This window comes from Coenobita brevimanus, chromosome 64 (assembly GCF_032717465.1).
Source record: "Coenobita brevimanus isolate Jiangsu-jjx chromosome 64, ASM3271746v2, whole genome shotgun sequence".
NCBI lineage: Eukaryota > Metazoa > Arthropoda > Malacostraca > Decapoda > Coenobitidae > Coenobita > Coenobita brevimanus.
Window position 1 is genome coordinate 4976032 of NC_137017.1, and position 144179 is coordinate 5120210.

The following is a 144179-nucleotide window of genomic DNA, read 5'->3' on the forward strand; positions in this document are numbered from 1 at the left end:
CTCCCAGGCGGAAACTCCCCACACCTCGACAAAGGAGGTCCTCATCCTCCGTCAGGAGCCGGAATGACTGGTTCAGGCAATTGTTCAGCCCCAGTCCTAAGAGTGCAGGACCCTTCGCCACCCGCAGCCCTGAACGAGAATGGGCGCCCCTGCGTGTGATCCCGTGCCCTCTGAGTACGGAGGCCCCTGGAGGTGCCCAGCCACGTCAGTAGCGGAGCTGTGCCACCCCTCCGCCCGTGCCCCCGGCGGCGCCAGATACAACCGGAGTGACCCTAACTGTGCCATGTCAGTGATTAAGTAGTGCCTAGGCAGAACAGTGAATTGACCCTTTAGCACAGGCCAGTGACAATACCAAAGTGTTGAAGAGAATACAGTGAACAGTGTACGGAATAATTCAGTAATAATATCAAAGTGGTGGAGTAAGTGATAATAAATGTTTAAAAGCAAAATACGAGTTGAGGGTAACAAAGTAAATACGCTATCACCAGAAAGTATCTCGTAATACTAAGATCACAATCAGACCCCAGTGCCTTACACAACCCTCCCCAGTGAGAAATAACCTTAACAACTCCACACGCATAAAGACCCTGGACTTCTCTGATTAAGAACGCTCTGCCTGAAGTGCTATTCACTTTAACGCAAAACAGTATCCTGCGAGATACTACTAACCATATTTAGACAAGAGTTTATAATCAACCAGTATACTTGTGCCTGTAACATCTACTTATTCCTCCGTTCAACTAAGCAATACACGTGTAAGGTTGTTACCTGGAGTTTTTGCATGCTGCCCCTCTCTTATTTGTCTAAGCTCCGGCCTCGAGAGAGAGCCCCGCTCTACGCTAGGCGTTTACGGAACGGGAAGCCGAACTAAAACACCTAGCATTACAAAAATAATAATTGTAATAAGAGCCCTCAAAAGCTGGGAGGTTACCTGCAAAAAAGTAAACCTGCAATCTGCGGGGTTCACATCAGGTAAGCCAGGGGCCCCCAACAATTACCCTTTATTAACTTAATCTAAACAACATTGTCACAAAATTCTCTGCCAAAACTGGACAAATCGCACATAAGAATATCGTATGAGCCTGCATTTCATCTTCACAAATATTATTCACCTTAAACTTTCCCTCAAGGTATGGGCTAGCAAAGTGACGGAACAGACGCTTACCTTGTAATCTATACCCATTATTCCAATGTCCACTTCATGTCACCGTCTCCCCTCTTGCTCCTGGGAATCTCTGAGGACTTTTTGACCCGTTTTTGGACGTCTTCCCATCCGCTGACCACAATTCTGACTTGAAAACCTGCAGCATATCTAGCATCCCCACCACCAACACCGCTCACAAAATGGCTGCCAGCCTCCGCCGAGCACAACATCTGCGACCTTCTAAAAAAAATTAAGCGACACAAACCCACCGTCTGATTGATAGTATTAATATTCAAAATAAGAGAAAAATACATAAAACATCCTGAAAGAAAGAAAAGAGCCAATTTGCGATTTACCTTCATTATTAACCTCGCATTTATGGACCATAGAAAACGCGTAATCTTACCTTATGGACCAGAGAAAACGGATTACCGAGAAACGTTCTATATTTTGTAAACAAGGTAAACTGATAAAATATCTGAAATCTAAGCATTTATTCACTGTCTGCAGCCTTAATACCGAAAGGAGTGGCCAGAAAACTGATCTCCTCCATGTCAACGGCCACTGCTACATCATCCGACTGCCCTTCAACACGTATACCTCCATCTCATTCTCGATCTCCCCTGTCCTTCTACGTCATCTGGCTGCCCTTGCCCCCACATGATCCTCATATATTGTACTCCATCTAATATTCCATCTATTCTCTCACGCATGCCTTCATCTCCTGTCCCTCTCTCTCCATACCTCCATCAACCCTCCATCCATTTCCTCCCCCAATTTCCTCTCCCTCTCATACCACAGTCTAATCTCTCCCTCTCTCATCTGACCATTTCTTCTCTCCCTCTCCATCTCTCCTCCCTCAATCTCATCTTTTCCTCTCCCTCAATCTCATCTTTCCCTCCATCTCTCATCTCTCTATCCATTCTTTCTCGCCCACTCCATATCTCTCAACACCACCAATTCTTTCTCCCACTCTCCATCTTTCTTTTCCCTCTCCACTTTTCGCTCGTTCTTCCCTTCTGTCTCATCTATCCTGCTCCTAAGCAAATGTCAATAAGACAGGTCTAGTAACCAAGAAGACTCATTCCTACCTTACTGCAGTGTCACAATTCACGCAGCTACACCCACAATCCGTTGCCTGGGCTAGTTCCATCAGATGAAAAACCTGCTATATTGAACTTTGAACCGGGGAAATTTGAATCAACTTTATTGGTAGTAGTAACAGTTTTAAAAGACAGTTAAAAATTTGAATAGCAATGAAAATGAATGGTCAAAATTACCACACGGGGACTGGGCTTCCTATTTTTATTCAAATGGGTGTTACAGGTTAATTAGGACTGATTAGGTCTTTTATTTTAGATAGATCAGGGATAGGTTAAGGTAAAATTTTTGGTCTAATAGGAATTGGGAGCTTCCAACATTGGTCCTGTGGCAATCGTAGGGTTATCAAGGGGGTCTTGGGGGCATAGGTTATGTTAGGTTAGCAGGACCATCAGTATATGAGCTGACTCAGGTGTCTAGGCAGCTTCCTCCAATGCTCTATGTTTGTATGTGGCATGCATAAGGAATAATGCTGTATGGTTGCAAGACTTAGGCAATAAAGGTGGATGTTCGTAGGCTCAAACGTACAGAAATTAATATTAAATGGAAGTGTAGTGCGTCCTTGAAAGAGAGGCCTCAATGGGCTAAATTTAAGACTGAAGAGTTTAGAAGGATGGACTGGAGTGTATGGAGGTGTGATGAGTGCTAGACTGAGATGGTTTGGCCAAGAAGGGATGACAAATGGGTGTGAAAAATAAGTGTACCTGTCGGGTGAGGTTGCAGGAGCCAGACCAAAAGACATGGACAAGGCCATAGTGTGACATCAAGGTTAAGGGACAATAGGAAGGCTACAAGAGATTGAGCAGCATGGAGACTACCATCAGGTGACCAAGGCCGACCCACGTAACAAACAAGTCTATAGGCCTACAAGTTTTGTAATCTAAAATCAACAAGCAGTTATCAATACAAACAGTCGTGTGTTGCATATGTACCACAGTCACTTTCCATACGAACATGAGTATATTATTATGAAGAAATGGAGCTGCCGAGCCTGTGTGGTAAAGTTTTAAGATGTTTTAAAAATAAAGGATCCTTAAAAATATTAAAATTAGTTTTATAAATAAGCTCCTAAAAAATGGCATTGTTAAGATTACTTAAAAATAAAAGTTCTTAAAGAATAGTGTTCATATATTGCTATACTTTAGTTATTTGAACTTGACCAAAAATTTCTTTGAATCTTATTTCACAGTCCAGTGGCAGAAAATGGCACTATGGTTCTACATTTTTTTTACAGCACTTCTTTTTGACTAGCATCATTCCAATATGTTTTCCACAAGTGAACATTCAAGATGGATAGATGGCACTTTTACACCAGGTAAAATGACAAGAGTACGGTGTGATCTGAACGGCATAATCTACAGTTACAAACAATCTTTTGGGGATGAAGTACGTGAAAGGGTACAGCAGGGAAGAAAGGTTGTTGGTACACTGAAAGCAGTGATGAGAAATAGGGAGGTGAGTATGGAAGTTAAGAAGTCACTGCATGATGGTATTGTGATCCCTACCCTGACGTATGGAAGCGAGGAGTGGACCTTGCAAGAGGGGAACAAGTCAAGAGTGAGAGCAGTGGAAATGAGTTCCTTGAGAGGAGCATGTGGAGTGACGTGGAGGGACAGGTTGACGAATGAAGAAGTGAAGGAACGGTGTGGGGTAGATGTGGATGTGGTTGAAAAGATTAGGAGAAATACACTGAGGTGGTTTGGACATGTGGAGAGAATGGAGAATGAAAGACTGACTAAGAGGGTGTATGTAGGTGAGGTGGAGGGAGGGAGAGGGAGGGGTAGACCGAGGAAGAGGTGGAGGGATGGAGTTGAGAGGTATATGAGGGAGGGGGGGGTGAGTTGGGGGGAGGGGAGTCAAATGGTGGGTGACAGAGTGACTTGGAGGCGTTTTGTCTGCGGCCACCCTTTGCGGGATTAGGGCGTCGGGCTATAGATAGATAGATAGACAAACAATCTTTTATGATTATGACTCATTTTTGGCCAAGTTAAAGTGGAAAAACTACAGGATCTCCATCCACAAGGGCCTGTGTTGTGAAAAACATATTGCATTTTTTTTTTCTTCAAACAATATATTGGCCCCAAACGCCAATGAATGTGGTCAACAGCGTATATATAATACATTACTTAACATCAAACGCTTATATATCACATGCTTATTATATACTATGTTCATATCACATGCTTATATATCATGCCAATATATATCATACTAATCTATCACATCACATACTTATCTATCGCGTATCTATCAAATACTTATCTACCACACACTTATCACATAATTATCTATCACATATCAATCATACTGTCACATCTACCACAAACTTATCTACCACATATCTATCACATACTTTATCACATACCTATCACATACTTATCTGTCACATATCTATCACATACTTATAGCCTATATCACATGTCTATCACATACTTAACACACCTACTTATATATCACATACAAATCTATCGCATCTACAACATATCACACTTATCACATACATATCTATCACATACATATCACATACTTATCTATCACACACTTATCTATCACATCTATCACATACATATCACATACTTATCTATCACATACTTAATCAAAACTATCACCTACTTATTTGACTTGGCTCGTATCTGTGACTGGGGTAAAAAATAATCATGTTTTTAATGTATCAAAGACTCAGTTCTTATACCTATCAACCCGACACAATCTGCCACAGGAGTACCAACTAATGTTTAACAATATTCAGCTCAATCCTGCATCATCCTTAAACATACTTGGGGTTTCGTGAAATTGGGACCTATTGGAAAGATCATACAGTATTACGTAAAATCTGCTTCCAAGACATTAGGTATGCTAAGCTGACTGTGTACCTTCTTTACCCCTGCACAGTTGTTGACTTTATACACGGGTTTTATTCGCCCCATGTAGAGTACAACTCTCATGTATGTAGGCTCCGCACATACCGCTCTTCTCAATAGGGTGGAGTCAAAGGCTTTTCGTCTCAATAACTCTCCTCTTCTTACTGGCTCCCTTCAACCTCTGTCTCTCTGCCGCACTGTTCCATCTTTATCTCTTTTCTATCACTACTTCTATGGTCACTGCTCCTCTGAACTGTCAGCTTCATCGTTGCACCATGACGGCGGGCACATAGCACCCGTATAGCAACAAATTTTCATCCCATTTCTGTCCAATTCTCTAATGCAAGAGTTAACCGTTATTCCCAGTCCTTCATGAAGGCAACTGGTCAACTCTGGAGCTGACTCCCTTTGTCTGTATTTCCTACTGCCTATGATCTCCAGTCTTTCAAACGCAGTGTGTCCAGACATCTGAAAATGAACGGATCTTGAATTTGGCTCGTTTCTATTTTTTTTTTTTTTTCTTGGAAGGAACAATTTGCAGGCTCCTGCCTTCGGTTCCTTCTTCCTTGCTTAAAACAATGTCACATACTGTACTTATCTATCACATACTAATCTATCATACACATCTATCACATACTTATTACATATCTATGATATTTATCGATCACATACTAATCTATCACATACTTATTACATACTAATCAATCACATACTTCATACTTATCTATTACATACTAATCTATCACACTTTTATCACATATCTATCACATTAATCTACCAGATATATATATATCATGCTCATCTACAGTATCATGCTTACATATTCCATGCTAATATTATCACATACTTGATTACATTTTTCAATATTCAGCTGTTCCTTTTCCATCCATTCATCCTCTTCATTCAACCGTTTTATTCCTCATCCTTCAGTCCACTGGGGTCGCCTCCGAGAACAAATCCACCTCGTTGGTTGACCTCCAAGGCTGGCAACCATATGGTTCGAGAGTGTGGTTCAAGGGGCAGGTCCGAGGGTAAGGTTCAGGGAGGTCCGAGGGCAAGGTTCAGGGGGCAGGCCCTAGGGCAAGGTTCAAGGGGCAGGCCCGAGGGCAAGGTTCAAGGGGCAGGCCCGAGGGTAAGGTTCAAGGGGGCAGGCCCGAGGGGTTGGTGGGGGGGGTGGGGAATGTTTTTTGGGAGGCAATTTTTTTTTTTTATATCTGGGGTATTTTTGGGGGGGGAGGGGATAGGGGTGCGTGGGCATGGTTGGTGGGCATGGTTGGTGGGTATGGGTGGGCATGGTGGGTGGGAGGGCGGGTCCACAGATAGGTTAGGGTAGGGTAGGGCAGGGTAGAGTAGGGTAGGGTAGAGCAGGTAGGATGGGGTACAATATATCATTTATTTCAGTGCCACAATGCTTAGTGGGCGGGTCCACAGGTAGGTTAAGGTAGGGTAGGGTAGGGTAGGGTAGGGTAGGGTAGGGTAGAGTAGGGTAGGGTAGGGTAGAGCCGGTAGGATGGGGTACAATATATCATTTATTTCAGTGCCACAATGCTTAAGTCACCATCACTTAACACACAACCAACACAACAAGGACACACAACCAAGACTGGACACACCAGCAACCAAGTCATTCTAATCTAACTAATATGCGCGCCTCCGCCGCCGGACCCCCCCACCCCGCTACGGAGCCACAGCCCTACCCCCACCCCAGGAGGACACCACGGCGGGCCAGGTGAGTGCGGGACTGGCTCAGAGCAAGACGGGCGCCGGGGCGCCCCGACCTTGTGTCCCTCTTCCCCTCAACCTACCTAACTGTGACGTTGAAGGAATGCGACACTACTTCTCGGCCGGAACAGCCCTCGCCAGGATCGAGGTGGGACTGCTCCAGATACAGTCCCAGGCAATGCCGTGGTAACAGCCACTGTACGTACCGGGGAGGGAATGGCCACTGTACATCCCTCAGTTGCTTCCCCCTGCAGCTCTGCGATGACGGCCACTATACGCGTTGGGGAAGGAACGGCCACCATACATCCTTCTGCTGCAGCCACATCTGGAGACCGCCTCGGTGAACTAGCTATTGAACATGCACCCACAGGCAAAGGCAGGAGGAGTGGAGCCGCAATGATGGCCACTGCACGCATCAGGGAGAGAATGGCGCCTCTACATCCCTCATCCACTTCCTCCTCCTCCTACGGGAGTAGCCCCGTGGTAACGGCCACTGTACATACCGGGGAGGGAACGGCCACTGTATGTCCCTCAGCTACTTCCCGTTGGGCAGGCAGACCTGCGGCAACGGCCACTGTACATGCTGGGGAGGGAACGGCCACTGTACGTTCCTCATCTGCCTCTTCCTCCTTCGGTAGCAGCGCCACGGTAACGGCCACTGTACATACCGGGGAAGGAACGGGCACTGTACGTCCTTCTGCTGCTACCCCAAGAGGCTGTGGAGCCGCGACGATGGCCACTGTAAGCCCTTCATCCACAGGCTCGAGGGTTCACCCGGAGGAGAAGGTCTCTTGCGCGGAGAGCTCCCTATCCCTTGGTTGCGTGGGACGCCCTTCTCTCTCTCCCTTCAGGTGTGGTTCCCTGGAGGTGCTGCCATTCCAGGTGTGGTGGCAAGGTCCTGTCGCTAAAGGCCGGGTTCACGCCCTAAGGCCTGCCCCTGGACAACGCTGGGCCCTGACGGACACCCCACAGAAGAGGTGCCACAGTCAACCCGACAGCGCCCCAACCTAGAGGTGACTGCAGGACCAGGACTCCCAGGGCCAGCCCGCAGACCCCAAGGCGGGACCACTCCGGCCCCACTCTCCATCAGCCCTCCACCAGGAGTAAGAAGCGGCAGGCCCAACTCCTGACACTGTTTGGGCCCAGTCCCGAGGTCCCTTACCAGGTAGAGGCTCCTATAGGGAAGGGCCTCCCTGCACCCCAGACCAAACACGTGCCCGGGTCGTGACGCCCCCGAGAGCTGTCCCGTGCCTCCTACAGGAGAGCTCTCCAGAAGGGACCCCTCCCACTCCCGAGAGCCACCTCAGTTAAACCCAGGTTTCAGTAGCCCAGTGACGGCACCTCCAACTCCCAGAGTCGTGCTAAAGACTTAGTGCAAGGACTATAAGTGATGTGAGCAGTGAGACAGAAACAATACACCAAGGTTCCTACTCTAGTTTATCCAAGGTACTGTGTTTATGCTTAAGCCCTCCGGAACCAGGGTAATGTACTAGTGTGTGGCCCAAGACTAATCTACTAAGGACAGTCCAAAAGACAGAGTGTGTGATCAGGTCGCCGCGGCTAAGTGACATTCTCTCGTGCATTGACTCAGGCATAGATACCGTGCCCATGTGATATGTATGCTAGTATTAATTAACTTGTCACTCCACTCTATTCGTATGTAGTGTATCTTGATGTGTATATTGAAAGGAAATTGTACACTGGCTCCGACATCAATACCCTGCCCACGTGTCATGTTACATATGTGTATTGAAGTGAAACTGTACACTGACTCAGGCATTAATACCTTGTCCATGGATATGTTATACTAGCATTAGTCACCCTGTCACTTTACCCCTTCCATATTCAGTATATATTTGTATGTGTAATGAAAGGAGATTGAACTGAGACAATAGATGTGTTAAGGTATACTGCCGAGTTTTTATGCCCTGTTCCTTTGTAAGTGTTCTACTTCCGGTCTAGAAAGAGGACCCCTCTCAGTCGCGGGTGTCTTTAGAGCGAGAAGTCGGTCTAAAAACACCCAGCATAACACTAACAATCCTCGATCTCTATCTCATTCCCAATACACCCTTCCTCTTAACTCACCCACCCAGCCTAACACTTCTAACTTCCAAAATCTGTTAGACGTGACACCAGCAAGAAAAAGCCCATACTTATCTCGGCTTTCAGGTCATCATCCTCGGTCTCCATGCTCCAATACTCAACTTGTTAAAGAAAGCAGTCTACGTACTTCATTATTAGGTAAAAAAAAATTGGGACATCTATTTGGAAAACCACCAATTCTTGAAAGACACTAAGAGAGAGAAGGGGGTGAAATGGGGGAAGGACAGCAAGACGACAGGGGATGGGGCAAGCATTTCATTTCAGAAGTAAAAAAAATTTGGAATATATATATTTTTTTATTTGGAAAGCCACCCTTTTTCAAAGGCACTAGAGATGGGGGGGAGTGAGTTGGGGGAAGGACAGCAAGATGGGCATGGGACAGGGCAGGTATATTATTAAGGTAAAAAAAAAAAAACTTAGCACAATTTTCTCTATCTGGAGAACCAACAATTTTTCAAATGCACTAAGAGGGGCGTTAGAGTTGGGGGGAGGAGAGAGAGAGGGCAGGGGGCAAGGTGAGCATATCAATAATTACTAATCACAATTTTTTTTTCATTTGGAAAGCTACCAATTTTTCAGAAGCTCAGAGAGGGGGATGTGAGCTGGGGGGAGGACATTCATATGGCAGGACAGCGCAACATGGAGGCAATTTGTTTGTGGCCACCCCCAAAGGGATTTAGGTATCTGGCTAGCTATAGACCATGCAATTTCAGTTTTAAAGCAACAACATTCTAAAGCAACTTCACAATGCAGAATATAACTTATGCACTGTAATTTCAGTTATACATTAATGTGCTACAGTATTTCAATTTTAAAGCCCTCCCTCCACGCTAAGGGATCTTTGTATGCAGCATGTGTTGGGAGTGTAATGTTATATGGTAGTAAGACCTGGACAGTAAAGAGGATACTCTTAGGCTCAAATGTACGAAAATGACAAGTAGATGGACGTGTAGTGTGTCCATGAATGAGAGGCCTGGAGGGGGCTGCGTTTAAGCCTGAAGAGTTGATAGGAAGGATGGTACTGGAGTGTATTGGTGCTGCAATGAGAAGAGATAGAGATGGTCTGGGTAGGAGTGAATGGAGGATGACAACTGGTTGCAGACAGAGAAGTGTGAACATCAGGGGTGGGCTGCAATAGGCAGACTAAAGACCTTGGGTGAGGTAAGTGTGATCTCAGGGATAAGAGACTGAACAAGGATGGTGCCAGCGACTGAGCAGTGTGGAAAGCTGCCATAAGGTGACCAAAAAACAAACATGCTGAAACCTTTATGCAGGATCTGATACTAATATTCTGGTACTGTAATTTTGAAACAGTGTACAATTTAAGTATTTTTAAAGCATTGTACTATCAGTCTAAGGCACTACTATTTCAATATTGTAAGAGTCCTTGGTAATATGTCAGGTCTATGTTCTCAACTGGTGCTGTAGAGGGATGCCTTCATGTGGTGGCACCGATATAACCAGGTGGTGTAGCTGCCTGGTTATACTAAACAAACGTTCCTCACTTCTCCATTTTCAAAAAGGAGATGACTGACGGAAGGATAAGGGCGATTTCACCTGCAGTCCATGTCCACATCTAGGTAAATCATTACTTCTATTACAGGTAAATCGACAACAGCACAAATTAATAAACTTCTACTGTTACCTATGGCAGCCAATTTGATGCTTTCCCAATATTGTAGTAATTATGGAAATGTCTTTTTTATCCATCCAACAAAAACTCCCCATAGTATAGGTTTCTCTAAATTCTTCAATATACAAAGCTTATGATTATGTAAACTTACTGTACCGATTCAAAAAAAAAATAGGCCTAGGACAAGGTCAGGGATAAGGAACTGAATAGGGAGGCTACCAGAGATCAAGCATTATAAAGACCTGCCATTAGGTGACCAAGGCTGATGCATAAAGGAATGTTGGATTTCAGAAATAAGGGACTGAATAGGGAGGCTGCCAGAGATCAAGCATAATGGAGACTTGCCATTAGGTGACCAAGGCTGCTGCATAAAGGAATGTTGGATTTCAGGAATAAGGGACTGAATTGGGAGGTTGCCAGAGATCGAGCAGCATGAAGGGCAGCCATTAGGAGAGCAAGGCCAACGCATACATGTTGGAGCTTTTATAACTATAGGATAGTTTCACAAGTGGTTATCATTAACCTACTTCACTATGATGGATTCTCACCTTCAAAGGGGTACAGCCAGGCACATGAAGGTCCTGGTGTAGGTCATCTAGTCCTTTCCCTGTGGCCATTCAAATTCCATCCTCGTCAAGCAGCCATATCTAATAAAAAAAATAAAAATAAAAAAAAATAAGACAGGAGTTTAAGACAAATGACAGAGGCGTTTTAAGACATAAGGTTGTCTTTTTCATTATAATTCAAATGCTATATCAAAGTCATTTAAATTAATGTGTATTTTGCCATAGATGAACAGCCATATAAACATGAAGCACTATGAATCAATAAGTACTGACAAGCACACCCACCCTAACAAACAGCTATACCACAAGCCTTCACGTATACCACACAAACCTGAGAGAGAGAGAGAGAGAGAGAGAGAGAGAGAGAGACAGAGAGAGACAGACAGACAGACAGACAGAGAAGAGGTAGCCCACACTAACCTTTTAACCCATCAGCTCATAACTCCATCCTTGAGTAGGTGAGACAGCCAACAAAAGTCAAAGCTCACTTTAGTCTGTCCTTGTTCAGTTCTCAAGTCCATTCAAAAGGCACAAGCTGAAAAAAAAAATAATGCATCAGATTGTGGAGTTGATGGATGTCAGGGTATCAATGTGGATTTCAAAATGTTTCAAATATTTCAAAATATCAATCATGTTTCAAATTATCACCAGTCATGCTACAAAATTCATCATGTTCAAAATATCACCACTTCTTCCAATCACCAGCTTCAAAATGTAAAAAACCATGTTCAAAATGCACAAATCATGTTTCAAAATATCACCACTTCTTCCAATCATCATACGCTGAATAGTACAGAAACTTATATTACCTTTTTGCTGATAAACTCTGACGTCAACATTGGACAGAAAAAAAAAGGAGAAATGAATTCCCCGAGCTAGGCAACTAAGGCCATATAGCCCCGCTGGGTTACAGGAGGGCGCTACCCCTCCCGGCGACGGTAGCCCGGGAGGGGTAGTTATGACGGCTGAACTTCGTGCTTTATTACTTGCGGCCCGTAACTGTTACAGCTATCCTTCATCGTCCTTCGTTCTATTCTGACTCCTCTATAATGCACTCCTTCTGTTGCAGTCAACTTCATGCTTCCATACTCTCGTCTTAGAGATTCCAGAGTGGCTGTTTCGTCTGTCTGTCAAGAAAAAATCAGTGTCTTTCTGCTGAGTGCCAGGTCATGTCGGAGTTCCTGGTAACGAAACTGTGGATGCCTTAGCTCGAGAAGCCCTGCAGTCCCCTTGTGTGCCCTCTCGATCTGTTCCAGTTTCTGATTTTTTTTTTCTATCCTCCAAGCGTTCTTCCGACAGCGGTGGCAGTCTTGCTGGTCCTTGCTGACTGGTAATAAACTCCGGACTGTTAAATCTTCTGTTACTCCATGGTCCAATCCAGCGGTTTCCAACCTTTTCTAATTCTCGCCCCCCCCCCCCACTGAATGACACGTTCCCTGCGCTCCCCTTCCTCAAATACTTTATTTTACTGGCATAGTTGGCACATGTCAATAAATATCATGGATTTTTAAGTTTTAAAAATTTTTATATATTCAGATAACTAGATTTCTTATTCATATCTGAAATATTTTCTCCATATTTAGATATTACTGAATTCCATCATAATTCATAGTTTTCAAACATAATTACCCTCTTTATCAAGCCTTTGCTCCCCCCCAGCCAGCCCTTCGTGCCCCCCTAGGGGGCGCGCCCTACAGGTTGGAAACCACTGGTCCAATCCTTGTCATCGTAACCGCCGTTGGGAGACTGCCCCCGCTCGCTTACGGATTGGCCATACTCGTCTTACTCATGGGTATTTGATGTTTGGCGATTCGCCGCGTTTCTGCCCTGCTTGCAATGTTCTCCTGTCAGTACACCACATTCTCATTGCCTGTCCTCGACATACAGGAATTCTCCTTCGATTATTCCCGTTTTTATCCTCACTTTACCGACCTCCAGCTTTAAGCGATATTTTAAGTAAGTCTCGGTATTTTTCTATTACTCGTTTAATATCCTTTTTAATTCATTTAGGAATTTTGTATGATATTTAATTTCATCTTCCGTTTTCGTTTTGTTTTTTTCCCCTCCTTTACAATATTTTCACTCTGTGATGCGACTTTGTGCCATATGGTCTTTGTTACCTGGTGCTACCTTTTCATTTCATTTCATTTCTCTCTCTCTCTCTCTCTCTCTCTCTCTCTCTCCACGTACCTCAAAGGCAGAAAAATCATTAATGTAGCTCCACATCCCTTCCACAGCATTTCTTCGTGAATAGCATCATATTCGTGTTAAAACTTATGCAAACTCGTTAATGAAGAGATGGTAATTTTAGCCCAAGTTGGAGTAAACACAGTATGGTTAAAAGTCTTTAAAAAAAAAATACGCTTTATTTGTAAATAAAGCTCGTATACATAACTTTTTAAAATTTAAAATCTTTATCAGGAAAAGGAGGAGGAGTAGGAGGTGGAGGAAGAGGAAGAGGAGAAGGAGAAGGAAGAGAAGGAAGAGCAGGAGGAGGAGGAGGAAGAACAGAAGGAGGAGAAAGAGGAGGAGGAAGAACAGGAGCAGGAAAAAGAGGAAGTGTTGGACGAAAGAAATTAATAATAATAATAATAATAATAATAAATAATAATAATAATAATAATAAATAATAATAATAATAATAATAATAATAATGTCTATCTTCAATTCTCTACCACTCAAAACCATTAAACTATCTATCTGTCTATTGCCAGACGCCATAATCCCGTAAGGGGTGGCCATTTGACTTTGAGTTATTTGTTTTACGGGGAGGGGCACTAACCCTCCACCAACCCACTTGTTGACACGTAGGGAGCACGTATGGTTTGGTTATATGGTTACTACCCAGCGTTGTAAACAGCTGCTTGGCTTACAGGAAACCATTTGGATTGTCACTCAATGTAAAGCCACCTGTAATGGAAAGAAAAGCAATAAGAAGTGACAAGAAAGATTGGAGAAATACAAAGAGAGAAGGGCAGGCACAGAAAAAGAATGATAACGGCTAAGGAAGAAGTAGGCAGCACTACATCAAGTGAGTGGATGATGATCGCCACCATCTACCACTAACCATTAAACAACCTGACTAAACCAATTCCTAACAAGCATCACATCAACAGATCACCTAATCCACGATTATATTAGATGGCAAAAATATATCCCAATTTATAAAGCGGTTTCCTTCTTAATTAGGGAGAAAGAACAGAATTGGCCCATCTTGAACCCCATTCAGATTGAATAAGTCTTCGGTTCTTTCTTTGTTGTAAAATATATATATATATATATATATATATATATATATATATATATATATATATATATATACCATCACTGTCATATATCATTTAAAATCTCAATACAATTATATATATATATATATATATATATATATATATATATATATATATATATATATATATATATATATATATATATATATATATATATATATATATATATATATATATATATATATACACCATCACTGTCAGATATCATTTAAAAGATCAATACAATTTTATATATATATATATATATATATATATATATATATATATCCCCTCAATTTTTAGCTTGCTGAGGGACTGACTTGACTAGTAACCAAGAAGACTCATTTAAGGTCCAAAAATAAATCATGTACCATTAAACACGACTTAAATGACTCAAGGAATTATTTGACTAGTAACCATGGAGACTCATTTGAGGCTTTAAACAAATCATGTACCACTAAACGCTTGTGGGAGTGACTCAGTTCAATCAGGTGATAAATATTTGCAACAGTAACCAAGGAGATTCAGTCCTACTTACATGGTTGGTGTTTAAGCCGGTATAATTGCTACTCAGGGTTTGTGACTGGTCTCCCTTCCCTTCAGTGTCTGGACTGAGTAGCATAGTCCTGGGATAATACAGACTTGGATGAATGGATAGACAATACCGGTATCTACAAGCATCTATATCTTCCTGTTTATCTACTGATCAATCTACTTATCTATTAGTCTATCTACTACTCTACCTATCTACTAGTCTTTGCCACCCTATATATATATATATATATATATATATATATATATATATATATATATATATATATATATATATATATATATATATATAAATGGAAATGTATCTATGGTAATGTATATATTTATATATTTATGTAATGTAAATATATCTATGGTAAAGAGAAAGAGGGAAGTAAATGATACAACTGTACAGTAGAATACAGTGGATCTTCTGACGCGTGACTGAACGATCTTGGGAGGGAGAACCTTACGGCATTTTTATTTTATTTTAATTCAGGGTTAATTCCTTGACGCCGTGTTCTCGTTCTGGAATCGAGGCACATGCACGTTTTTTTTTTTTTTTTTTTTTTTTTCGACCTAACACGTTTTCGCTAAAGCTCGGTGAAGCTCATGGTAACCAGAGGAATAGAGCAGGCTACTTGGTAAAATTTTAAATTAACGTCAGGAGGAGGAACTACCGGTATGCAGTATGAGGGTAAGCTTAAAGGGGAAGGAAGGATATGACCTGGGGAAAGGGGTGAAACCTCTGGGGAGAGTGGGGAGAGATGAAGTAGGTACGTTTGAGGAAAACCATAAGCATGCAAGTGGGGAGGAAGGATGCGACTACACAAGACTTAACTGCTACTAAGGGGAAAGCATCTGGAGAAGAACTGCGCAGGGAGAGATCGAGAACGCAACACCGTAGGCTAATGAGGAACGTGAGTAGCGGGAGTGGGGGGATCTGATTGGGTGGGGGGAAGCGGGAGGGAGGGGATGCAACATGGCTGAATCAAGGTTGACGGGTTTGTTTGCTTGCATGTGGCCTACCAGTAATACTCAGTGTACACGTGAACGTACTTGATTGTTCTCTCTCTCTCTCTCTCTTTAACCAAACCCTACCTGTTCATTGCCATGTTCCAACTTCTTAATAGCATTCTCAGGCTCACGATTTACTGTCAGCTGAGTAAAGCAGTCTGAAGTTACTAAAAAGAAAGTTGTCCCGACCATGAGAGAGTTAATGGTGATAATATGTACACTCTTTGGAACCACTCATCTGAATAAAATCGTCAGGAGTTAGCTGGAATAGTTATTGAGTTGTCCTCATCATGAGGGTTAATGATGACAAGGGTTAATGATCAACTCTTGCAGGCTTCTCTCTCTCTCTCTCTCTCTCTCTCTCTCAGGAAACAAGGCCAGTTTTAGAGTGCATCGATAACCGACCAACACAGACGACTTCATTCATTACATAAGTGCACACGATGAAAGAACAAAAACAGGTGTAGTGACGGGATTCTTTATGTAAGCATTAAGGATATGCGGCAAAGAATTCCAAGAGGAAAAAATTCAGCATGAAACTGACACTTCCACTAAACTGGGGTGAGAGGAAAATGAAAAGTAAAGTTATGCGAAAAAGACCATGTAGCTACTAGTGCCGCAATCTAATCTTGCCACTCAACTATGAACTGCACTCCACCACACAGGGTACAACATCGTCAGTGCCACGGGACAGTGAGTAGACGGAGAAAGGAAAAAAGCTCAGTATAACGAATGAAAACAGCAGTGTACACAATCTCGTGAAACGGCTGTGATCACAGTAATTCTAGAGAGACATGCCTATAGAGACCTTGAAGTGAGATTAAAAGAACATACAGCAGACGTGAGATACCACCTACTCACTAGTGCGTTAGTGAACAACAGCTGAAAAAGGTCACCTGCCGACGTGGAAAAATGCCACTGTTCTCCAGAAAGGACTCACTATACAAAAGAGAAAAATAATCGAAACCTTTTACAGTACACTACCAAGAAAACCATCAACCAAAGGACCGGGGATATGGTGTGGTCGGCGACTGCAGCTCACTCGGCAGGTAAGTGGGAGACCTATAGGATGTACAGGGCCAACCAGCGCCTGACAAACACCAGGGTCGGATGTAGCCCATCACATAGCGGCATCGACTGACAGCTAGCAGAGCACGATACACGTTTTCTATATATAAGATCAGAAAGTTCGTGCGCTTACAATCCTTGAATAAGCCGAAGGCAAAAACTATAGTAGGGAATAAACCTCATCTCTGCTTCGCCCGTTTTCTTCCACTTTCCCACAAAAGGAATCACCAATATTAACAACCTCAATCGAGTCACACATTTTCTTGGTTGCTACTGCCACATGATTCTTTCAGCCAGCGCCCTCTAGAGGTGCTGCCTTCAGCTTCTTGGAGGAGTGAGGAGCCTAATGAAGGTTGTATCTAGCCCCTCCATTTCTCAAAAAATAAAAAAAATAAAAAAACATAAAAATAAAAAGATATCAAGAATATTATATAAATGACGTCATCAGGTTTACGGGGTTAATAGCGTAAATTTCTTATTAACCTGATTCTTTCCTTGTTACCGCTTTCACAGATTTCATAACTTCGTTAACGCACAACGAATACCATCATCGCTCTCTGTACGCATTTTGTATCACTGTAAAAATATAGGTTGCTATTTACCTGTTTATTTAGTAGTATGGTACTATTTCCCTGCAACAAAAATACGTTCTCATGCGGCTTACATTCATATTTTCACTGTTATGATGACCATGTTTACTTCATAGAACACTGAAAATAAGCTATACTTTCTAAATTTAATAGTTATGCGAAGACATATGTCACGTTATGTTGATCTGGGTTCAACTTCAGATTTTTCGGTCACCGAGCTCTATTCTCATGGGTGGCACCGCATCATAGTGTGTCCGCCGCCAGCCCAGCGCTAGTGTAGCGGCAGCCATATAACACCATGGTTGATGCAAGCGTTTTTTGTACTGAGCTGCTCAGTGGGTTTTTGAGTGCAGTCGATTTTTCCGGAAAATATAGTGTCATGGTACTCAGTGCGGCTTACTGATGCAAAAATGGACACAGGAATTCATCGAAGAGAGATGGCATTACATTTCACAGGTAAGAAATTATCTTGTTTCTAATTCCATAAGACTACTGCCCCCTGGGGAGGGGCGGGAAGATTCTTCCCCAGTATCCCTGCATGAATGAGGCGACTAAAAGGGGCCCATTTATCACCAGTCTTTCTCTCCATGTCCTGTTCTCTTCTGTTCACACTCTCTTGTAGATATTTTAATGTTTCTTCCGGCCTTTATCAATTTGGACATTCGGTTTCATGGCATGGATAATCTAAGGACTTCCCACACCAATTCAACACCACTACTTCGACGTAAAACAGCTTCAACATCACTATCATTTCAACGTTAATACCACACTATCTTTTCTCTTTCTGCCATTACCAACCTTTCTCTGCCTTTGTGCCATAAAGGGTAAGTTCTGCACTGAAGCAACCTGTGGCGTTTTTTATACTCATTGACTAAATGTACTCCATATAATTCGTTGAACTCGGCAGAAAAAAAAAATCGTAATCCATTTTTTTATTATTATTATTATTATAAGCGAAGAGTGCTGGTGTTTCAATATGGCGGCCAAAGTCACACGCTAACGGCGGAGATAGCCTCACCAAATTATAGAGGTCAGTGTTTTCGTCCCAAAGAACATACAACGATTTTTCTTACGTATTTATACATTCAGTTTCTATCATTGGGCATTTTTTAATTACTTAAATGTAATATAATGTTTACATTCTTAGTAGTCTACGTAAAAGATCCAAATACCTATGAACAACAATTTTTGTAAACACTACGTATACACAGTTTCGGCTAACATTTTTCCCATTATACTCATCTAATTTTAATGAACAAGTAACTTAAGTCTGAACTGCATAAATGTACGAGTCATCACTAGTAACACTAAACGTTTCTTTAATATGGTCGCTTTTTAGTTTCTCTCGGGTCAAGGTGATGACATTTGAATCCGAAATTGACCAGTGACGAAATATCATTCTATGCCCAAAGGGGCTGCAAATTTGCTCCTCTCTTTTATACCGAAATTTTTCGTTTTCTCTTCCTCCAAGAAGCACCAGCGTGAGTAATATTGGAGGATATTATGGTCACAGCCACAAGATACCATGAAAACCAATATTATCTTAAGAATACGCCCAGTAATTGTGTACAGCCATGAGGTGATTGCTAAATATTCCTCTATTATTGTTTGCTTTTCCCCATAACCTTGAACTGTGAAAGTAGTAGGCACTGAATTTTTTTGAAATCTGGGGTACTTGTATGTCAAGACACTGGTTAAGTTAGCTACTTAACTGATTTTTGCCAGCCAACTACATATGGTGATGGTGTTATGTATTGTATTTCGCTTACTTTGCTTGCAGCAGTGCCTGATGTGTGAAATTTCTACAGTATCACTTCCAACAGCGCCTATATGTGTCAAATTTCTGCAGAATCACTTACAGAGGGCTAATAATACATACCACCAAATATTTCTGCTGTGATGTACAGTACTGGTATATTACTATTGTTATATATTTTAGTGCTGATTTGTTGGGTTACTGTATCACACAATTTGACACCTGCATTTGTATCACAATGTAACCCTAGTCTGATTTTTTTTTTTTTTTTTTTCCATCTTGGAATGTAACATGACTATATTATTAACATACTGGTATATATTTTTTCAGGGTTATTAGAAGAGGACATTGCACCACTCGCCTCTGAACTGACAGCGTGTCAGGTTTCGTACACTATATACAAAAAGACTTCATTGTCTAGTTATGGCAGCTAGGGTAAGTCCTTTAACTGTACAGAAAATGTCATAATCAGAAGGACTGTAATAGGTGACATTCTCGTTTCAACCCATATTTGATGAGGAGAGTGTATGTGAGTGAGGTGGAGGGGGAGACAGGGAGGGGAAGGCAGAGGATGAGATGGAGGAATAGAGCGGAGAGGTATATGAGAGAGGGGTGTGTGAGTTGGAAGCAGGGCAGTGAAATGGTGGGGGACAGGGCGACTTGGAGGCAATTTGTTTTTGGCCACCCTTTATGAGATTATGGCGTCTGGCAATAGATAGATAGACAAGTCTGTGACTTACGGTAAGCTTTGTTTTTTAAAGTGTTTTGTTCGGTTTTTACCTTCATTGGAAATATCCAGTTTTTGAGACATGCCTCCTCTCGCAAAATGAGTAAATTACAAGTCATTATAGGTATTAACCTACCCTGACCCCACTTAACTCATCCTACATCCTGACCACTTCAGTCTTACCCAAAACACATTCCGGCCTTACCTTAATTACAACCATCACACAAGTTATTAAAAAGGAATGGAAGAGTGGCTGTTACTTTCACAGCGGCTGTGGCAAAACTGAGTTTTCAGGCAGCAGCAGCTCAGACAGTGACTGATCAGAGTTAATCATGTGACCCTTGACCTGGCTGCCACCTGGCTGGAATGAATGACTTGTATGTCCATTATTACTGACATGATGGAACTGTCATAAAAGAAACAGTGTTTCCATAGGGGGGGGGGTCCAACTATAGAACACCCGTTAAATAACTGGATTGATTTTGGGCTGAAATGAGAATACCGTACTACCATGAATAACTGTACCTGCATATGAAACTCCTCTAATTTTTTTCATGAATATGGCTAGGGAAACAGTTCACTGCAGTAGTATACTAGGAGGCAGTGCTCTACAAAGTAAAATCTATCAGTCTACCTATTGCTAGATGCCTTAATCCTGGAAGGGGTGGCCACAAACAACTCGCCTCCATGTCGCCCAGTCCCGTCATTTCACTGCCTTGTTCCCAGCTCTCATATACCGGTACCTCTCCACTCGATCCCTCCATCTCATCCTTGGCTTCCCCCTCCCTCTTCCACCCTCCACTTCACTCGCATACACGTTCCTCGTTAATCTCTCGCTCTCCATCATCTCCACACGGCCAAACCACCTCAATGTATTTCTCCTAACATTTGCTGTCACACCCACATCCACAACACAATGCCCCTTCACTTCCTCATTTGCCAGTTTGCCTCTCCATGTAACACCACATACTCCTCTCAAATAACTAATTTCCACTGCTCTCACTCTTGGCTTGTGTCCTTCCAACAACACCCAAGTTTCACTTCCATACGTTAGGCATCACAACACAGTACAGCCATGCAGGTACTTTTTTTACTTCCAAGCCCACTTCCTTATTATCACTGCTTTCAAAGAACCAGCAACATTTCTTCCTTGTTGTACCCTTTCAAGTAATTCAAGCACTTCACCCTCCAAACTTCCATCCTTACCCACCACATTACCCAAGTACCGTACTAAAATGCACTCACATTTTCCATTTCCTGATAATCCAGCCTCACTGTACATCCAGTGATTTCTTTTCTCTTGATGACCATACCTTTACTCTTCCCTACATTCATCTTTAGATTCCATTTCTTACACACTTATCCAGACTCATGCACCAAGCCCTGCAGTTCCCCTTCATCTTCACTTAACAATATCAACAGTACAGGGAGTTTCCAAATGTTGCCCTCTCTCACTAGGGCCACTCCAACATCCACTGCCTACCTTATAACTCTTTTTATAACCTCATCCATATACAGATTGAACAACCATGGAGACATGACACATCCCTGTTTCAGTCCAACTTTCAAACTGAAAAATTCACTCAGTTCACTATCCACACACACTGCAGCCATAGCCCCCTCATACATACAGTACTGTACTGTACTCTTCATGGCATTCAACAACTTCCCATTTACTCCATATATTCATGGGATTCAACAACTTCTCATTTGCTCCATATACTGTACCAGTATTCACGGCATTCAACATTTTTTTTTTTTTTTTTTTTTTTTTTTTTTTTTTTTTTGGTGAGGAAGAAGGAACCAAAGGCTCCGAGCCTGCAATTATTAACTCCATATATTCTTTATATTTTCCACATTCCTTGTCTGTCCTGTCATATGCTTTCTCCAAATCCATGAAGGCCACATACAACGTCTTTCTCTTCTCAAGGAACTTTTCCACACAGACCTAAGAATGAATATCTGTTCTACACAAGCTCTTCCCATCCTAAAACCTCCCTGTTACTCTCCAGCTAATCCCTCCGTTATTTCCTTAACTCTGTCAATAAATATCCTACCATATACTTTTCCTATTACACTAAGAAGACAAATGTCACAATGATTATGACACACTTCTTTTTCCCCTTTTCCTTTCTACAAGGGACAAATACCTGACTTCCAATCCTCCAGGACTCTACCTACCTCCCAGGACCATCTTCCATATCCATTCTACTACTATCTCTCCCATATGCTTCAGCATTTCACCACACACGTCATCAATTCTTGGGGCTTTCCCCATTTTGACATTCTTCACTGCTTCCACTACTTCCATCCTACTGATTTCTTCCTCTCATCTCACCTCCCTCCTTCTCCCAGCCATTCCCCAGCTACTTATACTCACATTACTTTCATTCTTAATGTTTAACAGTTCCTGTAGGTGTTCTCTCCATCTGCTCACTTTTTCTCCCTTCTCCAATAGCAATCTACCATTTTTATCTTTCAATCCTCGACTGACTTCTGTATCACCCTGTGTAACTTTCTTTACCTCTTTCCTGAACATTTTTCTTTTATATTCCCTGCACTTTACACTCAAATTCCTTCCAAAATCCTCAAACATTCTTTTCTTACTTTCTCTTACTAATCTTTTCATCTCTCTTTTCCACTTCCATCTGTCAACTTCCTCCATGCCCCTGCTCCCCATCCACTCACTGTATGCCTTCTTCTTTTGTGCCACAGCTTGTCTCACCTCTTCATTTCACCATGCTGTTCCTTGTACCCTCTTTCGTCTTCTCTTCACCCCACACAGCACCTCACAGGGTCACATGCTGCACAGATTTCTTCTGTGAATATCTTGCACACACCTTCCACCTCCCCATCTGCTCCAAATATGTCTAGAAAATCTTTGTCAAATGTGAAAGCTAACATCTTTAATGTGCTTCAGGTAACTACTAGCAAGGAGCATCTGTGCTCTAGACTTCAATAATGATAATTTTACCCATTCAGTAATTTAGTAAATCCTAGGACAAAAACTTTTGAGTTTTCCTAAACCTGTAGCTATGGTACTGTAAAATGTTCTGAGCAATACTGTATCTTTGACTATGGTAATGCCATGATTAAAGTGAGTGAAGTTCATATTTTACAGCTGCTTTGTTCTGGGGAACGCACAGTAGTAGTTTATGCTAGAAGCTTAAAAGCGCTGTGTGCTGGACCACGAGCCTTCTCCAGTCAGGGTCGCAACAATTCTAAAGAAACTGCTCCACCACCTGACATCAAGGAGGTTGCAGGAGGTAAGCATTTTAGTACGGTCAAAAGCTTTTTTACAAGTACAATGTTAACTCTTTGAGATTTTTGGCCCTCCGCCGATTGTGCCAGGTGCACATAGAGCGCTCTGTTGCTCTGCGATATTTGTACTTAATCGGCCACTGTGCACTTACTTTTTAAGGTAGACTAATGAATGTGGTACCATTTTAAAGCTGAATAGTTGCTCATTATCACAGTATGATTAAAAAAGGTACGTATGAGAACTAAAAGGCCAGTAGGTCGAGGAGAAGTTAACCAAAAGGGAAAAATCACACATCCTTCTGTTTAAAAAAAAAAAAAAAAAAAAAAGTATAAGAGTTATGTGAAATTTGATAGCACCATTTCAATCCACAGTAAATTCCCTTCCTATTGATATATAGATTATGGCAATTTATGTTTGTTTTCACAGAGAAAAGTGAAAGTAAACTGATAAAATTTTTTAGTTTTCACACTGCGCACACTCGCTGTGAAGTAACTTTATATAAACACTTTCTACATGTTTACTATTCATGGTAAAGTAATAAGTTGGGTGTCATTGTAAAGCTGAATAGATACTCTTTATGCTAGTATCGTTGAAATAGATTACAATGATATATATAAGGCCAGTAGGACAAATGGAAATTAGCTGATAAGAAAAAATCACAAACCCTTCCATAGAATAATATTTGTAAAAAAATACGTTTTAGATTCACATGAATTCTGATTGCACCATGTCAGTTTACAGTAAATTCCTTTTCCATTGATATATAAGTTTCAGCATTTTATGCTATTTTTCCGTGAGATACGCTGATGGGAAGTTATACAGTGAGTCTTCGATATACGAAAGGGATAGGGACCAAAAAAACTTTCGTAATTCAAAATTTCGTATATCGGAACGATTTTCCCCATTGAAATATACATATAAATGGGGGGATGTGTCCCAGGACCCCCTCGGACCCCCCACCTAAACTTTACCAGTATTAAGAAATAAGCAATACCTGTATACAGTTGTAGCGAAGGAGGTGGCCATATTCTTCTACACCTCCTTTTTCTTCGTCACAGTCCCAATGGTGGAAACTGCAAGGCCTAAAGCACGCCCACTCTCCGAGACTCCCTGCCCCTCCTCATGGGGTCTTATAATTTCCAGTTTCCTTTCCAGAATTGCTTCTTCTTTGCAGTAGGCTCCCCCAGTGCTGGAGGTGATACAGGGTGCTTGGGACGCATGGCAAAACAATACAAAAAGGTGAAGAGCTGCAAAAATATCCTCACGTACAGTGAAGCTGTGAGGAGAGGAAGGACGTGGACTCAACTGAGAAGCATGCGAAAATTTGTTTACCAAAGAGGGGTTAGTTTGTTTTCTCTCGGCAAGCGAGCACGGTGCACAGCACTGTGCCCATTTTCAATTTTTCATACAGTATTCCATTAACCCCTTCATGGCTGCCGGCCTTGAACAAGACTTCACTGTTTCGGTGTCAATGACACTGAGTTAAGGCGTCCTATATAAAACTGTGAACAATTACAGGAAGGGAACGAACGTCACTGGTGTGTTTACACAACCCTACTCTACCATCCCATCAGTCAGGTGTTCTCTTCACTCCAGATGTATTTGCCAATGTTTACATGCTTATGTTACATGCACCCTAATTTTGAGCAAGTTTCTTTCAGCAAGAGAACATAATTTACCACCCTCAAAATAGTCAGAAAAATATAGAAGACAAACTAGAGGAATATGAACTGAATTGGTAAGGTCTTTAGGCTGTATGCTTACACGAAAGATTATGGGTTTTACAATTTTAAGAGACGATATAGAACAAAAATGTTTGCTAATCAGAAAAAAAAATTACTCTTTTGTCCCACATATTCTCGTAGGTTAGAATTCAGTTCCACATTCTTTGTTCAGTATTGCTGTTCCCAATATATTTCGGACCGATGTACTGAGCAGTTATTTCTGCTCCTTAGAGTTAGTGTACATTTACTACTCATTCTTTTGTTTGTTCGTATGTGTATGTGTGAAAGAGAGAGTACTGATACAAACAATAATGTATTCCATTATCGCTTTCATAGCTGCTGGCCTTGAACAACGCCTTACTGTACCGGTGTCAGTGACGTTGAATTAGGGTGAGCTATAAAAAACTGCAAGCAATTATGGGATGGGAATGAGGGTCATTGGTGTGTTTACACAACCCTACTGTATCACCTCATGCAGTCAGGCGTTCACAGTTCACTTCATTCCAGATGTTTTTGCCGATGTTAATGTGCTAAAGTAACTCGCATCCTAATTTTATTAATTCTTACATAAATCATAGCAAATCACAGGATGGGTTTAGGGGAAAAAATAATAATAAAAAAAAAAAGCCAGGTGTGCCAGACAAGTCTTTTCACATACCGGGTATGTAAGAAAAAGAAACTGATTTTAGAACTTTGAAAAAATGGTCCCAAGGCCGACCACGGGAGCACGCAAATATCTGAACCCACAGCCATTGAAGGGGCTAAACATACGTTTTACTTTAAGCAGTAAAAGCACCTACCAAATCAATTTTTCCAGATAGTCTGTTACATTTTTCAGATTATTTCTGGGTTGGTAAATACAGTTAACGTTTCTTGTTAAATCTGTTTCCCCATCGCTTTTAGCTGTTCTGGTGTGACAACTCTTGTTTATTTTGTTAACATAATGGCAGAAAGGACTGTTGTTCCCTAAGTGTTTAACTAAACCTGGCCAAACCGAGCTTATCTGTACCTAATAATTTAACCTAACCTAACTTCCAGTTGGGAAATTGGGAAACGATATCCACCTTTGAAAACGCTGAGTTTCTTCCACTGCGCTGGAAACGATCGTAGGGGAAAGTGACGATAATAACAGGGAGGAAATTTTTCAGCAAGAAAAAGTAATTTGCCAAACTGAAAGTTGTCAGAAAATTACAGAAACAAGCTGGAGGATTATGAATTGAATAGGTAAGGTCTTTCTGCTGCTTCAAGTGTACAATAAAAGACACAAGTATCTTCCCAAAGTCTGACGATTATAGCAAGGAAAAATCGAACCGTTTGAAACAGGCACTAGTAGAAACAGTGTTTTCATTGTATCTCGCCTGGTGTAAATTTTCTTCACTCTGAACTGGGAAGATAGTTGTGTCGTTTATTGTACATTTACCGGTAAATACATCAGTCTAACAGTACAGGTACTTAGTGTTTTGTTTCTGCCAGATTAATTGTGATTTCAGACTTTTCAGGCACCTCTTCACACCATATAGTCTGGATAATCGGGCTATCTCTGTATTTCCTTTCGTACTGAGTATCAGTTTTCGTATCGAGACATTTTCGTATTGTGGAATTTGTCCTATATTCATCGCTTTCGTACCATCGAAAATTCGTACTTCGGGTTTTCGTATTTCGAAGACTCACTGTACTTCCGGCTGGCACATCAACATCGCACTCTCACTGTCACGCAGGCAAATATTCATGTTGGTAATACCGATATTATTCATTGTAAAAACCTATTTATTATGCATATCTATCTGATGTACTTGTCACTGTAAAAATAAATAGTTGGAAAAGGATAAACAGGATAATGTATGTGGAACAAACACAGATAGCAGATGGAAAACATGCGAAAAAAAAATATATTGTTTCGTATGACTCAAATTCGAGTCATCAGAATGTCAACGGTTGGATTTATTATGACGCGAAATCACGTCGTCAGAATCTCAAAGGGTTAAGTAATGGCTGTCCACGAAATACAGTATATGACAAAAAACCTGTCAGATAACTACAGTATTGGATATACAGTATTTGACATCTGGTGATAATGCAGCATAAGTAGGTTAGGATTCCTGTTATGTATTAAAAAAAAACTGTATATATTTAACCTTTTCAGTCTGATCACTTGTTTTCCATATCTTGACTTTTAGTCCATGATTTATTTTCCATTTTAGTCTTTTTATTTCCAGATAATTATATTCAGCTTTGGGGAAAAAAAATTCAGTCTGGAGAGGCTAGATATGGCCTTTCTTTCTTCATTTACCTCATAACTATATTATTTCTCCCCAGAGATTAATAAAATTGTCTGGAAGTGGCAGCAATAATAAAACATGTCATTGGATTGGAGGGGTTAAAGGATGATGTTCTTCAAACAGAACCACTAAGCACATGGTTAGATATCAAGGCTGGAATATTTGGGCCATGTGACCAGCGTATGCCTTTGCCTGGCAATGTGGGCCTAGGACAGCAACTGGCACCATCCAACCCCTTGACATCAGTCTACCCTGCAACACAAGGGCCTGAAACCACCTCGGACCTACTCACCCAGAAGACTAATCATGAGCATCAACTCCAGGTCATTTCACAGCCATATTTCTAATGACTTTTTATAGCCTATTATTAAGAGACATTACCGATTTGAAGCACAGTGTATATAAGTGTGCAGCAATAATCATAATCTCTTCCCCATCATGTAGTGTTCTGCTTAGTATTACCCTCTTGAGGTGTGCAAATTATACATTGTTAATTCCTCTTGAGGTGTGCAAATTGTACATTGTTAATTCCTCTTGAGGTGTGCAAATTATACATTGTTAATCCCTCTTGAGGTGTGCAAATTGTACACTGTTAATTCCTCTTGAGGTGTGCAAATTAAACATTGTTAATCCCTCGAGGTGTGCAAATTATACATTCTTAAACTGTCTTGAGGTGTGCAAATTATACATTGCTAATCTTTGTACTATTCCACCTTCACAGGCTCTAGACCAGTGTATTTCTAAGAACAATACAGCCACCCCAGAAGTCATGCCTCCAGACCCCTCAGATATCCTTGAGTGCAAGGCACAGCAGTGTCCTGATCTTGTTAAGAAAGGTATACATAGAATTATTAAGCCAATTGTTACCATGTTCAAAGTTTTCAGAAAAGTTGCAGTGGTAACAGAATTGTACAAGCCTATCATCATCATCATCATCATCTCCAATGGCTGGCTCCTAGCTGGGAACCCCAAGACAGGGATGGCCATAGCAGAATCACCTCCAGGCTATTTTGTCAGTACCTGTCTCTCTCAGGCTCTCAAATACTCCTCTTTCTCTTCTTCCTCACTCACCAGTATACTGCTCCACTATCTTTTTCCATACCACATCAGATTGCAAACTATCTTTGGCACCCTATCTGTGTGTATTCTTTTTGTATGTCCATACCATCTCAGTGTCTCTGTCTATTGCTAGACAACTTAATCCTGTAAGGGGTGAACACACAAAAAATAGCTCCATGCCACCTGTCGCCTGCCATTTCACTGCCCTCCCCCCAGCTCACACCCCCCTGTCTCATATACCTCTCCACTCCATCCTTCCATCTCATACTTGGCCATCCCCTCCCTCTCCCCCCCTCCACCTCACTCACATACACTCACCTTATCAGAGTCTCGCTCTCCATCCCCTACACATGGCCAAACCACTTCAATGTATTTCTCCTAACGCTTTCTATCACATCCACATCCACACCACAATGCTCCATCACTTCCTTATTTGTCAGTCTGTCTCTCCATGCAGCTCTACAAGCTCCTCTCAAATAATGCATTTCCATGGCTTTCATTCTTGACGTGTGTCCTTCCAACAAGGTCCAAGCCTCACTTCCATATGTAAGAGTTGGTATCACAGTACTGTCATGCAGCAGATCTTTTAACTTCCATGCCCACTTCCCTGTTTCTTAAAACTGTTTTCAAAGAACCAGCAACCTTTCTTCCCTGTTGTACCCTTTCAAGCACTTCATCCTCCAAACTTCCATCTTTACTCATCACACTACCGAAGTACTTAAATGCACTCACATTTTCCATTTTCTCACCATCTAGCCTCACTGTACACTCAGTGACTTCATTTCTCTAAGACCATAACTTTACTTTTCCCTACATTTACCTTTCGATTCCATTTTTACACACTTTCCCAAAGTCATTTACCAAGCCTTGCAGTTCCACTTGTCTTCACTTAACAATACAGTATCATCTGCAATCAACAATACGGGAAGTTTCAGTATGTAGAAAGATGATGTATCAAGTACTGCACAAGAATGTTTTAAGATAAAACATACTGTAACCTACAGTAGTTAGTAAGAAGTAAGTGATTACTTGGAGATGCAATTACTAATTGCCCTCAAAGATGTACTGTCAGCCATTAACTTTAGTGAATGCAGAATACACTGCTATTTGAAATTCCAAACAGTTTTAGTTATATCATAGTATACATAAAGCTCACTTCCTTTTGCTTGTTTTAGATTTCTTAGACTTGTTTCCTGGACGTAACTTGCGTGATGGTCCACTATCTGTTGTTACACTGAGTCAGAAGACCCAACATGACATGAGTGCCTGGTCTGCGGAGATGGAGGTTGAGCGGGATGAACTACTAGAATATGTAAGTTATGCACGCTTCAGGAAAAGTACAGGCATTGCAACCATAACAGTATTTTGCATTAAGGATTCTAATTATTTGACACCCTTTTCTGGGTAACATTTTATGCTTTAATGGTATCTGTGAATGACAGTATTTTTACAAAAATTGTTGGAAATAAGTGAGTGATAATTGTATAAAATGTGAGTGGAGCCTGGCATACTAAGGTTTTGTGTGTCATATAATCTGAAATATATTACCTATATAATTTTTCATAATGGTTTTGCAACTGATGTTCATCTGCAGTGGATAGTGTCAGTTTCTAATGTTTTGGTGGCTATGAACTTTAAGGTTGGTTTTGGACTGAGGTAAAATATCCCTTATTGGGCCAACCTTGGAATCTCAGCCAGCATATCCCTATTGAAATTGTGCTACATGTTCACTAATGATAACATGCTTAATAATATGGGTTGCAGCAACCCAGCCCTATTGGTAAGGTAAGTACAGTTGCCATTATACCAAAGCAAAATTGCTTCATTATACACCACTGTAACTCTAGGCTGTTCTACACAAGTTTCCTGGTGTTTTCAGCTAGTGAGCTCTGTGACTCACAGTTCTTTCTGTCCCCTACAGTGTTACTGTTTCAAAGACAAAAGCTTGAAACAAGTATTTTTCCTCCTTTTCATTGCAATACAGTACATTTTTAGGGTGAGTTGGGAGATGTAGTGAGAGAAATGTTTTATAATTACTTCACTAAATTATACTATAAATAATAATAGTGGGATCAGAACAGTTTGCTTTAAAGCTTCTTGACTGTATTATACTGTCAGTCCTTACTCAGAGTCATAGATGTAAACAAGCAGCAAAACACTGCTTCAGTTGAAACACTTTGATGTGCTTCTGGTTTATGACAGAGGGGTTAAAATAATCAAAAATACTAATACATGTCTGACTTTAAAACTTACACAGAATTACAAGCAACTTTGAGTGAAGAAAGGTGTTATCTCATTCATCACCAGCTTAAACAATAACTGAAACAACTTTAAATGAGGTCTAACTGAACTTTTAGAATTCAGAGTAATTTGTGCTGTTCACTGGTTCACTGGAGCTGTGTTGCAGGAGGCGGGATTCCTTCATGTGACAATGATGTAACTGGGTATTTGCTATCTGGTTATGCAAGTCTCTCTCTCTCAATTCTCTCCCTATCCCCTGAAAGGAGGATGGCAGATTGCAGAAAGGCAACATCACCTTGCAGTCAACCAGGTTCATGGTAAGATGAGCATAGGGGCACTGCCAATACTACTACTGCTACTACTATTACTTACACTGTATTTTGTATTCCAGTTCATCCTTGCTGCTGAAGATATTTGCAGCACCTTAGAGGGAGAAGGTTATTGGGCAGATTTCATTGACCCTTCATCTGGCCGCCCCTTTCATGGACGCTACACCAATGCCACGCTGTTTGAGACGGATGAACGCTATCGCTATCTAGGGTTCATAATTGAAGATCTAGGATGTTGTAAAATCACATCCCATCGCCTTTGGGGCACACATGTATTTGTAGGTGAGTTCAGTGACATGGTATGGCCTGGACTACAGGAAGGGATGAGGAAGTTCACTAACTCTTTCATGGTCAAGACAAGCGTATTCTATTCCTACAAGTACTAGGCAGTTATATTCAGCTGCTTGAGGCATAAAAACCTATGAGTGTTAGTACTATCATCATTAAATTTCCTTTGGTTCGGATGACACTAGTATTGTATTTCTGCTAATGGTATACTGTTTGTTCAGCTGAGTGATTTATGGGTGCCTGAGTATTAATAAACCCTGAATTTAAGTACAGTATTTCTGTTTGAATATTTTCTACTATACATGAAGTAAATTTCTGTTTGCAGTCGGTGGTTCTTGATGGATGATGCATTTGATCTAAGCAGGCTATAAGCTACGTATTCATTATAAGTGTCCTCACCTACCACACTACGTGTAACAGATTTCATCATTTCACCAGGGATAGGAAAGAAAATTCACTGCCCATGTACACCGTGTGGAATTACTGTATTATACCTATGTATGTTAATGTTGTTTATTGACAATGTAGAAAAGTTTCAACTTAACTTTGACTCCCTTCAGGTTCTAAAGGTCCTTCATACCTGAGGAAAGGTTCTCATCTGTTAAATATGTTGCATCATCCCAATAAAAAAAAAAAAAAAAAAAATCCATATGTGGGTATAATACTTCCACCTGAACAAATCATGGTACTATAATGTAGCAGTCAGCTAGGTGGGGGAACTCACAACTATGTGTAAAATAGGGTAGAATGGGGTAATTTCACTGTGAACGGTGGTTTTTCCTAAGTACAAACCGCCACGTGTGGAATATTGACGTTTTTATTGCTTTACCTATACATTCAGCCCTTCTGCTAAAGATATCTATAATTGTTTTTGTCAGAAAAAAGAATGGCCATTGCCACGGATTTTTTTTTTTTTTTTTTTCCCAAGTGTCTAGCAGCAAAATTACCCCTCCCAGCAGGGTAATTTTGTCACAACTTCTTTAAAAATAAAGAAACAACATATTCCTGTCATTAAGCTAAAAGAAAAAAAATGCTTAATGGCTTCTGTTGTTCTAATACCACACTACATATACTGTACACAACTGATTATAACTAGACTTAGATAACCTAGTCCATCATACAGCAGGGCCTATGTCGTGTATTGGGAGAACTTTTTGTCGATGGCATCCATCACAATTTGCTCAACATGTGAAAGGAAAACACTCCCAACCCAAGAACCTGAAAGGATATAGGCACTCAAACACAAGTAGCTAAAATAATAAGGCTACCTTAATGGCAGCAGCAAGGCTGTCCTTGGGTAGGACTTCACTTTCTTGCAAACCTATTTACGCGGCAGTTTCTTCTGCTTGCTGGGTGACTCATGGGGTAGGCTACATCTCAAAATATCAAATTATCTTTTAATGGTCTGAAACAGAGAGGAGAATGCTAATATGGCCTGAAACATGTAAATATTGGGTAATTTGATCCCCCCCCCCCTGTTTTTACTGATGCAATATATAAATGCTGATAATTTTTGGTAAACAATTTCATTTTTCAAACACCATTTTTTTGCACAATGGCTCAAAACTTCACATGACCTTGTTAGGTCAGTATGCCTCTAAAACCTTAGCCCAACAGAAGACGAATCCATATAATAGTTTTGGAGCTACAAGCCTCTGAATTGGAATTACTGCACTGTATTGGCATTGTGGCTAAGTTACCCCGTGGTGAAATTACCCCATTCTACCAAAATAATTACCACCCAGTGCCACCATTTATGAACTTCAGCTAAAGAATTTCAGGCTATTAACCCATGGATTGCAAGCCACAGTTCAGGCTGGGAAGCATAGCACTGCAAGCGACAACTCAGGCTGCGCTAACCTTCCACTGGCCGTACATCACCGCTAACTACTCCACCCATACACAAACTTACGCATGGCCCTACGCAAAGACGGAGAGAGAGTTTTTTTTTTTTTTTCACCAAATGATGCCGTAGATGTTTATCTTCATGTTTATAAAAAAAAAAAAAAATCATTACTTCACCCCTACGCAAACTTATGCACGGTGCTATGCAAAGATTTTTTTTTTTTTTTTTTTTTTTCCCCCCACACCATGGAGGTAGGATTAAAAAAAAGGTAATTGTGCAGTCCACGGGTTAATAATGAACTGTTTTCCCATGACACATCACCTTCCATCATGTACTCCATCCCCTTGCTCATCTTTCTTTTCTTACATCCCCTTGTATCCTTTCCATTTCACTATCATACACTAATTTTCCCAGTCTCACATTCTCATTTCACTCTATGAACTTGTTATAAAAAAAAAAAAAAAAAAATGCTAGTTTCATAGTATTCCATTTTAGGTGTAGGGGCTTGAGGTTAGACTGTCATAGTACAGAAGAGCCAACCATTTCACTGTCTATGGATGTGCTGTGTTACTCTACTTGGGCTACCACAACAAGATTTGTTCAGCTGAAGGGATTTCTAGTAGTCAGAGACTTAAAAACTAACTCGGTCAACCTTTGGACTACTAGTGATTCCCTCCGTTGAATAAAGTGAATGTAGCCTGAGTTATTATATCCAAGTGCATCTATAGCAGGGAAAGGGCTCATTGTAACTGACTAGTTTGCATCCATGGTGGGATTATATGACTGAAAAATCTGCAGCTGTGGCATGAATTAGTTTGTTTTAACCCTGCAGGTGCTATATTCACCAATGCTCCTGTCGAGTCAGAGGTTTTGGAATCAGCCCTGAAGAAGCATCAGAGAAGTCAAAGCTCCGATGAGACCAAGAAGTAGTCTGCCCATGTCATCTTTCTGGCAACTGTCTGTATATAGGGCACTGTATAGGTATTATTATGGTACAGTAATATATTGCATGTGATATGTCATGCATATGTCATTGCATTGTAATTATTTAGTTCATTAGTCATGATTCTGAGTGCACAGTGTTATGAGGAATGTTTTGAAGAGTATAGATAAACTACCATGTATTGTACAAAGCTTTCACTGATTTTGCTGTGAATACTTATAAATAGCAAATTGCAGGAAAATCTTTTCAGTATTTTATTTTAAGTTTGCACCCTGCAAAATTACTGCAACATTGACTTGCTTTATTGTTAACTTGTATGTTCAGTACATAACAGCATTACTTCATCAGGTTGTTACTTTATAAAGTTCTGTTTAATACTTTATCCTTTGGGATGGGGAGAAACAGTAATACTGTACATGTGTATTCCCTTTATTAAAGGGTTTAACTTCAAGAAGTGTGAGTGTGGGGCTAAAAGCCTTCTTTGTAACAGTATAGGGATGTAGCAGTGCCACTGCCCAACACTTGACAGCAGTCTTTTACCTCATACTGCACAGGTGGGGAGATTGTATGTGAGACTTCTAGGTGGAACCCATTGATTCTGGAAGATACTGCCATGGGAGTGAAATATAGCTACAAGCTTCGTAATTAGCCACAAAATCATCACTCTTAGGCAGGAAATATTCAGTCTTAAGTACAGTCACCTGGGTGATATAGTCAAAGTCCAAGCTGAGACTCTTGCATTGTTACCTGTCTTATTACACATCTCAAATTTTTTTCCCCAACAGCTTCCAACAAGTGGTGAGAAGTAATTAGCTCATTTTGGTACTTGGCTTAGCTTCCAGTCCATAGAAAACATCAGCAGCTTCATGGCTAACAGCAATATGGGGATTCTTTATGAGGAAACAAGGTGTCATTTTTAAGGATGTATGTATGTCCTTTTGACTATGATTTATAACCCCCCCCCCCCAAGTGATCAAATCGTTTGCACTCTTCATCTCCCCACCTCATATGAATTTGGGGGAATTGATTAGGATGATGATGCTTCAAGACTTTAAAGCCATGATTTTCTTTTCTTTCCCATTCCTAAGAAAGATATTAGAAAATAGTATCAGAAACATTCTTGTAAAAAAAACACACCAAACCTTATAAGCACTGGCAATAACTTGACAATTCATCAATGTCTTTGTCTGATGTAAATTTAGTAAAGCACTGAAAAGGTAATTTCGGCATTTTTTTTCTTCCATAACTTTCAGTAGTCTATCTCTCTATGGCCAGATGCCACAACCCTGTAAGGTGTGGCCGTTTGTGTTTGAATTAGCAGTTTTACGGGGAGGGGCACTAAGCCTCCACCAACCCACTAATTGACATGTAGGGAACATGCGGGTTGGTTATATGGTTACCACTCATTGTTGTTAATGGTTTCCTGGCTTACAGGAAACCATCAGACTTGTCATTCAATGTAAAGCTGCCTGAAAACGAAAGAAGAGCAATAAAAGGTAACAGGATAGATGGGAGTAATAGGTAGAAAGGAGGGCAGACACAGAAAAACAACAATGGTAAAGGTGAAGAAAGAAGTAGGCAGCACTACATCAAGTGAGGGGATGATGGTCACCACCATCTGCCACAAACTTTCACTAGTTACAACATTCGTGGTTTTTGTTGATTTACAAAAAGATATGCTTTGAACCTCTCCACCTTGTGCAACTGTGAGAAACTGGGCTGGGATGGTTGATGTGAAAAAGTTTCTGACAAAGTGAACAGGGATGTACAGTATTAATGAAGGTATGCTGCTCTGCCTGCAGCTGTGAAGAAAAACTGTAAACTGGATTGGAGTTTTATAGATCAATGTTAGTGGCTATATCTCACAATGAGTGACTAGGGATGTAATGATATGGTGAAATGAGAAGCAAAAACTAAGCAGCTCAAAGATTACTGCTATGAAAGTCTACACCAAAGAGAAAAATGAGAACTGTAAGATAGTTGTAGGGAAATTGCAGAAAGCTTCAGCTTATATTGATGTATGACTGCAAAACTCTAGTATAGCAGGAATAAGAATAGTTTAGAAAAGAAAAAAGGGGGGAGGGGGGTCTATTTTGATAGTCTAGTAGGGTAAGAAATTTACAATGAAGGAAGGTGTGCCCTATGACAGAATTACTGGGATATCAGAAGGAAGATGAGTGTTGGCTGTTGCTGCTGCTGCTGAACAACCCCAATCTGTCGGGCTAAGCAGACCCATCTACCACAGGCAAGCAACTGCCCCTGCAGGGCCATTCCACCAAGTGAAACAATGTTCCCTTGTAGTATACATGAGGTACAGGGAGAGTGTGGAGGTTTAGTTCCTGGATGGACGTTGCAGTTGCACCTCCACCCAGTTAACAGGGGCACCATAGTAGGCCCCACATCACCCTATTATTTGGTTATATGGTTACCACCCAGCACTGCAAATGATTCTCTCCCTGCTAACAGGGAACCATTAGGCTTGTCACTCAGTGTAGAGCCACCTGAAGTAGGAAGAAGAATATGAAAAAGTGACAAAATGGATAAAAGAAATAGGAAGAAAGGAAGCTAGACATCATCATCCGGACCTCCTTTCCCACTCTAGGGTGGGGTGAGGAGTAGCAATGTACAGACAGCCAAAGTTTGCCCAATTCAATAGGCCATGCTTCCATTCCCTCATCACTCATGCCCACGGAATCCTGGCTCCATCTGATAGGCCAAAAGGTTTCACCATGTACTGTAGCTTCACATATACCTATCCGATACAGTCAATCCGAATGCAGTCATGTTAAAAGGAAGGGACCAAATCCCTGGTCATGCACTTCACACAAAATTCACCCAGCCAGCTCGATCTCTGGTCAGTCCCTTAGCCTCACCAACTTCCATACCTCTCATTCTCACACACAAAACCATCATCTTTCTCTACCTTTTTCTTGGCCTACCTCGCCTCCTCCCTCCTTCAAATTCGCTCAGATGTACCATTTTCACCACTCTATTGTCATCCATTCTGTCCACATGACCATACCATCTCAGTACACTCTCTTCACTTCTGGTGTCCACGGACTTCCTCACTCTGCATCTTTCATGAATCACATTATTTGGTATCCTATCCACTCTTTACTCCATATACATTCCTCAGCAGTCCCATCTCCACTGCTCTCACTCTTGACTTCTTATTTTCATGCCACACCATAGCCTCACACCCTTATATTAAAGTTGGAACTAACACTCCTTCACGTAAGCCATGCGCAAAACTCAAGCCTCTATTTCTTGTCAAGGCCTTCATGGCACCAGCTACTTTCCTTTCCTGTGTCACTCTACTTTCCACTTCTTTTGCACAATTTCCTGTCTTTTATATCTCTGCACCCAGGTATTTGAACTTTCTCACCTATTCCAGTCTCTCCATTTATTGTAACATCACACTCGCAGTCACCTTCTTTCTCAATAATCATCGCTTTACTCTTTTCTACATTACCCTCAAGGCACAATGCTCACAGACATCAACAATACTCTGCACCAGTCTACCAAGCTCCTGTCTGGGGTTTGCAAGTAGTACTGCAAAGTCAGCACATGTCAAATTTGAGGTATTCCATCCATCGCCATTCATTACTACTGCCATGCCTTAAACACCTAGGACCACAAGGCATACAAGCACTCACCAACATATCAAACTACAGCTACTCACACAACATAATACCCAACATCTGGAAGCATGGCAACATCATCACTATCCCTAAACCCAACAAAGACCCCACGTTACCCTCCTCACATCGCCCTATCACACTCCTCTGCATCCCCTCTAAAGTCACTGAACGACTGGTACTACAACTAGTCACACCTCACATTCCCCTAGCCCAGTCACAACATGGCTTTGGGCCACTACACTCCACAAACACCCTTCTTACAGACCTTACATAGAGAGTTTTCGATGGCATGAATTCAGCTAGGCCACCACACAGAACACTCCTAATCACAATAGACATTAGCAAAGCTTTTGATGCCATCCCCTGCCACAACCTCACAAGCAAAATACTCAACACAAACATGCACAATAACACAAAAAGATGGCTGGCAAACTACTTAGCAGGCAGATGTGCACACGTAACATTTGCTGGTCAGTCTTCTACACTTCACAAACGGCGTCCCCCAAATATCTGTTTTGTCCCCTACACTCTTTAACCTATACATGCACGATGTACCCACACCCCACACACCACAGATACACACAGCTTCCTATGCAGATGATACAACACTTACATGTACGCACCAAAACACAAACACAGCTGCACACATCATTCAACCTTACCTCAACACACTACAAGAATGGTTCACCACAAACAGGCTCAAAATAGCCCCAGCCAAATCTACAGTAACCCTTCTCACAAACTGGACAGCAGAACACAGTCACATCCCACACCTCACCATAAACAACACTCCCCTACCACACACACACACACACAAAATCCTTGGTGTAACATACAATACATCAATGTCATTTAAACAACACATCTATCTATCTATAGCCCGACGCCCTACTCCCACAAAGGGTGGCCGCAGACAAAACGCCTCCAAGTCGCTCAGTCACCCACCATTTGACTACCCTCCCCCCAACTCACCCCCCCCCTCCCTCATATACCTCTCAACTCCATCCCTCCACCTCATCCTCGGTCTACCTCTCCCTCTCCCTCCCTCCACCTCACCTACATACACCCTCTTAGTCAGTCTTTCATTCTCCATTCTCTTCACATGTCCAAACCACCTCAGTGTATTTCTAATCTTCTCAACCACATCCACATCCACCCCACAGCGTTCCTTCACTTCTTCATTCGTCAACCTGTCCCTCCACGTCACTCCACATGCTCCTCTGAAGTAACTCATTTCCACTGCTCTCACTCTTGACTTGTTCCCCTCACAAACATTAAAAATAAAATAACACCAAGACTCAATGCTTTGAGGTCACTTGCCCGTACAACATTCGGACACAACAAAGAAACCACCACCACAGTATACAAACAATACATACGTTCAGTGATGAATTATGCAAGCCCTGCCTGGGCTTCTAACCTCACCAAAACACACTACAACACTCTACAGACCATACAGAACAAGGCCCTAAAAATAATCACAGGCTGCACAGCTACTACACCCACAGACCACCTACATCAAGAAACCAAAGTCCTCAAAGTCAAGGATCACCTAGACATGAAAGGCACCCAGTTTCTTGCTGCAGCCTCCACAAACCCACAACATCCACTACAGTACATGGCAGCACATCCACCCACACTAAGGAACATCAAAACAACACCCAGCACATGATACCATACACAAATACTGTCATCTCTCCCCTCTCACCCACCTCAGACCAGCTTCCAGAAGCATATCCACACTCAGATCACTCGCTGCTCCATTCAGTCACTTAAAGACAACACACAGCTGCATGCACGGCCTCCTGACATCCACCCTTCTGAATCCTATCTTCCTTGTGAGGACAGGGTCCACCTGGCCAGGCTGAGATGTGGGCACCATTCAGCCCTCTTAAGCTACCAGAAGAGGCTGGATGACTCCGTCGCTTATGCCTGTCCAGGATGCAACACAGCACCCCATACTATTATGCACATTATGGAAGACTGCATTGCACACATCCACCTACGCCAACAACACAACATACACTCTTTGAGAGCTCTGTGGGAAAGCCCGATCTCAGCCCTGACCTTCCTAAGGGACTCGGGGCTGTTCGGCCAGACTGCCTAGGGAACAATTACTACTACTACTAGTGCCATGCTTCTCTCCATTACTTGTGTTTTTACTTCTCTCATCACCCCATTCGTAAACAGGCAGACCCCAATATACGATACCCCTATATGCGATACCCAGATTAGTGATGGTGGTAGAAATACCACCCTACCCTGCCTAACGATGGCCAGACCCCGGTTTAACAATGGTTTTTATTTATTTTTTACTGATTTTGATGATATTTTAGACTTAAATTTTGTGTTTTGGTTGATTTATGAACTGTTTTTAGACTTAGATGAATGTGTTTTAGTCACAGGTGGGGTGAACATTGTCATATTCCAGGTACAGTTTACTAAGTCTGATTTTTTCCAGACCTATTTTTGCTGATTTTCAGATTTTATTTTTGGGTTTAGGTGAGTTATAAACTACTTTCAGGCTTAGTTTAACTTGTTTTAAAGCTATTTTGGGGTTTAGGTTACCTAGAAACTTGGTTTTGTACTCATTTGGGTGAGTTTAGGACTTGGCTGGGAGGGAAACCCAAGGCTCAAAAATGCATCCGTATACTTTACATGTTAAATCGTCCTCGATTTACAATACCCCACCTAGCGATGGGTTTTTACATAACCAATAGCACCATTAAACCAGGGTTTACCTGTATCAGAAGGCCTGGTCATTGACAAACAGGGTGGCTTTAGGAGTAGCAAAAGATGTGTGGATCAAATATTTGCAGTGGAGAAAGCTTGTGAGAAGGACTATAAGGTGTATATGGTATTTATGAATCTGGAAAAGCATGCAACTAAATAGAAGGATTGTGGAAGGTTGTGAGTATGTACAGTAACATACAGTGTAGATGGTACGGTGTAGATGGGGGAGGCGGTGGCTGAATCAGTAGAGAGGCGGCCTGCAGTCCTAATGGACCCATGTTCAAATCCCGGCTGGGGCAGGGAACAGTTTAAGGATTTGAATTTCATAAAAAGCAGATTTTTCTGATCTACCAGATGACCCGCCAACATGTCATAAAGTACCCCCACTAATACCAGTACACCAGTCCTGTAAGAGACAACCCTAGCATGTATTCAATATGGACGGTGGGTGTTAGTGCTGAAGTGGTGACATGTAGAGAGGTGTTTGGTATGTAGGAGGACTACTGGGCCTTGAGAGCAGGCTGTGAAGCCTAGGCCCAGAGTCGGACACACACACACACACACACACACACACACACACACACACACAAAGTACTAAGAACGTACGGCAACAAAGTGAGAACAGATATGACTCTGAGAGAGAAAAGTATGCACTAGTTCTATTTACGAATCACAACTGATTGCTATTATGTATAACATGGGTATCAGTGGCATGGGTGGTAGAGGTCTCAGGTAGGAGAAAAATGTGTGGTAACCCACCACAGTTTGTATCCAACAAGTGGCTGATGGTTTTTCTGTAATCTAAATATGGCCAGAGATGTACAGTGATTTCATATGACTAAATGATCAGACTATGGTAGCTTAGCCTCGGGCCCTCCTAAAACCCAGGCCCTCCAGGGTCCACAAAAGTTACCCTGATTATGGTGTCATAAACGAGGGGATAATTTGCTGTAAAGCATAGTAATGCTGTGTTAGCACTGTAACTGTCATTTGATTAATCAAATGCTCACAATCATTACTAACATTTTCTTTACTACAATTCAGTCATATGAAGCATCTGGTTGTCTAATGATCAAATGCTACTCTCAGTGTAACTGATCTGACTAGAGATAACTGGAGGTAATGATCATATAATGCCACCAAGAAAGTAGACAGGTCACCTATTCTCCAGTATACAAGACAACAGATTGCTATGCTTTGAGACTGCTTGTTATTTCATATACCTAACCATTTTTGCCATCAAATTTTTTACAAACAAGAGCTTCAAAATGGCTGATCTGTATCACAAGTTTTTAGGTTTTTAGCTCACAATACAAATGATGAACATGCACAAAGAAGCTTCAGAAAAAAAAAAAAAGTGCATGAAACCACTTTATCATGGTACACATGCATGTCTGGCCAAGGATTTCAGTCTCAAAAACTTAACACACAGTAGTATAATATAAACGTACTTATTTGTGAATGTATGGACTATTTCACCAAGCACTACTGACAGCTTCAACTACACTTGCTTTTCTGCCTTGATCCATGGATATATGACTGAGATTTTTAAATATCCTAAAACATGTGTTAATTTACAGCATTTTGACATTTTGTCTGAGCTGCTGCAGAGGGATGCCTTCCCATGGTGGCACTGATATAATGAGGCAGTTCTACTGGCCAGTTATATGTCCCTCCACTCCCTCCCTATCCCTCTAAAGAAGATGGTGGACCGCAAGGAAAGGGTATGTGAACCCTGCAGTCCACCTGGCTCATTTCAAAGAGCCTGGGCCCACTGCCAAAACAACAAGCTTGTCTGTTACTTGGATTTTTCAGCAAATATTACTTTGTGTGTTTAAGTATGTAGGCATTCTAGCTCTCAGACTGTCACCCCATCTACACACCTATTCAGATATAAATATCCATCACTCAAGGGTGCACACATTCCAAACAGCTTATCTCTTTATTACCCCTAATGAGGTAGAAGGACCTGAGGCTAGGCTACATCAGGCTGTAATATACAGCTGAGGTGGACAACTGGCTTATGTTCCTAATGACACTATATGATAAAAAAAAAAAAAAAAAACTTCTGCCACCTCTTAGCAATTTAATATGATGTGCAAAGTACATGATCTTTTGCCTAACTGGTGTGACAGACTGAGAGACTATTAAAAATGATATACGAGGTATGTTCAGAAAGTTTTCGACCTTAGACTCCAAAAAAATTAACAGGTAACCTGTTGAGCTAGGACACTATTCCCCCTCAAAGTAGGCCCCTTCTGACTTGATACACATAGTCCTGCATTCTTTCCACTCCTGAAACATTTTTCAAAGTCGGTTTGTGATATCTCCTGCAGGTGCTATGTTGCATATGTCATGATCTCTTCTCTCGGATGAATGTTGCTCAAGACATGTTGGAGTGTGCAGATCGTGATCCAGACTTTCTGAAGACTTTTCACTGGAGATGAGACTTGGGTGTATGGGTATGTCCCAGAAACTAAAGCACAATCATCCTAGTGGAAGCATGCAGGGTCACCTTGGCCAAAAACAGCACAACAGGTCTGCTGCAAGGGGAAAGGCCCTTGCATGTTGGCAGCTTTTTTCAACTACCATGGTGTTGTGCATCATGAATACGCACCAGAAGGTCAGACTGTCAACAAACATTACTACCTCGATGTTATCTGTCGTCTTCGTGATGCAGTTTGATGGAAGAGACCAGACCTTTGGAAAACAGTAAGTTAGAAGCTGCACCATGACAATGCCCCTGCCCATTCTTCCCAACTGATTCAGGAATTTGGCAGGCTCCCTACTCACCACACACGGCTCTGTGCAACTTTTGATTATTCCTCAAGCTCAAAACTCAGCTGAAGGGTTCCCAATTTAAGATGAGAGAGAGGAGATCATGACGAATGTGATAAAGCACCTGCAGGAGATACTGAAAACCGACTTTGAAAATTATTTCAGGTAGTGGAATGAATGTTGGGCTACATGTGTCAAATCAATAGGCTAACTATTTTTTTTACAGCCTAAGGTCGGATACTTTCTAAATAGACCTCATATATTAACACTGTAAGGTTCCTGTGACTCCTGTCACCTAGATCAAATTACTTAGCATATGCACGGACAGATAGTTGTGGTTGGTGGGGGCACTCACCATCCACTTACTAAATGTAGTACTGCTCTCGATTGTCTGCCCTTTCCTCTCTTCCTTCCTTCCTTCCTCTTCTGTCTTTCATTCCTTCACTCTTTCCTCTTTCTTCTGTCTATGGGTGACTCTACACTGATTGACATGCCAAATGGTTTCCTGTACATCAGGAAACCATTTATTACACTGGATGGTAAACATATAACCAAATTATGGTGCCTGGTGGTTTAATGGGCAATTAAGGCGCTCCAATCAGATTGAGCTTGTGCAGGTTTATATCCAAGGGGTTGTTGGGGTTTACTGCTCAGGAAATGTCACTCAGGGATGAGTGAGGCTGGTCACTCTCATCTAGGGATGAGTGAGGCTGGTCACTCTCATCTTAAATGTCAGGATCAACTTACCTAGCCCTAGGCTCCTACACTCCTCATGGGGCAACACTGGATTAGATGATGAATGAATGAGTGAGGGACACAATACTATAGGTATCTTGACCATGAGAGGGTTAATGGTGACAGTAGTAGCATTCTCAGCTCCAATAACTCACTCCAGGTGAAAAACTTCATATGGAGTTGATTTGTTGATGATCAATTCCAATCTGTCTGGCTGAGCAAACTCAACAACCACAGGCAAGCAACTGTCACCCTGTGCAGTTGACAGAACCTAGCCACGGTGAGGTGCGGGGAAAAGTAGAGGTTTGGTTCTTAAGTGCATGCTGCATCTGTGTCTCCACCCAGTTAAAAGGGGCACCATAGCAGGCTTCACTTCATCCCATAATCTGGTTATATAACTACAACCCAGTACTGTAATTACAATAGAAGGAAAAATACTAGGAAGACATGACCATAACAATACAGTATTAGTAAACTTTCCCATTTATGGTTTGATGCATAAGTACAGGCATCCGTCATGTAATGATAAGGTTGCACTGCTGATAATTTAATTGATAATTGAATTATAATCAAGCAAATAGGTTACAACATGGTTCAAGAGGGACAAGGCGTCACAGGTTCGAAGGTTAGCCCTGTGGGGGATAGTAAACCCAAGTCTAAAACAAATCTAAATAAGTTTCATAACCACCTAACACATCACATATGACCACCATAAACTATTGTTGATTAATAATAAACAGAAAACATAATACATAATAAAAGACACAAAAACATAATGCACACACACACAAAAAAAAGACATTTCAAGTACTCTATTTCAGGTTGCTGCTGGGTAACCCCTGTCTGTCTGGCAGGTTATGTGACAGAACCACCTTCAAGCTATATTGCCTTTACATGCTTCTTGCATTCTTTTCTCTGCTCTTTCCTTCCTTCACCAATGTACTTTTCCACTCCTTTCAAGCAACTGATGGTCACCTTCTGCCAACAGTACCCTTAAACTTGCCTTCCAAGACACTTTAGCACCCTGTCTTTGTGCTTTATTTGAATACACTGACGCTCTCTCAGTGTTATTGCATGTATTTTCCTTACCCATTCTGCAATGCCACATCGGACTCGTATGGCCCATTCTTCCCCCCCCCCCCCGACTCTCGGCAAAGGCTTCAGGGCCTATCTCTCGGGGGCAGTAACCTATCCCAAGGCCCAGTAGTCCTCCTGCATCTCCACATGTCACCACTTCGGCACTAACACCCACCATCCATACTGAATATATGCTAGGGCTGTCTTCTACAGGACTGGTGTATTGGTACAGTATTAGCGGGGGTATTTTTACGACATGTCGGCGGGTCATCTGTCTGATCATGAAATTGTGCTTTTTAGGAAACTCAAATCCTTAAACTGTTCCCTGCCCCAGCCGGGAATTGATCCTGGGCCCATTAGGACTGCAGGCCGCCTCTCTACCGCTTCAGCCACCGCCTCCCCCAGTACTGTAGTTGAAAAAATTTCTTTTCTACATAATGCATCCTAAACTGTTTTCTATCACTTAATATTCAATTTTATTCTAATATTTCAACATAAGTAAACTAACACACTGACTCCTTCACCTTCAAACTACAGTAACTATTCTACATCCTGGCAAGTCTCTCCTCTGAAGTGATATCTCTCTAATCTAGTGGAACAGTTTCCTGTTTTCACATAACACAGGTTCCACATGTTTAAACAAATCTACGTGATTTTTGTTATCAATGAAACATAAATGCAGCAAATAAATATTTATTCATACCCTTAAGTGATTTGTCATTAACTAAGCCTACCTTAGAATATAAAAGTATTCTCAAAAAATATACTCTATAAAAAATTTATAATTAAGCTGCATCACAAGGATATCACACTTATGTGGGTATGTAGTTCTCCAGAAGATATTTATCACTGAACCATGACTTAAACAGGGCATTTCATAATACAAAAATATCATCATATATCTACTAGTTACTGATTATCTCTAGTAAAAATACAAAATTTAGCAAGGAACTCTTTACACTGCTAATGCAAAAGAATTACAACATGCCACCCACCAGATTACAGTGCTGGGTCTACATTCACAAACTTATGACCAACACCATTTCTTAACTTGGATTTGCAGATACAATTTGAGACACAGATGGTTTTTACTCTGTCCTTTTCTTGCCCTTCCTGCATAAACAAGAAATTGTTGAGGGTAATTTGCCACTTGTAAATAAGATTAATTTCTATGGAAAGAACAAGAAGCATGGGAAGATGCTACATACTCCTTGTCCTTGCTAAAAAATGAACCTGAAGTATCAGGGAGACTTAAGAGACATGGAAAAATTACAAACACTCATTGTTCTTCCTGTTAAGAACAAATCTGAGTGACAAGGGGGAGCTGATATTAACTTCGCAAATCTAAACTCTGAGATGGAAGCAATTGCAGTATCACAATATGCAATGGATATGTGGAGGGCCTGAGTGAGCAATGCAGTGCAGTTCTTCCTCAGTCAGTCCCCAGAGAGAGAGGTGGCCTACACTCCTCAAGAAAGGCAACAGAGAGAGCGCTTTAAATGAGGCCAGAGTGAGGAAGGGGGACGTTGCTGAGAAGAACTGGAGAGACCGTATAATTCCTGAGCTGACTAGATGTGCTATATGGGTGTCAGTGAGTGCATTCCCCTCCCACTCTGAGGCTACAAACTCAAAAGCCAGGTGTGACACGCAAGAGCTGGCTGTGAGGAGTCTAATCATACTGTCTGAGGGAAGAATCTTCAGAGTGAGGTTCTCCAAACTGCGGAAGGGCTGCTCGGGCATCACTTTAGGGCTGGACAACCAAGAGTCAGCCAGCTGTAAACTCTTTAGCTCAGGGAGTTGGGAGAGCATGATCATAACTCTCTCTGTCAGGTTAAATCCAGTCAGGCTTAATGAGAGCAGCTGATTCATGAAGTGATTCAGAACAGGAAGTAACAGTCTGCCATCCTGCTTAGGTGGCGAAGTAGGTGAGGATGGATAGTAAGTAAGATCAAGCTCAGTAATCTGTTTGAACAGAGTAACTGCTTGTAGGGTCTCCTCCACATACATTTCTACACTGAGTGATATCTCTTTGATGAATGGACAGGCAACATTTAACTGGTGTATCTCGCTGGAAGTGGTTCGTCCAAGGTTGATGCTCAACAGCTGGGTAAGGGGTTGGAGGAGCGGCGGAGGGTCACATTCAGCCTGTCGTAAAATTCTTGCAATCGAACAAATACAATGACCTTCATTCATGGAAGGGTGGTAGTACTGCAAGTTGATAAAGACCAATGGAAGAATACGGTACACAGAAGCTGAAACATTTGGTATGCAAATTGTTAGTTTTCGAAGAGAATGCCCAAGAGGACATCTTCGGATAATCCAGAAATTTCCAGTTCTGACAGCATCTATTGCTTCTTCTGCTGAGCAGTGTGGTAAGTTGCAAAGTTCCTTAATAATTTTTTCTTCACTTGAAGAACTGGCAGGTATATCAAGCTTTAATTCTTGAAGAGAGAGCTGAGAAATTAAATCTAGTGTATCATCACATGAAATGTTGGAGTTTAAAGTTAAACTAACTAATGACGTCTTTTCTACTATTTCTTGTATTACATAGCTGCTCACTGGACTAATTTGCTTATCACTTTTGTATTTCACTCTTGGCAAATGCAGTTTGTTTACTCTTTCCAGCGGAAATTTTTTCCCAATAAAGGACAAAATACTTGTAATGCACTCTGGAGGTATACCAGATACATCTAAAGAGTATTTCCTTCTAGAGAGGTGACCAGCAAGGTCAAGTAGGACTGGTGCTGTCTTGACCCAGTCCAACACCTGGTAGTGGGGAACTGCACAGCCTTGCTCTCCTTCCACTACCTGCAGCCCCAGCTTCATCCACGTCATCTCTATAAGGTTCTCTAATAATAAAGGTGGCAAGTGAGACTTAAGATACTCCGAACAGTTAACATTATTCATCTTTATGCATTCACTATTGAAATTTTCTGGAAACTTGAACAGAGACTGACCTGGATGATTTTTAACTTGGTAACTGGGCAAAGCACTGGATTCTTTTAAACATTCAAAAGTTGCAGATGAAGGCAAACACTCTTCTTGATTATCATACTGTACTTTTTTATATGTCCATCCTTCACTCTGCTTTGGTCTTATATAATCATGACTCATCCTTAGAACATTAAACCTACTTGTGCCTGGATTATTGTGTTTCTTATCCTGGGCTGAAGCTGACCTCATTGTGCAAGGTATCAACATCAGGCTAAATTTCTGCAATTCTGGGTCACAAACACAAACTCCTGGGTTGCCAAGATTTGCAGTATTGTTGTACTTGGTATTCAGGTCAAGGGTGAGGGAGTCAAGATTTGGACTTCCAAGATTAGAGGCGTTGCTGTCCCTGGTGTTCATGTCAAGGATGTTGGAGTATGATGGCTGTGGTGTCATTTCCCTGGCCTCAGCACCCATATATCTTGCCGCCACCCGTCCAGCATGCCCAACCCAGCCCTGCAACCAAGAGGAAGCAGCTGCCGTGGTCAGGTGCTGCAGTGATGGAGGTGAGGTGAAGGTGATGGTGGTCATGGTGCTTTCACCTGCAAGGGAGGAGGTACTGGCTTCATCTGTATACATGTTCTGTTACAGTTAGTAGAGTACAGTACAGCAGGTAATTTATTTTAAACTGGGTCACATTTTAAGTGGCTTTGGAGATTTTTGCAACCTATCTAATCAGCCATTTAGTTTGCACATTAAACCTCTTGTACCCTTTTGTATGTTACTGATGCAGAATGTCAACATTAATACAGTGCAACACAAATAACATAAAACTGCTAAGGAAGAGGTACTATAAAGCCTCCTAAGCCACCTAGATACAGCCCAATGTCTTAGAACCATGTGAAAATCTAGTGATATCTCCATCCATTTGTACTCAGCTTAGGTGAGAGAAGGTGCTGGCTTCAGTTTGCATGCATTTGCAGTTATGATAAACAGTATCTTTTCTACCATCTTGCATCAGGTCAAATCAAGTGAGACCTTGTAAAATTTATACAGCTAGTGTAAGTATTGAGATTATTACCTTTAGTTCTCTGTGCATGATTTATGCCAGTGAGACTGGGCCAAGATACTGAAGACTGGAACGATGAGTGTGTGGCCTATTTTACTGGACATTCATCAACGACAGTTCTACTTTCCTACTTTCTCCTTCCTATGCTTGGATCCTATCTATGCTATTTCGCTGATAGGACAAGGTTAAGATGATGATAATGGTGTTTAGTACTGACTGAACACAAATGAAGCCAATTATATGCTGTGCAAAATCGACTGACAGTGACAGGAACAGAATCAGCTACTCTTTACCCTAATTTGGATTAAAATTGCCATCTCTCCATCTTGAATGCTGAGTTTTAACACTAGAATATCACTCTGGTCACGAAGAGGTGCTATGGCAAGGATGCAGAACTGTAACATTATCTTTCATGTTACTGAGCTGCGTGAAAGAAGCTGCTAAATAACGAAAATCAGGGCCAGGTTAAGATGAAAGGAGTATGGCAGCAGCAAGAATAAAACAGCTAAAATTCTCGTGTAGCGAAAGTTACTGGACACTATACCGTACGGTATACCTGTTTAGTTTTCATCTAACTTGGCTACATACACAACTTAAATATCTGTACACAGGGCTTTAATCTTTAAGTTACGAGGTAAAAATTACCCTCCTTGGTAACTAGTCAAATTTATCCTCCGATATGACCACCTGACTATCAACTAAACTGAAAAGGGGGTACGAATCTGTCACACGCAAAGAAACCGGCTATTGTTAACCCATAACAGGAAAGTCATTCGTTAGCTGAATGAAACTTTCTAGAAATGATATGAATAAAATTATAATTTTGTTCTCAAGTCACGAAAGGTACACGAAAACAGGACGATGAGTAATGCAAAGTACAAGAATACTGTATAATGAGTACAACCGACCCTCATCCAAATATAATTTCAGCCTACGCCCCATTAACGCCATCCCCAGGCTGAATAAAACTGGTTTGGGGGAGCATAAGGTACATGTAAAAGAGGTCGTCCTGGGTGTAAAGTGGCTGAAAGAACCACAAGAATGTACACAAAAGCAGCAAACAATGTATTTAGAGCACGTTGCAGGTACAAGCTACAGCCAGTTAAACTTTATTATCGTCTTTACTATACTGAAATGGTAATCCACGATAATAATGATAGCGGCGGCGGCGACGGCGGCGGCGAAGGCGGCAGCAGCAGTAGTGTAGTAGTAGTAGTAGTAGTAGTAGTAGTAGTAGTAGTGGTGGTGGTGGTGGTGGTGGTGGTGGTGGTGGTGGTGGTAATAGTAGTAGTAGTAGTAGTAGTAACAATTATAAAAATACTGTCAATCCCTTAGTCAGAGGACTTTTTGTTTCTTTACTTCCTGCTACCAACTTACAATTTTATTCCGTTCATGGGATGCAAGAGAGTTGTTATTCTTACTTCTCCACACGACTTTATTCAACTTGAGATAGATTTTGAACTGGACGGATTAGATAAAAGCCTTCATTCATCTTTCCAATACCAAGTGACTCTTATTGAATAAGGTCGTCCGGCAACATGAAGCTCAATAATAAGTCACCGGACTGAAGGGGTTAAGGGAGATCTAACGCCGCTGAGTTAATCATCCGGCGGAACCAATAATAAAACAGACCATCTACTGAAGCGGCTATCACTCTTTTAAATTTATTAACCAAGCAGCGGACAAAACCCTCACAGAACATTACAAATATCAAAGTTACTTAGGGCACATCACAAAGCGTTCTGAGAACATTTTATGCACTGTGCACATTACAAGAATTCACGGCACATAAACAATTTGGAACACATTTCAAAGCATTCATAAAAAGTACAAAGCATTTACGATGCATTGCAAAGGACGGAGCACATTACATAGCACTGAGAGCATATTACACAGACTTAAGAGCACATTCCAGAGAGCCTACATGAACCTTGTAATAATTACGGAAGAAGTGCATCCGAATACCAGAAATATATTGTATGCAATGCATGACCACAGTACTTCAGAACGATTCACGATCATGAAATCTTTTCTAAGGCACTGAAACAATCCAGAAAAAAAAAAAAAAATACAGGACTCGTTTCTGAACTCACTAAACATATAGCATGAGCAACATTTACAGCACAAGACAGCACAACATGCACTTGGTATAATTCAGCTATTATTCCCACACTATCAATATAACAATCCCCTCCACCACCACCCCAGAAAAAGGACCATTTGCTTCTGAACTCATGAAACATGAAGTACAGTATACTAAGCATCAGAGAAATTAGAGTACCGCACATTACAATTTTAAATCACAATGACACCAATTTTTCTCAGCATCATTACAATTTTGAATCACACTGACACCATTTTTTTTCTACATCAATTAAGCAACCCCCCCCTAAAAAAAAAAAAAAAAAAAAATCGAACTCACCATGCACAGGACAAAAAAAATCGAACTCACCATGCACAGGACAAAACTGCATTACATGAAAGTAACTCGGACTATCCTTTCGAAGACATCAGAACAACAATACACGAAATGAAGTGTGCATCGCTCGTTTCTGAACTTACGCAACGCACTACAATGATGCAACTTCCCAGTTTACACGCGTCAGACAATACAATCTCCCAAGGAAATGTTCAGCGTCGCGCCTATCTCCCAACCCCAAGCGGGCGCGGCCAGAACTATACTGCCACTCCCGCCAAAATCCTCCCAACCTCGCATCTGCGGCATCTCTCTGCGCTGAGTCTTACCTACCACGTTCCAAATACGCGCCACCACCAGTCACAATAATTAACAAAACGAGAACTGCCGGGCGTTTTTTCCCTGAGTTTTTATCAAGTTATGTCATAGGGCCGAATGCCAATAACAATGCCATGGTCAGCTTAACCTCACTTAGTCTGGCACCCTCCGTCAATCTCATTTAGCTTTTTAAAAATAATCTCATAGTAAGGAAAATTTTTGTATCTTGATAACTCGTTATTTACAACAGCACTCCATCACTATGCTACCTCATATCTTGGCTCCTCGATGGTAGTAACAGCCAGTATTAACCCTTGTCCATGCTGGTGAAAACTGTACCTGACACATTCACATTACTATGATGTGCGAGTGTGTGCAATCAGTGTTGCTGCTCCTCAACCACTACCTACCTAACTAACTATCGGCAACGTTATATAACAGTATAAACTCGTGGGCCACTACAAGAAATCCATCCTGATCCGTACAAGCCGTATTCCCAGTGGCTCTGGAGATTTCGTAACATCTCTTGTTTAGCTGTTTATTCCGCATATTATACTTCAGTGTCCTCTTGTATGTTAGTGATGCAAACTGTATCGATATTAAAGTATATAAATACCATAACAGAAAAGATTAAGGTAAATTTATAACCAGTAACTGTATATAACTGTACTTCCTGAAGAAGGTGTGTGGCAAGACCCACCACCTTCTAATACCCACCACCTTCTTTTGTTGTATATGTACTCTGTATACCTTTACAACAATAAATATTTCAATCAATCAATGTGTAATACAAAAAGTACATCGCAAAGGAAGAGGTGCGACAAAGCCTCTTATGCCAACCAGACTAGGCCTATGGACTTAAATTTCATGTTACTGCTTGCGAAAACTAAAAGTGGACACGACACTTATCACTCTTGTATCTGCTACACTATCACCGTCATTCGTTCAACGCCTGGACAATCAACACGTGGTACCTAGGAAGCACTATCTCACACGCGTTCAATTGTACGATGAACTTGGAATTAAAAGCCGACCCAAGTTTACTCGATATATAAAATAAATCAGAACATAAATAGCATCTCTCACGTTCTATTCCAGCTAAATTTAGACGATTTTATTCAGCTGAGTGAGTCAAAGGCGCCTGAGTATTAGCAAACTGATGTGGATATACAGTAGATGACTGGATGAACAAAGATATACAGTATATATATATATATATATATATATATATATATATATATATATATAGAGAGAGAGAGAGAGAGAGAGAGAGAGAGAGAGAGAGAGAGAGAGAGAGAGAGAAAGAGAGAGAGAGAGAGAGACATAACTGATTTCTGTCGGGCAGGTAGGTGACTCCATCATTATATCCTCGTCGTTTAAGATAAACACGCTCGCCTGATCACATTTTTACGCTACGAGGAGAATGATCGCTGACTTCTCGTATCTAAGATGTAGCCCACATAAATAACATTTTTTTTTTTTTTTTAAGGTGCTGGAGACTGACGCCTTCACGTGGTGGCATCGATGTTACCGGAAGCCCCACTGCCTGTTATATAAATCCCCCTCTATCCCTTCCTATCCCCTTAAACGAAGCTGGTGGACCGAAGAAGGCCAACCTAAGCCTCCAGTCCACCGGGTTCACGTTCAGATGAGCCTGGGGTCATAAAAACAACCTAATTCAGGATTAATTTACCGAAATGAACTTCTTCACTGATTGTGATCTTTCCCGACGTGAAAAGCCTGATGGTAGCTTGATTATGATGAACAATACGTATGATATATGTAAGATCTCAAGCTAGGGTTCCCAACGACCTGAGAGACGACTGAATTAGGCACATGTTTATCTTAATCGTCATATACAGAGTGTGAGAGAGAGTGAGGAAAAAACAGGAGGGTTCTCCCTGTATACATTAAATCTTATCTCTTGCTAGGATTCCCGACGACTTTGTTTACTGCTGTATTTCCTGGACAAAGCGGGGAATATCCTGATATATGACTGATGTATCTGAATATTTCCAGCTTTAACCAGTCTTCAGATTAACTAGAAAGCATAAACAGTGAGAAGGTTGAGCCTTTATATACTTTAGATTCGTTTTTTTATGCTAGGATTTCGGCAGATTCTAACATTTTAAAGGCTGTATTCTTATCAAATTCGCAATACCTCGTCCTTAGTTTTCTTTTTGCATCTCATAGCTTATCCATCTATTTTATATTATACATTTAATATAGACATACAGTAATATGAATAAATACTACAACTGGGATACACTATAGCGCACAATAAATATAAGCACATGAAAAAAAAAAAAAAAAAAAAAAGGAAAATAGTGCAGGTCCCTTTGTTCAACGTAACATCGGTGCTGCTACGTCGACTGTTAACAGCTCTGAGGTCAATGGTCGTGGGGTCAGGAGAACACTATTATATAATGACAGCGACTGATCTTTCTACTGTAGCCTATCTATCTATCTATCCCCTCTATCTACCAGCCAACCATGCACTACGCCGAAGTTACATCTCTTCTATAATCTATTTATCTATCTGTCTACTTTCCTACCTAGCTATCTACAAGCCAACCATTTACTGCCCCACCAGGATCGTGGAGGTCCGAGGCTAGCCTGCTTCGTTCATACATTTATGGCGTGATCAGTCGCCTTTCCCTGAGTAGCATCACGTGGGCGACAAACCTCAACCATTCCTTAAATGAAAGCGTAATCCAACTCGACCACCAGACATCCATTCGGTTATATGGTTACCACCCAACGTAGTGAATGGTTTCCTGGGCTACACAAAGCTCTATGACTTGCCACATAGCGTAAACCGTAACGTTACCTAAAACCAGCACTACGTTTAATGAGTGGATGGTAACCGCCCTCACCTACATTACCTATTTTCATTACCGTAGTACAAATGTAGTGGGTTTGATCCGAGAACATGAAAAATACATAAAATATCTGCATCTTTATCTTCAATGCATTATTATAAACAGGATGGGTAAGATACAGAAACGGGAACACACACACACACACACACACACACACAATATACACATAGGAAAACACAACAATACTTCAGATCCTATAATTATTCCACAACCAAATAAACACACACACACACACACACACACACACACACACACACACACACACACACACACACACACACACATATTCTCCAGAAAAGTGACGGAACGAGCTGCGTCAACTTCTTACGTAAACACAACGCTGTGCGGCCCAATTCGGTCCCCTGTGTTGTATAATGAGAGAGAGAGAGAGAGAGGGGGGGTGCGAAAAATATAGATTCTTGGTTTTGCGACTTTTCTTCATTTTTACGGCTTAGTGAGTTAGAAATTGCAAATACTAACTTTATGTAATCACCAGTCTATGTTTTTTTTCCCTTTTCTTTTTCCCTTTTCTTTTTTCCTTTCTTTTTCAAGGCCGGTACTCCTGGGTATTGATTCAGTCTAACAGCTGACGATTTTGTTCAACTGAGAAAGAGGCTAAAAAAAAAAAAAATCGGGTAACTTTTTTCTGCCATTGATAAACCCGAGATTTTTTTCTTTCTTTAATGGAACTAACTCCTGACGATTTTCTTAAGTCGAGAGAAATACTGGCACTAGACAAATTAATAGTTTGATAATAAAAAAAAAAATCTTAATAATATTCACGTTATTATCTTCCTCCTCATAATCATCATCGTATAATTAAGCAGATTTTTGCCATTATCAAAAATATATCGGATAATTATCTTACCACAATGCAAACAGTATAAATATAGGAAGAATATACAGATTGCTTACAGGGAAACAATTAATGCCATCTTTTTTTTTAAATTACTGAAAGAATGTCGATAGGTAGATAGATATACAGATACAGATGTTTGGATATATAGATACAGTAGATAGATATACACTCTGATTCAAATAGATAACAATAATTCCCTTGAAATTTGTCCACCACTGGTTAAATTTACTTATTTACGTAAAAAGGACGCCACACACACACACACACACACACACACACACACACACACACACACACACACACACACACACACATTTGGGGGTGGGCATGGTCCAAAATCAAGGAAACACAAGTTAGGTAGTGAAGAAACAGCCTTAAAAATGTCTTATATAAAGGAGTTCCGTGCGTGGTTGCGTTGAGAGAGAGAGAGAGAGAGAGAGAGAGAGAGAGAGAGAGAGAGAGAGAGAGACAGAGAGAGAGAGAGAGAGAGAGAGAGAGTGGGGAAGGGGGGGGAAATGACAAAGCAAGTGCAGCATGAAGGCGAAAGGTGAGAAGGAACACAGTATAGAGGGAAGGGGGGGGGGCGGCGAGAAGTAAGGGGATATCAGGTGGGGGGGGGGATTTGAGGAAGGGGTAGGGGGATTATATACAGCTGGGTACATCTAAACCCCCTAGCAACATTCCCTCACTTTCCTTCCTCCTTCTCCCCCCAAGGACACCCCCTCCAACCCTTTCATGGGGGGGGGGGTTTGTTTACTGCAGGTTGGACTAGGATGGATCACTTAGGCGTTTTGGGGCATCCTGGGTACGTACAATCTGTGGTTCGTATTTCAAGTTCTTCGGGGATCACGCAACACTTCTGCATCAGCGATTTAATTTGCACCTGACACTTAATAATCCTCTCGTATGTTACTGGAGCAAAATGTGTCCATGTATATTAAATGCATAATAATAATAATAATAATAATAATGAACAGGAGGGAAAATAAATCGCTATGGAAAAGACACTATGAAGTTTTCCAAGCCAAATATGAGATCTGTGGTAAAGCTGAATCATTTATAATTTCCAGGAGGGTCTGTGTTAGGGTGCGTTAGGGTACTTTTTATTTTGCAGGACGCCTGTGTTGGGTTAGGTCTGGCTGGGTTAAGTTAGACTGAAAGGTTAGGGTTTGTTAGGGTCTGGTTTGGTTAAGTTAGGTTCTGTTGTTAGGGTTAGGTTAAGTTAGGTGGTTAGGGTCACGTTAGATTGGGTTGTTGGGTTAGGTAAGGTGGCAATGTTAGGTCAGGCTAAAAAAAAAAAAAAAAAAAAAAAAAAAAAAAAAACAGCGCGATGCTGTAATGTGGCCATCCGTTTGTTACCAGTCCTCTTCACTGTGCTGAATATAATCGTCTGGTGGTAGTATGCATAAAATTAAAACAGTATACTGTACAATTAATACATTGCAGAATCCTCTACTCCTTCCTTGCTGCATCCTAGGTCAATCAGAGTAGAATATTTGGCCATGGTTGAGTTATTCGTTATCAAGCCAATCACAGTTATAAGTATAATCGCCGTACTGTGCTAAATGTGCTAAACATAATCGCTCAGACGCTTCACTCTGCTAAATATAATCTTCCAGACGCCTCACTGCGCTAATTATAAGGTTATATATATATATATATATATATATATATATATATATATATATATATATATATATATATATATATATATATACAGAGAGAGAGAGAGAGAGAATGCGTATACCGGGAAACATAAAACGGTAAGACACCCTCCTAACTTCTGGTGAATTCGGTTCTAGATCTGAAACAGTAAAAAAAAAAAAAAAATTGTAAGAGAAATATGAAGTTAGACACAAAATACTAGGAACTACTGAAAAACGCGCAGTAAGATAATATATAGACGGTGGCAGACAAATATGGACAGGCGAATACAAAGACAGACAGACGGACAGAGAGGCAGGCAGAGGGAAAGACAGAGATACAGACAGATGAGCAGACAGACACAGACACGTAGAAAGATAGATAGACACATATAAATAGATACACAGATAAAACGTGGGACGAATATTCACCTACTCACTTCTTTCCACTTTGATCTGCGTTTTAATATATACCTACGCTGTGTAAAGTCTGCCTTACTGCTCTACCCATGAATGATTTGCAATATGGTACGTCAGGGAGGGAAGTGAAGGACATGCCCTGGGTGTGACGCAGTGGAAAAACAGACGAAAAAAAGAAAATTTTTTTTTGTCCTTGTGTATACATAAACAAGGATACGTAAACAATTAGAGTAAAAACAAAACAACTGGGTCAAGGGGTGCTGATCAGGGAACTTCTAAAATTGACCAGCCTTTGTTCTGGCACTAGTCCTTTGTGTGTGTGTGTGTGTGTGTGTGTGTGTGTGTGTGTGTGTGTGTGTGTATGAGAGAGAGAGAGAGAGAGAGAGAGAGAGAGAGAGAGAGAGAGAGAGAGAGAGAGAGAGGCTACACAATAACAATAACAAATAATACTGTACTTGAAGTGTTTGTCAAATGGCGGAACATTAACCACAACCTTGGACGTTATTAAATCCCCCCCCCCATCTCTCTCTCTCTCTCTCTATCTCTTTTACTTGAGGAAGATGGTTAGGAGTACTCGGAATGGAGCGTGGATTTGACTAGTAAGCAGACTCATTTCGACCTCAAAACTAATTTTCACTGAACATCAATGAACAACTCAGGAATTAGGATGTAGGAGTGGCCCGGTTCTATCAGGTTATAATAAAACGAGTATAATAAGACAACCTAAATCAGAACTCTTAATCACTTCCTTCATGTGACTACGTGCTACCTCCAGACGATTTTGTTAAGATTAGCAGCTCAGTAAGGAAGGAGGTTGTGAAGGCTATTTTACTCCTCCAATTCGATGTCTCTCTCCTAAGCTGATCATAATGAGGAGGTTAACAGCAAATTCCTCTTCCGTCACCATCACACCTACAAATGCTGCCTGGACCACAGCAGCAACAATGACACCTTCAGCAAAGGCAACAGCAAAAACAAAAATTGCATCATCTTCTGCTAAGGCAACAACAACAACTTGAGGCCCCCCAGGGAGGTAATCACACCAGCTGCGAGCCAATACATGTCTAGCGCGGCTCGGAATATGACCTTGACCTTGACCTATTTTCACCAATTTCGAATTCGTAGGAAATTTTCATCCCTACAGCACACCTGTAAAATTTTGCGATGATATCTTGAGCAGTTGCGAAGTAATCGAGGTAACAGACACACAGACCTTGACCTACTTTCACCAATTTCGAACTCGTGATCGATTTCTTTTCCCCTACTACATAACTGTAAAATTTTGTGATGTTATTTTGAGCGGTTGGGAAGTTATCGTGCTAACTGACACACAGACAGACAAACTGAAAACAATATCAGCTTTGCTATCGCGGCTGGAAATAACAACAACAGCAACATCTCCAGCTAAGGCAACAACAACAAAAACAACAACAACATCATCTTCAGCCAGGGCAATAAGAACAACGACATTAAGGTTATCTCCGGCAACCACAACAAATACTTCAGCTAAAGCTACAACAAAGACAACAACAACACAACAAGGACAAACACACGAACAACCAATTATCTTACATCAACAACAACAAAAACAACTTCAGCTAAGAATATACGATTTTAACAATGAAACTCTCAGTAGCCACATCTAAAAAAACAAAACAACAAAGAACAAAAACAAAGCACATGATGTTATCGCGAGAGGATTACTTTTATCTTCTAATCTCGGCCAGACCCTGAGTGACTAAGCCAGTAAATGAGGAGGAGGAGGAGGAGGAAGAGGAGGAGGAGGAGGAGGAGGAAGAGAGAGAGAGAGAGAGAGAGAGAGAGAGAACACCCATACCCAGCCAATTAGATTATTATTACTCGACACACACACACACACACCTCTTCATTACCCGCTTCAGTACGGCGACGTTTTTTTTCACCTCTTCATACGCCAATTTTTATCTTATTAATCTCTTCAATACGGTTACTTCTTTTGTCTATTTACACACATCTCATTTATCTACAATTAACCTATCTATCTGACTATATACATTTATCTATCATTAAATAACCTGTATGTCTGTTTATATACATCTCATTTATCATTTAATTAACCTATCTGTCTATTCATACACGTCTCATTTATCTATCACTAATTAACCTATGCAATCAATTTATATATATCTCATATGTCTATCATTTAATTAACCTATGTCTATTATAATCTCACGTATCTATCATTAACTGACCTATCTATCTGTCTATTTATATACATCTAATTTATCTATCATTCATTAACCTATTTGTCTCTACATACACCTCATTTATCTATCACAACCTATCTATTTGTGTCTCATTTATCTTTTAATTTCTTGACCTGTCTATCTATATAACGTCATTTATTGATCTGAATGGCAATGACTTTCCTAAGACTGAAAAAAAATAGTCTAATTAGCTAAATCGAACTACCTAAGTATGACAAACCCAGTGATTTACTTAATACAGATAAAAATGATGATGATGATGATGATGATGATAATAATAATAATAATAATAATAATAGTGTCTGATAATTCCTATTCCTCACGTAGTCTATGCTTGTCCACCTGTCCTTCACTATAAATATCTGTGCCTATTTATATGCATCTACACACCTCAACCAATCTGAACCTGGAAATGTTCGCGTGCTGTCACGTACGCCTCCTCGTCCTCCATCTCTCTCTCTCTCTCTCTCTCTCTCTCTCTCTCTCATCCAAGCTTTGTTTAATTCATCTATCTGTATTATTTGTTTATCTAACTGTATCTCATCCTGACCTCAAGTGACCTTCTTCCTGTTAGATTACACTCGTCCAAGACACGTTATCTAAGATATGTGTTCTCTCCCCAGCCTTATCCGATCTGTCCATTTGTACAGCACCAGCTCGTATCGCTGTTATCGCTGCTCACTGTCCCTGTGAACCCTGACCGCTTGTCCTTCCCTTTACGGCGGACATGCAGCACCTGTCTATCCACACACATCCCTTTTCCGTCTGGTCAATTAGGTCAAAATTTTCATGCACTCAGTAATTCAATTACGCTTTCTTTTTAATTTTTCTTTTTTCCTTTTTTTTAAACTTTCCTGTTTGCCTTAATTTCTTAAATTCTGGCTTATATATATATATATATATATATATATATATATATATATATATATATATATATATATATATATATATATATATATATATTTAGAGCTTCTTCTCCCACCTTTGTGCATTAATGCAAACTATCTGAATCCTTTTCATCCTGTGATCTATCCTAGTAATAATAATAGTCTGGAGGAGGGTAAAACACAATCATCAAGGGACAGCAAAGAAAATAAATGAATAAAAAAGACCCTCTTGTGAAAATACGTCTCAATCCCAGACCCTACAATCACTACACTTCGGTCAGATACTTTCATTTTAATAGTGACACACACACACTCTCTCTCTCTCTCTCTCTCTCATAGTACTTCCCCCTGGTGCTTGTGCCTATCAACGGTCCTGAACTGACTCATAGCTGTCGCCTGAAATGACTCATCCATTTTACCGCAGTTTCCCCTACCTCTCCTCGGCTCGTCTGATTCCCTATTTTCCCCCACTTCCTCGTTTTCTATTATATCCTACTTATTTTTAACTATAGCATCCGTACACACGTTTGTTTTTTCAATTTTTGTTTTTTCCTTCCCATCCTCTTTTCTGTTTTCTCTCGTTTCCTCAGTTACTCTCGAGGCCACATTCTCGTCGATTAAGAAAACTCCCTAACACCTCTTCCTAAGCTATTTATTTTGTATTTACACCTTGCTGTCCTCTTTTGTGTTATTTAAATAATTCTAATATCACCATACTCTTCATAAATAATGTACAAAATTATGTTAACCGTCCGTATCCAAATATAAATCGCTAATGAAGAGGTGCTAGAGAGCGTCCTTAGCTGACAAGAATACGGACTTTGCGTGAATTTCCCAACTCTAAACCACTGCAACACCACGCCCTTTTTTTTTTTTTCACTGGATGATCAGGCGTGCTAACCAAACCTAACCCTCAAACAATAACCTAACCAAACCCTGATGTACTAACCCTAACTCTACTAGACAAACCCGGCCTAACCTCGTAAACTATTATCTAACCTAACCTTAACGTAATCTAACAATCTTACCTAACCTGAAAGAAAAAAAAAAATTATGGCGTTAACTCCTGACTGCGATACGGGACTGATCCACCCACCCACCCACCCCGTTCCGTAGCCTTGGATGCGTCGCGATTAGGCATTATCTTAAACCTGAGATACCCGGCCACTCCCTCGTTTGGGGAAAGCCCTTGACGTCGGCCTCCCTTACGCAGCTGTGCAGAGGTGACAGTCAGGCGTGGGTGTGACCAGCCTTGGACGTAAATATATCTGAACAGAGGGACATTAAGTCTGATGGTGATAAATTCAGGTTGGGTGCATACGTGAACTTCAACTGTATGCTGTTGGGTGATTAATTTACCCTGGATGCATACACCTGAACTGAGATATTGTGATGGGGATAAATTTAGGTTGGATGCATACCTGAACTTTTATTACTGTTGCATAATCTGTCACCGTAAATTTCTCACTTCTACAAACAGCAGATATTTTATCACTCTACCGAATCAAGCGATCACATTCTTATCTCATTAATTAAATCGTACGAGCGTTGGTGGCCATGATTCCTCCTGTAAATACCGCTACATAACAAATTAACACACGACTAAGCCAATTAAACTTAAACAAATATATGTACACTACAGTAGCTATGCGTATGAGGCCAATTTGAGCTTGGTGTTTTGCTAAGTTACGAAACTATTGCGTAATCAACGAGACTAAATATTTCTCTCTTAGTCTATTGTCCACACCATAAAAGTAGCAATCATTCAACCAAAAGAACTAATAATATTACATAAATTATACCACTAACATCAAAACAATATCAATCACTATCAGAGCAATCTGGATTCAACCACTTTCTATACATAACACACTTTCTAAACCTAAACACGCGCCAGTGAATCAGCACGTCCCACGCGCGCACTCAACACAATCCAGCCACGTGGCTCTATTTGTTTACCTCCATCAGCTGACTGAGAGCCGAGAGAGAGAGACATACACACACGCTCCGTGCCAGACGTTCTGCTCGCTACTGGCTTGACTCGTCGACCCCCATGCACGTAGCTCCTGCTTCTTACGTCACAAGGTCAGACAAGTGAGAGGGAGAGGGAGAGGGCACAGGGGAGAGAATAATCAAAGATCCTGATTTACTTCTCATCACTGAATATTAGTACTACCTTCTATTTCACCGTCTGTACCACTGTCTACCACCACTTCTGTTTCATCGTCTGTACCACAGTCTACTCTGACTATTATATGTTGCACCGTCTGTGTCTTCTATCTGCCTTACCCCAAACTCCCCTATAACCTTCAAAGGTACAGACAGGGAGGGCTGAGGGACCGGGATAGAAAGGGGAGAAAAGGTAGGGTTGGAGGGGGGATTGGCATGGGTAGGGGATAGATGCGAAACGTGTGAGAATGCGCGATAGGGAAGGGAAGGGGCAACGGTAGGGAAGAGAAGGGCAGAGGAAACGTATATGGAGATACGGAAATGAAGGACAGGGGTGGGGAATGGTACAGGAGTGTTAATGCTAAGTAGGGTAAGGTATAAACAGGAAGGGTGGGGATGGGACGGCGACAGGGTAACGGCTGAGATTGGGTAAGGGCAAGTAGGAATGAAGATGACTAGAGAAAAAGGTTAAGGACGGGAAACAATAAAAAGAGGAAGAAAGGAAGGCAAGATCAAATGTTGGGAGGTATGCAAATAGTGGAGCAAAGACGGAGGCCTGGAGGACACGCAAGGAACACCTCAACTGCAAGAGTACGGTAGGGTCAGAAAGTTCCCGCCCAAATGTAAGCAAAGCCACGTGTATGCTGGGACACGTAAACAAAACCACGCACTGGAGCGTAGGGACGATATGTAAACATAAACCCCTGTAGGTTGGGGAATGTAAAGAGAACCACGTGCATATAAGGAGTATATGTAAACAGAACCACTTGTATGTCAGACGCTATATAAGCAGAACCTTGTGTGTCCAAGAACGATATGTAAACAGAACCACGTGTATGCACAGACGACATGCAAACAATCACATGTATGAAAGAACAGTATATAAACAATCACATGTATGACGAGACAGCATCAAAACAACACCCTGTGCATGCAAGAATCACATGTATGCATAGCCGCGTGATTGCAGGGGTGGCGGTAATTAGGAAGCTTGCCAACACATTCCCGGGCTCTGGTGTTCACAGTATTGTGGCAGTGAGAGAACGTGACTGTGAGGGTGTAGTATCAGTGTGTGTTTTGGAGTCGTTCCACTCGCAACAGTTCTCAATTAACTTTTGAATTAGGCATCAAGCAAAAGATAAAAAAAAAAAAAGGTAAATTCCTACACCCGTTATCCTCATTATCAGATTCAGACAGACAGTAAATAAAAAACACAATATTGCAGACACCTGATTGCACGTTTCCTTTATTACTGACTTCAAGTTTCCCGTTTTCACCACACGAGAAGGACTAAACATTCAATTAACTCGCTAAATGACCCCTCCTCTTCTTTTACACCTCATACAAGCATAAGTGACCTGTTCTTACAAAAAAAAAAAAAAAGGTCGTATACTCTGGCTCTGGAGAAGACGTAATGCCACAATCTCACCACAAACAGCCATAATCCCACCACACACTACAATCATCTCAGCACAAACTCTACAATCCCACCACACACCACAATCTCACCACACACAGCTACAATCTCACCACATACTACCACAATCTCACCACATACCACCACAAACTCACCATGCAGTCACAATCTCACCACACACCACCATAATTCTACCACAATTTCATCACACAGCCATAAACCCACCACACACAGCCATCCCAACACTCAGCCAAGATCTCACCATAAACCATCATCTCACCACACACCACCACACTTCCACCTCACCACACACACCACAGTCAACCCTCAACCTAGCACTAACGAAACGCTGACCGTGTTACATAAGGCAGAGCGACGCAGAGATATTAAATAAGGGATAGGGAGCTGGGGCGTTTACTCCATGTTTTTTTTTTTTTTTTTTTTTAAGTACCGTTTTCTTCCTCCTTCACAGCCAGAGGGGCAACAATGGTGAAGGACGCCGAGGTGGATTGTGTTGTCCTTGTGTGTGACGTGCCTGTTAATTTATTATTCGAGTCTAGATCTCACAGAATAGTTTAGTTGGTTATATCATTTCCTATAACAAACGGACACAAAGGACCAAGAGATGATGCTGTTTCGGCAAAATAAGGTCTTTTTTTTAGTCTGTCATGAAAGTACTTAACTCCTGAAAATCAACCACAACGTACGGACGACCTTCATTGAACTTCCCCACTCCCAAAGGTCTCGCAAATGCTGAATAAAAACGCTGGGCGATATATATATATATTATAATACGAATAAAAACCTCCAGCTAAAGGGATCATAATGTCGGAGAATCAGCTTTACCAAATCTGTGTGTGTGTGTGTGTGTGTGTGTGTGTGTGTGTGTGTGTGTGTGTGTGTGATAATGGCAAGGACAGAGGGAGGGGTGAACTCAACCATACTCAACATGTCTGTCCTTGATGTGTGACTGTTGAGGGTTCGTCTGGGAACACTACCTACCTCACCACACATCACCATCCACCTCACCACACATCACTCGCCTCACCACACATCACCACTCACCTCACCACACATCTGTCGTCACCTTCACAAATGCCACTCACAAGCTGCCACTGATCTTGCTTTACATCACCACATATCACCAGTTATCTTACAAATACATCACCACAAAACATCTTAAATCTTCCCAGCCACCGCATCAGTCACATCACCAAACAAGACCATCTACTCACACAACACCACTTATCACACCACACAATGCCACTCTACACCACTTACCAAAAATACCTACCACTCACATAATACCACATCACACCACACACTTGCTAAACCAGTCACAGATACCACTCATACTACACCACGCACATACACCAATACCCACACAGTCCCCGGATGCTAGATATATCTCCCACGTGTATATCTGCTCACAGGTGTATAAAGTATGCATTGAGGTGATGGTTTTGCTTTCCTAGTTTTTTTTTGTTTAATCCTAGTTCCTCGAAAGGCAGTACTGGGAATAAGGTTAAGATGCTGAAGGTATGATATAAGAGGAGAGATGTGTGTATAACTTCAGAGGCCAAATACTATAAGTGGATGAAAAGTGGCATGCACCCTTGTGGAAGAAATGATGATGATGATGAGAGAGGTGTGTGTGTGTGTGTGTGTGTGTGTGTGTGTGTGTGTGTGTGTGTGTGTGTGTGTGTGTGTGTGTGTGTGTGTGTGTGTGTGTTAAACAGGTAAGAAGGGGAAGACAGGAGAGGCATAATGGATATACCCGGTAATCAACAGTACTTAGCTTTAGCTCCTTAGAACACAAATAACATTATATACACACGGACACATCCTTAGTTCGATAAGAGTATATAAACTGCCACAAGAACAAGCCAAATATCTTAAAAGAAGAAAAAAAAACTATACCATACACCAATACTAACAAACTTCTTTCTTTTTTACCTCACAACCTCTTCTCGTTGACCAACCTCCTGTCTGTCTTCCTTCCATTCCTTTGATGATAATAATAATAATATTAATGATAATAATAATATAATAATAATAATAGTAATAATAGAATAATAATAACAGGTGGAAGACGAGGGGAGGAAAGGGAGAGTGACAAAGGTATAGGGCCAATGTCTAATATCATTTATCTTTCATTTAACCGAAAGTACTTTTTGTTCGTACTGCCTCCTATGACACTACCACTTAAGGGAAATAGTGGGGGGAAGCAGTGGGAAAGGGGAGGCGGAAGGAAAGGGGGGAAGAATTGGGGGAGGAGGGGAACAGGAAGTGCAGCCAGTCCAGTGTCGTGTTTGGTTATCGGTGGTAAACAAGACCCTTCCCTCTCCGCCTCTCTTCCATGATCCTCTTCCCCTACCTCCATTCCCCTCCCCTCCCTCTCCCCCTTTATTTTCTCTTCTACATGTTCCTCTCTTCCCCTTCCTCCCCCCCTCCATGATCCGCTTCCAGTGCCTCCATTCGCCTCTCCCTCTCCCCACTTTTCTCTTTCCTTTTCTACATGTTCCTCTTTTCCCCTCTACACCCCCCATTTCCCCTCTCCTTCCCCTTCTGCACATCCTTATCTTCTCCCACCCTCCTCCATATCCTGTTTCCTCATTCTATCTCCTCCCCATCTCCTTCTCCCCATTCCTGTCATTATTCCCTGTCCAGCTCTCACTAACTCCCCTTCCCTTCTCCTGTATGCCTCCCTTCCCCCACTATTTTATGCATCTCCCCTCACCTTTCCTGCTTCTCCTTCTCCATCTCCAACCTCCCTTCCCCCCTTCTCCTTCCCCTTTCTAACTAAAACCTTCCATCCCCATTTCAACTTTCCTTTCCAATTCTTTTCACCACCTACCCTCCTCACCTCTTCCTCCATACCCTCCTTTCCCACTTTATCCCCTTCGCTCTTTCTCTTCCTCTATGATTCCCCTCCCTCTCTCCTTCATATCCCTGCCTCTCCTCCCCCCAGTCCTCATTATGCTGCAGTTACGTGGAGGAACTTGTCTATTTATCAGTCTGGATGTAGTTTTGAGCTAGTTTTTGTTTTATGACCTTTCTACTCTTCTCTGTTTTTATATTTCGTCTCGTCTCGTCCCCCCTCTCTCTCTCTCTCTCTCTCTCACACACACACACACACACACACACACACACACACACACACACACACACCGATCGTACACCCTCCCCCTCCCCCAAATAAAGTAAGCACAGAAAAGGTTCCAAGTTTACTTTTCTCCTTCCGATTTAGGCAGCAAAATAGCTTCCCGGTGGAGTCTGTGATAATCCGTGCTGTGTCCGTGTGTCTGTGCATAGACATCGCGGGTGACTGGTGCAGGCCTTGTAGTTTCACCCCCTGTTGCGTAGGAAGAGGCTGAGAATAAGAGATTAAATGCTGATGTAGTTTCTTAAGAGTCGACAATGACAATGTTAAGTTTTTTTTTTCTTTTTTTTTGTCACCGTGTCGATATTTAGGGGAAGATGGGATGGGAAGGAGTGACTACGGATATGTTTTTTCAATATGTCAACTTTTTTTTTTTAACCCTTTGCCGGTAGAACTTCCCAATGTCCTGAAAAAAAATCGACTATAACAACTTAAATGTCTAGCAAAAGCTGAATGTTGCGTAGGTCCTTTACTATCCTATAATTTCCATCACCTCTTTTAATTTTTTATTTTCTACTATTATTACACCACCACCACCACCACCACAACCACTACTACTACTGCTGCTACTACTATTACTACTACTACTATAGAACATTAACGATACCACTTTTCTCAGTGCACTAGTACCATGCAAATGGTAAGCATCACATTACTACTACTACCATCATTACTACTACTACTACTACTACTACCGTACTAGTACTCCTGCACCTACCACTCATCTCCATCTACCATTACCGGGCTGGTGCAGAGGTCAGCATGACGTTAGAGTACTGGGAGCCTCGTTTGATTAGAATGATGTCCTCTCCAGTCCTGGCCACCTCTTCGTATCCCTTTCCACTGATCTCCCGGGATACGCGGTCCAAGTCATTCTCTCTCTTCCACTCCACGCACAGCACCTAAACAGGAAAGAAAATACATTACGGTGAGTCAGTTAACCTTACACTTTACACACAGGACTCCAATAAAAACCAAAATAATGCTCATCTATTCGTTCCGTTCTCTTTCGCTTCACACAACACTGATTAAGAGTGAAGTGGTTATTGCAAGCGTATTAAATGAACTCCCACCTGCACGTTGAATCGCTGCAGGTCCAGGTGTCCCAGGATGGCCATCTCTGCCCCCTCAACGTCTAGCACAAGCAGGTCCACCCACGACACGCCAAGAGCCAGGAGGAGGGACTGAAGAGGTACACACTGAACCAACTGGAACCACGAACTGCCAACCAACTGTAGAAATAAATAAAATAAATCATTATCATTACCATTATTTTGACCATCACCATCATTATTATTATTCTGACCATCATCGTCATTACTACTATTTTGACCATCATCATTATCTTCACCACCACCACTTGCACCATCACCAAGAGCCTGATTTTCCATTTTTTCTTTCTCTCTTCTCTTCTATCCTCAAACCCCAATCATTCCCTCTCATCTCTCCTCTTATTTTACCACTGCGTCCGTTCTCTTGCTCTCTCCACGTTAATTTTTCTTCAACTCCTCTCATCTTCCTTTATCTTCTCCCTACGTCTCTTTTCTTTCATTCTTCTTGTTCTTTCTCTTTATTACCTCTACACCCCATCTCTCACTTCTCTCATCTCGTCCTCTCCCTCTCCTTTGACCTCCATTCTTATTCCCTCTCCTCTTTCCTTTTCTATTACTTTTACGTCTCTTCTTCCCTCTCCTATTTGTGTCCTCTCTGTCTGTCTGTTTGTCTGTCTGTCTGTCTATCGCTCGTTAAATTTCTTTCCCCTCCTCCCTTCCCCTCTTCACTCCTGCCCCTCCCACTTCTTTCCATCTCCTATCCCTCTTCTGCACTCACTCTATCACTGGCAAACTTCACCAATCCATGCATAGCCCTCATCTTGAACCCCAGAGGTGTAGCCAGTGGTCCAGAGTAGTGGGGCAGCTGGTTGAACATCTCCTGCAAAGACAAAGGGTGTAGTATGGACAGAATTAAGATGCACATTATATACAGTATCTTTCATGTAATTTCCCCTTAAGGACCGTAATATCCACCAAAGTTTAATCTGAGGTTAAGACGAATTATTTTATTCTGAACAGAAGTTAAAGATGACCTTCATGAATCACTTACGTACCATGACTATTTTTATTATCGTGTAGCTTAGGCGTTATACAATTTACGAAAGGCGTTATGTACTGAAGAGGTTATCAGCTCCCATTACAATGACTCAGATTCATTTTATTTTTGGTAACAGATATTTTACTCACCTGTCCGAATTACAGGTAAAAACTTTTCTTTCCACCCGCCATCTCACCTTGGAGGGGTACGGGTGAGGGGCGAGACAGACTTGCGCCATCCAAGCCTTCCTGTGTTTGTCCCTAAGTGCAGTGAAGGCCACCGCATCAGCCTCCACCAGCAAGCCACTCCACCCCTGCTCCACCTCCAGCCACAGGGTATTCGACATGCCCTCACCGTCTAGCGCCCCCGCCTCCACGAAGAAGCCATTGGTCTGTGTGTTGGGATGTTGGGTTGGGTTGGATTGGGTTAGGTATGGTAACGACAGATTGGGTTAGGCTTGGTTCGCGTCGGTTGGATCAGGTTCGGTTAGCTTAAGGTGGGTTGTGTTGTGATAGGTAGGAAGTTATCCAGGGCTAGAAGTTAGATTATTTAAGGTCTGACTATATTTAGGTCAGGAATGAACCTCCCGATCCATGGTCTTCGCCCTTCGTGACGTAGGGCATTACAGAAAAAAAAAAAAAATCCAGTCACTTCTTCAGGATTCAAATTCATGGGCACAGCACTTCTCTTAACCTTATATACACCACTAGATGACGCATGCACAACTGTCCTTGAAAAATGATATGACATTTTTCATAAGAGGAGATTGAACTGAATCTAAATATTCTATTCTTTCCCCCTCCCCCCAAAACACACACACACACACACACACACACAAATTATCCCACCATCTCTCTCTCTCTCTCTCTCTCTCTCTCTCTCACCTTGTTCTTAAAGATGGTCCTCAGTGTGGTGTTGTAGAAGGCTTCACTCCTCTCCACCTTAAGATTGGCCGTGTTGCTTGACCCTAGTAAGTTGTATGGCATGGTGGACGGGGGGATCAGCACCTGCAAGAGAAGAGAAGAGAAGAGAAGAGAAGAGGAGAGAGAGAGAGAGAGAGAGAGAGAGAGAGAGAGAGAGAGAGAGAGAGAGATCTATTTCAGTCACTACAACTACTACTACTTTTAATACTATTACAACAACAATTACTACTACTGTTACTATTGATACAACACCTACTATATCAACAACAACTACTACTACTACTATTACTACTACTACTACTACCAACACCAGGAGCACTATCATCACTAATTATATCGTTATACACCAAACTGTCTGATTCAAGCTTTCAGAGTTGTTGTTGCTATACCAGACGATTCATTTTATACTTCTCAGTGCATCTTAATTGTAGTAGTTGTGGTAATTGCAACCCCAGGCTCTTCTGAAATGTGAACCCAGTGGACTGCAGGTTACAGCTACCCTTCTCCTGCAGTCCACTACTCCTTTCGGGGGACAGGGAATTAAATGAAGGACGTTTGCGTACCCAAGCAGCTGAACCACCGGGTTATATCTGTGCCAACACATGAAAGGGGTCCCTCTGCAGCACCGCACCTTAACTAACATCTCCAGCTCGAAAAGTGTCCCCTGACCTACATTAAGCCGCCAGGAGCTAGCAATGATATAAATAATACAGGTAGGGTATCGTATTGGTAAGGTTAATAGCCACACCTATGACCCATTGATTATCCTGTCATTACCTGTGCAGCAAATACGATCATGTCTCTGTATATGCTAAAATAATTCTTAAGAAACCTAACTGCTTCTTGTTTTATATGGAAATGTTTGAGTTTATAAAGACCCCCAGCTCTACCAACACCCAACCCGTGACTATGGACCCCTACCTGTTCCCTTATGTACGTCAATAACTCCGGGTCGTCGGGCGGCATAGGTCCTTGAAGGGAACGTTGTAAGAATTCTGGAGGGGAGGAGAGTTTCACGATGATGTTGATGATGATGATGAAGATGATGGAGGTGACTAATTACGTGTACAAGCATTATCATCATCATCATAAACCTATTTCTCACTTGCAAAATTTTAAGGTAGGCTAGAAATACTCATAGTAATAATTTGACATCAGCCTATGATAATTACCAAACGAACACACACACACACACACACACACACACACACACACACACACACACACACACACACACACACAAATCGTTCTGGCACAAATTTAATCGAATGAGGTAAAGACTCTCTCTCTCTCTCTCTCTCATGGATGGATGGTATTAATTCCTTCAGCACGACGACAACCAACTCTTTTTTTTTGCAACCATCTGCTGATTTCATTCAACCTAGGAAGGGACTCTTGGAGCAACATTCAATAAAACTGTTTTTAATATTCTTACACGATGCCTCCTGTAAACTGCGTAAAATCGCTGTTCGTAAGTCAAAAAAAAAAAAAAAATCATCATGCTAAAGGGCTATGGAGAGCGACAACTTCACACTTAAGTAGGGCATGTTCGTCCACCTCCTCGCTGACTCACAACACCAAAGAAAAAATACAAGGCCTCTCTCGGCTTAAAGATATTAGCCAGCAGAGGAAAGTGACAAGCAGAAGAGGAAAAATATACGGTGAACTTCCGTTTCCCATTACAAATCAAACATGACTTAAACGCGAGAGAGAGAGAGAGAGAGAGAGAGAGAGAGAGAGAGAGAGAGAGAGAGAGAGAGAGAGAGAGAGAGAGAGAGAGAGAGAGAGAGATTTAAAACCTTTATTACAGTACATACCGCTGTAAGCAGGCTTGTGTGTGGCGATGACAGTGATGGTGATGAGAGTGAGTACCAGCACGCCCACACCCACCCGCCCACACACCGTCAAGCCCACACCCACCACACGCCCACACCACACCCGCCCACTGACACCTGATGTCGTGGAGGAAGATAGGTGTAGTATATTACCTCACCCCCTTCACTGCAACCAGGACACCCACACGACACCCACCCACACATCCACACCACACCCACCCACACAACACATCCACACCACACCCACCCACACAACACATCCACACCACACCCACCCACACAACACATCCACACCACACAACATCATATTCACACTCAACCTCCCACATCACTACATCCACATCCACCTTATCACACCTACACCCATTCACACCTGACGTGGAGGTGGAGGGGGTTAAGACAGGTGTAATGCAGATCGCAAGGTGCTACACGGTAAATTAAAGGTAACATCCAATCCCATAACCCCATCGGAGAGTAAGGACCCGCGTCTAGGCCCATACGGTCCGGAATATATGAGGACAGGTGACCAATCTACCTGGGTCCCTCCTTAACATCTTTTTCTAGGCGATTTATTTTGTTTACTGCACCTTACTGTCCTCTTCTATGCTATAAAATCCTTCCAATATTGCAGGTAACCGATCTATGGACAAAGGCTTGTATTCTCGTTGGTTAAGGAAGCTCCCTAACACTTTTTCGTACCCGATTTAATTTATTTACTGCATCTTACTGCCCTCTTCTGTGCTGTTAATCCTTTCAATATCGCCATAGTCTGCATAAATAACGTACCAGAGGATATTACCCAGACATATTCAAAAATAAATCGCTAAGCAAAAGGTATTAGGGAATCTCCTTAAGACACGAGAATACAGGCACTGGTGTCGTTACCTATGAAGGAAAAAACTGTATTACCCTCTGAATCGAACGAAAATACATTATCTGTTTACTTAGCCTGATTATACCTTATCATTATCTTGTATCTCATTTATATTGCTTTTATATGGACACAGATGGCATTACTAGCATTCAAGAAGGCAATACGAAGTAATACAGAGAATAAATCGCTATGGATGAGGTGTTACGAAATCTACCAAAGCCACTCAGCGGATGGTTTGTTCGAGGCCTCCAGGATGTCTTTGGCTGAGGACGGAAGGTGTGTGTGTGTGTGTGTGTGTGTGTGTGTGTGTGTGTGTGTGTGTGTGTGTGTGTGTGTGTGTGTGTGTGTGAGAGAGAGAGAGGGGGGGCTTTGTATTCTTTCCGCCCGCCATTAACTTTATCGCTTGTCACTCAGCGTCAATGGATCTTAACTGATAAACTTGATCACTAGGGTTACTATGCAAACTTACAAAAACTGGTGGGTCCTTCAACAACATTATTTTCAAAGTTGGGTAAAGAAAAAGGTCATGATAACGAAGATGAAACAGTTCCTTCTCTATAAAACAGTATACAATAAAAAGAAAAAAACGGTAATGTCAGAATATATGCAACGATTTACGAATACACACACACACACACACACACACACACACACACACACAGGATTTTGCATTTATAAAGAAATATTACCATCTTTATTGACTTGCTTGATATGATAAAAAAAATATCAGTTGGAGAACGCTTTTGAAAATGACATGCAGGGGATAAACCATACGCGTGACCACAACTCTGACGGTGAGGTTATCGAAATATTTCACCGCAAACACACTTAAACAATGGTAATATAGACTTCACTCCCATTTTTTATATATATTGTTTTCCATGATACGAAGATACAAAGAGATCCACAACTTAAAAAAAAAAAATGTAGATTAAAACTGGATTTCTTATACAGGCTACATATTTATTTTTCACATCAGGGCAGTTCCTTATCTCTACACGTAAAACCCAACTCTCATTCATACACCTGAGACCACCTGAGATCAGTGTTATCTAATCCAGGCTCTCCTTAACACTGATTAGTACACATCACCTTACTGGCAAGACCGAAGCAAACTTACATCATCCTCACCGTCCTCCTCCTCCTCCCCCTCTTCCTCATCATCATCATCACCACCACCCTATTACACACTAAAGTATTAATTATATGGGGTGGGTTGAATCCAGGAATAGTAACATCTTAGAGATTAATGAATGAATTAGTGCGTTTATGGTGAGGATACACTCTTAAAGAACATCTAACTCCGCTATTTCCTTCCCTCCCCCATCTCCCTACTTCACCTTCCATCCTCTCTCCATCCTCCCAACCTCCCCTCCCTCTCCCCCACTTCTCCTCTCTCTCTCTCTCTCTCTCTCTCTCTCTCTCCTTACATGGTCCCTCTCCACTCGTATCTAAAGAGGGTCCAAGTAAGGCAGAAAGTGTTGTGTCACCTGAATAAGCAGCAACTTTCCCACAATGCTGATGTTTCGTTTTGAACAGCTGACGGCACTGTGAAATCCACACACACACACACACACACACACACACACACACACACACACATACACACACACACACACACACATACACACACACACACACACACACACACACACGTCACCTACCATCTCTTAGTCGCCCTCTGGCCATCTGGAGACGCCCTTGTGGTGACCTGGGTGAAGGAGACGCTGAAGGGAGGTAAGGTCACGGGGCTTGAGGGACAATGAAGGTGACTGACTGAAGGTGATTAAGAAGATACAGCGGTGACTATGACTGAGCGAAAATGAGGCGCTAGCAGTGAGAGGGAGTGACTGGCGTAGAAAATGAGGAGGTGGTGGTGATAATGACCCTATGGGCGAAAATGAGGAGCTAGCGATGATGAACTGTGCATATGTGGCGCTACTGGAGTGAATGGGAAGTGATCATGAATAAGCAAGGATAAAAAATGAAGGCACACATGTGAGTGGGATATTTTACAGTGAAAATGAACGAACAGTGGAAAATTTAAAATACTATCCAGTGGTGAAATTGAGGATTATGTATTAGTTAACGACGATGAATAAGCAGATGGTGATCCTGCAAAGAACAGTGAAGCGGCAGATAACGATTAGATAATTACCAACGTAGCAACAAATGACGATGAATCAGCTGGTGACAATGATCTGAAAATAGCAGATGACGATGCACTATTACGCGACAAAGCTCTGGCAAACGACAAACACGAAGTAAGATAAAAACAAAAAGACGACGAGGATAATCAAGAAGAACCAGACGACAATTGAGCAGACGACGATAAACTAAAAGAAATAGTGGACGATTTTGCAGACGACAGAAAAAAATAGAATATACAGACGACGATTATTCAGCAGGCAAATGAAGATCTAGGCGACGAAAAAGTTGGCACTAATAACGAATCAAGCACCCTGGGAGGACGAAATGCGACTGCAGACGACGAAAGGGTGACGAGGAAGGGTGAGGGAGAGGAAACTGTAGGGCCTTAGGGTGTGTGTGCGTGTGTTTGTTTCTGTGTATGTGACGTGGCTGTGAGTGATTTGCGCCCTTATGCCTTCTCTCAAAAGCACACGCGCACACACTTTCCTGCTTGGAGTTTCCTTGTCCGGCCGGCACACACACACACACACACACACACACACACACACACACGAAACCATGCCTTTGTCGTTATATTAGCTCTTCTGAATGGGAGTTTACTGTCCTTATCATAGTATACACAATATTATAAATAGCATAACAGCCTAAAAGACTTGTCCGTGATTGAGTTGACCATTAATCCCTTCATTATGATTTTACCTCTTCCATTTTATTCTGGCTAACACAAGTCGATTTTGGTAATTTTTTGGATACGCCTGTCCAGCTAGATGCGTTGGAAACAATCTCCCTTTACCACCTTCTTTGAATTAAAAAAAAAAAAAAAAACAATCTCCCTTTACCTCTTCTTTGAATTAAAAAAAAAAAAACAATCTCCCTTTACCTCTTCTTTGAATAAAAAAAAATATATATATATTAATCTCCCCTTAGCAGTTTAAAATCGCCTGACGGTGTTAATTAAGGTAATGCCATCGCCGAAGAAAAAAAAAAAAAAAACGCTTTCTTTAATGTGTTGATTTGGAGATGAGGAAATACAATCATACTTTACAGAAAAATACATACTGCAGCATCTTGGAATACAATACACCTTAGTCCAGTCTGCGAACTTTGCTAACGTTAAACATTTTCTCTGCAACGCGGCCAGGCAGTTCTCTTTCTTTCTGTGTGGGTAACGCCTACAAATACCCATTTATTATGTATGTTTATCTTCTGTATTTGTTTTACTTTTTTACGTAATACTGTGTTCCCTTACTGTATAACTGTACTCACTACGATAATTTTTGTCCTATGTGAGCATCAGTATATATCTTTAATTTCTAGTACCCTTCCTGCTTGGCCTTCAGCAATACAGTTCTTCATAATTTCGGGACTTCTAATGAATGGTGAATAAAGAATCTAAATAATAAATAAACATTGCCCTTTTATACCCATTCCTATTTGTCCTTCAACGATAACACTCTCCAGAATGCTACGCCTTGAATGAAAAATGAGAGAGAGAGAGAGAGAGAGAGAGAGAGAGAGAGAGAGAGAGAGAGAGAGAGAGAGAGAGAGACCAATATTATCTTCAGTGGGACGACGTCTTTTCAAATTTTATTCTTTCAATCATAAGAAGATTATTTTCTGCTTAAAAGCGTGACCTAACTTATCTGTGTATCCATTAATCCCTTCCTTCCTATGACGTACGTTTTATTTTTAATCCTTACGACTTTCAGAGAGGCTTTCAGACAGCTTAAGAGAGATTCTGGGAATTGTAGGTGTTAGATATAGCCTTCCACACGAGATGCCTTTCCTCCTGCTGAATAAAACTCTATGGAAGTAGCCTGTCTGCGTTAAGTTTAAACGAGAAATAGGTGACGGGTGAGTATTCCATTTACGGTCTTTTTGTGAATGAATAAAATCGTCTGGCAGTAAAAATGACGCCACATGGGAGTGAAATGGTAAACAATACATATTCAACGTTGAACTTCACGCACGGTAATGACCTAAACCTCTTTCACTGACATTTTTTTTTGCAAGACAATTAGAGTAACAAGAGACGATGTGGTTCAGACGAGAGTGTCGACTTTCAAAAGGCTTCTAAGTCCATCGTCTTGCCATATCGTCACTAATGAAGTAAAGTACGGCGCATTTTGTCAGAGTTCACGCTAACTAACTAACACACTTCACGAGGTCAGAGAAAATAAGGCAGAAAATAACAGCCAAGCAAAAATCAAAATCGACGTTCTGTGTGTAACAATCTATTACTTCAGAAACAACGAATAGCTTTTACACACACACACACACACACACACACACACACACACACACACACACACACACACACACACACACAGGAGCTGAACACAATCCATCGTCCGTCACAGGTGTATGGGGGTCCTGTGAAGAACACTTGTCGCTCCTCATCCCCCACACATCTGGCACACACAATGCTCAGTGCGGGTGGAGGTTGCTGGGTGGAGGGCAGGAGAGGAGGAGGGAAGGAGAGAGAAGGAAGGACAGAACGACAGACAAAAGGAGGGAAGGACAGAGAGGGTAGGAGAGTGGAAGTGAAGGAGAGGGAGGTGTAGTGTGCGCATAGGGAAGGAAGGAAGGAGAAAGAAGGATATAAGGAGGAGGAAGGAAAGGTGTGAAGTGCAGAGAGGGAGGTATGGAGTGGTTCAAGACACCTGGGGAAGACAACTGACTAAACTGACAAAATTAAAACTGGCTCCTAACGATGAAGGTAAGGGTGGTTTGTGTTTACTTAGATGTCTTGCAATATGGCTGAGATACTTTTAAAAAAATGCACATCAGTAGCCAGAATCAAATAAAAAAATGCATCATCAAGAATAAAGTGCTACCATTCTGACTCCCAAATTTCCTCTCAGCTAAACAAATCGTCTAGGTCAGTTCAATATAATAAGCACCATTTTTCACAGAACTTAAAAAATATCAATTCTGTTAACGCCAGACGATTTTATTAAGCTTGGGAGGGATCTTTTGGCATTAAACTACCCTGCGTGGATGACAGATACGTTGGAATTATTATTATTATTTTTTTCTAATAGCAGGCCTTCGTATTTGCACAAAGATATGAGTTTCAAAGGAGTTAAAGTATCAAGGTATATAATGAATTCCTATGCACACACACACACACACACACACACACACACACACACACACACACACACACACACAGCTGTCTGTTTATCTCCTCTATCCATCTACCTATCTATTTATCTTTATCTCTGCAGGTACCGGTACTGGAAGGCCTGCTACTGCTTCTGATCCTGTGGTATGGAGTGGAGGAGTTGGTGAGTACTTGGTTATCCATCTCTTATCCAATCTTAGTTCACTTTATAATACTTTTTGTCCAATTCTAGTCACACTGATCCATGTAACTGCTCGCTTCGTTGACCAATCAATAAAGGGTATAATTTATGAGGTCGACTTTGTAAATAAATATAAAGTAAATACAGTACAATAAACGACATTCTCGTATTTCCTACGTCAACTTAAAGCAGATTTTTATTGTTTTTAATCTAGCCCATGATGTGTCCATGCATTCTGACACACTTTCGCCACTTCAGCTTTTTATGAACAGGAACGTCTCCATAAAGTTCCGTTTTAATTGTCTCCTTAATTTTTATCCGCATTTCTGGAGACACGGACAGACAGACATCAAGTGCAGGTACATAGTCGAGCAGATGGATGCTTCTACGTACACAGTAAAGCAGACTGAGAGATAGTCAGGCTGGGAAAGCAAGACAGAGTCAAATAAAAAAACGCGTATTCGGAAAGATGGATACAAATAGACAAATAAAAAAGACACATCGATAAAATCAGGTGACATCCTAACCTGCTGATGGCAAAGAAAAGAAAACGAAGAACAAAAGCAGCCATCAGGTTTTCGTTTTCCCCCCTATCATAATGTGTGTGTGTGTGTGTGTGTGTGTGTGTGTGTGTGTGTGTGTGTGTGTGTGTGTGTGTGTGTGTGTGTGTGTGTGTGTGTGTGTGTGTGTGTGTGTGTGTGTGTTCGGAATGTTTGACTATGCTTTAAGACACCGAGCAATGAACGTGTATAAATATGGGGTGCAAAGGAAACGAAGATCATGAATGAGGAGGTACAAAGAAGAGACGTAAATAAGATGTAAAATATAACGAAGAAGCAATGCAAGAGTGAGGAGGGAGGAAAAGGTGGGGGATATTTATGAGGAAGATGAGGAAGGGAAGGGGGGGGCGGGTTGAGGAACTGGCGGGGAAGATCGTGAGAACAGAGATGCATGGAGATCCTTTCGTTGTAGCGGCACACACACACACACACACACACAATCTCTATCTATCTATCAATAATGGGTGGGAAAGGAAAACATGATAGACTTTTATGCAGTTCAACATGTTTCAATAATACAGAAAACCGTAAAGGCCTTTCTGTGTTCTCCTGCCACCCATATTACCCACTGGTGACTATGAACGTCTTATTTACATTCATCCTACTGACCCCTTATTGCAGCTTGACCTTCTTGACCTTGACTTCGACCTTGAACCTGACCTCCACCTTCAGCCCTGACCCCCTGACCTCACACCAACAAGGCTTCTTCAAGGTGAGGTTCTGAGGTCACAGGGTTGTAATCTATGTGGCATTTGAGAGTACATTTTCCTCAGCGAATTATTCTGCAAATCTAACCTCTGTATCCTATTGCATGGCAGGGATAAAAATACGTACAGATTAAAGAGAAACTACTAATATAAATGAGAATGTCAAGATGCAATATGTAAAATAAATCGCTAAGGAAGACGTGCTACTTGGCATCCCACGCCACCTGGAATATGGCTCATAGGTCTGATACTACCGGTACTACTACTGTTATTATTATTTTACTACTACTACTAAAAATAACAATACTAATAATAATAACCACAACATGAATAATGTCATAATAAAATAACCAGTAGTAGCGGTAGTGGTAGTGGCAGTGGTAGTAGTAGTAGTAGTTATTAGCACACTATCGGTCCCCTTTTCCAAACGTTCGCTTTAAAATATATTGCATAATTCTGTCATATATTCTCACTGTTCGAGTCATTTATTTTAGTTTATGAGTTCCGTCCTCCATCTTTCTCGCTCACTTCATCATTTTATTTTTTTGTCTAAACCAAGAATCGTCAAATCTCTCTCTCTCTCTCTCTCTCTTCCTTTTCTTATTTTTCTTCATTCCTATCTCAGTCTATACTCTCTCCACCTGAATATCAATCCTCCTCCATACATCAAACTTATCTCATTACTTAATCATCATCATCATCATCATCATCATCATCCTTCCTCCCCCCCCCTTCCTCTTTCTCCTCTTCATTTCCTTCCTTTCTCTTCCTTCAACTGTTCTTCATTCATTCATTCACTTCTCTCCTTTGTACATCTCTCTCTCTCTCTCTCTCTCTCTCTCTCTCTCTCTCTCTCTCTCTCTCTCTCTCTCTCTCCCCGGCAACAGATGAAGCTACCAAAGTGAGTGTTTTCCGCATCTCCCAGGTGAGTCCACGTAAAAGGGTATTGATTATTAACAGGTGTACGCCAGGTGGGAGTAGACATGTGTGGGAGGCTGGCAGGTGTGTAAGGAGTAGATGGGAATACAAAAAGGTACAAAGGAAAGGAAACAGAAACAATGCTACTGGTCCTTTCGAGGATGTTTGTTACAGAGAAGATTATAACTAGACGACGAACACCAAAACTGCACTTCACAATCCAGGTGTGGCCTCACTAAAGCAAGGTCCAATTTAGTATTACTTCAGAAACTCTAATACTCGCACTTCGTGATATATGTGATGTACAGCAAACGAATCTGTCTGCAGTATTTCCCACATTAATGCAATGCTGTCTTAGTTTTAGGTCCTTACTAACATTTGGAGGGATGGAAACCGTAAGAGGGCATTTTTTGGCAAATTACCTCTTCATCCTTAAGATATATTTTCTTTTATTTATCCCTGTTACGGCCATATTATCTTACTCAATTTTAGGGAGGACTTCCACATGGTGACTATATATTTCAAAGATCTTTATCACACGTAACTGAGGTGCTGGAGAGGGACGCCTTCTCGCAGTGACATCGATATACAAACGTCCCTCAACTCCATCCCTAACCCCAGGAAGGTGGATGATGGACAGAAAGGCATCTTCATCCTGCAGTCAACTGAGTTCACGTTCAAAGAAGTCTGAGGCCACAACAATAACACGGTACCGAAAATCATGTGGGTCTGTATATAAATTGGAGACTACAGATGTGTAAGCATGTGTCAAGATAAGGGATAGACAGGTGTGAAAGGGTGCGGGCAGGTGTGAAGGCAGGTGAGATCCCACATATACTAAGGTAAACAGGCAGGAAAAGGGCAACAGGTGTTTGAACAGCTGAGCCATTAATCAAGAATATGCATATGTTCTGAGCAGGTGCTAAAGTATAGGAACAAGGCTGCAGTTGTGGGGACAGGTGTGATGGTTCGCAGGTGTCGATTTATTTTTTATTCATTTCAATCGATATCCATCTATTTATCCATCTATCTGTTTGTCTGTCTATATACACAATTATATATGCGTTTACAGCAGTATCACCTATCCGTCTATTCATCTATCAGTATATCTCTATCCATTTATCTATATATCCATCCACCCATTCATTTATTAGTGACGTGTGTTGTATATTCCTCTACACGACTAAGTAACCCTTTCACAGTTTCACTTCACTTTCAGAGGGAGAATGGTAGAGATGTGGCACCTTCTGACACCATAACCACAAAGCCAGAGGGAAAGTGACACGAGAATATGACTCCAGCAGTACCCAACCACAAGGAAAATGAGGGTAAATGACACCACCGGTACCAACTAAAGGGAAAATGAGAAAAAATGACACCACCAGTACCAAACCACAGGGAAAATGCGAGAAAATGACACCACCGTTACCAGACCACAGGGAAAATGAGAGAAAATGACACCACCAGTACCAAACCAAAGGGAAAATGGGAATGACACCACCAGTACCAAACTAAAAGGGAAAATGAGAGAAAATGACACCACCAGTACCAAAATCACGAGGGAAATTATAAGAAGATGGAACCAAACCAACTACAATAAAAATGTAACTAAAAGAAGCGACACAAACACCAGGGATCAGGCACATTGGATTTGAAAAGGACCTCTCGAAGTGAAGAGGTTAAAAATAGTATCCATTAAATCCTTCACTATGATGACAATTCTCTATTAATCTGTAACTTTTAAAAAACTAAGTATTCTTTATTTTCACCTCTCAAAAAAACTACGTACATTACTTTCACAGTCACCTAAAAAAAACGAAGTACTTTTCGTCATCTCTTAACAAACTTTTTCCTGTCAACTCATAGAAAACTACGTGCTATGAGGGGTAACTATGACGATATGGCATTGGACCAGAAAGTACAAAATAAATAAAACGCTATCTGAGCTGGCGACCAAGGACTATGGAAAGCCTATACAAAAATAACTAGTTCAAAAGTACAAAGTATAAGGGGGAACTTCAGGGCCCTAATATGGGGCTCTGTTACTGAAAGGTCGCTGAAGGTTACAGAAGTGCCACGTTCAATAAATAAAAGTGACAGACGGACAAGGCCGCTCTTAGAGATCTTCCCGCAGCTAAAAATGAGAGAGAGAGAGAGAGAGAGAGAGAGAGAGAGAGAGAGAGAGAGAGAGAGAGAGAGAGAGAGAGAGAGAGAGAGAGAGAGAGACGGTAATGGAGGAGGAAAGATGATGAATGGGCGAGAATGTGCAGAAGACGTGAAGAGAACGAGAAAACAAGGAAAGCAAGACCAAAAAAAAAATGAAACAAGGAAATCACGAGGAAGAGAAAAGGATGAGGGAGGGGGGGAAGAAATGTGACAAACAAGCCAGAGAGAAAGAGAGAGAGAGAGAGAGAGAGAGAGAGGGGGGGGGGAAGAGGGGATATGATACGATAGCAGAGGTCGGCCTTGTCCTGGCACTGACGGATTGGCGCAAAAATCTCAATCCCCCAATACCGAGGGAGGAGGAGGAGGAGGAGGAGGAAGAGGTGAAAAATGAGGGGAAAGGGTTGGGAAGGGACAGGAAAATGAAGGGGAGGGGGGAAGAGGCAGAAAATACGGAAGGGGCAGGAGATGGGGGAAGAGGGGAACAGGGAAAGGGAGAGCGATGGGTAGGGGGAGGGGAGGGGAGAGGAGGTGGCTGAGTGAGAAGGTGATGGAAAAGAAGGAGGGGGGGAGGAAGTAAAAGGACATCGGTAAGAGGGAGCGAAAAGAAAAGGAAGGAAAGGGGAGAGGGACTGGAGGAAGGAGGCAGGGGGTGGGTAGGTAGGCAATGAAGGGGTAGGAAATGAGGTGGTAAGGGTAGGTGAGGGAGGGAGGGAGGGAGGGAAAAGATGAGCGGGATGAGTAGGGAAACGAGAGAGAAAAGAGATAAGGGGTAAGAAGAATGGGGAGAGATGAGGGGGGTGGATGGGAAGGGGAGGAAAGAGAAGGGAAATGGAGGGAGGGATGGGAAGGGGAGGAATGAGAAGGGAAATGGAGAGAGGGATGGGATGGGTAGGAGTGAGAGGGCAACTGGGAGGAGAGAATGACTAGAGGGAAGAATGGGAAGGGAAGAGAGAGAGCTGATGGGACGTGACGGGGAGAGAAAAAAAGAGGGGGGAAAAGGAAAGTGGGGAGAGAAAAAATGCTAAAGAGGAATGATACGAAATTACAGTAAATATGGTGACATAAAAAAAGAAAAATCTGGAACCTGTGGAGAGAGAGAGAGAGAGAGAGAGAGAGAGAGAGAGGGGGGGAGGGGTGATGGTGAGGAGAGGGATGAGAGATGACGGTGGGGGAGAGACAGACACAGAGATAGGAAAAAGGAGGGAGAAGGGGGAGGGGTGAATGGTGCAGAGAGATGTGACAGAAGAGAGGGGGGAAAGGGAGGTAAGGAAGGGAGAGAGAGGGGAAAGTGAAGATAGGGAGGGAGATAGAAGGGAAGGGAAGGAAGGGGAGGGAGATAAGGGCGAGGGTGAATGGTGAGGAGAGAGATGAGAGATGAGGGTGGGGGTGGTTTGTTCGGCCACTAAACATAAAACGTGACCCAACTCACAAGAAGAGCAGTGGGACAACCAACTACACTACCTACTCCCCCCATGGTACGTACAGCTGGGGTCAAAAGTTCGTTTACACCGTCTCAACATCGCATTCAATTATACAGAATGCTTAGTAAATTATGCTGGTCTGTGGTGGTGTGGTGTGGCGTGGCAGCGTGTAGTGTATAGTGAGGTAGCGAGAAACATAACAGTGTGCACTGTGGTAGTGTAAAGTGTTTAGTTATATGTGGCTGTGTGAAGTGTGACTGTGATGTGTGGCAGTGTAGAGTATGGTGGCGTAGTGTGAAGTGTGGTAATGCGCTCCTGGACACTGCTGTTGTTGCTCTACCCTGGTCTGTCTTGCCAAGCAGACCCATCGACCATAGGCCAGCAGCCGCCTTTCTGTGGTACAGAGCGTCTCGCCAGGGTCGGATCAGGATCCTTCCACATAGCGAGGTGCAGGGAAAATGGAGAGGGCACAGTCCCCAAGATGATGAGCTGTGCATAATATATATATATATATATATATATATATATATATATATATATATATATATATATATATATATATATATATATATATATATATATATATATGAGAAGCAGTCTCGGCCGGACTCTGACTACTTGGTAATGTGGTTGAGTTCCCTGCCTGGGATTGTTGTACAGGGTCAGCTACCAGACCTTGGCCTCATGTCACTCCCACGGAGTACCTCCCCGGACGATGGTAACCATGCACCTACTACCTTTTTGATGGGTTAACTGGTGCTGCACCTTGCCCACGGGTAACCCGGGACTATGCAGGACAGGGGCGTCTATCTCCCCTGATTCGGGCAAATGTTCCGGCCGCATACCCTCATGAGGCTGAGTGTAGTGCGACAGCGTAAGTATTGTAACGTGGTAAGTGGCGGTGTGTGGTGCAGTAGTGTGAAGCATGGCAGTGTGATACACTGTATAGCAATAAGTGGTGCCGTAGTGTGAAGTGCGGTAATGTGAAGTGTGACAACGTGATATGTATGGCGCGGCAGTGAAAAGTATGGCAGTGTCTAGTAATCTAATGCGACCTCCAATGCTCTGTACCCCATTACCACCACTACCACACCATTACTCTTCCTACCATTCCACCATTTTTATTACCACCCCACATCCCTCAACCACAACCATTCTTCAACACCATACCACCACACACCTCAAACCACAGCACAATTTCCCCTACTATAAAACAACGTAGCGCCATCCCATTGCACAGTGTTCTTTCCACCATTACACGTATTTTTATCTTTTTCGCATAATTTCTTTCGTCTCCCAATGAACACTGAATGACCATTAAAGAAAACGAAGTCTGTCCTTTTGTGCTGCCTTAATTTGGAACAATGTGGATTAAAAACTGGTACAATATTTTCCAGTGCTCTCTCTCTCTCTCTCTGATACCATTCCCACCATTACCATAGCACCAAAACTCATTCCATACTACCATTACCATAACGCTATATCACTCCCATAACTAACCACATTAACACCACTACACCACTACCATAACACCCACACTCCTACCATACCCTACCATAAATACTACATCACTACTACAGCACCATTTATCTCCCATTTCTACCATGGCACTATCCTCACAACCATAACACGAGTGAATATTAACTTCCTACAGAAAAAAGTAATCTAATAATCTATAGTCTGTCTGTTTTCATCTGGCGAATATTAAGTCTTAGTTGGGTGAAATTCAGTGAGTCTTAGCTGTGAGACAGGAATGAGTCTCCTTGGTTACTAGTGAAATAACTTTCCGATCTGACTAAACCTGGCCATTACCTGAGATGAAAGAGTTTATGGATTTTTGTCAGGTGAAAATAAAATTAAATAAATAAATAAATAAATAAATAAATACATACATACATACATAGAAGACCACAGTAGGTAAGAAGTATTATCGACATTTTTAAGCCAAGGAAAATAAAGCCTTGACTAAAAATTGCAAATAAAGCATCACTATTTTATTAACTTTGTTATTTCCATGTGTTTTTATAAATTTTGGGAAAGATCACTCATTTTGGAGGGGTTAATAAAGCTTATATTTAACTTTTCTATTTGGAAAAAGTCCCTCTTACGATTCAAAAGATGGCAAAAAATATAATACACATATGCCATCGTACTGACAGATTTATATATGGTGTGTGTGTGTGTGTGTGTGTGTGTGTGTGTGTGTGTGTGTGTGTGTGTGTGTGTGTGTGTGTGTGTGTGTGTGTGTGTGTGTGTGTGTGTGTGTGTGTGCGTGTGCGCGCGTGTGTGCGCGCGCGCGCGCGCGTGAGATAAGTGAAAGGAAGCGAGGATAATCTTCACTAGAGACTCCGATCTTTTTGTGTTCTCTTTTTTTCGTGTTTCCGGGTCTTACCGTCTCTGTTTACAGTAATGGGAAATATAGGGTGATGATGATGATGATGATGATGATGATGATGGGCTAATATGCTATGTCATCGATACTGTGTTAATACTGTTATGATATTCACTTGGTGCAAAGTATGTCCTGTGTTAATATACTGTGTGTTGCATTAATACACATGAAATGCATTAATAAATTAGTGGTAGTATATATTTATCGGCGGTGGCTGGTGTGAGTGCTGAGGTGTAGTGTAGTGTAGTGTAGTGTAGTGTAGTGTAGCGTAGCGTAGCGTGGCGTGGCGTGGCGTGGCGTGGTGCTGTGTGGTGTAGTGTGGACAGAACAGCAGCAGTAAAGAGAGCAGCAGTGGCGTAATGCATCACCAGCAGCAGACAGTGTGGAGGAGGGCAAATCAGTAGCCTCTTTACGTATTCAACACCACCACCACTACCACAGCCTGCAGTAGAGTGGTACCAGCCCCCCCCCCATCTGCCCCTCCCTCCCATGTGCTCTAACTCCCTTAACCCCTTCACTACTCGGGCCGCTCAGAATTTAGGACAAAGTCTGCTTGCTTCTTGTCCTTGTTCATCCAGCTGCACAAATAGAAACCTGGGCTCGTTTTCTCGCTGGTTAAGAAAGCTCCCTATCACCTCATCCTTAACTTAACCCTGCTTTCTCCTCAGCCCTTTCTCCATGTCCTATTCCATCCCAAATCCCTCAGTTCTCTCCCCAGTTCCATATCCTTCATCTACCTCCTCACCAGGCTTTTTCCCCACGCCTTCCCTCTCCCCCCTCAAAAAAATAAATAAATAAATAAAAAATAAAAATACTGCCACCATATGTAATGCATCAAGTACTGCCATCAACTCTAATGTACAGGAGAGGTATGAGTACGTGTTAAGTGTACAGGAGCGGTAGGTATTAAATGGTAAAGGATGTATCTGCCCTCTAGGATAGAATACACATCAGCTCCAAATGAAGGAGTGGGTATCTGAAAAACTATTAAGGGTTGATATGAAACGAATGTGAGAGTATGCTAGTCGTCCAAATGGTTGTGGCTTTAATTGGGTGACTCAGTGGCCATCTGTCGCCACCACACCCACAGCTCTGCGGACCCAGCCCACGACACAATGGTGCCAGTGGACCTCGTAGCGCTTAGTATAATGTCTGCTTTCATCTGACTAAACTGAGCCGCTCTCACAAACTGAATACTAAGTCGTGGTTGCAGGAAATTCAATGACCCATGTTAGGACGTAGAAAATAGTTCCCTTGGCTACTTGTCAAAAAGATACTGCAACAACACATGGACATCTATCGAGCTGAAAATGGTTAGGGCTTTTGTTAGGTTCCAGTAAATGCGCTCGAGTCCTGCATATCTGTTTGCTCCCAATGATGCTTCCTGATAACACTCCCCAGCACACCAGCGACTGAGCACGAAGAGATGCGCCAGTGCTGCGCCTGGTGGTGCAAAGAAAGGACTCTTCCATCGCATACACTGAGGCAGCTCTAACACAGGACACACCCCTCACTAACCCACGAACACATTCCAAGTGGATTTCATTTCGACCAACTGCAAGCCAATGGTTAAGATTCTCATTCCGTAAAAAAATAAAAATGAACTCGAATTAGTGAGGTCCGGTGCTAATGTGGACGAATAGGGATACGATCCAGAGTCCATATGCAAAGCACTATCAAAGACGATTGCGATTCCGTACTGTCAGCATGATCCAGTGTATACTACAATTACCCTGTGTGTAGTTAGTTAGCCCATCACCAGTTAAGGGGGCTGTTAAGAGATCCTCGTGAACACCCGTGTGTGGTGTGGTAATTGACAGGGACTGTGAGATAAGGGAAAGCAGCAGACAATACTTAGGTCAAGGAAAACTGGCACAACACCAAGTGGCTCTAGCATGTGAGAGGGAGGCCTGATTAAAAGACTAGGGGGGTGCGGAAGATGGGGTAGGGGAGAAGAATGGAATATTGGAAAGGGAGAAGGTAAGCACTGGGGAAGGTGGGAGGGGACAGAAGAGGGGAAAAAGGAAGGATGAGGCTGAAGGAAGAGAGTGGGAGAGGGAAAAGAGAGGTAGGGAAGAAAAAAGGTAGGAAAGAGGAAGGAAAAGTGTAGGGAAAGGGTGGGATACTGAGGAAGAAAGACAGAGAGGGGAGAGAAAGACAAAGTGGGGAGAGAAAGTTCGAGGGGTAGGGAGGGGAGAAAGGGTGGGGTACAGGATGAATGGGTCAATCGAGGTGAGGGTAGGGGTGAAGGGAGAGGAAAAGGAGGGCTCAATCAAAGGAAAAGAGAAAAGGGAGGAATAGAGGAAAGGAAACTTAACCTAGGGATATGGAGAGGAAAGGAATGAAGGGCAGGAGAAGGGATGGGAAAGAGAGGAGGGAAAAGAAGGGGGGAGAAAGGCGAGGGTCACTAGAAGAAAGAGGTCAGGAGGGGAAAAACCAAGAGATAGGGAGAACAGAGTAAAAGAGAGAGGGAGGTGAGGAAGGGAAGAAAAAGGGGGAAGAACGGGGTAGAGGACAGAAAAGTGGTAGAGGGAAAGAGGAGTAGTAAATGTGAAGGGTAAGGGTGATGGGTGAGGGTTAGAGGACGTGAGGGGAGGTTGGGGTGAGGGGAGATGAGAGGGGAGAGGTGAGGGTAGAGGGTGCCATGAGGAGTGAGCTAAGGGGTGCCAGTGCGGGTGTGGGTGCCTTGCCTGCCACAGTGAGGGGCAGGCATACAAATGGTGCCATTACTGGGGGGGGGGGGATGCCGCACCCCCTACAACCCCCCCACACACCAACACAGGGTAAGGAGGACGGGGCAAAATGAAGTAAGGCAAGAGGGGAGGGGAGGGGAAAGAGAGCCAAAATAGTAGGGAGAGAGGAGAGGGGAGGGGAGAGAGGGCCAATGCAGTGGGAAGAGAGGAGATGGGAAATGGGGGATGAAAAATAAAGAAAGGAGAGAAGAGTTAGAAAGTGGGAAGAGAGCATGAGGGAGACACAACAGGGAGAGAAAAGTGAAGGGGGGAGAGACGTGGAGGGAACAGGGGAAAGAAAACAGGGTGGGGGAGAAAGACAGAGGGGTGAAAGAAGGAGGGAAGAGAAAGGGATTGAGGGAAACAGAAGTAGAGAGGATGAATACAGGGAGGATAGAAGGATGGTGCTGAGAGGGGTGAGGTATGAAGGTGGATGAAAGAAAAGGGTGGAAAGAGGGAGGAAAAATGAAGCAGGGACAGAAAAGGGTGGAGAGAGGTGATATGGGAGAGAAATTAAGTAGAGAAGGGAGGAAAGACTGGGGGAAGAGAGAGAAGAAAAAAAACGGGCAAACAGGGAAGTGGGTGGGACAGGGGAAGAAAAAAAAAGAGAACAGTTGGGAAGGCATGGATACAAAGTTTGGGAACAGAGGGATGAATGGTGTGTGTGTGTGTGTGTGTGTGTGTGTGTGTGTGTGTGTGTGTGTGTGTGTGTGTGTGTGTGTGTGTGTGTGTGTGTGTGTGTGTGTGTGAGAGAGAGAGAGAGAGAGAGAGAGAGAGAGAGAGAGAGAGAGAGAGAGAGAGAGAGAGAGAGAGAGAGAGAGAGAGAGAGAGAGACAGAGAGAGAAAGGGAGGGCAGTGGATGACACTAGGAATAAAAATTCAAGAAAAACAGTCAGCGAAATTGAGGGTGAGGAGGAGAGGCGTGACAGCAGGGGAAGGAAGGAGGGGAGGGGAGGGGACATGGGGAGGAAAGGGAAGATAGGGAAGTGGGGAGGTCACAGTGTGTGTGTGTGTGTGGGAGAGAGAGAGAGAGAGAGAGAGAGAGAGAGAGAGAATGATGCAGAACACTACCATGGGGAGAAAATTTTGTGAGGCAGTGCGTATTTCACCCCTTCAGTACGTTTTTTTTTTTTTTCGCCACGCCATGCATTTAATTCAATTAAGGAGGGAGAGAAATATCTTTATTAACTCGCTGAATTTTATGTAATTTTATTTACCCTACTGCCAGATGGATTTACCATCCTACGGAAAGCCCTCTTATGGTTAAGAACTGAGACATTTAATTTTCCTTTAATAAGCTACCGTGTTTCTTATTCTCTCTGTCTCCTAAATATTACGAGTCTTCATAGCAGTTTACTATAATCTCAGATACTTTTTCTTTCTCATATTTTTTCGTCTTACTATCCACTTTAATTCGGCTGTGAAGTGTGGGGTAGGAGTATCAGTAAATATAATCGTAAATATAAACAATCTGATGCATACCTTGAGCTTAGGAAAGTTTTTAAATATAGCCCAAGGAGTCTTATTACCGTCGGCTTAGAAGGGTCTCTGTAGCTCTAGCACTTCTTCGTGACTAGCGTATTTCTGCATTCGGGGGGTTAATATTTTCTTGGATGCAAAAGAAGATAATAAGATGCAATAAGAAATACACAGGAGAGGACTATGGTGTTAATAAGGAAGTCAAATTGCTAAGGGTCTTAATTCCTAGACAGTCCTGTCCACTGAAGGATAAAAGTCTCTCCCATCTTTTCCCTTGCCTTAAAGTCTCTCCCATCTTTTCCCATACCTTAAAGTCTGTCTCATATTTTCCCTTACCCTATAGTCTCTCCCATCTTCTCCCTTACTTTAAAGTCTTTCCTATCTTTTCCCTTACCCTAAGGTCTCTCCCATCTCTTTCCTTACCCTAGTCTCTCCCACCTTTTCCCTTACCTTAAAGTCTCTCCCATCTTTTCCCTTCCAGTAAAGTCTCTCCCATCTTTACTCTTACCTAAAAAAGTCTCTCGCATCTTTTACCTTGTTTTAAATCTCTCCCATCTTTTCCCTTGCCTTACAGTCTTTCCCATCTTTTCCCTTGCCTTACAGTCTTTCCCATCTTTTCCCTTGCCTTACAGTCTTTCCCATCTTTTCCCTTGCCTTACAGTCTTTCCCATCTTCTCCCTTGCCTTACAGTCTTTCCCATCTTCTCCCTTGCCTTACAGTCTTTCCCATCTTCTCCCTTGCCTTACAGTCTTTCCCATCTTCTCCCTTGCCTTACAGTCTTTCCCATCTTCTCCCTTGCCTTACAGTCTTTCCCAACTTTTCCCCTGCCTTACAGTCTTTCCCATCTTTTCCCTTGCCTTAGAGTCTCTCCCATCTTTTCCCTTGCTTTAAATCTCTCCCATTTTTTCCCTTGCCTTAAATCTCTCTCATTTTTTCCCTTACCTTAAATTTCCTCCCATCTTTTCCCTTACTCATTAACCCTTTCAGTACCACAACAGTTTCTTTCTTTCTTGCTGCCAACAGACTATTTTACTTAAGTTAGAGAACCACCAAGAAGACGTCAATTCTATTTCATTTTGTACTACTACTACTACTACTACTACTACTACCACCACCACCACCACCACCACCAGTGCAAGAGGCCTATCCTGAAATTATGAAAATCGTCAGGAAGTAGCAAGAAACGAAGATGTTCTCTGGCTGAAGGGGTTAAATGAACACTACAACACTCAAAGGCACTCATTAACCTTGCGTCGCGGGTGCAAGGTGAGGTATGAAATGGGACAAAGGAGTTGGTAATGAAAAGACGCGGGGAAAAATGAAGTAGGAAACAAAGAAAAGGGAAAATCAATGTTGGGTGGATAAAGAGAAGAGGATATGATCAAAGGAAGAGTGGGAAGATTAAACTGGAGGAGCAGAAGGAGAGGTGACGAAAAAAAAACATATATATACTGTACATTAAAGAAGAAAACGAATCACCTGAGTAGGAAAAATCGCAGGTGGTGGAAAAAAAAAAAAACGAGTGGTTTCCCTAAGCAAAATTTAAATCTCTGAAGGTAAGACGCTTATAAAAAAAATAATCGTACTTAAAAGCTCCAAATTTGCTTCTAAACTCTTCCGTACGAGAAGCCTTTCCTACGGTGAATTATATCGGCTGGAGGCATCGAGTAATAAATAAATAAATAAAATAAAGTGCAAGAAAACATAAATAAATTAAAATAAATGAATAAATATACTGTACAAGGACGATTACCAGAATGGAGTTTGATTTAAATTCCTTCAATGCTCCACATCTCCCCATCCCTTCCACAATAAAATAAAATTATCCATATGCAGTCACTTCAGTCATACCTAGCCTTTTCTCCCCCCCTCCCCTTCCCAGCATACTACACCCTCCTTGCACTCCCAGCAGCTCGCCTAGGAAACACACACACACACACACACACACACACACACACACACACACACACACACACACACCCTAGCACAGAGAAACTCGATCCAATTTATGTATCAATAACACTCGGTGAAAACAATGCAGGTTGGGGAGGAAGGGAGGCAGGTGGGTGGGAGGGGAGGCGAGATGCTTTCAGTCGCTAAAAACACTGGGGAGAGAGAGAGAACAAGGAGGCTGTAAGAATAAGCTGGAAATGCCGGCAATAAGAAAGACATAGTTAGTGGTGAGAGAGAGAGAGAGAGAGAGAGAGAGAGAGAGAGAGAGAGAGAGAGAGAGAGAGAGAGAGAGAGAGAGAGAATTTTGTCCATCTGGGATACAACAATGAACAGATTAATTAATGAAAATATAACCGAAGGAAAGAACGACCCACAAACTGATACATTATGTCCTTGGGCAAATTTCGTCAAAGTGGAGACATCTGCCTCTTTCTCGCACTCCATCTCTGGGTCACCTCTCAATTACCCTCTCCATCTATTACCTGTTCGACGGAGGGGGTGATCTGCCCTTATTTTTTTTATTTTTTTTATTTTTACAGTATTGACTAAGTACATCCTTTGCTTTAATTTCTGACATACTCTCAATAATATTTCAATCAGTGCACTCTTGAGTTAACATGAATTTCCTAAAACAAACTTCACCAGATTTTCACATTTTTAAAAATTACTTCATTTTCCGTGGCGTAGGTAATACGTGAAAGACGCAGGGGAGTAAGAGAGAGAGAGAGAGAGAGAGAGAGAGAGAGAGAGAGAGAGAGAGAGAGAGAGAGAATGAAACACGACATGGAAGACAAGGCGAGGTATACAAAGATAAATAAGTAATGGGAATAAATATGTGTGAATAAAACACTGTAGGTAGGAGTGGATGGGAGCGAAGAGGATGTATGAAGGAGAGAAGGGGAAGAGAAGAGCAAAAGAGAGAAGGAAAAAGAGAAATCACGGGGCGGAAGACGAGGCAAAAGGTAGAAAAAGAATCAGGTAGTGAGAATAAGTGAGCGTGTGGGCAATAGTGTAGGTGGGAGCGGATGGGAGCGGGCTCATTGGGGAAGCAGCGGCCCTCCCAGCAATGGACCCCAGCTCTCATCATCTTAAGAGGCTGGAATCACAACAGCCTGGTTAGTGTCGGGGATAAAGTTTATTTAGTGCGCCAGGAGGAGGTGCTCGTGGGAAACGGCAGAGTAGATTAGGTGAGGAAAGGTAGAGGTAGAAAGAATAGGAGGGAGTAGAAAGGAGAGGAGGTAGAAAGAATAGGAGGGAGTAGAAAGGAGAGGGGGTAGAAAGAATAGGAGGGAGTAGAAAGGAGAGGGAGACGAAGGATACGAATGTGGGACTGAGGGAGAGGTGATGGTGTTGGTTTAGAGAGCGAGAGAGCACACAAGGTTAGGAAAGGTTGAGGTAGAGGGGGAAGGAGATATGGGAGATGGAGAGAGAAAAAGAGAGGGGAGGAGAAGGAGAAGGGGCAAATTGAGTGAGTCTGAGGAAGGGGATGAAGTGTCTAAAGGTGGTAGTAGGTTAATGGGTGGAAAGGCAGAGGGGAGGAAACGTTGGGTTGGACCTGCAAGGACGGGGATGTAAACGTAGATTTTAGAGGGAGGATGCTGAGTTAGGAGAGAGAGAGAGAGAGAGAGAGACCGTATACAAATAATTAAAAATACAGACAGATAGAAAGATTTATAGATAGACACAGATAGATGTGTGATATATATGAGACAGATACATAGACAGACAGGTAAACAGACAGACAGCCAGACAGACGGACAGATATAAGGAGGGATGAGGGGAAAAAAGAAGGGCGGAGGAAGGAGATGGATAAGCAAGTGAAAGGGATGGTAGGAAGGGAGGGTACAGAAGGAAGGGGACAATGTTTATTTTGTGGGCCAAAGGAGTTGGTTGGGTTGGGGAGCAGAAGGGTAGATTAGGTGAGAGACGGTAGAGGTAGAAAGGGAAGGAGGAGAAGGAAGAGCGAAGGAAGGAGGGAGGGAGGAGAGGAAGTGGGAGGGAGGGGAGGGAGGAAGGGAAAAGTAGGTGAGACAGAAGGGAAGGAGAATGGGAGATGGTTTGGGGAAGAGAGGAAGAACAGATTAAGTGAATAAAAGTAGAGGTCGGTATGTTGGAAGATGGGTGGGGAAGGAGGGAGAGGAGGTGGAAGGCAAGGTAGGTGAGAGACAGTGGAGAGAGGAAAGATATACGCTATAATATGGAGGTGAAGAAGAGTGGGCGGGATGGGTGGTGATGCAGGGCGGGGGTTGCAAAATCCGTACAAATGGGCGTTGTAGGTTGGTCTGTATGGGCGTGGGGAAGGCATTAATCAAAACTAAAGATAGAAAGGAACAGTAGGGAAAAAAAGAAATTAAGCATCCACCGTCCTTGCGTATCAGGTTTCTTGATACTGTACACAGATGATGGTTATAATAACTGATAATAATATTATTAACAACAATAATAATAATAATAATAATAATAATAATAATAATATAAGATTACAAGATTATAATAACAAACAGTTACCACAGATATAAAAGGGTTTAAGACACTGATCAGCTAGATATGGGTGGATAATTTTGCTTCTGTGTAGGCACCTGAGCGCGCACGCGCACGCACGTACGCGCGCGCGCACACACACACACACACACACACACACACACACACACACACACACACACACACACACACACACACACACACACCGACGTCACAGCTGAACCGAAAATAAAAAATGGTGAAGGACGAAGGAAGGAGGAACGGAAAAAAACTGAGTGAAAAAGTCATGCATATTTTCGTCAGGTCCAGTGACGCGGAGGGGAAGGGGAGGGGAAGGGAGGGGAAAGGGGAGAGATGAGGGGGGGGGAGGAGGCTGAGAAGAGGTGAGGAGGAAATAGAAGGTTGGGGGGAGGTGAGAGGAGGTGGTTGGGGGGGAGGTGAGGGAAGGTCCGGGGAGAGGAGGGGAGAAGATTAGGGGGAGAGCAGGAGAGGAGGTTTGGGATGTGGGGAGGACAATGAGATCTGACCTGACCTGACCTCCTCCGCCGGCAGCGCATTCTGAAGATGAATATAAAGGGCGAGTGTCCTTCGGGGTCCAGCAGTGTCCCAAGCAACCGTCCCTGTCTTCACGCTTCCCTACACTGATGGCTGGCGACTTCATTATTTCTACATACAAAAAAGAAAGAACCCAAGGATGAGCCCCCCAAGTCAGATCCTCAATGTTCAATACGAGATGCCTGGACACGCTACATCTAAGAAACAAGAGATCATAGTGGAAAGACCGACTGATGAACAATGACCGGCCCCCTCCAAAAGAAAGAAACAAATCCAACCTCTTCAATACGATGTCTTTCATTTTCATCAGGTTACTGTTAGACGATTTTCTGCCCATCTCGAGTCCTGGAGGGGTTTATTAAGGCTATATCTAACCCTTCTAGTACACTGTCTCTCAGCTGAACAAAATCGTCTGGAGCTACCAAGAGTAAATGAAATTAGCAAACGAAATAACAGGGTAAAAAGGAAAAACATTCCTTGAATTTTAAGTGTTCACCTGCACGTGAGAGAAAAGAATAATAAAAAAAAAGGGGGGGTAAGAAAATGTAAAAAAGAGGCATAAAAAGGAAAAAAAGGGGCGTAAGAAAAAAAAGAGGCTTAAGAAGAGAGGGGCGTAAGAAGAAAAAGAAAAAAGAGGTGTAAGAAGAAAAAGAAAAAAGAGGTGTAAGAAGAAAAAGATAATGAGGCGTAAGAAAACAAAAGAAAAAATCCGTAAGAAGAAAATGGAAAAAAAACACGCATAAGAAGCAAAAGAAAAAAAGAGAGGCGTAAGAAGAAAAAACGAGGCGTATGAAGAAAACAAGAGGCGTAGGAAAAAGAAAAAAGGCCAGAGAAGAAAAAAAAAAGGCGAAAGAAGAAAAAACAGGCGAAAGAAGAAAAAAGAGGCGTAGGGAGAAAAAAAGGATGAGATGTAAGGAAGAGAGCAAAGGTGGAGAGAGATGAGGAGCGTGAAGAAAACAAAGGAAGAGTATTACGACAAAGCAAAAATGATAAGAACAAAGGCAGGAATAGGAGACGATAAATTTAAGAAAAAAATAGAGATGATGAGAGAAGAAGGACAATTCAGTGGCAGAGAAGAAAAAAGGGAAAACGAGAGGAGAGGGGTTGGCAGAGGAGGAAAAAGAGCTGCAAGAAAGAAGGCAAAGATAATGAGAAAAGAGGGGCAGGAAGAGATGAGAATTAGTGAGAGAGAGAGAGAGAGAGAGAGAGAGAGAGAGAGAGAATGTTTAAGTAGCGGTTCCTTTGCCTCTACTTCTACGCATGACCTTCTCTGCATGTAAAGATAAATGGTCATGCAGATTATGCCTCGTGACAGCCCAGTTCCTGCCCAGCTGTTTAAAAGCGGGGCAGGAGGGGGTATATGTGGGCTATTGTTGGCATCCTGAGCTGTTGTTTTTAGAGTTATGACGAAGAAAGTCGGTGAAAATGATCCCACCTTTTAGCCCCATTCAGTGTGTTTCTCTCTCTCTCTCTCTCTCTCTCTCCCAAGCCAGTCACCAGAGCACCAACGAAGCTATCAGGTGTACTTTCATTCTCCACTCCGTTTGTTTGTGGGTTCGCCTCCTTGCTTGCACGACCGATATCTCACACAATTTACGAGCTGCGAGGAAGAAGTGGATACCCTTCGATGCAGAGAAGCCGTAACCCCACTGAATCCCGTGACGTATTTTTACATACAGGTTTTTTTCACTCGTCCTACCACCAGAAGATTTTGAGTAAGAGTTTTTTCTTGCTACCCCTAGACGATTTTATTTGCCATCACGGAGATTTTACAAACTGGAGGAGGTTCGTCACAGCCTTCCCTAGACACAATCATGGTATATTACTTTCATTTATTCATTTACTTATCCGTTTATTTATTTATCTATTTTTGCTACATCTCGACAAATCCTTCACTTCAGCAGACTCTTTCGAAATGAAGGGATTAGATACAGCCGTCATTAACTCCTTCACTACGATGACGTCTTAACATATTCTTTGTTTCCAAACGATTTTTTTTTCACGTTTAGGGGAGACTCTTCTGAATCAGAGTTAGATACAGCATTCATTAACCCCTCATTAGGATGATTTTTTATTCAGTTTAATCCTGCCACCTCAAGACAATTTTATTCAACGTCGGAGAGCTACCCTATACGAGTCGCCAGGTAACTTGTCTTTTAAGCTCCGTCCCTCCTCACCCACCCCGGAGAGGCGGGACCACGACTTTAGGAAATGGGCGGGACTTAAGGACAAGTGGCCTGACGGTGGGTACAGTAGTGAAGGGGTTAATGAAGGCTGTATCTTATCCCGCATATTCGAAAAGTCGCTCCTAAGCTGAATTCAATCGTCAGGTGGTAACACGACAGAAATTTTAAAAACGTGTTATCATACTAACGGGATTAATAAACAATGCAGACCCCACAGGCACCGCACGGGCACAAAAATGAGATCGTACTTGTGGGAGGAGTGACTGGAGGGAAAAAAAAAAATACGGGTCGGTAGCTTGGTATGCTTTCATTAAACAAACCATCCATCAACCACCAAACGCTCCTGCTAATTGTCTACCTACGTACCCACGAAAAAGGTGCTCACAAGCACTACATGCGCCGCAAGCACTATCTCATCGAGTACTACTCTCAAAAGCACTCTTCCCACAAGCACTATCAGGATACCAATATATAAAACTCTATTCACTCCCAATAAACCTCTCCGCCACGACCAGTTATTACCAAGACCAAATATTCCACCCTTCCATCTCCTTCTGTTTGCTTGCTTGCCTGTTTACTTGCCACGATAGATTCTCACAAGCACCACACAAAGAGGCTGAAAACAAACAGTGACTACTTGTGAGATGGTGGTAGGAGGAGTCGCCCATCATCCACTCACTTGACGTAGTGTTGCCTAATTCGTCCTTCACCTTTATCATTCCTTTTCTGGGTCTGCCCTCCTCTCTTCCTGTTTTCTCCCATCCTTCCTGTCGCTTTCTTACCCTTCTTCCCACTTCAAGTATGTCTACACTGAGTGACAAGCCAAGTGGTTTCCTGTAACCCAGGGAGCCATTTACAACGCTGGGTGGTAACCATATAACCAAATAACGGAGTGATGTGGAGCCTAGTGTGGTGCCACTTGTTATATGGGAGGACAGACTTACGTGGGGAGACCGTCCGAAAACCAAACCTCCACAATCTTTCCCGTGCCTTGACAAAGCGAAAAGGAACAGATTCACCGCACGGGATGGCCTTGAAGGGGAGTTGCTTACCTGTGATTGATGGGTTTGTACGGCGAGACAGATCGGAGTTCCTCAACCACGACAACAAGCAACAGCAGCAGCAAACGACAGAAACGATTAAGGACAAATTAATGCAAGGTTATGCGTATTATCATTAAAAAAAAAAAAAAGTATCAACCATCCAGCATCCCTTCTGCAGTGCTTGCTTGTTAGCCCACGATTCAGGTCTCCACACGCACCGACACAGGTAATGGGGAAGCACGAACAAGGAAAGGTCTATTTTCAGGAGGTAACTTATTGACAGAGTTAGAGAAAGAACAGAGGAATTAGTTGGAGAAGAACAGGGAGGCTTTAGGAAGGGAAGAGGTTGTGTAGATCAGATATTCATTCTCAGATCTTTAGTGGAAAAGTTTCTAGAGAAGGGAAAGAAGTTGTATGCGGCTTTCATGGATTTGGAGAAAGCATATGACAGGGTGGATAGACTAGGATTGTGGAAAGTGTTAAGAATATATGGGATAGATGGGAAGTTGTTGAATGCTGTGAAGAGTATGTACGATGGTGCGAAGGCTGCAGTGCGTGTGGATGGTGAACTAAGTGAATTTTTCTCTTTGAAAGTTGGGTGGAAACAGGGATGTGTCATGTCTCCATGGTTGTTCAATCTGTACATGGATGGGGTAATAAAAGAGGTACAAGGTAGGGTAGTGGATGTTGGAGTGGCCCTGGTGAGAGAGGATAGTGTTTGGAAACTCCCTGTACTGTTGTTTGCAGATGATACCGTGTTGTTGAGTGAAGACGAAGGGGAGCTGCAAGGCTTGGTGGATGAGTTTGAGAGAGTGTGTAAGAAACGGAATCTAAATGTGAATGTAGGGAAGAGTAAAGTGATGGTCTTTGAGAGAGGTGAAGTCAGTGAATGTACAGCGAGGTTGGATGGTGAGGAATTGGAAAATGTGAGTACGTTTAAGTACTTGGGTAGTGTGATGAGTAAGGATGGAGGTTTGGAGGGTGAAGTGCTTGAAAGGGTACAGCAGGGAAGAAAGGTTGCTGGTTCTTTGAAAGCAGTGATAAGAAACAGGGAAGTGAGCATGGAAGTGAAAAAGTTACTACATGACAGTATTGTGATACCAACTCTAACGTACGGAAGTGAAGCTTGGACGTTGTTGGAAGGACACAAGTCAAGAGTGAGAGCCGTGGAAATGAGTTATTTAAGAGGAGCCTGTGGAGTCACATGGAGAGACAGGCTGACGAATGAGGATATAAAGGAGCGTTGTGGTGTTGATGTGGATGTGATAGGAAGCGTTATGAGGAACACACTGAGGTGGTTTGGCCATGTGGAGAGGATGGAGGGTGAAAGACTGACGAAAGACTGACGAAGAGAGTGTATGTGAGTGAGGTGGAGGGGAAAAGAGGGAGGGGGAGGCCGAGGATGAGATGGAGAGATGGGGTGGAGAGGTATATGAGAGAGGGGTGTGTGAGTTGGGAGCAGGGTAGTGAAATGGCGGGGGACAGGGCGACTTGGAGGCGATTTGTTTGTGGCCATCCCAAACGGGATTGAGGCGTCTGGCAATAGATAGATAGATAGAATAAGTCAGCCAACCTTATGAGTCAAATACCATCACTCACTTTGCTTGCGTGCTTGTTTCCATTGTCCAAACCCCCACAAGCGCAAAATAGAGACGGACAGACAAACACTGGCTGTATTTGAGAGGGGTGGTTAATTATGGTCTGTTAGTCACTCAATCAATCAACTACCCTCCACCCCTTGCTTGGTTTCTTGTTTGCTTGTCAAGGATCCAGGACCCCAGACAGGCACGCACGAAGCACAAATAAGGGACCGTAGTTGTGGTGGAATGAGGTGTGCTATTAAATGGGCACTAAAACAGAAACCACACACACACACACACACACACACACACACACACACACACACACACACACACACACACACACACACTTCACAAGTGAAGGTCACAGCCTTGCCCTTAGATCGGACTATATGAGCTCTCAGCTCCCTTCCGGGAGGGTAAAAGCTGACGATCACGACCATCAAGTGATCCTGACCGACCCGGTGAATTACACACACACACACACACACACACACACACACACACACACACACACACACACACTAACTATTTATATTCATTATTACTATTACTATTATTATTATTGTTATTATTATAATTATTATATTATTATTATTATCATCATTATTTCTCTCTCTCTCTCTCTCTCTCTCTCTCTCTCTCTCTCTCTATCTAACTATCTCTCTTATCTACCTTGCTTGACTCTACGAGGCTGTCTCATCTTCTAGCAAATATTGGAGTAATTGATGAGAAGACTTTATGTGGGGGAGAAGGTTTTATGCTGTGAGGGGGAGAGGAAGGTGGGGAGAGAGAAGGTAAAGGTGGGGAGAGGGAAGGTGGGGAGAGGGAAGGTGAGATGGAGAGATGTGGAGGGTGAAAGATGGAGGGAAGAATAAGAAAAGAAAGTAGCAGAAAGAGGTATGGGAAGGAATAGAATAGCAGGAACAATATGGAGGAGTGAAGAATGACAGAAGCAGAGGGAGGGAGAGAGGAAATGAGACAGGTGAGGTGAGGTGAGGTGAGGTGAGATGAGAGAGAGAGAGAGAGAGAGAGAGAGAGAGAGAGAGATGGAAGACGTATGCCCTAAGCTTAATTAACTGTCTAGCGCTGGAATGAACATTATATAAGATTTCAACGTACTGAAGGGTATTAAGAATTTACACAAGCGACACACGAAACCACTAATACACAAAATGCACACAAAACCACTAGTACACATAATATTCACGAATCACCAAAAACAATAAACAAAATAATCAGTAATACAAATAATACACGTGAGATCACCAAAATACAAAAGAAACTACAAACACATAATACACATGAAATCACCATAAACAATACAAACAAAATCACAAACATATACTTCCCACGAAATCACAATTATACACACGAAATTATGGAAACAAAAACTGCATACGAAATTGCCGCAACATACAGTATAATGCATACGAAATTAATACAATAACAAATGCACAGAAATTCACCAAATTACTATACACACGAAATAACGGAAACCACACACACACACACACACACACACACACACACACACCAGCTAATACACAAGAAACACGATCTTACCAATATAAGTCCAAATTAGTCAAAAACAGCCGGATAATGCAGCGCCGAACTGTCCAATATCCTGGTGAGGGGGGAACAATACGACCACTTCGGCTTCCTTTGTGCCTCGGTTAAGCAGGGGCCTGGGAGAGCCGAGATCACGCGGGTGCCGAGAGAGGGGGGTGAAGATGGCGAAGTTTAAATGGTTGGTGGGGGAAGGGTAATGAGCGAATTTCTTGGGTTAGGTTAATTAATATAGGTCAGGTTTGGTTAAGATTATATGAAATCAGGTGGAGTGAAGTGAGGAGGGTGAAGTGAGGCTTGAGAAGGGAGGTTGGGTTTGGTTAGAGGCCTGAGTACGTTGGAAGTTGTTTGGCTAAGTTAGACTAGGAGTGGGTCACATTTGGCTTGGTTACGAATGGTTAGCTTAGATTAGGCTAGCGGCTGACTTATGTTAGGTCTGGTTAGGGTAGATAATCAAAGGACTGACTACAAAGAACTGACTCTGAATACAAGAGAATGAGTAGATTAGGAATGAATAGGTACCCGCATTGGTATCTCCTTCCACGCATAACACAGCAGATACCACAGCCAGGGATTCGCAGTGCAGGCCGGAATGTCTACTTGAACTGTACAGTCGCGGCCAATAATTAGCTTACATGTCCTGAAGTAGTGTAGGAACCTAATAAGATGTCAACATTATTGAACCTAATGAACAATATAGCAAATGGGGTGGGTTCTCCCTTTATTTGAACCACGCACTGTATATTATTTTCTGTTGCTGTTGTTGCTCAAACCCAATCCGTCTGGCCGAGCAGACTCATTGACCACAAACAAGTAGCCGCCATCCTGTGGCAAACAGCGCCTGGCCATGGCTGGAACTGACTTCTTCAACATGGCAGGTGCAGGGGAAATGAAGTCTTAGCCCCAAAGAGGATGAGCTGTGTATAGGAGATATGTATGAGTGGTAGTCTATGACTCTGACTGCTTGGTAAATGTGGTTGAGTTCCTCGCCTGGGAGTGTTGTGCAAGGCCGGTTTCCAGGCCTTAGCCCCATGTCACTCCAGAAGTAATAGGCTACTTCCTGGGAGGATGGTTACCATCCAGCTACTACCATTTCGTTGGGGAAACGGGTGCTACACCGTGCCCAAGGGTGACCCGGGACTATGCATGGCAGGGGCGTCCATCTTCCCTGAGCCGGCTACATGCTCCGGCCGCATACCCTAGGCAGATATGAATACGATTTTTTTTCTTTACGAACTGGACGTCATACATTAATTTTTACACATAAATACAAACGTAACTGGAAAGCACTCACAGAGCGCATACCTCCGCAAATGCCGTTGCCATTAAAGAGGATCCGGGTCCGGACCCGCGGAGATATTGTGTGGAATGCGCAGGATCGAGATCTGCCCCCAAATTGAATCAACTGTTCCTACACACGAACCACTCCTCCACAAAATTTTACTCAAATTCATTGAGAACTTTGGAGATACTGTGCGGATTCGTCCCCAAATTTAATAAATTCTTTCTTGGGCCATCCTTCCACAAAATTTAATTGAAATTCATTGAGAATTTTTGGAGATACTGTGCGGGATACACGATCCGGATTCGCCCCCAAATATAACAAATTCTTTCTTGGCCCATGGCCCACCCTTCCACCAAATATAATTGAAATTCACTGAGAACTTTTGGAGATACTGTCTGGACAAACATACAGACAAACACTTGTGAATCCATACCATTCTCCAAATTCGTTGGTGGAGGTAAATAAAAAGAAATAAATTTGGCATTAACAGAAAAGCAATCCACACCTACGTTAATAAAGCACAGCAAAAACAATACCTGTCTGTCTGTCTGTCTCTGTTACACACACACACACACACACACACACACACACACACACACACACACACACACACACACACTGACCAATATGATTAAAGCAGCAAGGGTGATAAACTCTCTCTCTCTTGCGCAACATTTAACTCCTCCCTTTCCCCACCCCTCTTCCCTCCCCCTCCTTTCTCTCCCCTCTCCCTCCCTCTCTCCTTTCCTTTCAGTCGCCCCCTCCACATTCCTTCTCTCCCTCTTCCTCTTCCTATTCCTCCCTTCCTATCACCCTCCTCTTCCCTTCCATCCTCCCTCCATCCTCCTGTACTTCTCCCTCCCCTTCCCTCCCTTTCCCACCCCCTTGTTAATTACTTTGTCCTTCTGCTTGTCTCCTTTCCCTCCCTCTCTCCTCCTGATTTCTCTTCCTCTGCCCTCTTCTCTCTTCTCTGCTCTTGTCTTTTCTCTCCTTCCCTTCCCTTCCCTTCCTTTCCCTCCCTTTCCCTTCCCTCCTTCTCCATGCTGTTCCATCCTTCCTTCTCCTCCATCAATGCAGCGATGTCTTATGCTTTTCTCATTTCCTGACGATGATTTAATTCACGTAAAGAACACCTCCCTATCGTACTGAAGGGGCTAATGAAGTATATATCGCACCCCTCTACTTCGAGACGTATCCCTAGTCTGAATAAAATAGTCTGAAGGCATCACAAATACTCCATGAAATAACATCGAAGTGAGAGTTAGGCGCGACAGAAAAAAAATAAAATAAAATAAAAATGGAAACAGGTCGGTTGATGAAAGAGATGGCCAAGGAAAGTAAATGAGACAAAAATAAACACTAAGAAAAATACTATAAACATTAAAAATACAAAAATAAAGGAATAAGTAGGCTGTTGCTCAGGTACCAAGCTCATCTGTACGTGAACCTGTAGACTGCAGGCTGAAGGAGTCATTCCCCTGCAGTCCAACATCCCCCTTTCGATGGACAGGGAGGTTGTCGAGGGAAGCTTATGTAATCAGGCAACGGAACCGCCCGATTATTGTAGTGCCATCACGTGAAGGCGTCCCTCTCCACCACGTAAACACCGAAATGGAAGGAAATGATTGTTTCAACCCCTTAAAGATGGTTATGAGTTTTTATAGTACATTTTTGCAACCTTAAGACGATTTTTTTTTTTAAATTCAAGAAAGACCTCCAGTAACGATGGGGTTAATGAAAGCTGTATCTAATCCTTCCAGTCCCAAATGTCTCGCCTAAGCTGAAGAAAATCGTCTGAAAGTAGCGTGAAGAATGATGACGTTTATGTAAGGAGGTTAAGTTCAAGGGCGGATGTAATTGGTGAGGGTACTGTGTGTGTGTGTGTGTGTGTGTGTGTGTGTGTGTGTGTGTGTGTGTGTGTGTGTGTGTGTGTGTGTGTGTGTGTGTGTGTGTGTGTGTGTGTGTGTGTGTAAAAATGCACCCTCTCCTGCATCACGGAGGTGGGAGGAGGAGGAGAAGGGGGCAAGAGGGAGGCAAGAGAGAAGTAGATAGATAGGAAGGTAGAGAATACGAGAGGGAGGAGGGAGGAAAAAGGAAAGAGTATATTAAAAAGGTGAGAGGGGATCAAAGTATGAAAAGTGGAAAAGACAGATAGACATAGACAGACAGATAGATAGATAGATAGAGAGAGAAGGAGAGAGAGAAGGAGAGAGAGAGAGAGAGAGAGTAAAAATACCCCCCCTCTCGTGCATTAGGGATAAGGCGAGACTCTTCACTTGATTATGGACAAATAAACTCAAGCGTTGCGGTTACACACACACACACACACACACACACACACACACACACACACACACACACACTACTCCAATATACTCCATCGGTGTCTACCATCCATCTTATTTTGGCCTATTCTCTATTACGTATATTTATCAATGTGTCAACTTCGTATATCCTGGCTCTATCTATTCAATCCTAGTTTATCCTCATTCTATCTATCGAGGCCTAGTCTACCATTGCTCTATCTAATCTGCCCCCTTTCTATCTCCCCAGTTCCAGTCATTAGCCTATTTTCTCACGTCTTTAATTATCACCCATTTTTCCTTCCAGCTTCCTTTGATCTTCCTTTATTGGGTCGTTTCTTTATTTCTGCTTAATTATGAGTAGCTTTCATAAGGTTTTGTCCAGGGTGGGGTTTTGTCCAGACTGTGGTTGTGGGCATATGAGGTTTTGTCCAGGGTGAGGTTGTGGCCAGGTGGGGTTTTGTCCAAAGTGAGGTTGTTGCCAGAGGGGTTTTGTCCAGACTGTGGTTGTGGGCAGGAGGGGTTTTGTCCAGACTGTAGTTGCGGGCAGGTGGGGTTTTGTCCAGAGTGAGGTTGTGGGCAGGAGGGGGTTCTGTCGAGTGACGTTGTAGGCAGATGAGGTTTTGTCCAGAGTGAGGTTGTAGGCAGATGGGGTTTTGTCCAGACTGTGGTTGTGGGCAGGTGGGGTTTTGTCCAGAATGATGTTGCGGACAGGTGGGGTTTTGTCCAGAGTGAGGTTGTGGCCAGGTGGGGTAATACAGAGAACCAGGTGACTTAATGAAGGGGGTGTTGCCTCTGAGAATCGCCTCTGGTAATGTTGCGTGTGTTTGGGAGGGCCTTGTGTCGGTGTATATGTGCTTGTGTTTGTGTATTTCTATATATCTGTGTGTTTGTGCGTGTATGTCTAGTTTTGACTGTGTATGCGTATATTTCTCTTATTACATTAGTGTGTTTTTATGTTTGTTTTGTATGTACTGCTTAGGACTGTGTATATTTACAGGTATGTCTAATTATCAGAAGGTGTTTACTTTTTTGCCCATTTGTGTGTGTGCTTGCGTATTTCTATGTATGTTGTGTATTTTTATTACCTGCAGTATGTTTATACGTGAGTGTATTTCCGTGTTTGTAAGTACGTATGTTCTCTTGTGTGTGTGACTGTGTTTGTGAAAGTAGTCCACCTGTTTGTGTTGTCCTGTGAAAATACGTGCTTGTGTTTGCATGCACGCGTGGGTGTCTTTATGTAAGTTTTAATATACTGTATGTTTGGATTTGTGTATATGCTTTAGTATCGCTGCATATGCATGACTGTACAGTATTTGTGTTTTTGTATGAGTGTTGATGCACGCTTTGGTGTCCTTGTGTGTGCAATTATAATCATTTTTGTCCTTGTGTGTGCACTTATAATAATTTTTGTTGTGTGTGTGTGTGTGTGTGTGTGTGTGTGTGTGTGTTGTGTCCTTGTGAAAATGTTCATGGATACCCTTGACTACAGTCGCGGCGCATGTCTCTGAGGTTGTCATTATCATACCCTGGCAACCTATCATTCAAAATGTGCGTCCGATTTCGTATCATACACTTATCATATTATTATGCATGAATATATTATACACGAATATTATTATACACTAACATATTATACACGAATACTATGCGTCTCATGTTATACACGAAATCAGACGCACTTTCGAATCGTAGGTTGCCAGGGCACGATAACAACAATCTCAAAGTTGCGTGCCGCGGCTATAGTTTATTTTTTGGTGTGTGATTTATGTGCCTGTCATCGTGAATGTTTTTGTATCCTTATGTAAGTCTATGATAATCTCCGTGTCAAGTTTTGTGTGTGCATACATGATCCGCTGTTTAACCTTGTGTATGTTTGTGTGGATTAACTTGTGTACGCTGCGTGTGTGTGTGTATTTGTGTTCATGTATACTTTAGTGGTTATCGCCGTGTAGACAAGTTAAGCACATCGTTACTTTAATGTCTGTTTACCGTATCTTAATGAACACGTCTGGTGAGGTGATGGTGATGTAAATTGAGCGGTGAAGTGGAGATCGTGGGGTCCTTGGCTTTACCCTGGCTATTGCAGGGAATAATTTGAGGATACGAATTCGTTAATAATACCGTGATTGCTGTTCTTCCACACGACTCCACTGACACGTCATACTAGCATCCCACTAACAGCACAACCCCAGGATTAGTTGTATTAGCTTCCCTAACCTCATTATATCACAATGGAGGTGAGAATTAGTGACAAGATGGTGACGTGTGAGGGCAGCTGGGGATCAGCCTCTGTTGGTGTGTAAACTACTGGACCGGGGAACCTGGCTTAAATTCAGATACGGAGGAAATAATTTATTGCTTCAAGTACGATGACGGCTTCCCTTTGCTCTGGCGATGCTTAATCAGTAACCCCTTATTTACTGTCAAGTTGACTACTGTGGACACCGCACGACAATTATATTTGTCTGCGGTGGAATTTTTCATTTGACGATATATATATATATATATATATATATATATATATATATATATATATATATATATATATATATATATATATATATATACAGTATAATGCACACACACATTGGCATCACCAAACGAGGCACTGGGTCACTCAGTGCCACCCTTAACCCTTCACCAGAGAGTCACGTCCCACCGGTTGTAAACATCAAGTGCCGCCTCTTAACCGCACCTCTGTTTATTGACACCAACATCCCTACAAGGCCACGCTTACCACCCTCACTGCCATCCCTTTCTTTCGTGAAGTATACTGTCGGTTATGCCATTACCGTAATCCTTAAGCTGCAGTGGGTTTCTCTAAGCTGAATAAGTCGTCTAGCGTCAGTCTGAACATATTTTAGTTCGCACTGAATAAAATTTCCTGACGTTAGGTGGAATTCTGTACAAAAGAGCTTGTGTATCGTGGCCAGAGAGATATTTAATGTGTCTTCAAGTCTTCAAGTGAGGTCCTAGGATACTTCTAGAATGTTTTTATCTTCCTACGTAATCTCCTCTTCAAAATTCTGCCTGCTACATCGATCTCCTCTTCTCTATATATTACTTCCTCCAGTATATATCCACCTCTCACTACATCTAAATTGTCTTCCTCTTTCTCCTCTAGTTATCTCTTTTCCTAGATGGCTAATTCTCTCTCTTCCTACAGATATTTCTTCTTTCCCCTCCTCTTACCACGTCATGGTTCTCTCTCTTTCCCTCCTCCCTCCTCCTCCTACACTTACCTCCTCCTCACGCACCCCTTTCTACGGTTATCTCCCCCCCCCCTCGTCCTCTTCTATCAAATTCTTCACACACCTACTTCCTCTCTCTTCTTTCCCCTCCATGTCCTCTTCCTCTCCTTTCTACCTCCTTTTCCTCCTCCTCTGGCTACAATTACCTCCTCGTGATCTACCTTCCTACACACACACACACACACACACACACACACACACACACACACACGATCACCAAAGAGGGATAACACGCACACAGTAAATACCGTCATCAAGCACTCACATAAATAGTCGCTAAGAGCTCTCTCTCCCTCTCTCTCTCTCTCTCTCTCTCTCTCTCTCTCTCACACACACACACACACACACACACACACTCAAGTAAATAACACCGAGCACGCGCGCGCACACACACACACACACACACACACACACACACACACACACACACGAGGACGACTAACAAGAGACACAGACATAAAAATGGCAGTAAAGCCCACTAAAAAAAACAGTCACTCACAAACATAACATGCAGAATTATTACGGAATAAAATTATACTGATATGCCCTTCATGAGTAGGGAGAGAGAGAGAGAGAGAGAGAATTACTACTGTCAAGTAAATGAAGCAGAATATTTCCCTTTCAGCTTAAGATATTCAGGTATGTCGCTGTGGAAATGGCTATCATCGGTTAAGGAAGCTCTGTAACACCTTCTTGAGCGATTTATTTGGCTTATTACCCCTTGCCACTCTCTCCTATGTCACCACCATACTCAGCATAAACACCATACACTCCGATAATAACAAGCCGTATCCAAAAATAAATCGCTAAGGAAGAGGTGCTAGGGAGTTGCACACACACACACACACACACACACACACACACACACACACACACACACACACACACACACACAAAGAAAGTTGAAGCCTCTGTCACAATTTAGTCTCACTCAAAGCCGGTCTTCCTTTTCCACTCATTCATTATAACTTTCATTATAAACTACTGCTGTCTTCTTCACCAATACTGCTGTACTTTGCATTCAGTTTGGTGTTAAGGTTGTGTGGTGGAGGAGGTGGAGATGGTGTGGAAATGGTGGTGTAATGGTAGTGGAGGTGGTGTGGCAGCGGTGGTGGTGTGGTGGTCCTGGTGGTGATGTGGTGGTAGTGGAGGTGGAGGTGATGGAGTTGTGCACTGACGGTGGAGGTGGTAGTGTGGTGTGGTGTGGTGGTGGTGATGGTGGTGGTGGTGTGAGTGGGAAAAGCGGTTGTGGTAGCGTAATATGGATTGATGGACTGTGGTGGGTGTGAATGGTAGGTGTTTTGTGGAGAGATAGGTGGTGTGGTGGGGAGAGGGGGTAGTTGGGTGTGGTACGTGGTGTGGTGTGGGTGGAATGCTGTGGTGAGGGTCACAGTGGTGGGAGTTGGGTATAATGCAGTGTGTGGCGGTGTGGTAAGAGGCGTATAGTGGTGGTAGTGGTAACAGGTATGGTTGGGTAGGTAGGTGGGTAGGCCGTGTGGTGTCGTGGGGGTGTGGCGGAAGTGTGGTAGATGGTGTGATGGGGGAGGTGTACGGTGTGGCAGACGGTATGATGTTGCAGGACGAGTAGCTGGTGTGGTAGGGGTGTGAGGATGGTGTGGAAGATAGCGTGGTAGACAGTGTGGTAGGGGTGTGGTGTGGGAGTGCTGGAGATGCAACAGCAACAGGAAGAAGGCTGTTGTTACTGCTGCTGAACTTCATAATCTTAAGACTCGCCAAAGGAGGGCAGAACAACGGGAGGAGGAAAAACAGTAACGGGGGGAGGAGCCAACAGGACAAGGAAGGAGGGGCGTGGTGGCGGAGGGGGTGTGTGGTGGGGGGCCGGAAAGCATAACGGCATTGACAGGGGGCGTGGCAACAGCAGGAGGCTACAGCAGAAGGCGTGGCGAAGACGACATGAAGGCGTGACCATAGTAGGAGGGCTTGGAGGCTGCAGGAGGCGTGGAAGCTTCAGGAGGCGTGGCGGCGGCGATGGGGGGCGTATCGTTAGCAGCAGGAGGCGTGGAGGCGGCGACAGGAAGGCGTGACGGCACAAGGGGGGCGTGGCGGCGGCGGGGGGGGGCGGGGGGCGTGGTGGCTGCTCCTCTCCCTCACTCAGTCTCCCCCGCGATCACCCGCTGTCGACACCCAACCCGCCGCCGCTCTCCAACCAACCACACACTCCTCTCCACACTGCCACCGCCGCCGCCACTTCCCCTCCTGCTATCCCGCCGCCGCCGCCGCCACAGACACCGCCGCTGATCACCTTCCAAGCCCCCCGTGCCTTCGGCTTTCCGGCTGGAGGCGCGACAAGCCGGGAATATGGAAATATGTAGAAGGGTGTGAGTCGAGTCGGACCGCGAGAGTTGAAGTTCCCTACCACGTTGCATCGGGCGACTCGCTTCAACCCTCTCTCTCACTCTCTCACTTGCCTCACCCCTCTCGGCAAAACTGACTCATTTTAGGGGTGTTATGTGGGGTGATTTGGTTGTGTAGGGAAGAACAGAGAGTAGAGAGGAGAGGACAAGAGAGAAAAACTAACAGGAGAGGGGAAAACGAGAGGAGAGAGAAGATACGAGTAAGAGGGGGGACAAATTGGAAGAGAACTAGAGTGAGGCAGAGACAGAAGAGGAGTGAGGAAGAAAGAGAAGATGAGTGAAGGACAAAAATACAGGAGCTAAGAGGGCAGGAAGGAGTAGAAAGAGGGGAGAGCTAAGTAAGGAAGAGTGAGAAGACAGAAAGAAGAGGAGTGAAGGACAGGAGAGTGAAAGACTAAGGGAGAGGAGAAATTTAGAAAGAAGCTAGTGTAGGAGAGAAGAATAGAGACTAGAGAAGCGAAGCACATAAAGAGGACAGATGAGAAAAGAAGAGAAAAAAGAAGAGAAGCAAGAAGGAAAAGAGTGATACGAATAGCAAAAATATGAAAAAGTGAAAAAAGAAGAGTTAGAAAAAAGGACAATACGAACGATAGAAGACAGGAAACTATCGGAGGCACAGGAAAGAACAAGAAGAGAAAGTAACGAGGGAGAACAGAGGAGAGAAGAGAGAAGAAGAGACGAAAGGGAAGAGGCCAAAAAAAGGAAAAGTTATCGAAGGAACTACGAAGAACGACATCAAGAGGCGAGGAAAAGAAGAAGAGCGGTGAAGAGAAGAAAAAGACAGGCGAGAATATGATGAGAGGAGAATGAGGACTTACATGAAAAGTTACAGCATCAACCAGCGTCCATCTACATTGCCATCTGTAATTCGTCGTCGTTAAAGGTAAATAAACAGGTCTTGCATGTAGTTCTGGTGGTGGTTATGACAATGACGAAAAAAAAAAAATATAGGATTGAATCTAGAAAAGAAAGGAAATGGCAGTGGATGGAAGGAAGGAGGGAAGGAAATGGATGGCGGAAAGGGGCAAAGGGAGACATGGTGAGAAAAGACATGACAGTGGAAGGGAAGAACGAAGGAAGGAAGGATGGGAAGGGAAACATGACTGATGAGACAGAAAGGGGAAACGAAAAGATGGGAGACAGAGAAAAATTAAGAAATAGGAATCTAAGGAATGGGAATGGAAGGGATGAGGGAAGGATGGATGGGGAAAGGGGAGGCAGAGTTGATGATAAAATAAAGGGAACGAGGATAAAACACTGCAGGGAGAAAAAAGGATGAAGGTTGTGACAATTAAAAAAAAAGGAGGTGAAGGGATGAACGAAGGATTGAAAGGAAAGAGGGGACGGTGCTGCTAACTAGGGGATGGGAGAACGTGGATAAACGAAGGAAATAAGAGATAAACCTGATGACAAAGAATAATGGAGAGGGAAGGGATGAAAGATTGGTGGAAAGGGAAGGGAGGAGGGACAAGATGATTAAAGAAGAGGGAATGGCAATATATGATGGGTGGGAGAGAGAAAGAAAAATAAGTGAATGGAAATAACGCAGAGTATGAAGGAGGAAAGAACAAGAAATGGGATGAGATGAAGAGCTTAAAATCATGAAGGAATATCGAACTAACAGGTGAAAAGGGAAATGTGAGGGATAGAAAACTAAGAGAGGGAGAGAACAAAAACATGAGTTAAGGAAAAATGAGGAAAAGGAAAAAGGGACGAGAGAAAAGGACGATGGATAGACAGTAAATGATGGAGGCAAAATAGGGGAAGAGGAGAGAAGTGGGGAAGGGTGAGAGTGGGAGGGATGAGGAGGGATGGGTAAAAATGAAAAGGCATAGAGAGAGAGAGAGAGAGAGAGAGAGAGAGAGAGAGAGAAATGAGGAGGGATGGGTAAAAATGAAGAGGCATAGAGAGAGAGAGAGAGAGAGAGAGAGAGAGAGAGAGAGAGAGAGAGAGAGAGAGAGTGTAAATGGAAGGGAGATGAAAATGAAGAGGAAAGGGATGAAGAAAGGGAGAAAAAAAAGAGGGAGAGGAAAGGTTTTAAGAGGGAGGGAGGGAGGGAGAATGAAAGGGATGGTAGGAAAAAGAGAAGTGAAAGGGAAGGAGGGAAAAATGGGACGTACGAGTTGGGAGGGAGGGAAAATAGAAAAAGAAGAGGGAAGAGGGGGGGGGAGGAGGGGGAAATGATTACATGGAGACTGAAATGGGGGAAAAATGGAGGAAAGGGGGAAGAAAGGGAGAGGGGAAGGAAAGCGGGGAGAACAGAAAGAGGAGGAGAAGGAAAAAAAAATAACAGACATGAAAGAGAGAAACAGGAAAGGAGGGAACAGGAATGAAAGAGGAAGAGAAGAAAAGGAGAGAAGGGAACACGTAGGGAGAAAAGTGAAAGAAAATAAAAAGGAAGAAAAGGGGAAAATAAGGAAGGGTAAGAAAAGGAAAGAAGAAGAGGGAAACAGAATGAGAGACGAAGAAAGCAGATTAAGAAAGAAGTAATTATGAAAGGAAAGACGAAAGTTGAAGAGGACAATTGGAGACAGGAAGAAAAGTAGAATAAAAAGGGGAAAACAAGGAAGGATAGAGGATGTGGAGGAGAAAAGACGCATACAGGCTATACGGTGACGTGATGGAAAGGAAAGGGAGGGGGAGGACAAGAAGACAGAAAAGAATGAAAAATGTGCGAGGGGGAGAGGGAAAATGGAAAAAGGAAAAAAATACGGAAATGGGTTGTTATTAGGTTGGAGAGGCTTGTGGCCATACTCCTTTTTTCTTGGGTTAAAATTACCATCTCTCACTCTTGAATTCTGAACCGTAACAAGTATAACACTAAACATTTATGCTAGTCACGAAGCAGTGGTATGGGAAGGATGCAGAGCCGTCGCACTCTCTCTCTGCCACTGAGCTATGTGAAATAAGCTGCAAAAGGACGAAAGTCAGGGCCAAGTAAAAAGAGTATAGTGGGGGAAAACGAGATGCAATAGGGACAGGCAATAGGGTATGAGAAAATGGGGAGTAAAAATAGGAAGAATGAAGAGATAGGAAGAAAAGAGTAGAAGAATTGGGGTAAAAGTAGAGGAAATGGGACCAGTGCTGAGAAATGGGGAAGAAGTTGAGAATAAAGGGAAGCAAAAGTAGGGAAATTGGGGAGAAGTAGGAAAATTTGAAAAGCTGGGAAAATGGGGAGAAACGTGGTAAATGGAGAAGTAGGGAAAATGGGGAGAATTGTGGAAAATGAGCAGAAGTGGGAAAAATGGCGAGAAAAAGGGAAAAATGGGGAGAAGTAGGCAAAATAAGAAGTATGGAAAATGGGGAGAAGTAGGGAAAGTGAGGAGTATGGAAAATGGGGAGAAGTAGGGAAAATGGGGACAAGAGGGGAAAAATGGAGGTAGCCAAAAACAGAGGTCGGGAAAATGGGGAGAAGTAGGGAAAGTGGAGAGATGTAAAGGGAAAGAATGCAGTGACAGGGAAAACTGGGGACAAAGGGGAAAAATTTAGAAGCAAGGAAAATTTAGAAGTATGAAAAATGGGGAAGCAGGGAAAATGGGGTAGGGGTAGGAAAGACTGGGTGGAAAACTGGTAGCGGGGAAGTATAAGGAAGATGGGCAGAAGTTGGGCATAGCAAGAGTAAGGAAAATGTGAAAAAAAACGAAGAAAGGAAATAACTAAGAAAACTGTGCCAGGAGTATTAAAAATGGAAATAGGAGAAGTTTGGGACAGGAACAGGCAAGAGATGGGTGGGGTGGGGAAAAACAGGGAGAAATGGGGAGAAATGATAAATGGGATGAGATGGAGAAATGGAGAGAAATGGGGATAAATGGGGACAACCTCTTCAGTACGATGAGGTCTTTGGGATATTCGTTAGGCTACCAGACGATTATATTCAGCTTAGGAGGGCCCTCTATACTCTGTTCACTTTCCTTGGTCTAAAACTGCCATCCCTCCATCTAGAATGCTGAGCTATAACAATAAAGATAACACTAGATAATGACGCTAGTCACGAAGAAGTGCTAAGAAAGGTTGCAGAGCCAATTTTTTTTTTTCTTACCACTGAGTTTCGTGAAATAAGCTGCAAAGGAATAAAAATTTGGGCCAGGTTAAGGTGAACGAACTATAGTAGTGAAGTGGAAAATAAAGGCCTTCTTTTTTTTAGTCTTGATACTACCAAACTATTTTCATTCATTTTCTTTACAGTACGAAGTCCTACTAAAGAAAGTTTATTCTAATCTGACCAATTACTCTCACTCATCTCAGCTGACCTGATAGCCACTGTGGTCAAATTAAGATAATTTTGACTAATAACCAAGGGGATTCATTAGCATCCATAACTAAAGCTCACCGAATTTCAAGTAAACACGAAGGCTGTATTTTACCCCTCTAATTACCAGAGTCTCCCCAGAGCTGAATAAAATCGTCTGGAGATAGCAGGAATGAAAAAATGAGAGAGAGAGAGAGAGAGAGAGAGAGAGAGAGAGAGAGAGAGACAGACAGACAGACAGACAGAGAGAGAGAGAGACTAGCAACCGACGTATGGATATAAGAAGGGTAGTCATTCAATAATCCCTTTACACTTCCAAGAGAGCAACTTAACTGAGCGAAATTTCAACCCATTTCATTATCGCAGACAGTGGGAAACCTGATGATGATGATGATGATGGAAATTTCTCATGGTGGTGGTGGTGGTGGTGGTGGTGGCGGTGATGATGATGATGATGATGATGATGATGATGATGACAGGAATTCTTAATAGATTTCGATACTCTTTACAATACCGAAGTTCCGAATTAATTGAGTGATATTTGAGTTCGTTTAATTACTACTCATTAGTGTACAAAGATCATCACAAGGAGATGATAAGGAGTCGTATTATAGGCGACTTTGGGGATACCGTAACACTTTCTCTAAGCGATTTATTTTGCTATTGTGACACCTTCTCCTAAGTGACTTTTTCTGCAATCGTAACACCTCTTCCGCAGGGATTTAATCTAAAACCGTAACACATTTCCTAAGCGATTTATTCTGAATTCGTAAACACCTCTTTTTAAGTGACAATCTGCAATCGTAACATCTCTTTATACGATTTACTCTGCAATCGTAAAACCTTTTTCTATGCAATTTATTGTGAAACTGTAAAATCTCTCCCTTTGCGATTTATTCTGCAATCGTAAAACCTCCTCAGCGATTTACTCGGCAATCGTAACACCTACACGATTTATTCTGCACTCGTAACCTCTTCCCTAGAGATTTAGTCAGCAATCGTAACACCCCTTCCTCAGCGACTTATTCTCTACATTACACTTAATTATCCTCTTGTATGTTGATGCAATGTATGTCGATAACAAAACTGCATAAATAACACGAGAGTACTAAGTTGTAATAATGAAAATAAATCACTTAGGGGGAGGTGTTACGGAGCTCCCTATAGCACTTAAACTACGGTGATTTGTTTGGTGAACAGGAAATAAAAATAATGATGATAATGATCTGAAGCAAAAGGAAGAAAAAAAAATCGAAGTAAAAAAAAGTATTATAGGTGAGATACCAGGCTTCGCAGCACTTTTTCCTTGGCGACTTATTTTTTGCATATTACACCTTCTCTCGTACGTTATTCATGTTGTTTCAGTATCGATTCTGTTTGTACCGAGAACATATAAGAGAATGTTGAAGTATATTGTGAATAATTAATCGCTACGGAATAGATATTACGACATGTTATCTCCTGAATCACTTAGCACACACACACACACACACACACACACACACACACACACACACACACACTACTGTACAAAGCTCCAACCATCTTAACCTACACACATGCAGGAAATCATCTTATCTCACTAACACAAACATCCTGAACCTCTCTCTCTCTCTCTCGTCCTCTTACAACTGCTACCAAAATCACCCCCCCCCCTTCTCGTTCTCTCTTTACTCCAAGTCGTCCATCATCTATACCAGCTACTAAAATCATCCTCTCTCTCTCTCTCTCTCTCTCTCTCTCTCTCTCTCTCTCGGTTTTTGCAAGGCAGCCGAGACAGGGCGGTGAGTCAAGTCGGCCCCCGTGTGTCCGCCGCAGAGTGACCGCTATGGGGGGCCGCTGAGCGAAATTATCAGAGTACCCGTGTCAAAATCCTTCGTAAGTTCTGCATTGTCTGGGATAGGATCGACTCAACGATAATTTTTGTATTTTGCAGGTACACTATGCATTTCCAAAAGTCTCACGGTTGAATTCTACTTATCGCCGGTATAGTGACTGATTATTTTCGGTTTTCGTGTCAAAATCGATGGTGATTTTCATATAATTTCGGACTGAATTTGCTCCATGTCAAAATAACGATATAATTAATCTTCTGTTTTTATTATTCTTCGGTTCTCGTGTCAAAATGGTTCGTGTAATTTGGGATACTGTGGAATTTTGAGAAGGAATTTTATATAACTTTCACTAAACTTGGCCTAAAATTATCATCTCTTCATCTTGAGTGCTGAAGTGTAACAGCAGATCAGCACTAAAAATTATGCTTGGTCATGACGAAGTGCTACAGAAATGATGCAGATAAGTACTCTTCCTCCACTGAGCTACGTGAAATGAGCTGCAAATAGACGAAAAAAAAATAATAATAATAACCCTGATAATAAAAAACAAACCTAACCTAACCTGGACTTTCCTGGGTAAGTAAAATAATAATAATAATAATAATAATAATAATAATAATAATAGTACAGAAAATGGCAATCAACTTCCCTTCCGATTTTCAGGAGGGAGACTGATCGTCTATCTATCTATTGCCAGACGCCTCAATCCCGTTTGGGGTGGCCACAAACAAATCGCCTCCAAGTCGCCCTGTCCCCCGCCATTTCACTGCCCTGCTCCCAACTCACACCCCCCTCTCTCATATACCTCTCCACCCCATCCCTCCATCCCATCCTCGGTCTCCCCCTTCCTCTTCCCCCCTCCACCTCACTCACATACACTCTCTTCGTCAGTCTTTCACCCTCCATTCTCTCCACATGGCCAAACCACCTCAGTGTGTTCCTCATAACGCTTCCTATCACATCTACATCAACACCACAACGCTCCTTTATATCCTCATTCGTCAGCCTGTCTCTCCATGTGACTCCACAGGCTCCTCTTAAAGAACTGATCGTGAATTTCGCATAATTAGGAGCAATATGAATTTTTACAAGGCGAGAAAAGTTTAATTCAATCCATCGTCGAAAAAGTTCCGCAGGTCAAGTCCCACCCCACTGCATTTCTCGAGTGACGGCGATGAGTCTTGTGTATTAGGAGGTATCATGTCTTCCTCGTCCAAAGTATTACCTTTTTAGCTCTTTAGGTTATTCTCGCATAAATATATCTTTGCGTTACTTATGGTCCAAGATTAGACATATTATACAAAACAAACGTAAGCTACTTAAAATCGTACTATCACTAAGAATTTCAAAGGCAATTCCCTCTTTTTATAAATTCCTCACGGCTTATAAATTACCTGCTTGACTCCTAGGCGGTTCGCGTGAAGGAATGGGTATTGGCTTTCGGAATATTGGTAACCTTGTATACTTTACGACAGGAATCCGCTACACATCAGGAATCCGCCACACATCAGAAATAAGCTGCACATCAGAAATCCGCCACACATCAGGAATCCGCCACACATCACAAATCCGCCACACATCAGATATTCGCTACACATCAGAAATCCGCTACACTTCCTACGTTCCACTATTTTTTTTCTTCCCCAGTTCCCAGATGGTTCTCGCATGGAAATCGATCGTGAGTTTCCTATGGCCTGGGATATTAAAAATTCTGCAAAGGAAAATCTCTTGGCTTATATTTTTCGCCTCTAAAATAAATGGCTAGCTTTCCTGTTCTGATATGTATAAATCCCTTTACAACGAGGATTTCTATGTCTAAATCCCTTTACTGCGAGGATTTGTGTATAAATCCATTTACTACGAAGATTTTTTTTTTTTTTTTAACGGAGGGCTTACGATAGTCTTCACAGATCCGCTAAATCATTACGGATACTTCGTTATCTGATTAAATGTATGACGTCACTGCAGCCAATGTGTTAACTCACGGGATACAATAACAGGTTTTGAGTTTCCTTCTATCCTGAAAAATGGGCCGCGATTTCCGTTTTATAGGGATGCCGATGAATTCTGTAGGGGAGATATGAATGAACTATCAACGCCAATCTTCCCTACTGAAGGCCGGGAAAACTGTATTTATCCCTCAGCTAACTTCAGACGATTATCTCAGCTGCCTTGTACAAGTCTGGGTGTTAATTCGAATACTATCAACCCTCACGTGGACGGTTTTATTCAGCTGAGTGAGTCATGGGAGCTTGAATTCTGTGGAGACGAATTTGTCATGATTAAAAGAAGTTTCTAGTGCTATTACGACGCTGTGAGAGAGAGAGAGAGAGAGAGAGAGAGAGAGAGTGACGTGGGAGACAAGGGGAGGGAGAGACCGGGAAGAAGGAAGGAGGAAGGGGAGAGAAGTTAGGGGTTGGGAGGGAAGGAGGGAAGGGGAAGGGAAGGAGGGAAGGGGAAGGGAAGGAGGGAAGAAGGCAGGAAGGGGGGTAGAAGGAAGGGGAGGAAGAAGGAGGGATGGAGGGGAGGAGGGAAGGTGGGGAGGGGTTAGTGGAGGTAATGCTACTACAACGGAGGATCAAACGCGAGGACAAAGGGACAGAGGGTCTTTGATGAGTAGGGTTTGGGGTGCTGCCGGGACCATCATGGGACAGCCCTGGGACAACGGTGGGACGGGGTAGTGGGACAGTGGTGGTGTGGTGGTGGGATTGTGTGGTATGGTGTGGTGGGATGGTTGTGGTGGTGTGGTGTGGCGGGATGGTGGTGGTGTGGTGGTGGTGGGACTGTGTGGTGTGGTGGCTGGACAGTAATGAAACACGCTTGCGACGGTCCTGGGATGGTGGGGTGGTATGATGGGGTGGTAAGGTGGTGGTGGTGGTGAGGTAAGGCGGTAGGGCAGTGGGTTGGCAGAGGTGGTGGTACAGTACTCGAATGATGGTGCTGATATGGTGTGGTGGTATGGTGATGGAACAAGCCTGGGACGGTAGTGGAATGGTACTGGGGTGGTGGGGTGATATGGTCCAAACTCACTTTATCGCCCTTCAGCAATTCATTTCCCGCAGATCAATGATGGAATTAAGAGAACACTACGGCTCTACATCCTTTCCGTAACACTCCATAAATGGTGCTTAAAAAAAAAAAAAAAAAAAAAACGGAAAGTAATTCATTTTGGCCCAATCTTGACAGCAGTAAGTGATAAACCCAGTAAAACTATTAGCTTAAACTGGATCATGCAAAAAATAAATAAAAAAAATGACAGAAACCATTCATTTGGGAAAAGTGGTAAGTGATAAATTGGCAAAATGTTTTACTTTACCTAAGCTGTTAACTGATGCTTGGAAACGTTTGGAAAATATTTAATGAGATAAAGCAAAAACTGACTTGAACAAATTTAGTAACAGACAATGCTAATATGGGCCCGAACAATGCTGGATGTGGGAGACTAGCAGTGCAATAATAATAATAAAAAAAAAAAAATCTATAGTTCACTCACTCTAACTTGGCGGAGATACTCATTTTACAAGTCTATTTCCCTTAATGCCAGAATATGACGATACTACGAGTGCATTTTTTGCACAGCACTTCATGACAAGCGCTCTATTTTCGCGCCAATCTCTTAATATAGCTCAGCAGTCACAAGGGAGGACTATTTTACGCCCAGTCGCAGTGAACAGAGTATAGGCTAGTTATGATGCTAAAATCCGCCCAGACAATGTTTACTATGCGGTCCTGATATGGCGGGAGGGCAAACTGGGCCGACCTCGCCGCAGTAGGGCAACGGGTCAGGTCGGGTCGAAGAGATACACAGATAGGCGGCCCGTCCCTCTAAAAATACAGAAACGGGGACGCGAAATTCGAAACCCGTCACCGAACTCGACACCCGCTTCGACACAAATTGATACAGAATCGTTCCGTTTATATATATGGGGCGTTACTGCTATTTTTGTTTTTATTTTTTTTTTACGTGCACTATGACCAATGCTCGATTGATATTAGATTCCTCACAACTAGGACGCCATGTTTTAATATTATTCATACCATCTCCGTTTTTATTCAGGTTGGCATGCGCTTTTCCAACTGGAAGGGTTAGATATGCCTTCATTAACCTCTTCACTAGTACGCGGTTTTACTTAGCTGAATAAAATCGTCTGGTGGTAACGTGAATAAACAGAAAATAACGTCATCGCAAGAAAGAGGTTAGGGAAATACCCGCTCACCCCCAAATTTACCCCTAAAATGATGATGATGATCAATGATTAGTTCCATACATACCATAATCCTCGTAAATTCCACACCTTAATCACCAAAACGACTAAATTCCAATATATTCGGGACTAAATTCCAATGCATTCTGGGCTAAATTCTAATATATTCTGGACTAAACTCTATTGTATTCAGGACTAAATTCTAATATATTCAAGACAAAATTCTAATATTTCATGACAATTCTAATATAATCAGGACTAAATTCCAATATATTCAGGACTAAATTCTAATATATTCAAGACTAAATTCTAAATCAGGTCTAAAACGCAGCGAATTCAATCAGTTACGGTAAATGCCGCAACATCCGCTCACACCGGGGCAAATTAAGCAAATCACCCACGGAGCGACAATCCACCCCAATCAATCCGCTCTTCTGATCTGAACGGCTTGTCATCACATCCTCCCCTTCCCCTTAGCGATCCCAACACGCCCACCAGCTCCCCTCCTCATTCCCCCCAGACACGTGCAATATAATCCTCTCTTTGCCCCAAACACGCCGAATATCCTCACCTTCTCTGTCCCACACCTCGTCCATCATCATCATCATCTCTCACCCGGAACACGCAGAATATTACCCTCTCTTTACCCGAAATACGTCGAAAATCTTCTCTTTCCCCCAAAAACGCCCATCATCATCAACATCTCCAGGACACACAGAAATAGTCTTCCTTTTTCACGGCACACCGAACATTCCCACCTTCCCTCTGGCCCAAAGCAAAGCAAACATCACCACATCCTCGATTCTCTAACACGTTCATCATCATCTTACGCTTCCTTAAGATGCCCAACGTAATTCTTTCGCAATCCAACTTCTGACCATATTTGTGAGAAGGACATCAAAAACTCCGCTTTCCAGGACAAGTAAATTTCTAGATCAAGCGTTCAATCAAAATGGATAGTGAAATCTAACAATCTCCCTTTTCCCGAACACAATAATCACCCCTTTCCCTAACACCACGTCCTCTTTTCCGAACGCATTATCGCCTCTGCCACGAACAAGCTTATTTTTACAGACTTATTTCACAGATCAAGCTTTCAATTCCAAATACAGTGACATGTGAATAATAGGCTTAATATAACATCCCTTTCCAAAAACACAAAAACAAGATCATTTCACAGATCTAGTCTTCAATTCAAATTACATTGAGAAGGGAAATATTTACTAACACATCCACATTTCAGTGCGTTTGGGAGAGGGCAGTCAAATGGTGGGTGACAGAGCGACTTGGAGGCGTTTTGTCTGCGGCCACCCTTTGCGGGATTAGGGCGTCGGGCTAGATAGATAGATAGATAGATAGATATTTCAATTTACATGACCAAAATAGATAACACTTCATAGTTCCACCTTTCCATTTAAATCAGAGTGGGGAAGGATAACATGCCACTGATCCACCTTTCAATCAAATTGGGGAGAGAGACAAGGGCTTACCTGGGGCTCACCTGTGTGTGTGGGTAGCCAGGTCAACCGCACGCCACACCTGCGTTTAATTAGACACCTTCCTTCGCCACGGGGGGAGGGGGTGCGTCAGGGGGCAATGATTGATTTGGCTATAATGAGAGCGTCTGTCTGCGGTCTGAGGATGGGGGGGGGGAGAGAGAGAGAGAGAGAGAGAGAGAGAGAGAGAGAGAGAGGACGAAAGGGTGAGAGAATGTGGGAAATGGATGAAGGAGGTGGAAGAAACACATGGAGATAGAGTTCGAAATAGAAAAGGAAAATGAAAAGATGGAGATGAAGGATAATAAGAATGACTAAGAGATGGAGATGGAATAAGAGGATGATGTGATGGAAAATAAGAAAATTGAGAGAAAGAGAGAGAGAGAGAGAGAGAGAGAGAATGTGTAGGCATGCTGAGTAGTAACAGGCTGTTGGGGATATAGGTTCTCTCTCTCTCTCTCTCTCTAAACGTAACCCAATTCCTCTTTGACTCGTTACATTATATAAGAGAGGATGGACAACTAACGACTCGTCTGTTTGTCCACTGAAGCTCTTGTGATTGTTGTATTAGCGATCTCTGCGTCTTTGGAGGAGAAGGAAGAGGAGGAGGAGGAGGAGGAGGAGGAGGAGATAAAAATGGAAAAGACTACACTTCGTTCACATTAATATAGCTCAGATTTCCGTCATTTTGTGGCTTGCTCAATGACTGAAAAGGACAATGCTATGGCTCTACATCCTCTCCACAGCACTTCTTCGTGACTAGCACAAGATTTCAACGTCAATTTACTATCATATCTCAACATTCATGATGGGTAGATGACAATTTTCGGCCAAGTTAAAACGACAACACTATAGTATAAGAAATACGGTTGTACCGACCCGTAGATTGTAATGTTTTTGGTCTCTCTCTCTCTCTCTCTCTCTCTCTCTCTCACGTATTATCCACCACCGCCCTAATTTCACAACGCAATTACTCCCTCTAATCACGACTATCTCTAATTATCACTACCAGCTTCACCGCCCACCACACAGCCACCTCCTCAAATACACATTCTCTCTCTCTCTCTCTCTCTCTCTCTCACTCGTCCCTTCCATCCCCCGCCACATGCTCTTTTCCAGGAAGTCCCCGCCGTATGTCAACACCACTCGTTCATTAACCATTTTCTTCTAAACTTCTTTATTCTACGCCATCCCCAGCAAATTTCTAAGACCTTCTCCTCCCCTTTTCCTTCCACCTCGTTCTCCTTAATTTTCCTAGTATCTTGCCCATTCTTTCTCCCTCCAAGCTCATTTTTTCTTAACTTAAAAAAAAGCTTTCCTTGTTTTCCTTAGTTTTCCCCAACATTCTACGAACACCTTTCCTCTCCCCTTCCTCTTCCCTATTCCAGTTCTTCTCCCCCAATTTTCATGGAAGCCTTCTCTCTCTCTCTCTCTCTCTCTCTCTCTCTCTCTCTCTCTCTCTCTCTCTCTCTCTCTCTCTCTCCAGCGTACATTTCCTAAAGTTCCGAAGCCCATCCCCTTAACAGTTCCCCAATATTTCATAACCCATATCTTCTCCCATTCCTGCCTTCATTCCTCCTTCTCCTCGGCATCCTCATCTTCACCCTCCATCTCCTCCTTCCATTACAACTTCCCCATCTTTTTCCGTTCCATCTCTTCCTCACATTCCTTCCTACCTACCCATCCTTCCCAATATTCCATACCTTCTTCTGACACACACACACACACACACACACACACACACACACACACACACAAACCCATCTCCTACAGTATCTACTCAACATACCAAACCTCCCTCCCCCCGCTCTCTCTCTCTCTCTCTCTCTCTCTCTCTCACACACACACACACACACACACACACACACACACACATATCCGCCCCCCTCCCCAAAGTCATAGTCTACTCTGCAACAAACAGCCTCGAAAGGACCATAAGGTCTGTTGCTGTTTGGTTTTCTTTGTATTCCCTTTGTACTCCTACACGAATTGCACCCTGTACATATGAGTGATAATGGTAAAGGACATGCTCATTACCAAAACCACATCTCTCTTACAGCCAACTTTTTCGCCTTTTTTTTTTTTTTTTAAATCTATTTGGGTATTTTTTGGTCTTTTCTTCTATTATTTTAAATCTTTATATACATTCCTTTATTACGTACATTACGTCTGTACCTAACATTATGTATTTTCTTCTAGAGGAGGAGGAGGAGGAGGAGGAGGAGGAGGAAATGGGATAAAAGAAGTTGGAGAAAAAAGTAAACGAGAAATATATTGGCATAAAAAAAGGGAGGGCTGGACTAGGGGGGGTTTGGTAGCATCACACGGGGCCTTCTCAATCTCTTCAGCACGATGACGTCTATTTTCACCGCATTCTTGCTTCCGTCAGACGATTTTGTAAAGCTCATGTGACGCCTCTCGCAGTGAATGGGGTTAGGGAGCTTCCATTAATCGCTTTTAGTACATGACGATTTCGTAAAGCTCATGTGATGCATCTCGCAATGAAGAGGTTTGAATGTCAACAGTTTCCTTTCAGCACAATGGCTTTTATTTGTGTACTGATGGAGCAGCTAGATGGTGTTATTATGGGTAAATATATATAAAACTGGAGAAGGTAAAAATATATGTTAAAATGTCTTGGTTGCCTATGATACTATGATAACTGTTTCATATGTAGCAGAAAATGAGAGAGAGAGAGAGAGAGAGAGAGAGAGAGAGAGAGAGAGAGAGAGAGAGAGAGAGAGAGGCATCACATACATAATGGTGGTATAAAGGACAGGCGATACGGTGGTTGGGTTGCGTTGGGCCTATTATCTCTCTCTCTCTCTCTCTCTCTCTCTCTCTCTCTCTCTCTCTCTCTCTCTCTCTCACACACACACACACACACACACACACACACACACACACACAAACACACACATACACACACACACACACACACACACACACAAACAAAACCTCTCTTTCTCTCCCTACATAATTAAAATCTCCTGTCGCCTATTAGAGCTTCGAATCAACGTCCCCAAAACAAAATATCTCCTTTGCCCCGTCTGGCGCATTAAACCACTACACCTACACATACATGGCCTATGGTAAACAGAGAGTAGAATTTAGGGCCAAACTCGCTCCAATCTACCCTTTACCCTCTACAGAAACCGAAGTAGGTATGCAGTTCAGCTTTCTAAAATCATAACGTAGACGGTAGATTGAAAGATTATTTTTTTCTATAATAGCCGAGTCTGTTATATATTTTTTACTCTTATAGTAGGACTCGCGCACGTTTGCGGCTGTGGTGTGGCCGCACCTGTGTACAATGGTGCCACGTTTCCCCAACTTGCGATGTGAAACGGAAGCTATTTATGTACAAGGCATCACAAATTCGATAAATTCAGATGAATAAAACTTACACTTGTGTATTTTGATGGATGAATTAACAGTAATCTTATTATGCATAAAATATTTATACAGTAACACAGAAACATGGCATACATATTGTACAGTGTTGCTAAAAGAAATTGTAGTCACTTTTAATAGTTTTTAGCGTAGTTTTAGGGTGGGTAATAATATCACAGTTATGGATATAATAGAATGAGCCTGAAAAAAGAAGAAATATGCCAATATCCAAAGTAAAAGAAATAATTCATGTAATTCTTGTGAGTGGCAACACTTACACTGGCCTAAGATAAAGTACGTACCTCCGTAGACCCAAGCATATCTTGTACAGATGTTGCTAGGGAAAAATGCTCACATTTACCGGCTTTTACCATAATTTTAAGGGCGAGGAATAATCACATTTATAATCATAAGCTAATATGTAGGACAAAATAGTAGGCATATGCCAATACCGAAGAAAAAAAAAAAAAAACATTATTCACTCGCGAGCGGCAACACTTCCACACCCAGTCGGTGAGAGAGAGAGAGAGAGAGAGAGAGAGAGAGAGAGAGAGAGAGAGGCAGGAGAGGGGCATGCATTGAATGCATTGTCGGCATCACTAAATATAACAAAACCAAATTAACAAATGAAAGCACAATTATAAATAACTTATAAAAGAATCAAAAGTACTCAGGGTGGCTCACATTTCCCGCCAGGAGAGAGAGAGAGAGAGAGAGAGAGAGAGAGAGAGAGAGAGAGATAACGGTATAGAAAACGTGGCAACACTGTACACAGGTGCGGACAACACCACAGCCGCAAACGTGGGCGAGTCCTACTATAGCCTGGCCCAAAATTTCACCCCCTCTCTCCGTCTTCAATCCTCGGGTGTTGCAAGATATAACGCCAAAATATGATGCTAGTCACGAAGAAGTGATTTGAGAAGGATAGAGTTTTTCTAGAATACACATGTTCTCCACACTATTTCTACTATTAACTTCCTCTAATAATTCCCCCTCTCTCTATCTTGAATGCTCAGTTGGGGCAAGAGATAACACCAGAATATGATGCTAGTCACGAAGAAGTTCTGTGGTAGAGAGAGACATTTTCCATGATATACAGTACAGACCCCTTGTATTCTATACATTCTTAACTAGCCCTAAAATTCCCCCACTATCTTCAATGCTCAGTTGTAGCAAGAGATAACACCAGAATACGACGCTGATCACGAGAAAGTGTTGTGGGACGGAAAGAGCTTTCAAATACGAGAAGTTATATTCTAAAATTTTTATTCTTAGATTGGCCTAAACTTCCCCCCCCCCCCATCTTGAATGCTCTGACGTAGCAACAGATAGCATTAGAATATGATGCTAGTCACGAGGAAGTGCTGTGGAAAGGATGTAGTGTCTTAGTACTTTATTTTTCTGCTACTGAGCTACGTGAAATAAGCTACAAACGACGAAAATCTGGGCCAGAATTAAGGTGAAAGAACTAGTGTATGTGTTAACTTCTAATTTACTGTTACTATGTTATTTAGGTTAACTAGTCGGCTTCCACCTTTATTTATTTAATGTGTCCGACTCTGGGCATAGATTTAACACCCCGTTCCCTCAGACCCAGCTGTTCTCCTACGAACCTTCACATGTCACCACTTAGACACGACCTTCGGGCTGGTCTCGCTAAAACGGTAATATCAGACTGTCGGCCTGTCTCAGCTGCTTAAATCAGACAAATACGTAATTTGGTACAGGAAGAGGCAGTGCAAGGGAACACTACAAACTCACGGCCAAGATTAAAAGTCGTGTGGATGGCAAGATACCTTTGGGTGAAATGCTACGACTTAAACTTGACTTCTTACTTGAGTTTCTTGGGCAACTTGGGTTAAAATGTCATGACTTGAAATTGACTTCTTACTTGACTTCCTGGCTTACTCTTCCTACAATTTCTTGAACTAGGACTGACTTCTTGACTTTGTGGCCTCACTAGGTCTCTCGAAGTTGTGGTAAAGTTAAGTAGATGTGACTTTAAGATCTCCGAAGACACGCCCTATACTCCTTCCACTTTGACTTGGTCTAAAACTGTCATCTCTCCATCTTGCATGCTAAGTTTTAACAACAGATGAACACTTGAATCCGTTGCCAGTCATGAAGAGGCGCTATGGAAAGGATGTGGAGCCGCAGTATACTTATTCTGTCACTGAGCTACGCCAATAAAGCCGCCAAAAAAAAAAAATAATAATAATAAAGTAAAAAAAACAGAAAAATGTTAGGGAAAAAGAGCTAGTTACTGAAAATACTCATATATACAAAAGAGGATAAAAACCTGAGCCAAGTTAGTATAAAAGAACTATCATTAACTATAATCAATGAATTTAATAAAACAGGCCCTAAAATGCGCATACAAGGTCACAGGAAGGAGATAACGATAAGGAGTGTCACTGATAACGCAGTGCATCCTACGCAACACGTGAGAATTGCGCTGGATTATTGTACGGACTAACCAGCATTTCCCTCCAACTGTATGAAATCTCCTTAATATTCCTTTGTTATCAGCCGTGAGATTCAAACCAAAAGATAACAGAAATAACAGCTGCTGGACTCTGGAAGCAGCGAAGATGTTAGAAAAGTCATCGCACTGAAAAGTCTCTCTCTCTCTCTCTCTCTCTCTCTCTCATAGTCGTTCGTTGATTTGGCCGTAGCGGTGACATTCTGATGTTGCGGTATCTGCTTATCTATCTATCTATGTTTCGTCTACTGGCTAGTCTGCATCACCACCAACGCCCTCTACGTCACTTAATTTGCGTCGCAGCAGTTCACCAGACTTATTATATACCGAGAGAGAGAGAGAGAGAGAGAGAGAGAGAGAGAGAGAGAGAGAGAGAGAGGCCTTTACCATTCGCAAATATCACTTAAGAAAACAATCAATTAAAAGCATGGTTAACTTTTTCGGTATGAGAAATCTTAAAACTAATAATGAGCCTTTTTTTTTTTTTTTTTTTGTCGCTTTCCTTAAAAAAAGAAAAACATAAGGGTTATCTAACATTTTCAGTCTGTCAGTGAATCTTTCCTTCTTGTTTTTCTTGTCTTTTTTTCTCTACCTTGCCACCGCCAGAACGAATTCAGTTAGCTTTTCTTGTCCTCAAATGGTCAACATTTAAATTATCTTTATCACCACCTAAAACACACACACACACACACACACACACACACACACACACGAAATAATAACGCAAATTATCTTTATCCCCACCTAACACAGACAGACTCACTAAGTAATAAATCATCCCTATCACCACGTAACATAAACACCAAATAATAACGTTAGGAGATGGATAATGATAAAGAGCCAGCCAATTACCTCAATCAGATGGGTCCCTATTAACCACATTATGAGTCGGTGGAGCAGCGGTCAAATATTCCTTTACATATCCGAGGACTTACGAAACGAGTTGGTATTAATCGGTAAATGGGTTTTCTACGTATGCGAAGAGAGTTCCGAAATCATAAGTCTAACCAAACTATTTACGAGTTAGCAGTGCACCAGTATTTGTGTGTGTGTGTGTGTGTGTGTGTAAGAGAGTTCCAAAGTAATAACTAGCCAAACTATCCCTGGGTCAGCGTAACATCAATTATTGTTTTTCACATCTAACAGCCCCGAAATAATGCATCTGGCCAAAATTTTGAGTCCATAGATAAGAAAACTAAGCCCTGGCCAAAACCCCCGCGAGTCCCACCCTGCCTAAAACATGGTCCGGGTGGAGGTCTACCCATGTCCAATTTTTCGTTCTCCTAACATGCCCCGCAAGGCCTCGATCCCACACTTCAAAACGGTGTAGTAATTCAGTCATTTAAGTGAGTGAGTGAGTGAGTGATACATTTAGGGAGAAGCACTATATTTGGCCGTCCCTGTGCACACGGCAATAACAGAAATCGCACATAAGCAAGAGATGTCAAATACAAGTGGCACTAAAAATAATTCATAATAAAACAGAAAGAAAAATAATTACTACAAGCCCCAGTGGTGGAATATAAAGCAAGGACACAAAGTAAAAAGCAAGGAAGAAATCTATAAAGCAAGGAAGTAATGCATAATGCAAGAAAGTAAAATATAAAGCAAGGAAGTAAAATACAAAAACAAAGAAGTAAAGTATAAAGCAAGGAAAAAAATATAAAGCAAGGAAGCAAAATATAAAGCAAGGAAATAAAGTACAAAACAAGGATGAAAAGTATGAAGCAAGGAAGTAAAGTATAAAGCAAGGAAGTAAAGTATAAAGCCTGTGTGTCCATCAACCAACTTGGGAGGAGAGGGAGGAGCTGGTGGGTCTTCTTGATGTCTGGTTAATCCTGTTGTTCCACGCTTAGCAGGTTTTGTGGCCCCTCTCTCTCTCTCTCTCTCTCTCTCTCTCTCTCTCTCTCTCTCTCTCTCTCTCTCTCTCTCATACCGAACTGGTTAAGAAGAGCAGAGTTTAGTAAAGCGCGGGAAGTAAGGAAAAAGTTGTGTAAGGACAGTGAAGTGGCTGAGACTGAAGGGAGCCATTGAGAGGAGGAGAGAGGAGCTGATGAGACAAAAAGCCTCTGATTCCAAGCGGTTAGGAAGTACTGTGTGGCAACCCTCTACCCCCTACACACATACACACACACACACACACACACACACACACACACACACACACGAGAGCTGCACTTCACACGGGGACGCATTATAGGGATTTCTAATAAACCTTTTCAGTCCGTGGACGTCTTCCCTCTTATTATTTCGTGTACATCAGAATATGCACTTAAAATTAAAAAGAGATCTCTCGCTCTGAAGTGCTTAGAAACTAGCTCAAAACAATCCTATTTATTTCAGCTTAGAAAATACTCCTGAGCTGCAACACTTTCGAATAACCTTTTCACACCGAGATCGCATTTTTTATTTCATCGTGACTGACACTGAATGATTTATCGTTTGCATTTCAAAGCCGAAGTAATTAGAGCAAAGCAAACGATGTCCTCTAGTTGCCGCTGTCGTTCTTGTTGTCGATGGGAGAAATTTTGGACATAGCCCTTACACCAACAATCCTATAGCCCCGATTTATCACAAGGTATACTATGACTGCCCCTCTCTAACCCCTCCATAATTCCTCGTCCCACCCTTCTCCTTGTCTCCCACGTCCATTTCTATACCCAACCCACCCTCTCCGCCCCTTTCCTCATTGGGGGACAGTTGAAATAGGTCGTACGCTAGAACCTCATATCGCAAAGTGGAACGCAAAACCCCGCTTAAACCTAACATCGTAGAGTGGATTTCAAAGCCCTAATTACTAAAGGTCATTTATGTAACGTTTGCGGTTGTTGGGTATGGTTAGCCTGCGTCCCTTATTACAGGACGCAGTCAGCAATCATAGAGAAAGGCCAAAGACATGTTCTATCTTAACCAAATGATCAAGAGTCATCGTCAAAAATTTCTGGTTTGCATCCCACTTCGCAGTTTTAGGTTCAAGCACGCGACCCAAACCATTACTAGACTCAAATCTCTCTCTCTCTCTCTCTCTCTCTCTCTTTCCACTGACCACTAGTAACTTTCCATCCCATCTCTTCCACTTTGATTCCTACGTCCAATTCTTTTACTCCTCTGTGTCTTCATATCACGACGTAAGACACATAGAAGACTAATCCTTTTCATCATCTTACAAGACAGCATCCGAGTGGAAGATGTGAGAGAAAAGGAAATTAGTTCACATCATTAACAACGACGAGGCTCATTAATAAGAGAAGTAATATGATCTTCCCGGAGACTGACGAGACACACACACACACACACACACACACACACACACACACACACACACACACACACACACACACAGCTGCTCTATGAATATCTATCTATCTATCTATAGCCCGACGCCCTAATCCCGCAAAGGGTGGCGGCAGACAAAACGCCTCCAAGTCACTCTGTCACCCACCATTTGGCTCCCCTCCCCCCAACTCACCCCCCCTCCCTCATATACCTCTCAACTCCATCCCTCCACCTCATCCTCGGTCTACTCCTCCCTCTCCCTCCCTCCACCTCACCTACATACACCCTCTTAGTCAGTCTTTCATTCTCTATGAATATCTATGAGTAAAAACAAATTACGCATAATATTTTTACGTCTAAAACTCAGCCCCCCCTCATCCCTCTCTCTCAGTCACTTTCTTGAAAGTCCACTTTCGAGTTTAACTTTCATTTCGACTGCTTACGTCATTTTCTCTCTCCCTCTCTCTTTCTCTTTCTCTCCCACGGCGTCAGGTCAAGGTGTTATCTGCCCAGTGTATCTATATTCAATAAGCTGTGTTCCCATTTAAAGCCACTGGGCCCATAAAGGCTAAGGTTCCCTCACTTTAAAACTCTCTCACTTTCTCTCTCTTCGTTGGGACAGTTTTAAGATGGTTTTAGGTGCTGTGGAATAAGCTATGTTCCTCTAATTGAAGTGTAAAATTTGTGATGTATCCCCCCATATTCTCTCTCTCTCTCTCTCTCTCTCTCTCTCTCTCTCTCTCTCTCTCTCTCTCTCTCTCAACGTTAAGATTGCAGGATCAGAATTTCAACCAATCAATCAATCTCTCTCCGCTGCAATCTCGCATCACTCGCTACTAACACTACTCGTATTTCACTGGCCAATACACTTTCCCATCCTTTAGGCACTGTAACCGACTGGCTACACATTTTCACGCGTTGTCGGACAACCTCTCTATTGTACGAATTAATAGGCATTCTTAAGTCTTTCACATACTGTATATAATTGGTCAGTTTATATAATACTTTGATACTCTGTCGTAGGAAGCTTTAATGTGTGTGTGTGTGTGTGTGTGTGTGTGTGTGTGTGTGTGTGTGTGTGTGAGAGAGAGAGAGAGAGAGAGAGAGAGAGAGAGAGAGAGAGAATGGCAGATGGAAATAGAAACAGAAATTTGTTGCTGCTGTTGCTCTACCTTGGTCTGTCTGGCCGAGCTGATTCTACGACCACTAGTCAGCAGCCGCCTTCCTGTGGCAGTCAGTGCATTGCCATGGTCGGAACAGGACCCTTCCTCATGACTGGTGCTGAGAAAAAGGAGGAAGCATAGTCCCAAAGTGGTTGTGCTGAGTATAGGAGATAAGTATGAACCGTAGACTAAGCTCGGACACTGAGTCCTTGGTAAATGTGGCTGAGTTCCCCGCCTGGGAGTGTTGCGCAAGGCCAGCTAACTCGCCTTGGTCCCACGTCCCTACCATGGTACCACCTCCCTGAACAACGGTAGCCAAACGGATGCAACACCTTGACCTAGGGTGACTCAGAACTATGAAGGGCAGGGGCGTCCATCATCGCTGAACCGGATACATGTTCCGGTCGGATACTTTAACGGCAAAAGGACGATGAATACAACTGTAGGGTTGAAGCAATGAAGAGACAGAAATCGGTTGACAAGATACATTACTGGGAAGCAACTGAAATACAACAAAGAAAAAAATATTAACACAAAGAACAGTAAAGGAGGAGATGGAGAAAGTGTGGGCAGGAAGAACAGGAAAACAGAAGAGAAAGGAGTACAAAACGATTTTAAAGATACAAAAATAAAACTTAACACACACACACACACACACACACACACACACACACACACACAAGGGAATTATAGATGAGTATAGAAAAACAGTAACAAGAGCGGAAGAAACCTAAAATAGAATGAAATGTAATGAAAACGATGGCGATATAGAAGAAACGAAAAAGGAACGAATGGTGGAGAAAGGTAAACAGACGATAAACGAAGATCGAAAGGTGAAGAAACGAATGAAAGGTAAAGATGAAGCAGACGATAACAGACGAAAGAGCAAAGAAAAAAGGGACAAAGAAATACATGGCAAATTGAGCGAAATGCGATCATAAAAATGGCGAAAAGCGACGAAATGAAAGACGTAAAACAGAGAAACGGACGATAATATAAGGAGGAAATACAAACGAACAAAAAGAGAGACGTACCGTATGATATGCGAAAACGGATAGAGGAAAGGACGAATGAAGATTAATTAAACAGACGAAAACAGATGAAAAGGATGACGATAATGGACAATAAAGGATAAGGAAGGAAAAAAGGGAAATATAATACACGATGAAAGAAAAGGAAATGGAAAAGGAAAGAATGAATGAAGGGCAGGGTAGAGAAAAACAATAAGGACGAATGGTAAGATGTTGCTAAAGGACAATAAAGAGATGGGGAAGTAAAAAAGGAGGGAATAAAGAAGAGAAGGAAATGAAGAAACCAAACCGAGACTAATGAAGGTCTGGAAGGAGAGACGAATTCGAAGGAAATGAAGGCGAGAGCAAACCAAAGATAAAGAAGGGCTGGAAGGTGATGAGAATGAAGGAAGAGGGAAAGACGTGATTAATAATAATTAAAAAAAAAAGGCAAGGAGGAACAAATGAAGGAGAAAAACATGATAAAAAATGAAGGAAGATGAAAAAGACGAAGGAGACAGAATACACTGACGATAAAAATGATGCGAAGAAACGAATAAATATGACTGGAAAAGTGAACAACGGAAAGAGAAACGACATATTACGGAACGAATGACGGAAATGGCAGAAAGATCAGACAATAACGAAAGAAGAAGGAAAGAAGGAAAACGGAACCAATGAAAACGCAAATATAAAAAAATAATAAAAGGAAGAGTGAGGAGGAAAAACAAAAATTGATGACATAGAGGAAGAGGAAGGATAATACAGGAATAACACAAAATCCGATAAAAAAAGAAAGAGGGGAAAATGAACGAATGAAGAAAAAATAATAGCAAAAGACGAAAAGGAGAAAGCGGAAAAAGATGAAGCGAATGAGAGAAGGCATAAACAAGAAAATGAGGCAAAGGAAGGAGGAAAAAAAAAAAAAGATAACAGCATTAAACAAAGGAAAAAAAGGAGGAAGGGAGTAAAAATTAAGGCAAAATCCGATGGAGAAGGTGTGAAAATAGGGAAGGGTGAAGACTCCAACAGCATTCCCTGCCTCCGCCATTTTGTTGTGTGCCGAGTAGAGCGAACCTGCAGGCTTGACACTACCCCCCTCCCCTCCCCCCTTCTCCCCTCTCATTCCCCTCCTTCCCTTCCCCTTCCACACCCTCCCTCACTCTCCCTTCTACCTCTCTCTTATTACCGTCCTTCCTCCCACCCCTTCTCTCCGTTTTTCTATCCTCCCTCTCTTTCACCTCTCCATCCCCGTCCCTTCCCCTACCTCCCTCCCCTCTCTTTTTCCCCTCTTCCTACCCTCTTCCCCCTCCTCCCCTAATACTTGCTTCCTTCCTTCCCCCCGCTTTTTTCCCTCATAACCCCATCTTCCCCATCTTATTTACCCATTCTCACTTTTCTCTCCTCTTGTTTACCCTCTTCTCCCCTCCCTCCTCTTACCCCTGCTCCCTCCTTACCCCTCTACCCCTCCACCTCTCCCTTCTTTCCTCCCTAATGCCTAACTCTTTACACCCTCCTCCTCTCTCCATGCACTTCCCCTCATCAGCTCTCTCCCTCTCCTCCCCTCCCTCCCCCTGTCCCCACTCTCCCTCCTCCCTCTCTCTCTTTCTCCCCCCTCACTCCCACACTCACCTGACGTTAAGGGTGAGGAGTCCATGCAACACCTCTGGCAACTCCACCCTTACGCGTATCTCTCTCTCTCTCTCTCTCTCTCTCTCTCACACAGGCTGCCTGGACGGAGCAAAATAAGCTGTGTTTTCTGTTACGAATTTGCAACCTGGCTCTCTCTCTCTCTCTCTCTCTCTCTCTCTCTCTCTCTCGTGCTACCCAGATTGAACGTTGGAAAATCAAGAGGAGACTTTTCATTCCTACTTTTTTTTTTTGTCAGTGTGCTTCCCTACTCTCACTCTTCCTATCATTTTTTTTTATATATCTACCCACCACTCCAAGCCTCCCTCCCTCAGGTGCTCCTTACTTCATTTTCCCACCTCACTCTCATTCATCACCACCACCACCACTACCACCAACACCATCACCACCACTATCATCATCATCATCATCATCACCACCACCACCACCACCACCACCACCACTATCATCATCATTATCATCACAAATACCACTACCAGCATCACCATCATCTTCATCATCAACAGCATGCCTAATGAAAATGGGCCACACACTCATTCACTCATCACTCAAACCACCGGAATCCTGCTTACCTCACTCTCCAATCATTTAATTCCCTGTTCCTATCTAATCTTATCATGTAACACTCGCTCCACACCACTCCAAGCTTCCCTCCTGCATGTGCTACCCAAATTCATGCGCCGTTTCTGTACTCGACTGATTTTGTACATTCTCCTGATGATGATGAAGGTGATGATGATGATGATGATAATGACAATGATGATGATTTAACGACCTCGGATCAGCGTTGACTGGTGTGTGTGTGTGTGTGTGTGTGTGTGTGTGTGTGTGTGTGTGTGTGCGCGCGACTGATTAAAATCCACACGAGTAGTAGTATCACGGGTAATCTGCGCTATATACTTCCACATATCACCACTTATGCACCAATACCCACCGTCCAGTCTCCATATTGAATACATGCTTGGCCTGGTGTGAAAGGTATGAGTTGGGTTTTCTTATATGTCGGTGAGTATGGTGGAAAATTTGCCTTAAGTATATTAGGAGAAATTAAAATCCCCACACCGTCCCCTGCCAGCCTGGGATTGACCTTACGTCCTCTCAAAACGCAGTCCATCGCTTTACCACTGGACCACCGCCCCCACGAGGTCAGCATCACAGTGTCCGTCCATTGAAGGGCTCAGCAGGGGAAAGGAAGCTAGGGAAATGGAAAAATGGCTGTGGTGGTGGTGGTGGTGGTGGGTCTGTCTTGGGTTCGTGCTCTAACATGGGAGGTTTCGTAGTCCCTCCTCCTAAGCGATTTATTCTGCATATTTTACTCTGATACTCGTACGTTATTTACTTATTTCAATTATTGACGCAGTTTCCCTCAACAGTGTACAGAAGGGGAGAAAAGTGTAAAAAGTAGAATAAAATCGCTAAGGACACAGTGCTACCAAAAAATACTCTAATCTATCATGGGAAAAATTAAAGACGATATTTTAAGAGTGACCTGGCGATCTTACTGGGCTGAGGAAAATTCTGCTGGACAGGTTTAGGTATATGTAGTTTTGGCTAATGTGGGACAACTTTAATTTGCAACTGAGTCTTTGTTCTTGCTGTTGCTGTGACCCTAAGGTAATAGTGAACTCTCTCTCTCTCTCTCTCCTCCTCCTCCTCAGGGATATCCAAACACGCCTTCAATCGCTAAGACCCGCGGACAGAGCAGAGGAGAGCCGAGGCACAGAAAAACATCCACACAGCCGCGCCTCCGCAATACACCTCTCAAATACCCTGGAAAAATACTGCACCGCTTGATTCCAACTGTTCACTCTCCCTTTCTCTGTTGCTATCATATGCTGGGAGGGCTGCTTTTGTTGTCTTCCGGGTAACTCTCTCTCTCTCTCTCTCTCTCTCTCTCTCTCTCTCTCTCTCAGCAATAAATGGAGGGGAAGAATACGATGAAAAGACACAGGAAGGAAAAATGAAGAGGATGTGGTGGGAAGAGGGAATGGGAGGCAAATGGATATGAATAGAATGAGGAGAAGATAGGCATAGAAGAGAGGTAAGGGAAGGTATGTGAGAGGAATGAGACAGAAAGACAAGATGTGGGAATAAGGGGAGAAAAGAGAATGAGGAGAAACGGAGGAGAAAAGAGAGAGAGAGAGAGAGAGAGAGAGAGAGAGAGAGAGAGAGAGAGAGAGAGAGAGAGAGAGAGAGAGAGAGAGAGATGAATAAAAATGTAGATTGGGGAGAAAGAACGAGAGAAGGGGGTGGGGGGAGGGGATGAAAGAAAGAGGGGGAGAGAAAATGAAGGAGGGCAAGAAAGACGTGTTGACAAATAGCTTCTTGGAGAGAGAGAGAGAGAGAGAGAGAGAGAGAGAGAGAGAGAGAGAGAGAATGAAGGAAGGAAGGAAGGAAGAAAAGATTGGAAGGAAAGAAAATGGAAAGACGAAGAATTAATGATAATTGGAAAGTCGGAAGAGCAAAATAAAAAAAATAATAAGACAGAAGGAAATAAGCAGACTGAAGGAGAAAGAAAAGGAGGAAGAAAACGAAGGAAAAGAAAAGATTAAGGAAATGAAAGGAAAGGAGAAAGAGAGGAACAGGACGGGAGGAACACTCGGGGAGAGAGGAGGAGGAGGAGGAGGAGGAAAATACCAGGGTGTGAGGACTAGTGTGGCTGTGGTGATGGATGGTGTGGGTGACTGCTCGTGTTTCTTCCTTACACCACCATCAATACCACCAATAATACCATCATCACTGCTTATACCACCTCTAACACCACCGTCATTACCGCCACTAACACTAACACCATCTCTAACACCACCATCCATACCACCACTAAGACTAACATCGTCACTAACACCACCATTACTACAAACACCATCCATACCACCATTAACACCCCCATCAATACTTCTACTAATACCACTATCACCACAAACGCCATCTATTACCACAAACACCACCACCACCACTAACACCGCCATTAATACCACTACTGACACCACTACCCCATGATCTTCCCTTACACCACCTCTTGACACAGCCACCATCACCATCTTACACCACCACCATCACCACCTTACACCACCACCAATACCACATTAACACTACACAATACCACCACTAACACCACTTCTAACACCACCTTCAGTACCATAACTAAACATACCTTCATCATTTCCACCTCTATTATCACTATTCTATACCACACGTAGCACTACTAACACCATCTCTATCACCACCAACACCATCTCTATCATCAACTATAACATCTTCAAAAACACCACCGTTAGCACAACCATCATCATCATCATCATCATCACCATCACCATCATCACCACCACCTCCAACCGCATCACAAACGCTACCACCATCGCCACCACACTTAGCACCACCATCACCACCACAACTATCACATGCTACTCATACATATCCATATTATTATCAACACACCCACCACAAGTGCTACCACCACCATCACCACCATAACTACCGCACACATAACTACCACCAGCACCTACCACATCTACCACCATCATAACCACAACTACCACCGCCACCACAACTGCAACAAACACCTACCACAATCAGAGCCACATATACAACCATCACCAAAACCACCACAATTACAACTGCCACAACCACCACCTCCACATACATAGACCAACAACCACCACCTACCACAATCAACCACAACTACCACAATCGGCCTCTCCCAATCTCTTCCATTCCAGTTTTTACTCGGCCATCTGCAGGTGTAGGTGAAAGGAGTAGGTATTTGAGAGAGAGAGAGAGAGAGAGAGAGAGAGAGAGAGAGGAAGGAAAAAAGGAAGGGAAGACGGTAGAAATATGGAAGGAAAGGAGAAGGGGCTAATGTGAGAGGGAGAAAAGGAGAAATGAGAAGAGGAGAGGAGAGAGAAGAGAAAAGGAGGGAGGGAGAAGAGAAGAGTGGGGGAAGGACGGAAGAAGAAATGATGGAGTAGGGAAATGAGAGAATGGAATGATGAGGGAGGAAGGAAAGTGGAAAATGTGGATGAGAGAGAGAGAGAGAGAGAGAGAGAACACAACTCCCCCCCCCTCCACAATTCCTATTCTCTGTAGTTGATGTGACAAGGAAAGAAAGACATTATCCCCCCCACCCCTCCCCCGGCCAAGATATAGTCAATGTGGTTGTGTTCTGAGTCGGGCTACTGTCTTGAGATTTTGAGGGGCGGATCCAGGAGCGGAAGGGGGAGGTACAGAGGGGGAGGGAGGAGGTACAGAGGGGGAGGGGGGAGATACAGAGGGGGAGGGGGTAAATAAGGGGAGGGAAGAGGGGTAAGGATAGAGGAGGGGTCAAAGGCAGGGGGGATGGTAAGGAAGACGTGGTGGGGGAGGATGGGGGAAGGGTAGATCTAGAGGGAGGGGAAAGGGGGGTATGTATAGGGGAAAAGGGGGAATTCCAGGGGTGGGGGGCGGAGGGGGAGCAGATATAGGGAAGAGGGGGATGCTCTTGCCTCGCCTGACCAATTTCCTTTTATTTTCTCTTATCTATTTCTGTTTCTTCTATCGGTGCGTTTTTTTGGTTTGCTGGTTTACTTCGTCTTGTTGGGATTCTGATTTTGGAGTTTCCTTGATTTATAACTCTCTCTCTCTCTCTCTCTCTCTCTCTCTCTCTCTCCCTCTCTCTCTCTCTCTTCTTTCACTTCCATTTAACCCACCCCTCCTCTCCTCCACCTCCCACCATTCTTTTCATCCCTCCAATTCCCTCTTTCCTCCCTCCTCCCACTCCCTCATACCTCCTTCCTTTTTCCTCTTCCCTCCTTTCCTCCCCACATTCATTTTCTTACATCTTCTCCCTTCCTCCCCTTTTCCCTTCCTTCCTCCGATGTTCGAGTATTTTTTTCAACATTCTCTCCTTTTCCTTTCCCTCCCCTCTTCTCCCCTCATGCCTTCCAGCTGTTAACACTTCCCTCCTTCATGTTCCTCTTCTTCCCCCTTCCTTACCTCTCCTTTCACTTCCCTCTCCTCTCATCCCTTCCCTTTCCTTACATTTACTTTATTATCCTTCCCATCCTTTCCCATTTTATCCCTTCTCTTCCTCTTATACTTCTCTCCCCTCCTTTCCCCTCTCTTTCCCTCCAGTCACAGGGAGGGGAGGGGGAAGAAGGGAAGATGGGGAGGTATGAGTGACTTTTGAGGAGTAATGGGCCGTGTTCTCTCTCTCTCTCTCTCTCTCTCCACACACATCATCCTTCATTTTTTGACTTTCGCACAAAATCATGATGGTAAAAAAAATGAAGTGAAAAGGGCGTCCACGGTCAGAAAGGATTAAGAAAATATAATAAAAATAAAAACAAAAATGCCAAGTCTACTGCAGCTCTCCTTATGGTTCCACTCTACACAAAACTGGCTTAATGTGGTTCTATACTCTATACCCAAGATATTCCAAGGACTGAGCGATGAGTCAGTGGGTGCATGGGCCATATCACGGGGTCTTGGATGGTATTATTAGCCGTTTGTGTTCGTTTCTAAATCTTGCCAATGAACAAAGTTGAGAAAGGTGTTGATACGGTACTGATGATGATGATGATGATGATGATGATTATGATATTAAATGATGAAGACAATGATGATGAATGATAACTATGATGATGGTGGCCGTGACCCAAACGAAATTTTACATGAACTGCAAATACTAAACATCCGATATGACTTACAATAGTGGTACACGGGGGGAAGGAAGGAGAGGATGTTACTGGGACATAATATGTATTATGACCAATGATGATTAAAGGCTAAACGGAGATTAATTTCATGAGGGAGCTAACAGTTGTAATATGGAAATTTTAATAAAAGTTCTGGACTGAAAAAAAAAAAGTTGCAGAAATTTTACCACCACAGAATACACCTAAAGAAATAAGTACTTCAAGACCGAACGAAGGAAAAAAAGACAAAAACATATAACCTACTAAATCACATAAATTAACAAGTACCGCTGTGGTCAATAATCCTTTTACATTCAGCCACTACGAACTCGTGAAGCGAGATTCCAACCCCTCTGTTACGCCTTCACTCCGTTTTTATTTTACGTTTTTAATTTTTGATCATCTCCTGGCAGTACTACTCATATCTGGCTGAGCTTTTTCGAAACGGAAAGGTCATATAAAGGCTACATATATCACTTCACGAATTGGATGACTCTAAGATTAATTAAATTGTCTGCCGATGGTTTGATTAAGCGAAGAAGTTAACAAGAAAGGTTTTGACAGGTACGAGACGATGTAAAAGGGACTCCTGACCGAAACTACACGAATAGTATCCATTGGTGTTCTTATCCCGGCGAGTGAACACCTGTAAAGAGGATTATGTGTGTATATAAGTGTGTATACCTCCAGAGTGTGAGTTACAGCCTGGGGACCCACACAGTTGACACCACAAACACGACCGAAATCTATAACTCACACTGACCCCCATCCCCCAGCACTCACCCCCCCCCCTCTCTCTCTCTCTCTCTTACACACACGCACACACTTAAATCGTAGTTATTGTTGTTGCTGCTCTGCCCTGGTATGTCTGGCCGGGCATATTCATCGACCACTACTGTAGCAAGCAGCCGTCTTCCTGTGGCAGACAGCGCCTGGCCAGGGACGGAACAGGGACCGTCCACATAGTGCGGTGCAGGGAAAAAGGAGTCATAGCCCCCCAAGAAGATGAGCTCTAGGGGAGACAGGTATGAGTAATATCTCAGTTCGGACTTTGAGTAATTGGTAAATGTGCGTTCCCCACCTGTGTAGACCAGCTACTAGGCCTTGGCCCCAAGTCACTCCCAACGTACTATCATCTAGGACGATGGTTACCATCCACATACTACCTTATTGGCGGGCTAACGGAAGATACTGTACACCTTGCGCAAGGGTGACCCGGGACTAGGCAGGGTAGGGGGGTCCATCTTCCCTAAACCGGATACATGCTCCGACCGCATACCCAAACCTCTCGTAGTAAAGCCGTTAAAATAACTTAGAAGTATTTTTTACAAAAATTACCATGCACTACAAAACATTTACCACGATATGGCAAAAATCCCTACCCCTTCTCAGTTTGGCTGATGGCCAAGCTGAGTCAAGTTGGAAGGCTGAGCTGACTTATAACAGATTAATACCGACCTTTAAAGCTTGTCGGATTTCACGCAACCACAACTTAGTATTCAAGTTACCAACGCGGACCAGGTCTGTTACGTGAATAACAACCAAGAACAGAAAGCGCGAGACAGGCGAGGCTTAGAAAAAAAAAAAAAAGGAGTGAGAGGAAAGGTGAAGGTTAGATGGTGCAGTATAGAGCCTTCAGAAAGGTAGGGTTCCCTAATACCCAAGGGTCGGCCTTCACTAATACCTCTAGTTATTAATCTATCTGGATATTAATTTTTCTGTCTACACACACACACACACACACACACACATACAAACTCTTCTCTCTCTCTCTCTCTCTCTCTCTCTCTCTCTCTCTCTCTCTCTCTCTCTCTCTCTCTCTCTCTCTCTCTCCGACCTAAAAGGTTAATTTCTTACGTCTACATAATGGATAAACCAACCCTAATAACATACTTCGACCTTTCTGGACGCTTAATCAGTCCGTCGGTCGGTTGTTCTATCAATCACTTTCTCTTCTATTCATCTGTCTGCCTGTCACTCGGCCAGCATTTTTATCCATCTGTCTATCTTCCACTTATTTGTCTGTCCTTCTATGTATGGCAGGCTAACGTGATAAGTATGTATCTACGCACTGTATCTATCTAACAACGTATCTACCTATCCATCCATCCGTCTATCTATCTATCTATCAATATCTATCTATTTATCGATCCGTCCATCCATTTAC

The 144179-nt window shown here is 42.6% G+C and overlaps 3 protein-coding genes across 4 annotated transcripts; 1 reads left to right on the forward strand and 2 right to left on the reverse strand.

The window, feature by feature from the left end:
• The first annotated feature begins 18994 nt into the window (after positions 1-18994).
• LOC145404729 (cobalamin trafficking protein CblD) lies at positions 18995-35269 on the forward strand. 2 transcript variants are annotated; one of them, XM_080276281.1, is made up of 8 exons: positions 18995-19083; positions 19689-19793; positions 23207-23351; positions 27474-27673; positions 28072-28186; positions 29585-29721; positions 31042-31261; positions 33946-35269. In XM_080276281.1, the coding sequence occupies exons 2-8, from the start codon at positions 19782-19784 to the stop codon at positions 34041-34043; spliced, it is 927 nt and encodes a 308-aa protein (XP_080132407.1). In that variant the 5' UTR covers positions 18995-19083; positions 19689-19781; the 3' UTR covers positions 34044-35269. The 2 variants fall into 2 exon arrangements, with proteins under 2 accessions (XP_080132407.1, XP_080132408.1); XM_080276282.1 differs by having other exon boundaries at positions 19078-19181.
• An 11125-nt stretch (positions 35270-46394) lies between these two features.
• Positions 46395-62700, reverse strand: LOC145404628 (uncharacterized). The gene is made up of 2 exons (XM_080276150.1): positions 62651-62700; positions 46395-48553 (listed from the first exon to the last, which is right to left on the reverse strand). Exons 1-2 carry the CDS (start codon positions 62685-62687, stop codon positions 46395-46397), a joined length of 2196 nt encoding a protein of 731 aa, XP_080132276.1. The 5' UTR covers positions 62688-62700.
• A 5477-nt stretch (positions 62701-68177) lies between these two features.
• LOC145404629 (uncharacterized) lies at positions 68178-110925 on the reverse strand. Its single transcript, XM_080276151.1, has 8 exons — positions 110699-110925; positions 72327-72406; positions 71376-71509; positions 70416-70538; positions 69728-69922; positions 69271-69372; positions 68514-68672; positions 68178-68342 (listed from the first exon to the last, which is right to left on the reverse strand). Exons 1-8 carry the CDS (start codon positions 110923-110925, stop codon positions 68178-68180), a joined length of 1185 nt encoding a protein of 394 aa, XP_080132277.1.
• Positions 110926-144179: the final 33254 nt, after the last annotated feature.

Excerpts from the sequence above, each read along its gene's own strand:
- LOC145404629 (XM_080276151.1), bottom strand. The coding sequence starts at position 110,925 with ATGAAGTTCAGCAGCAGTAACAACAGCCTTCTTCCTGTTGCTGTTGCA. Across the intron at positions 70,539-71,375 it reads TGACGTACATAAGGGAACAG|GTGCTGATCCCCCCGTCCAC; the intron begins GTAGGGGTCCAT and ends CTTCTCTTGCAG. Across the intron at positions 68,343-68,513 it reads TGCAGCGATTCAACGTGCAG|GTGCTGTGCGTGGAGTGGAA; the intron begins GTGGGAGTTCAT and ends TTTCCTGTTTAG.
- LOC145404729 (XM_080276281.1), top strand. Across the intron at positions 23,352-27,473 it reads CATCAAGGAGGTTGCAGGAG|AACCACTAAGCACATGGTTA; the intron begins GTAAGCATTTTA and ends TTCTTCAAACAG. Across the intron at positions 29,722-31,041 it reads GGGATGAACTACTAGAATAT|TTCATCCTTGCTGCTGAAGA; the intron begins GTAAGTTATGCA and ends TTTGTATTCCAG.
- LOC145404628 (XM_080276150.1), bottom strand. The coding sequence starts at position 62,687 with ATGTCTCTCTCTCTCGGCTCTCAGTCAGCTGATGGAG. Across the intron at positions 48,554-62,650 it reads CTCTCAGTCAGCTGATGGAG|GTGAAAGCACCATGACCACC; the intron begins GTAAACAAATAG and ends CCTCCCTTGCAG.